The following is a 138808-nucleotide window of genomic DNA, read 5'->3' as shown; positions in this document are numbered from 1 at the left end:
ACCAGGTGCAAGGCCGTGAGCCTTCAACTTTTATAAACAATCTTCCATCGCCCACTGCAGCAGCTTGCGCCTGAGATGGGGATTAGAAGAACAGCTTCTGCAGGCCTGGGGCCTCTCAGCTGGACAGCCAGTTAAAGGGCACATAAGATAACTGGCTGCTGGGAAAGATGCTTGAGGAAACCCAGCCATTCGTCAACAGGGGGTTCGCTTGACCTGGCAGGAGAGAATCTGATATCTAAACAGTTCCTTGCGTCCCTGAAGCGCTCCGAAAGTTCTCCGGCTAAATATTTGATACCACACCAGATGATAGCCCAAGGCTCTTCTCACCAGTGGGAGAAGGCTGCCGCTAGACAGGAGAGAAGCCTAATCAGTACTGGATTCACTGAAATCAGGCAGGACTTGAGGTGGGGGCATCCCGCTATGCTGATTTTGGGGTCCTTTAACCTTGTCCAGTCCAACCAGGGGTAAAGACCATGCCTACCAAGAGCTGCTTCTCTGGGAATCCATGAAAAGACATGGAACCTAAATATCTTTTGAAGGCAGTTGTCCTCCCTTCTAGTCCTCCACCTGCCTCCTCACTTCTCTGATAGATGTTTTGTTTGCAGGAACTTAAAAAATAGCCATGACCCCTACGCTCAGATGGTCAACACCAGCTTCATCCACCTGAGATTACAAAACAAAGTGAAGTGCTTGAATCCCCTCAGGGAGGTGGGGAGACTGGCCTGGCTGAGCATGAAAGAGCTTTTGTGTTTACCAGCCGTATTTATTCAGCAGTGGGGATGAGAAGGTCTACAATTCCATGTTCTTGTATAATGCTGAGTTTCTTGTATAATGCTGAGAAGGGAAGCACATTTCAGAGAGAACTGCCTCCAAGAGAAGGATGTTCCCCCTCTGGTTGGAAGATAAGAAATAAGAGTCAAAAATAAGGCTCTCAGATCAGTCAGGCTCGAGCTCACATCTCTGCTCTGGTATTTACTCCAGCGGTCGTTGTGATCTTGGAAAGTTATGTGACCTCTCTAAGCTTCAGTTTCCTTGTCTGCACAGTGGGGATGGTAGTAACTAGCTGTAGGGTGGTTGTGAGGGGGACTAAACAGTGAGACTTGTGAAGAAAGCACTACCAGAGTGATACAACATAACACTCAGTAAATGGCAGCTACTATCAGGAATGAGGTCTCTACCTTTGGAAGAAAACATAGAGATAGAAAAATGAAAATTATCTAAGAACAGTCTTTTGGAAAGGGCAGAATTTCAACACAGAACACACATTCATTCTTTTTAAACCCCCTTGGTGTTATAAAAAAATTATAACATATACATAAATAAAAGGATATAATGGACTCCCATTTATCCAACAATACATAGCTTCACAACTATCAAGGCCAATCTTATATCATCCATACCCCTTACACAGATATAGTCTGTTTTAAATTAGCTATTTTGGCCATAAGTGTGGATTATTTTCTTATAGGAGAGGGAATATGGGATTCAGAGTCTAAAAACTTGTTCCATCCTTGATTAGCTGTTTGACTTTGGGCATGCCACTTAATTCATTTAATTCTCAGTTTCTTCATCTGTAAAATGAAATTGTTAATAATTAGACCTGCCATACATACTTCAGAGAGCTCTTGCATAGAGGAAATTAGATATCTGTGAAAGGACCTTGTAAGAGGAAGTCTATGTCAATAATACTGGTTGTTACGGCTCCACTTCTCACTGGGGTGGCACCGAGTATGTGCTCAGCAAACATGTATTAAGGTTGTGTTAAGTGCCAGGCCAGGTCAGGCCAAAGACCTGCTCTGCAGTCTCAGGTTGCATCCCTGAGCCTAGCTGGCTGCATTGCAAATTCAGTGGCTAAGGCAACAGGGACCACTCGGGTCCCAGCCCTACTCTCAGAGAAGCACATCCCTCAGTGTACACATCTTGTGGGACTGAGAGTCACTTCTTATACCATATGTCCTTGTTCAATGTCAAGGCCTGGAAAATGTCAAATTATGTCCAGTGTCCAGTGCTGTATTTCCATTAAGGATCAGAATGAGAATTACAGAGACAGCGGGTAAGATCTCAGAATTACATGTTGAAAAAAGAAGCTTTTTTTCATGTCAAGAACATAACCCAAATCACCCTTTCAAAAGCTATTTGGGGATAGGTCGTAGGTCCAGAATTTAAAGCTTCAGTGGGAAACCAGAGGGGGATCCCTGATCCAAAGGGTGACCCTAAAGCTGTTTTGGCTAGAGCTGGAGAGATGCTATTTCTCTCTCATTTTTCTGCCCTTAGAAGAGAATTTCATGTTTGCCCCAACCTCTGCATCCTGGTAGCCCATGAAAACAATATTTTCCTGCTCAGCAGGGCAAAACCTCTTATTTCCTCCTGTCCTTTTCCCATCTCCTAGCTCCACACTGAAGTCCTTGCTGTAGACAGATTTCTCCAGCAAATTATTTTCTCACCACTGAGCCCCAGCTGTTTTGCATCCCTGAAGCATGTCAGGGGAGAGCCGAAATGAAAGGACTGAGGCCGTGTCAGCTACAATGGGATCCAGGTCACTAGTGATCAGATTTTTTTAATGAACCTGAGGGCCAGGGACTTGAAAGGAAGGTCAGGGTTCACAGAAGGGTGATGGCAATATGCGTCCAGATTATTAAATACTGAATGTGAAGACATCGATGTTGTTCCAATACTCATTCCCTCCAGGAGCTCAGTGCTGCACTGAGCAGTTAGGGCTTCATGACCTGATTGCATGAGCAATCAGCAGTTTCCTGGAAACCTCTGACTTCATGCTGCCAGAGGAGCGTGAAGGACATTTGACAACTGGATTATATCCTAAGACTTTGGTTCCTACTCTGACTCCCCAGGTTGCTGACTTCTCCTTTCTCCCAGAAAGAATTCAAGGTCAAGTTTTCAAAGTGCTTCCAGGAGAAGAATGTGGTGTACAGAGGGGAATTCTTGCTTAATAGTCCCCTCTGGCCTGTCCCTAATACAATTGTTTCTCTCATTCCCATCCGATTACACCTCTGAGTTTTGGAGATCTTGATTTCTTGGTTCCAACTGCAATTGGAATTTGCAAATCCAAATGCTTTCTTAGCATTATGATCCTAAGCATCACTGAAAGGAACACATTTCTTGATGGGAATCAATCTATATTAATTTCAGTTCAGAACTGTTTTCTTTGTTTGCATCTGGGAGCAAGGTAGAACTCAGCCTTCTACAAAGGGGTGATGTCCAACTTTACTGGTGGTTGTGGTTAAGCCAGCCATGCAAATGTTCCCAGGACATATGTTCACAAGAGATACGGGGAAAGACCCAAAGGGAATATTAAAGTCATTGAGAGATCTCAGGGTCATTTGGTCCAGGCTCCTATCCAAGAACTTTCCTTTCAGATGCCCATATGCTGATGCTTTAACACCCCAAGTTATAGAAGTTGATTAGAAAGTCCAGTTCGGATTTGGACAGCTTTTATTGTCAAAAAGTTCTTCCTATTACCTTCCTAATCTCACTCATAAGAGCTACACAGGATAAATGGAAGCCCTTGAAAGAACTCCATGTGATATTCTTTCAGATCTTTGAAAATGTCTATAATATCTGCTCTAAGTCTTTTCTATTCCAAGCTAAGCATTCTCAGTTACTTCAACAATGCCCTGAACAGGAAAAGAACAATGAACTGGTAGTGAACAGACCTGGGTTCAAGTCCTGGCCCCACCAATTTTCGCCTATGTAGCCTTAAGAAAGTCAATGAACCTCTCAGAAGTTCACCTTCTTCCTCTGTAAAATGAAGATTAAATATGTATACCTTACCTACTGTTCTGAGGATCAAATAAGATAAAATGCTAAGTCGCTTCAGTCGTGTCCGATTCTGTGCGACCCCATAGACGGCAGGCCACCAGGCCCTGCCATCCCTGGGATTCTCCAGGCAAGAACACTGGAGTGGGTTGCCATTTCCTTCTCCAATGCATGAAAGTGAAAAGTGAAAGTGAAGTCGCTCAGTCGTGTCTGACTCTTAGTGACCCCATGGACTGCAGCCTACCAGGCTCCTCTGTCCATGGGATTTTCCAGGCAAGAGTACTGGAGTGGGTTGCCATTGCCTTCTCCAGAGATAAAATAATACCACAGAAATGCAAAAGATCATAAGAGACTACTGTGAACAATTATATGCCAACAAATTGGATAACCTTGAAGAAGTGGATAAATTCCTAGAAATATACAACCAACCAAGACTGAATATTGAAGAAAAAGAAAATCTAAACAGACCAGTAATGAGTCAGGAGATTGAATCAGTAATCAAGAATCCTTAATAAAGAAGAGTCGAGGACCAGTTGGCTTCACTGGTAAATCTACCAAACATTTTAAGAAGAACTAACATCAATCCTTCTCAAATGTTTCTAAAAAATTAAAGAAGAGAGAACACTTCCAAACTCATTTTACAGTGCTAGCATTACCCTGATACCAAGGCCCAACAAGAACACTATAAGAAAAAGTTATAGTCAATATCTTTCATGAACATAGATGGAAGAACCTGCAACAAATACTAGCAGATGAATTCAACAGCACATTAAAAGGGTCAAACACTATGATCAAGGAGGATTTATCCCTGCAAGCATGAGGCAACATATGCAAATTAATAAATGTGATGTACTGCATTAACATAATAAAGGGTAAAAACCATATAATCACCTTAATAGATGCAGAAAGGGCATTTAACAAAATTCAAAATCCTCTCATGATTCAAAACTCTCCACAAATTAAGTATAGAAGAAAGTACCTCAACATAAGAAGGCCATTTATGACAAATCCACTAACATCACACTCAGTGATGAAAAGTTGACAACTTTTCCTCTAAGGTCAAAAACATGACAAAGATACCCACTCTCATAACTGCTATTCAGCATTACACTGGAAGACCTAGCTGGAGCAGTTAGGCAAGAAAAATAAATAAAAGGCATCCACATCAGAAAAGAAGTTAAGTTCTCTCTAATTGTAGTTGACAGGAACTTATATATAGAAATACCTAAAGACACCACTAAACACTATTAGTACTAATGAAAGAATTCAGTATAGTTGCAGGGTATAAAATTAACCAAAAAAATCAGTTTCATTTCTATACACTAACAATGAACTATCAAAAAGGAAATTAAGAAAACAGTCCAATTTATAATAGCACCAGAAAGAATAAAATACAAGGAGGAGAAATATTTGTACACTGAAAACTATCAGACACTGATGAGACAAATTGAAAAAGAGGCCAATAAATGGAAAGATACCTCATATTCATGAATTAGAAGAATTAATATTGTTAAAATGTTCACACTACCCCAAATGATCTACCAATTCAATGCAGTCCATCAAAATTTCAATGGCATTTTCACAGAAATATAAAAAAGAAATCCTAAAATTCATATGGAACCACAAAAAACCCTGTCTAGTCAAGGCAATCTTGAGAAAGAAGAACAAACCTGGAGACATAACACTTTCTGACTTCAAACTACACTGTAAGGCTATGGTAATCAGAACAGTATGATACAGGCATAAAAACAGACACACAGACCAGTGGAACAGAATACAGAGCCTAGAAATAAATCCACACATGTATGGCCAACTAATCTTTGACAAGGGCATCAACAATATATAACTTATATAAGAAAAGGATAATCTCTTCAATAAATAGTGTTGGGGAAATTGGATATCCACATGCAACAGAATGCATTGGGCCCTATCTTACACATATGCAAAAAATAATTCAAAGTGGATTAGATTTCAATGTAAAACCTGAGGGATTTCCCTGGCAGTTCAGTGGTTAAGACTCCACACTGCCTCTGCAGGAGGTATGGATTTGATCCCGGCAGCAGCAGCAGGAAACGAAGATTGTGCATGACGTGCAGTGTAGCCAAAAGTAAAACCTGAAACCATATAATTCCTAGAAGAAAACATAGGGGGAAAACTCCTTGACATTGGTTTTGGCAATAATTTTTTGGGTATAACACCAAAAGCACAGGCAACAAAAGTGAAAATAAATAAACAGGACTATGTCAAAGGAAAAACAAGCAAAGTAACATACAGCAAAGTGAACCATCAACAAAATGAAAAGGCAACCTATGGATTGAGAGAAGATATTTGCAAACCTTCTATCTGATAAGAAGTTAATATCCAAAATACACAAAGAACTCATAGCAAAAAAATAAAAATAACTGAATTAAAAGGACCTGAGATGACATTTTGTCAAAGAAGGCATACAAATGGCCAACAGGTATGTGAAAAGGTGCTAAGATCACTAATCATCAGAGAAATGTAAATCAAAACCACAGTGAAATATCACCTCACATCGATTAAGATGGCTAACCTGGCTGCTATTAAAAAGATAAGAGATAAATAGTGTTGGTGAAGATGTGGACAAGGGAACCCTTGTACACTGCTGATGGGAATGTAAATTTGGACAACCATTATGGAAGAAAGTAATCAGGTTTCTCAAAAAAATAAAAATAGAACTACTGTATGATCCAGCAATCCCACTTCTGGGCATACATCCAAAGGAAATGGAATCAGTATGTTGAAGAGATGTCTTCAGCCTCATGTTTGTCGCAGTATTATTTACAATAGCCAAGATATGGAAACAGCCTGGGGATTCCCTAGTGGTCCAGTGGTTAGGATTCCACGCTTTCGCTGCCAAGATATGGATGCACTGACAAATGAATGGAGAAAGAAAATGTGACACACACAGGAATATTATTCAGCCGTTAAAAAACAGATTGTGCCATTTGCAACAACATGGATGAATCTGAAGGACATTATGCTAAGTGAAATAAACCAGACACAGAAAGACAAATGCTGTGTGATCTCACATATTTGTGGAATCTAAAAAAGTTGAACTCATAGAACAAACAGTAGAATGGTGGTTGCTAAACATTGAGATACAGAAGCTATGGGGAGATGTTGGTTGAAAGGTACAAACTTTTGGTCATAAGATGAATAAGTTCAGGGAAACTAGTATATATTATTGTGTTGTTGTTGTTCAGTCACTAAGTCGTATCTGACTCTTTGTGACCCCATGGACTGCGGCACACCAGGCTCCCCTGTCCTTCACTATCTCCTGAAGTTTGTTCACATTCATGTCCATTGAGTCAGTGATGCTATCTAACCACCTCATCTTCTGCTGCTCCCTTCTCCTTTTGCCTTCAATCTCTCCCAGCATCAGGGTCTTTTCCAATAAGTCAGCTCTTCACATCAGATGGCCAAAGTATTGGTGCTTCAATTTCAGCATCAGTCCTTCCAATATATATTCAGGATTGAGTTCCTATAGGATTGACTGGTTTGATCTCTTTGCAGTCCAAAGGACTCCCAAGAGTCTTCTCCAATACCACAACTTGAAAGCATCAATTCTTCTGCACTCAGCCTTCTTTATGGTCCAGCTCTCACATCCATTCATGACTACTGGAAAAACCATAGCTTTGACTGTATGGAAATGGGAATACCAGACCACCTTACCTGTCTCCTGAGAAACATGTATGGGGGTCAAGAAGCAATAGTTAGAATAGGACATAGAACAGCTGAGTGGTTCAAAATTGGGAAAGGAGTATGATAAGGCTGTATATTGTCATTTTGCTTATTTAACTTATATTCAGAGTGTGCATAAGTGAATGTGTACTTACTTGCTTCAGTCGTGTTCAAGTCTGCGATTCTTTGTAGTCTTCCAGGCTCCTCTGTTGGAGAAGGCAATGGCACCCCACTCCAGTACTCTTGCCTGGAAAATCCATGGACAGGAGAGCCTGGTAGGCTGCAGTCCACGGGGTTGCTAAGAGTCGGACACGATTGAGCAACTTTACTTTCACTTTTCACTTTCATGCATTGGAGAAGGAAATGGCAACCCACTCCAGTGTTCTTGCCTGGAGAATCCCAGGGACGGAGGAGCCTGGTGGGCTGCCATCTATGGGGTCGCACAGAGTTGGACATGCCTGAAGCAACTTAGCAGCAGCAGCAGGCTCCTGTGTCCATGGGATTCTCCAGGCAAGACTACTGGAGTGGGTTGCCATGCCCACCTTCAGGGGAACTTTCCAACTCAGGGATTGAACTCGCATCTCCTGCACCTTCTGCATTGCAGGCAGATCCTTTACGCACTGAGCCACCTGGGAAACCCCTATATGCAGAGTATATCCTGCAAAATGCCTGGCTGGATGAATCACAAACTGGAATTAAGATTGTCAGGGGAAATATCAACAACCTCAGATATGCAGATGATACCACCCTAATGGCAGAAAGTAAAGAAGAACCAAAGAGTCTCTTGATAAGGGTAAAAGAAGAGAGTGAAAAAGCTGGCTTGAAACTCAACATTAAAAAACAAACTAAGATCATGGCATCCAGTCATATCACTTCATGGCAAAGTGGAAGCAGTGACAGATTTTATTTCCTTGGGCTCCAAAATTACTGCAGATGGTGACTGCCCCCATGAAATTAAAAGACACTTACTCCTTGGAAGGAAAGCTATGACAAACCTTGACTGCATATTAAAAAGCAGAGATATAAATTTGCCAGCAAAGGTCCATAGTTTCTTATATATTTGGTATTTGCTGAATGAGTAGATCAGATCAGATCAGTCACTCAGTCGTGTCCGACTCTTTGCGACCCCATGAATCGCAGCATGCCAGGCCTCCCTGTCCATCACCAACTCCCGGAGTTCACTGAGACTCACGTCCATCGAGTCAGTGATGCCATCCAGCCATCTATTCATCAATGAGTAGATACTAAGTGCTTTCACCACAAAACAAAAGCAAACAAAATTATGTGAGGTAGTGGATGTATTAATTAACTTGATTGTGGTAATAATTTCACAATGTTTATGTATATTAAATCATTACATTGTACTTTTTTAAAAGAAATCACATTGTACAACCTAAATATATATAAGTTTTGTCAATCATACCTCAATAAAGCTGGGTAGAATGAAATAATATATGTCTACATTATTTGATGATTGTAAAATATTACACACATGCTTTTTAATCATCGTCACTTTCCTCCATTCTTGGTGACTTCCTCTGACCTCTCTAGTTCAGAGTGTTCAGCTAAATATAACACTTGCTAGTTAATAGGAGTTTATGAGCCACTGTTCTAGGCACTACGAAAATAAAGACAAACAAAGTGGCCTTTGCCTTTAAGGTAATCAGAGGGCTATAACACACTAGACTAAAAGCCATAATAGAGGCTCCTGCAGAGAATACTCTAGGAATACAGTTGCAAAATTTCCAACTCAGATGGAGTGGAAGAAGCGACAACGGGGCTGAGTATTAGAGGATGCATAAGCATTATCCAAACAGAAGAAGGTAGGAGGACATTCTAAGTAGAGATAAAACATGCAAAGACATGAAGTTTAGTCAGAACAAAAGTATTTTGAATTCAAAAAGTCACTGTTTCATCAAAGGACATAATCAATAGAGTGAAAGGCAATCCACAGAATGGAAGAAAATATTTACAGATCTTATATCTGAGAAGGGGTTAATATCCAGAATGTATAAAGAACTCTTACAATTCAACAACAAAAAAAAAATAAACAACTCTATTACAAATAGGCAGAGGACTTGAATAGACATTTCTCTAAAGAAGATATACAAATGGCCAATAAGCACATGAAAGGATGTCCAGCATCACTAATCATTAAGGAAAAGTAATTTAAACCACAGTGAGAAACCACATCGCATCCATTAGAATAGCTACCATCAAAGAAAAAGAGAAAGAAAGAAAAGAAAAGAAGCATTGGTGAGGATGTAAAGAAATTAAAACCCTTGCGCATTGTTGGTAAGAAGTGCGCAGCTGCTGGGGAAAGCAGTATAAAGGTGCTCCTCAAAATTACATGAATTATCATACAATCCAGCAATTCCACTTCTGGGTATATACTCTAAAGAATTCAAATAAAGGCTTCAAAAGATACTTATGCACTCATGTTCATAGCAGCACTATTCAAAATAGCATAAAGGTATAAGCAACTCAAGTGTCCATCAACAGGTGAACGGATATGATATAAACACACAATGGAATATAATTCAGCCTTAAAAAAGGATGGAAAATCCATATTTCCCACACAACACGGATGAATTTTGAGGACATTGTGCTAAATGAAATAAGCCAGTCATAAAAATGACAAACATTGTATGATTTCACTTACATGAAGTATCCAGAGTAGTCAAATTCATAGAGATAGACGATGCAACGGTGGTTATTCATGGGCTGGGGAAAAAGGGAATGAGGAGTGATTATTTAATGGATACAGAGTTTCAGTTTTTCAAGATGAAAAGAGTTCTAGAATTGTTTGCACCAAAGTGAATGTGCTTAACACTTGTGCTCTGTACACTTAAAAATTATTAAAATTGTAAATTTTATGTGATGTGTATTATACCACAATTTTTTGCAAAAGATATTTTGGGAAAGTTAAAGGAGTTTGTAAGGACTGGGTATTATTGCTAACTTTTTTAGGTGTGACAATTGGTTATATAGGACAATATTTTTTATTCTTAGGAAATGCATACTAAAAAATTTAAGGGAGAAGTGCAACCTATTTTGAAATTCATGGATGGAAAGATAGATGTATAAATAAAAAGTTATATAAAACCAACCTGACAAAATGATAACCACTGGATACAGGTAGATGTACAGTGTTCATTGTACTATTCTTTCAATATTTTCTCAATATTTGAAAATTTGTATAATAAACTTTTAGGGAAAAAAAACTTCTTAATTGCTTTATGAAGGTGGAAATAATGACCAAGTCATCACACATGCAGAAAATAGTTAGATGTTTCTGTAGGAGTTAACTCTGGTTATGACTGCCCCAAAAAAGTCAACAAAACAAAAAATAATCACAAGCTGTATTAATAGAAATATAGTACTCATAGTGTGACTCCGGCAAGTATTTACCCTCTACAAGTCTCAGTTTCATCATGTACAGAATAGGGAAAGAATTAAATGAGACACTGTGTGTTAAGAGCTTGAAACATAAGTGAATATTCAAACAAGTCTCCATAAGTAGCTGGAAGGATTGCAAGAATAAGGAAAATGCTACAGTCCTAATGGACTTCTGTGCTGGTGGCACTATGCAGAACTGTTTATACTCTGCGTCCGACGTGGTCAAAGCATATTCCTCTGGTTTCTTGGGTGATATTGTCATGTCATATAATGAGCTGCTGAAGGATAACAGGGTTTCACCTGGAGTGGGAAAGACTGAGATAGGGAAGGCATTATGACTGTCTTCTGATAGCTAAAGGATTAAGCCCTAGGAGCAAAGGGAGAAAGTTCATTAAAACAAATCTCATGTTAAATAAGGTTTGAAGAGAAAACTGACTGTGTCAGGAAGTTGTTAGCTCCCTGACTCTGGTGATGGGTGAGTTGCAATCAGAGGCTGGACAACCATTTGATGAAAACGTTGTCATAAAAACGAGATTGGGCCAAATAATCTTCATGGTCCGTTCCAATTCAGGGAGTCTAAGATGCTCTTAAAATATAGCACCTGGAACTGAATGATGCCTTAGAGGTGAGTTAGTGAGACAAACACCCTCCTTACTAAAGTTATTGTTACTTAAATCTTGAAGATCTCTGTTATGTGAAGAAGAGAGAAAACTCAAAATTAAATATATTTGTTACATCTGTCTGTTGTTAATATTATGTCACCTATGCCAAATGTTTGATCTACTCATCTTTAGTATTCATTCACTTATCTTTTCAGTATTTCATATTTATTTACAAGATATGTCTTCCCCCCCAGGTATTAAGGATACAAAAATGAAAAGACATAAGAACAAGAAACACTTGCAATGTAAGGGCCCAGTGGTGGAATTAAGAGACATGGGCAGAGCAGATAAGGACAGAGATTCACTCTGGCTAAGGATGGTGGAAAGTCTGTCTTGAAATATTTGAGCTGCATCTTGGAAGACGAATGATGTTTTCCAGATGCAGGATGAGTAGAAAATCATTCAGGCAAATGGAAGGGCTTACTAGAAGTCAAAATAGAAAAGCATCCCATGTTTTGGAGGGAAATGTAACCAGGTAAGACCAGGTCTCAAGGATATACGAAAGGCCAAGAACATTAGGAACATGTATACCAATTCTAAAAGGAAAGAGACTTAAACACCCAGCTTTCTCTGTCTTCTCTTCTTCTCATTTTTCGAGATCCCCTCATAAAACCCAGTATGTTTTCATTCTTCAAACTGGTGACCTCATATTTTCACAATGTAAGTTTTAAAAGTTTTCTTGCCTCCCAGCTATCCTTCTATTTTAAGAGAATTTGAAGCTGTGGGAATCTGGAATTAGTCTCTTCCTGGTAGTACATTTCAGATTATTAATCCCTCAGAATACACCCCACCTCCTCCTCACTCCTTTTGTTTGGCTTGTCATGGATGTCCCATCAGAACCCTCTCTGCAAGCTTGTCATGTGTGGAGTACTCTTGGATTCCTTTAATGTTGCCTCCAATTAATTGAAATTCCTTTTTCCTCCATTTCTTTAGTTAACAAGCAGTGCTGATGATGGGAAAGATGAAAGTGAGAGCTGAACAGAGGCTCATGAAGCCTTAACTTGACCTATAAAAGAACTCTAGCATGATCCCTGTGAAACCTGTATGCAGGTCAAGAAGCAACAGTTAGAACTGGACATGGAACAATGGACTGTTTCAAAATCAGGAAAGGACTATGTCAAGACTGTATATTGTCACCCTGCTTATTTAACTTACATGAAGAGTACATCAAGCAAAATGCCAGGCTGGATGAAGCACAAGGTGGAATCAAAATTGCCGGGCAAAATATCAATAACCTCAGATACGCAGATGACACCACCATTATGACAGAAAGCAAATAGGAACTAAAGAGCATCTTGATGAAGGTGAAAGAGGAGAGTGAAAAAGCTGGCTTAAAACTCAACATTGAGAAAACTAAGATCATGGCATCCAGTCCCATCACTTCAAGGCAAATAGATGGGGAAACAGTGGAACAGTGACAGACTTTATTTTGGGGGGCTTCAAAATCACTGCAGATGGTGACTGCAGCCATGAAATTAAAAGATGCTTCCTCCTTGGAAGAAAAGCTATGACCAATCTAGACAGCATGTTAAAAAACAGAGATATTACTTTGTTATTGATGTTTTTGAACTGTGGTGTTGGAGAAGACTCTTGAGAGTCCCTTAGACTTCAAGGAGATCCAACCAGTCCATCCTAAAGGAGATCAGTCCTGAGTGTTCATTGGAGGGACTGATGTTGAAGCTGAAACGCCAATACTTTGGCCACCTGACGCAAAGTACTGACTCATTTGAAAAGACCCTGATGCTGGGAAAGATTTAGGGCAGGAGGAGAAGGGGACAACAGAGGATGAGATGGTTGGATGGCATCACCGACTCGATGGACATGCATTTGGGTAAACTCCAGGAGTTGGTGGTGGACAGGGAAGGCCTGGCGTGCTGCAGTCCACGGGATCACAAAAAGTCGGACATGACTGAGTGACTGAGCAACAATCATGATCCTAATATGGGTTCAGTCAGTTCAGTCACTCAGTCCAACTCTTGTGACTCCATGGACTGCAACATGTCAGGCTTCCCTGTCCTTCACCATCTCCCAGAGCCTGCTCAAACTCATGCCCATCAAGTCAGTGATGCCATCCAGCCATCTCATCCTCTGTCATCCCCTTCTTCTCCCGCCTTCAATCTTTCCCAGCATCAGGGTCTTTTCAAATGAGTCAGTTCTTCACATCAGGTGGCCAAAGTATTGGCATTTCAGCTTCAACATCAGTCCCTCCAATGAACACTCAGGACTGATCTCCTTTAGGATGGACTGGTTGGATCTCCTTGAAGTCCAAGGGACTCTCAAGAGTCTTCTCCAACACCACAGTTCAAAAGCATCAATTCTTTGGCACTCAGCTTTCTTTATAATCCAACTCTCACATCCATACATGACTACTGGAAAAACCATAGCTTTGACTAGATGGACCTTTGTTGGCCAAGTAATGTCTCTGCTTTTTAATATGCTGTCTAGTTTGGTCACAACTTTTCTTCCAAGGAGGAAGCAGCTTTTAATTTCATGGCTGCAGTCACCATCTGCAGTGATTTTGGAGCCCCCCAAAATAAAGTCTGTCACTCTTTCCACTGTTTCCCCATCTATTTGCCATGAAGTGATGGGACAAGATTCCATGATCTTAGTTTTCTGAATATTGAGTTTTAAACCAACTTTTCATGTTCCTCTTTCACTGTCATCAAGAGGGTCTTTAGTTCTTCTTTGCTTCCTGCCAAAAGGGTGGTGTCATCTGCATATCTGAGGTTATTGATATCTCTCCCAGCAATCTTGATTCCAGCTTGTGCTTCATCCAGCTGAGTGTTTCTCACAATGTATTCTGCATATAAGTCAAATAAGCAGGGTTAAATAAGCAGGGTTAATAAGCATATGTTAAATATATAGCCTTGATGTACTCCTTTCCCTATTTGGAACCAGTCTTTTGTTCCATGTCCAGTTCTAACTGTTGCTTCCTGACATGCACACAGATTTCTCAAGAGGCATGTCAGGTGGTCTGGTATTCCCATCTCTTTAAGAATTTTCCACAGTTTGTGGTGATCTGCACAGTCAAAGGCTTTGGCATAGTCAATAAAGCAGAAGTAGATGTTTTTCTGGAATGCTTTTGCTTTTTTGATGATCCAGAGGATGTTGGCAATTTGATCTCTGGTTCCTCTGCCTTTTCTAATTCCAGCTTGAACATCTGGAAGTTCATGGTTCACATACTGTTGAAGCCTGGCTTGGAGAATTTTGAGTATTACTTTACTAGAGTGTGAGATGAGTGCAATTGTTTGATAGTTTGAGCATTCTTTGGCATTGCCTTTCTTTGGGATTGGAATGAAAACTGACCTTTTCCAGTCCTGTGGCCACTGCTGAGTTGTCCAAATTTGCTGGCATATCGGGTACAGCACTTTCACAGCATCATCTTTTAGGATTTGAAATAGCTCAACTGGAATTCAATCACCTACTCTAGCTTTGTTCATAGTGATGCTTCCAAAGGCCCACTTGACTTCTTATTCCAGGATGTCTGGCTCTAGGTGAGTGATCACACCATCGTGATTATCTGGGTCGTGATGATCTTTTTTGTGTAGTTCTTCTGTGTATTCTTGCCACACATTCTTAATATCTTCTGCTTCTGTTAGGTCCATACCATTTCTGTCCTTTATTGAGCCCATCTTTGCATGAAGTGTTCCCTTGGTATCTCTAATTTTCTTGAAGAGATCTCTAGTCCTTCCCATTCTATTGTTTTCCTCTATTTCTTTGCACTGATCACTGAGGAAGGCTTTCTTATCTCTCCTTGCTATTCTTTGGAACTCTGCATTCCAATGGGTTATTCAGTTTTAATCCTGTTTTCCTCTCTAGTAGTTTTAATAAAGAACTGTTGAGAGAAAGAAAGAACTGTAATTCCCCCATCACTACTATTTAATGATTTCAGCAAAAATTGATACTCCCTTTGGTCAAGGGGTTGAGTGTGACTATCTGCAAAGAAGATAAAATATGGCATGCCTGCTCGCTGTCTCAGCCCACACCGCCGCCGCCGCTGCTTAGGGCCCGGCTTCGCTCCTCCTGCTTCTCCGCCTTCTTGCCTGTGCGCTGCCGGGCTGGCCGCCATGGCGAACATGGCTGACAGCAAACTGTACATACAGGGCGTCCCGCATGGCGCCAGCGAGAATGAACTGAAGAAGGCATATAGAAAGTTAGACAAAGAATACTATCCTTATAAGTCCAAATGCTGGTGACAGATTCAAAGAAATAAGTTTTTCATATGAAGTACTATCAAATCCTGAGAAGCGGGAACTATATGACAGATATGGAGAACAAGGTCTTCGGGAGGGTAGTGGTGGAAGTGGTGGCATGGATGATATTTTCTCTCACATTTTTGGTGGAGGCTTATTTGGCTTCATGGTCAATCAGAGCAGAAGTCGAAATGGCAGAAGAAGAGGAGAAGACATGATGCATCCACTCAAAGTATTTTTAGAAGACCCGTGTAATGGCAAGACAACCAAATGGCAACTTAGCAAGAATGCCCTCTGTGGTGCACGCAGTGGCCAAGGTGAGAAGTCTGGAGCTATTCAGAAGGGTAGTGCTGGTCGGGGTCGAGGTGTACAAATCATGATCAAACAGCTGGCTCCAGGAATGGTACAGCAGATGCAGTCTGTGTGTTCTGACTGTAACGGAGAAGGAGAGGTAATTAATGAAAAGGACCGCTGTAAAAAATGTGAAGGGAAAAAGGTGATTAAAGAAGTCAAGATTCTTGAAGTCCACATAGACAAAGGCATGAAACATGGACAGAGAATTACATTTACTGGGGAAGCAGACCAGGTCCCAGGAGACGTTGTTCTTTTGCTACAAGAAAAAGAACATGAGGTGTTCCAGAGAGATGGGAATGATTTGCACATGACATATAAGACAGGACTTGTTGAAGCTCTGTGTGGATTTCAGTTCACATTTAAGCACCTTGATGGACATCAGATTGTGGTAAAATACCCCCCTGGCAAAGTAATTGAACCAGGATGTGTTCTTATAGTTCAAGGTGAAGGAATGCCACAATATCATAATCCCTTTGAAAAAGGTGATCTTTACATAAAGTTTGATGTGCAGTTTCCTGAAAACAACTGGATCGACCTAGACAAGCTTTCTGAATTAGAAGATCTTCTGCCTTCTAGACCAGAAGTTCCAAATATTATTGGAGACACCGAGGAGGTAGAGCTTCAAGAATTTGATAGCACTCAGGGCTCAGGAGGTGGTCAGAGGCATGACGCCTATAATGATAGCTCTAATGAAGAAAGCAGTAGCCATCATGGATCAGGAGTGCGATGTGCCCATCAGTAAACTCTGCAAACAAATTGCACAGGTGGATTTTCTTTCCACATTGGTCTGGTTTGTTTTCTGCAATCCAGCTGGAGCATCTGGTCAACCCAGATGAACTGATGGACATCTGTTGGTCTATGTGTAACTTTTTAAATTGGTATAATATCTACAGAGTATATAATTTAAACTAACCGCAAAGCTTTACATCTTTATCTCGACTGTTCTATAGCAGAATAAAAAACTTGAAAGGAAACAAGACTCCCTTTCACACACGGATTATAAATTTCAGTCCTGATATCTGTGCTTGATTTTTATCAGTTTTGTGTAGATTTTGTGTTTCATATTTTAAATTCAAATCCCACATTGTAAAGTTTCTATACAGTTTGTCCTGAAGCTTTGTGTTTGGCTGCACCTGCATGCTGCTGCTAAGTCGCTTCAGTCGTGTCCGACTCTGTGCAACCCCAGAGACGGCAGCCCACCAGGCTCCGCTGTCCCTGGGGTTCTCCAGGCAAGAACACTGGAGTGGGTTGCCATTTCCTTCTCCAGGCTGCTACAAATAGAATAAAGAATATCATAGCCTGTATCTGTCATTTAGACGCATGGAAAAATGGGCTTTGCACACAATGGGTTTGGAGCTTACTGGGAACAATGGAAAAAATATCATTAGCTGAGTTGTGGTTGTAAAGTTTTGGGCAGGGGTGTGTTTCTTTTTCTTTCTTTTTTGTACCATCTTGTGAAAGATTTCTGGAACTGAATAATAAAAAGCAGTTGGTGTTTATTAAAGAAAAAAGAAAAAATATATGGCATGCTTGGAGTCCCTTAGCTTGTGAAATTACCAAGACCCATTATTTCAGCATGGTTGTCTCCAGGCCAGCTTCAACGCAAGAAAAAAGGACTGGTAAGATGCCTTCCCCTGAACAGTTTAATTTGTTTGACACATCTTATTGGTAAAAGCTCAGGTGAAGGGATACTGAAGACGGACGAGGGCTGGGATCTCTAAATATGTTGAAAATGTTATCTGTTCTTTCTCAAATATGTCTCTCCCCTTCAGGTATTTGCTCTGTGATAGCCTTTTCCCTTGGCAGCCGTTGAGTCTCTGTGCCTTGTATTTCAAAACTGATAAGGAAAGGCAGAGACCCTCCTGTGTTGCGGGGCACCTGGGGAAGAGAGGCCATATGTGACTTGGGCTGCATAGCCTCACAGCCAGTGCTCACCCACCTCCCCTTGTTGTGCAGGCCTCGCTTGGCTAGACAGCAGAAGGTAACAGAGAAGGAGAAAATAAATGGGCTTTCTCTGAAGGACTCACACATGCACTCTCTCTAGTGATCTCCTTATCTGCACACTTGGCAAATTCTTTGCAACATCTGATCAAGGAAGGGCTTTTTTTGATGTTTCTGCATGTTCTAGATTTAGTGCCCTGCTGCTGGGATATGGTGAGATGCCCTTATCAGGAGCCTCTTCAGAGCCTTTTCCAGATGGCTTGCAAATTCTGTGTTTTTTTTTTTTTTAATTCTGTGTATTTTTAAATAAACATCAAACTAGTCCTGGAATGTGACTTCTCTGGGGCTAAAGCAATATTTGCATAAAGCAGGAGAGTAGATGCCAGACCCTAATCCAACTGTGTCCCTTCTCTCTCCCCTTCCTGTCTCACCCTAGACTTCCCATCATGTTAATTCTGCTGTCAGAACCACTCTGTTAGTCCCCAGGGTCAGGACTGAGCTACAGGAGGGGAAGCTCCTCATGGCCTCCAGGCTTCTGCCTTTCCGGCTGCCTTGAGCCTGACTCTGTTGGCCAGTGCTGGGAGGCTCACAGGTGGAAGGAGTTGGAGATTTTTGATCTGCTTATTACTCAAAGGCTTCAAAGCTCTGATCTATATGTCTACCATGATCAGGATCTCCAATAGAGTCGGGGAGGGGCAGGAGAGGTGTAGGGGGAGGCTGATTCACGTGAAAGCAGACACCTGGGCAAAAAAGCTGAAAACCTCCACTTCTTATCCGTCCCTGTATCACAACTCCCAGTACCTAGGAAGTCATAACATTCGCATACCCATCATAATGGGTTCTCAATGAGAACCTTTTCCCAAATTCATGTTAATAGCCCCCTTCCCCTCAGGCTTGCTGTAATATGCCAAACTTGATGTTGAACCCTTCAACATCAAGGTCAATTACGTTCAAAGTGCCTACATATTTCCAAACTTGGAGAAGACACCCCCCCTAAGTGGAAGATTCCTGAAGCAAAACCTCCCATAATGGACAAGCCCTGGACCATAGGGGTTTTCATAGAATCCAGGAGTCAACCAATATGTGACTTGGACTCTATTTGCAGGAATTCTTGATCTTTAAGGGTTACACCCACACATGTATATGCAAACACACACTCCCTAGTTAAACCTAGTCATCTTGAATATTGGGGTAGTCTGCTTGATTTCTCTTCTTCTACAGGAAAAAAGCAGTGACTTCAGACTCTATAAACAACAACTGGTGGTCTGAGAGCTAAGGCAGGATTAAGAGTAGGATGAGGTGGAAGACAGGCTGATATCCTAAATGCATTGCATCCAGATATGTGGACTTACATATAAATTCTAGAGGGTCAGAGGCAGAAAAAGGAAATGATATGTTGCTTTTCAGATATGTGATCTTGGGTACATTACTTATTTTCTCTGAGCCTTGGGCTCTTCATATGTGAGAACAATGATCATACTAACCTCCCAGAGATGTGATGAGATGTAAAGGCTAATAGCCAAGTGTTATATAAATGTCAACAACAACAACAACAATGATAACAAAAATAATAACAGCTGCCACCAAGAAGGGAAGTAGGGAAAAGCATTGCCAAAGAAGTAGCGTTACCTGGACAGCAGAACGGGAGAAGCTGCCTTAGCCCAGGTAAATATGCACTTCCTTCTCTTGAGATAAGAGGGCTGCTCCTTCTCACCTTCCACATTGTTTCTCTACTCTAATGCTCCTTTCTCTTCTCACAAATTACAAGACTCAGCTCAGCAAATGTTTGTTCCCCACAATGGCTACCAATCTGGCCACTTCCTCACCGACCTTGGGGATTTGTTTGGATCATAGTATCAGTGACTAATGCAGCCCTAGAGGTCAAGTAGATGGACACAGTTTGAAAGAGAGAAAGGATTCCTCCCATTTCTCACCAGCCTGCTCCACTGTCTTTCGCTGCTCAAGCTATCCTATCTGTACTAACAGAAATATAGTGCCCAGATCGAGGGATATAAATTTCCACTCTACTTAGACCTGGTCTAATCACACTTTATATTTTCTGCTCAATTCTAGATACTTTGTTTTGTAGAAAATATTAACTAAGGAAGAAAGAGCAGGATGAGGAAAGATCTGGAAATCAGGTCTTAGGAGAAACAAATTAAGGAACTGGAAATGTATATTACTCGAGGGGTATACATGACAGCTCCCTTCAAATATTTGGAGACATAGCCTGTGGAAAAGCAATTAAGAGCTGTGGGTTGCCTCCAGAAGCAGCAAAGGAGTAACATGCAAGTCCTAAGGAGACAAACTCCTATTCCATATAAAGGAGTATTTTCTAGTATATAAAGCAGTTCAAAATCAGGGGAATCTCTCTTATAAATTGTGATCTCCCCATTGCAAGTGGTGCCAACTCCAGAATATGGTAGTGAAGATCGAATGAGGGTATAAAGGATAAAGTCTTTACATTCCTTCCATATCCAAGCTTTTTGTTGTCCTTTTGCCCACTTTTATTTGTCCCACTTTCATTCTCTAAGTCTTTCTCAGATGGGCATCAGTGAGGTTGAAATAAGCAAGGAATTCCCAGCAGTTTTCAGCTTCAGCAGTGATATATCTTGGGAAACTTACTCACCTAAGGAGAAACAAAAGACTCTTGGATTATGTTCAGGAAGTGTGTGGGGAAAGAGAGAAGGGAACAGATTCCATCTCTCTCTATGAGCTAAGAAGCAGCTAGATGGCCATCAAAATATCCAAAGGCAATGCTGATTTGAAAGCTGGGTTAGTAGTTAATGGTATCTCATTATTGGGAAGGTGTTTCTCTCTACATCTGCCAGTTCAGTTCAGTGGCTCAATCATGTCTGACTCTGTGACCCCACGGACTGCAGCACGCCAGGCCTCCCTGTACATCACCAACTCCTGGAGCTTACTCAAACTCATGTCTATAGAGTCGGTGATGCCATCCAACCATCTTATCCTCTGTCATCCCCTTCTTCTCTTGCCTTCAATTTTTCCCAGCATCAAAGTCTTTTCAAATGAGTCAGTTCTTCACATCAGGCAGCCAAAGTATTGGAGTTTCAGCTTCAGCATCAGTCCTTCCAATGAATATTCAGGACTGATTTCCTTTAGGATGGACTGGTTGGATCTCCCTGCAGTCCCAGGGACTCTCAAGAGTCTTCTCCAACACCACAGTTCAAAGGCATCAATTCTTCTGCGCTCAGCTTTCTTTAAAGTCCAACTCTCACATCCATACATGACTACTGGGAAAACCATAGCTTTGACTAGATGGACCTTTGTTGGCAAAGTAGTGTCCCTGCTTTTTAATATGCTGTCTAGGTTGGTAAGCATCTTTTAATTTCATGGCCGCAGTCACCATCTGCAGTGATTTTGGAGCCCAAAAAATAGTCTGTCACTGTTTCCACATCTATTTGCCATGAAGTGATGGGACAAGGTGCCATGATCTTAGTTTTCTGAATGTTGAGTTTTAAGCCAACTTTTTCACTCTCCTCTTTGACTTTCCTCAAGAGGCTCTTTAGTTCTTCGCTTTCTGCCATAAGGGTGGTGTCATCTGCATATCTGAGGTTGTTGATATTTCTCCTGGCAATCTTGATTCCAGCTTGTGCTTCATCCAGCCCAGTGTGTCTCATGATGTACTCTGCATATAAGTTAAATAAGCAGAGTGACAATACACAGCCTTGACGTACTCCTTTCCCTATTTGGAACCAGTCTTTTGTTCCATGTCCAGTTCTAACTATTGCTTCCTGACATGCATACAGATTTCTCAAGAGGCACGTCAGGTGGTCTGGTATTCCCATCTCTTTAAGAATTTTCCACAGTTTGTGGTGATCCACTCCAGTATTCTTGCCTGGAGAATCCCAGGGACAGAGGAGCCTAGTGGGCTGCCATCTATGGGGTTGCACAGAGTCGGACACGACTGAAGTGACTTAGCACACAGTCAAAGGCTTTGGCATAGTCAATAAAGCAGAAGTAGATGTTTTTCTGGAATGCTCTTGCTTTTTCAATGATCCAACGGATGTTGGCAATTTGATCTCTGGTTCCTCTGCCTTTTCTAATTCCAGCTTGAACATCTGGAAGTTCATGGTTCATGTACTATTGAAGCCTGACTTGGAGATTTTTGAGCATTACTTTACTAGCATGTGAGATGAGTGCAACTGTGCAGTAGTTTGAGCATTCTTTGACATTGCCTTTCTTTGGGATTGGAATGAAAACTGACCTTTTCCAGTCCTGTGGCCACTGCTGAGTTTTCCAAATTTGCTGGCATATTGAGTGCAGCACTTTCACAGCATCATCTTTCAGCATTTGAAATAGCTCAACTGGAATTGCATCACCTCCACCAGCTTTGTTCGTAGTGATGCTTCCAAAGGCCCACTTGACTTCGTATTCCAGGATGTCTGGGTGAGTGATCATTCCATCATGATTATCTGGGTTGTGATGATCTTTTTTGTGTAGTTCTTCTGTGTATTCTTGCCACCTTTTCTTAATATTTTCTGCTTCTGTTATGTCCATACCATTTCTGTCCTTTATTGAGCCCATCTTTGCATGAAATGTTCCCTTGGTATCTCTAATTTTCTTGAAGAGATCTCTAGTCTTTCCCATTCTATTGTTTTCCTCTATTTCTTTGCACTGATCACTGAGGAAGGCTTTCTTATCTCTCCTTGCTATTCTTTGGAACTCACCATTCAAATGGGTATATCTTTCCTTTTCTCCTTTGCTTTTTACTTCTTTTCAGTTATTTGTAAGGCCTCCTCAGACAGCCATTTTGCTTTTTTTTCATTTCTTTTTCTTGGGGATGGTCTTGCTCCCTGTCTCCTGTACAATATCACAAACCTCCATCCATAGTTCTTCAGGCACTCTGTCTATCAGATCTAATCCCTTGAATCTATTTCTCACTTCCACTGTATAATCGTACGTGATTTGATTTAGATCATACCTGAATGGTCTAGTGGTTTTCCCTACTTTCTTCAATTTAAGTCTGAATTTGGCAATATCTGCCAGAGGTCTCAGAGAAGGCAATGGCACCCCACTCCAGTACTCTTGCCTGGAAAATCCCATGGACGGAGAAGCCTGGAAGGTTGCAGTCCATGGGGTCGCTGAGAGTCAGACACGACTGAGCGACTTCACTTTCATGTTTCTCTTCATGCATTGGAGAAGGAAATGGCAACCCACTCCAGTGTTCTTGCCTGGAGAATCCCAGGGACGGGGGAGCCTGGTGGGCTGCCGTCTATGGGGTCGCACAGAGTCAGACACGACTGAAGTGACTTAGCAGCAGCCAGAGGTCTGAACAAAAACACCTCTCCCTTTTGCCTTTACAATCCCTTAAACCTTAAAAACCCTTCATTAAGCTTGCAGAATTGTGTGTGTGTGTGTGTGTGTGTGTGTGTGTGTGTGTATGTGTGTGTTGGAAGGAAAGGAAAGTCTACATAGAAAGATTACTATTCACACATATTAGGGACCCATGAGCTTTTCTCTCTCCTTTCCCAATCAAGAGCTTCGGACCTCAAGAGAGAATGGACCCTATGATTCAGGAAACAGCTCTCATTTCCAGGCTGAAATGGAAAGAGGCAGTAAGGGTGCTGAGTGAGACCCACTCTGTCAGAAAAAACTATCTATGTCTGGAGCCCTGCCTCAGTTGAAAGGAGAGGATGGAAGAGGACTCCTGACCCCAGAGAAGAATCTGAGTTATGTCTCAGCAACTGAACAAACATTTACACTTGTCACCAAAAATAAAACTGAAAACTAAACTTGAGAATTCTGGGGAGAGAGAAAAGAGAGAGAATCCTGTCTTTTCTTGTTTTCCAAGGGAGAAATCTGAGATTGAGACCAGCTCAGCCCCTGGCCAATGCAGAAGATGTAAAAGCAATAAGTATTTTGTACTGATTAAATTAAATTCAAACTAGGATCCTGTTTTTCAGAGAACTACGTATAAGAGGACTGGAGGAAAAGAAAGAGTAAAGCAAAACATTTTTCCAGTTTCCACAACCCTTTGACTTAGAGACAGTATTCAAAGAGAGGAATTTAAAAAAAACAATTTTTTTTTTCTCTAGTGAAACAGAGGGAGTTTTTCATAAAGGGAGGATTCTGGAAGACACTCTGATTATTTTTGGTAGATTTATTTAACACACTTTTGAATTTTTTTTTTTTAATAGGATGTTGAAGAACCCAAAGCAAGGACTAATATTGAGCACTAACTGGATGCTTTTTTTTCTTTTGTTTTGTGTCTGTCTCTCTGTTCTTCATCATTACATTCTAGGGATAAGCACAAGCTCTTTTTCTTTTTTCTACTCAAGGTAGGAAGACTCAGGTAAAGTCTACTGAACTCTGGTCCAAACACCCAAATGAAAACCAGGGGGAAAAAAAATCAGCCCTCCAGATCTCTGGTACTCTGTGAAGGAGAAGTCCTGTTTGGGATTGTTTGCTTGTTTCACTTTCTCTTAATTTTGCTTTCCCACTGAGTGCATAGCCACATGCCACCCAACATGGAGAAATGACTCATAACTTGCCTCCTTCCTTTTCATTTCTATCCTGGGGATTCTGTAGAGATGGATTAGAGGAAAGTGAGCAAAAGGCCCTTTCTTTTCACCTCTATGCAGACAACTTTTCTTCAAAACTTCATTTTATACCACTTAACAGTCAAAACATAAATTCCAAAGAGAGAAGAGAAAGAGAACCTTCCCACACAGGTAACAATACTTGTCTCCCCAGATTGCTTTCTCTGACTGTTGCAGCCACGTGTGCAGAACTGTGTACAAGGTCTGTTTGGTTGTAGTTCGGAGGCACAAGAAGCAGTGCTTGTTTATAGATAGGTCTGTGAACGTGTGAGAGAAATTGGCATGTCTCTTTGGGAATGTGTTAAGGTGTGGATTTCAACGGGTTTTGAAATGCATGGCAAGGCAAGCATGCAAACCCTTTCAAAGGTGTCTTTGCAAGCCCCATCCAATGCACCCAAATCACTGAATTTGAATTGCTGAATACAGACCCCCTGCAGGATTAGGAACTTGCCTCACCCCACCCATCCTTCAGAGAAGGCGTGGCCTTCCTGCCTTCCTCTAACTCAGGGTAGTGTCCCTCCTACCAGGCCCCAAAGGTGGGGATTGAAAACTGAGTTCTGAAAAATGTCTGAGTGAAGTAGAGAGACAGTGGAGTAACTGGAAGTGGTGGAGGGTGGGAAGCTCGGGGCTCTAGAAGATTGTGGGACAGCTCTTTCTGCCAACTGCCAGCCTGTTTCTTCACACATGCCTCGGAGGCTTTTCTTCTGCACAGCTTGATGTCCAGCTTCTGCCTCTTCAGACTCCCCAGCCCCCAAAACATTAGCTTCCAGCAAAGGCTGTGTCTGAAATGGAGAATCAGAGAACTCTGGTTAAAATTGTCAGAACCATGCCTAGGACCCTTGAACCTTTGAGTTTTTTCAGGTCACTGATGAGGAATTCCCTCCCCCAACTCCGTTCTTCTTAGGGGGCCCTTGATCTAGAAATCTAACCCCAGAGAAGAACTCCAGGGGCTGGAGGTGATTTTTTCTTTTCCATGACACTTTTCGCTTCCTTTTTCTTGCTTTAAGTTAGGTGACCAGGATCCACATGTGTAGGGCTACAGTGGGACTGAGCAAGAAGATGTCATTAATTCCCAACAATGGTAACTAACCACACCAGAATGGATGATCTTCCCAAGAGTTCTGAGAAACTTCCAGTAGATAACCATTATCGCCCTTGACTTCCGTTAAGCATTAAAAGTAATGCTCCCCTCAATGTTCTCTTTCAGACCCAAACAAACCTAAGCACTCCCATGTGTGATTTCACTTTATTGGGCCTAGAAAGGGAGGACATCCCAAACATTTTCAGAAAAGGAAACGTTGGTCCATTGGTGCATAAAGGACACCGCACTCTGTGGAGTTGAGTTGAGTGATGCAGAAGAGAAAGGAAGACTTGTCCGCAGCGGAACCACCTGCCTAGATCTCCCTACAGAAAGACAGTTTCTTTATTTTCTATCAACATTTCTACCAATCTAAACATCCAGCTGGGCCTTCAAACCCTTGACATTTCTAAAATTGAGTCTTTTCTTGAGTTTACACTTGCTACAGTAAAGGAAGCCCAAACAAAACAAACAAACAAAAACTCTATGGGTGAGCCCTGGGAGCACACTTGTTCTGGAGCTGCAAAGGGAACTCTGTCATTAGCCTGAGATAAATACCTTTAATGAATGAACGGAAGTCGAAGAAGAAAATGCCTCCTAGGTCCCCATCCATCTGTCGCCCTACTTTCATTATTTTCGTATGAATCCATTGATCATGGTAACGCTCTTGGACTAATTAAACGTCTGAAATGACATCGTTTCGGAACACCATTTTGGGGAGTGATCGACTTCTAGACAAGAGGAATTTGCTTCAATATTCACTTGTCCAGCAAATATTTACTGAGCATCTACTATGTTCCAGGCATTGTTAAAGGCACTAGAAATACGGCAATGAGCAAAACAGAAATCTCAGCTTTCATGCATCTTACACTCTAAACAGGAAGTTAGAGGCTATTTTCATATGTGGATGCTGATAACATGCATGTCACTTCTTTATTGTCTTCGGGCTTTTAGTATCTCTGGAAAGAGAGTCCAAGCTATTACAAGTTTACCAAATTTTTCTACCATTAGATGTAGTTCAATGACACTAATAACATGGCCCTTTGCAGTCCTGGATCATGTCCCCAACCTGACAGTCCCATTTTAGCCAATCTCCATACACCCCTTCCCCAAAAAGACAATCATGTGCTGAGTCGCCTCTCCTCTGGGAGGCCCAGGCACTGGTCCAGCAAGAGTGGAGAGACCAGGGCATGACCCCACGACCGGGACCCTTCCCCCGCCCTCTGGCCTCCCCTGGACAGGCAGCTCCTCTGGGGCTGGGGGGTGGGGGGCTGCAAGCCATTCAGGGCTGAACTCTCCATGAACCAGGAAGGAAGGGGGTGGGGGCTGCAGAGCAGAGCCAGCAGGAGCTGGCTGGGGAGGCCAGGCTTCTGGGCAAACCTCTCTGGCTGAGTAAATACTGAGCTGCCTCATCTCCAAGGTGGGGGTTGAAACAGAGCTGTCAGGCCAGAGTAAACTGAAGGGAGCTTTGGGGCCTCTGAGGAACAGAAGGCACATGTTTTGTAGGGCTCCCTCCCTCCTAAGTTCACCCTCCAGGCAGAAAGGGCTATAGGGCTCAGAATTGTCTAGACCCAGGCTAGTGATCTTGAGAGCTGGAGGAAACTGACTGGAGTGGGTGGGGGAGAAACAGTCATCTTAATTAGCTCTAACTAAGCCTGTAGGCTATATACATACAACATGATGCTCTCCCCACCCCTCCCTACCATCCCCTATCCCAGACCAAGTTTAACATTCTTTCCCACTTACGTCTTCTATTATCAGAAGGAAGGATGAGTAAAGCTGAAGTGAGATAATGCAACTTATATTAAAGACTGGGAAAGCAGGCACAGAGAGGTTAAGTGACTGATTCAAGGACGCCCTTGGTAGAGGAAGCTCTGGTCTCCTGACTTCCTACAATATTTTTTCTTCTCTGTAGCACCTGATTTACTTATTTCCCAATGAAGAGAATGACAGTGGCCAAGAGGTCCTACTTTGAATGGGGTCAACAGCTGCTTGAGCCATTCTGTTCTCCCAGGAATGGATATTAAATATTTTGCATCTCCAACTCCTGTTCTATGAAACTGCAAAAGATGAAGCATCTGGAATATTGTGGTTGAGTCATATGAAGGAGGGCATGCAAGGAAGTTCATAGAGCTAGGACCGAACCATCACAAAATAAAATCTGGCACAATTGCAGGGGGTGCCAAAGTCATGGACAACAGTGAGAATGTGCTCTCAGAATTATACAATGAGACTGTCTGGCCCAAAGTATGTCTCATTCTGATGCTGCACTTGCTATGAATTAGTATTCTGTGGGGCTACCCTGAACATTTTCATTCATAACTGTTTTACTTCCCAGCAGCAAATTCCATGGTTATGGTACCACAAGAGTCTGCAGGTACGGTGCTGGAGGATGAAGGTTAGAGAATGTCTGCTTCTAGAATACCAAGGCCAAGCACACCTCAATAAAAAATGTCTTATATGAATACCTAAAACAGAAAACCTCTACTGCACACTGCCAGGCAGTGTTATCTAAGCATGTCTCTTGTATCTCACTTATTCAACTTCCCTCATTTTACATCTGAAGAAACGGAAGCACAGGGAAACTGATTAACTGGCATAAATTCACTCACCCAGCCGATAAGAGAACCACACTAAAACTAAGGGGAACCACACTGAAAACTAAGCTTCACAGAGCCCTTGCCCTCCACTACTCTAAATTAGGAACTCAACGTGTCTGCCTTCAGGGCTTCTGACCCACTCTCCCAGTAGAGAAGGGAGAGACAGTGCTGGAGGCCCAGGACAACTCTCCTCTTCTGCAGGTGAGTGGGCTGAGACCTGGAGGAAAGGGTCTCGACCAGACCCACCTGAGTGTTCTCAGCTGCTCAGAAGGGAATCCCTTCTACCTGTCCTTAGCTCCAGAACCTGTCTCTAGTCTCATCCACCATTCAGGGATCAGACAAGACATGAGTGTGAGAAGTGAAAATGTGTGTGTACCCCAAAGGGTCAAGATGTACCCTGGAATTGATTAGGGACATGTTCCCTTTAATAATTATAGGTGTTATCATGGCTCACATTTATTTATTAGGGGCTGCTCCCTAGCATTGTATACATATAAACCTATTTATTAATATCAACCCTATGAAATAGATGCCCATCTTGGAGAAAATTAAACTGGGCAACCTGCCCAAGGCCACAAGGCTGTGAGAAGCAGGGCCCACCATGTAGCCTCCACTCCACCCAACCCTCTGAAGGATTTGAACCCACATATCTTGGCCTTCCTCTCAGGTTCATCTGGATCCCTGTGCTCTTATCATCAGGAGATGCCCCTAGCCTCCCTACCTCCTCCACGCCCCATCCCACCAACTCCCCTCCAGCAGCCCAGTGGTATTGGTGCAAGAAATATTCATAACAAAGACATCCACGTTAAAAGTAAGGGCTTTTAAAATCTCTTTTTCTTGTCTCTCTCATCCAGATCAAAGGGCCTCACATTGGAAGAACAAACGCTAAAGAAAAAAAGCAAATGAAAGAGGAAAAGTTCACACTTAGGGCTGAGAAACAGATGGTGCAGAGGGTTGGGTGGAGTGGAGGCTACATGGTGGGGGAGGGGCCGGGAGCTACTCCTCAGAAACCTTGACAAACTTTCAACCTGAGAAGAACTTTCCCCACCATGAAGAATCAAGGGGGGGAGGGTGTATCTTTATTTCAAGAGTTTTCTTTTCAAAACAGGAGACTTTTTGGAGATCTGGTAAACGGAGATGTTGGAATAGAGGCCTTTAAATTTTGCAGAAAATGTGTTTTCAGATTTCCTGGTAAATAGAATTCCCTTTGTCCCCTCAATGGCTGTGAAAAAACCACCTATCTGAAAGGCATGGTGGAGACTATGAAGGAAGCAGCGTGTCATCTATTCTGGAAAGTTTAACAATGTGTTTTTGCTTGTTTGATTGTTTGTTTGTACCGACCACTCCTTTGTCATTTTAGATAGGAAAATATAGTGACCTTTTGTTTCTGCAATAAATAACTTCCGTGTAGACCAGTCTGAGGCCTCAGATAAGTAGGATTTGGGGACAGTACAAAGCAGGAAAGGAGTTAGGATCAAAGAGGATGGGGGGCGCTCGGATGTATTGTGGATTCTTTTGAGCAAGCCTGTTAACAGAGAATTTTGCCCCTCAACCCTCCATGGGGTGGGGGGATCAAATGGTTCCTTCTGCTGGCCAAAAACCCAATAGATCAACCTCCCCCAGGCCCTGTGAGCCCCAGTCTGAGGTCCAGGGTCATCATCCTTTGGGTCCTGCTCTAACAAAAGGTCCTTCCTCCTCCTTGATTTTCTGCCCAGTGGGCCAAAGTTTACAGGATCCAGAAATACCCCAATCAGAAGGCTCTATCAGCTGACATCAAATGGCTGCAAGCAAAGGGAGTTTTGTTTCCATAGACACTGCTCTGTGCCCTCTGTCAAGGTGACCCCTTTGGGGAAACCGACCTTGGTGGCAATTTCAATTACATGCAGAAAAGCAAATAGATTTTTTTTTTTTTTTTAAACACAGAGGGCAAAGCATCAGCTTCTGGGAAATCTGAGCTTCCTCTTCCAAACCACTTGTCTTCTTCTCCAGCTGGACTGCGCAATTATTGATAACTTGGCCTCTCCTATAACAGCACCAATTTCATTAGGAAGCAAACGCTCGGCGTTTCTTGCGCACACTGCTAGTCTTTTTCGCTCCTTGTCTTCCTTCGAAAGGTCGAGAAATCACTAGATAGAGTGGATAAAACGCCCCCTTGGTCCTGCTGCTCGCTCCCAGCTGTCCTGGTCCAAGGCACTGGGGCTCCCGGGATCCCCGGAATCAATAAACCGGGCGGGAAGCCGCAGACCCGCGTTCTCCGGACTGCACTTCAGGGCGGGAAAGCTGACGGTTTGCTACCGTCTCGGCGCTGCCCGACCCTGGCCCCCTTCCTTGCCCCCGTCTCCGCCGACCAAAGGGGACCTGTGGTCAGTGGGACCCGCCGGGAGACAATTGCTACCCGCGTGGGCGCCGTGTCGGCTTGTTTGGAAAGCCTGGGGGCGCTTCGAGGTAAAAAGGTCATCGCGGGACTGGGGTTTACCTCCTCCGCCCACCCCAGGCCCTCGAGGCTCCAACTTGCCGCTGTCTCCCCCGCACCGCACCGACCCCTCGGCCCTTTCTCCGCGCCTCCCGCGCCGTCCAGCGCTGGAGCCCCGGGCGGTCTCTGTGAGCCGGATGGACCGCACTTCGGAGGCAGCGGGTACGGCCGGAGTCTCCCAGCCGCGCCGGCTCCCGGGCGCCGATGTCCCGGTTGGGTGGAAAGGCGCCGGCCTGGGGGCGGGAGTGGAGGGGTTAACCTGTGTGCCAGTCTGAAGTTTGTCGGGCGACGCACCCTCTGACTTTCTCTAAGCAAGAATCGGCGGGAACGGGACAGTACACAGTCTTCCCAGCAAATATTTACTGAGGCTCACTTTATGCCAAGCCTCGCTCTGGATATAGGGGAGGGAAGAGGGGGAAGGGGTAGAGGGGCCCTTCCCTTCGCCTTTCCCCAACTTCCTCCTCTTTTCACACCCTTTTCTGTTCTCTCCAAACAGATCCACTATTCTTTCCTGCCTTTCTCCTCCCTGCAAGGTCTCCAAACTGTTGCCTCCCCACCGCCTTTCCCCTCCAGGTCTTCCCACGTTCCTCCAATGACCGGAGGGCTGACGGCTGTCAGATTAGGAAACCTGGGACCCGGTTCTGCTTAGGCCCCACCCAGTAAGTCCTTCTTTTTACCCAACTGAGATCATAAAGCTCAGATGCTTCCAACTCAGCCAACTTGCATCTACTCTTTCCTCATCTCTCCACCCCAGCGCTCTTGGAGAGAGCCTCCTTTACCCCTAGACAGAGGAGCAGAAGAGGCGGGAGGAGGGGAAAACAGAATTTATTGAAATGAGGTAGCTGGAGGTACAGAGAGAACCCGGTTGCTTGGGGCTCAGGTTTCCAGAAAGAGTGGTGTCTCCACTGTCCCAAGGTTCAGAGAAATGCTTGATGCTGGTCGGAGCTCTCCCTGCACCTGGGCTTCCCTGGGCTGCACCAGGGGTGGGGGTGGAGATGAGGAAGAAGGTCCTGGCTTTTCCAGGAGGCAATAAATAGGGGAGGAACTAGTTGGGGCGAGCCTGCGCCTTCCTGGTAGAGGCTTGCTGGGGTCCAGCCTCAAACAACATTCCAGAAGTCTCTGAAGTACCAAGTTCCAAAACATTTTGGTAGCTTCGAGATGAAGTAGCGGGTGGGGGGGGGGGACAGGTCTCAGAAAACAACCTCTGGAGGCCGCTAGTGCAATACAAATGTGCCAGGAGGGGGTTAATAGGGTTCGATGGGGGTGGTGGGGGGAGCTTTTTGGTCTGTCACAAGGCAGCTGGTGCTACTGTAAGGTCTGTGGCAACTAGAGAGATTAAGCGTTGGTTACACGCCAGCACCCAAATACCTCCCACACAGGAAACCTTCTCTCTGTCCCGGGCCTAGAAGGGGGAGTTAGGATAAGAGAGCAGGAGAGGAGAGTCCTCGAAGCTCAAAGGCACTGGACTGAACAAATGGAAGTTGGAAGGGAAAAGAGAACCCGGGAGGTTGGGACTTGCTCCCACCCTACCCGAGGGCTGATACCCAGATTAGAGGCAGAGGGAAGCCCTTCCCTCGCATTAGACAGGTTGGGTCTCCCGTGCCTCTGGTCCGGTAAGGTCCCCAGCCATCAGCACCCTGCCCAGACTGGAGGAAAGCAGTCCCCCATTCCTCCCAAAGGCAGCTCTGAACTGGCGCCCCAGGCTAAATAGTTGAGCTGAGGCTGAGATTAGGGAGAACAGAGGAGAGGGCTGGACAGGACTCCTTGGTGCTCTGGTGCCGAGGAGTCCCGGGTGGGAGGTTTAGTTCAGGAGGTGACAGAGCTGGGCGAAGCCTCCGGGGAGGTGCACGTGGACTGGTCGGAGGTGTCTCCAGTCGCCTCCTTGGGACAGCCTGGAGGGGCTGGGGCACCCGGCCTCCCTCCCGCTCCCGCTTCTTCTGCTTCATGCGCCGGTTCTGGAACCATATCTTGACCTGCGTCTCATTGAGCTCCAGGGTGGCAGCGATCTCCACCCTCCGGGCCCGGCTCAGGTACTTGTTGAAATGAAACTCCTTCTCCAGTTCGGTCAGCTGCCGAGTGGTGAAGTTGGTGCGGAGGCCACCTGGCGTGCCCAGGCCCAGCTCGGACACCTTCGCTAGGGGCGGGGCAAGAGAAGGGCCACGTCAGTTCTCTCCTCTTTCTCCTTCCCCTCCCCACCGCCCCCCTGCCCCGCCAGCTCTGCACCCCCAGTCACCATTCTATCCAGCTTCAGCTCTCAAAGTTTCCATGGATCACCAGGCACCCCTCCAGGCAACCTGGAGCAGCCCCCACACTTCCACCCCCCAGCTCCCCCTCCTCGGAACACCAGGTCCTAGGCCTGCGCTGAGCACACAGATCGAAGTAGGGGTGTGTCTGGAGACTTACTCTTAAGGATAACTGGGCACTCACTGGGTGGGGAGACCCCACCTGACCTGAGACTGAGCACAGTGCTCTTACCTGCCTCTACCCGGTGGTGCAGACAGGAACCCAGCCCAGGACACCTCAATGCAAAAGCAGCAGAGCCGCTCTGAGCCCCTAGAGAGGGGGTGGCCACATCTGAGCCCTACCTGTCTTGGGTGGGTTCCTCTTAACCTTCATCCAGTCGAAGGTCTGGGCTGTAGGGGTGCTCGTTTCTGACGTGCAGGCCGATTCCTTGTCCTCGGAGAGGAGATCAGCACAGGCCGGTGCAAAGCTCCCTGTCTGCTCGTTCCCATAATGGGGCTGTGGTGGAGGGTAGGGCCCTGGGCCCACTCCAGCGGTTCCATAGCCATCGGAGGACAAGGCCCCTAGCTGGGCCCCGTAACTTGAAGGATGAAAATAGCCTCCATCTCCTTCCAGCTGGCCCAGAGGGTAGTACTGAGAAGACCCGTAGCTGGCACTGCAGGCAGCCGGGGAGTACCCCGAGGTCGCAGAGCTGGGGAAGGGCACCCCTAATGCCGAGGGTGGCTGTTGGGCCAGATAGCCTGAGTTCTGCTGCAGTGCAGAGCTGGGCAGCCCCCCACCATAGCGGGTCTCGCCTGCATAGCTGTCAACAGCAGAAGCCGAGCTCGAGGGGAAGGAGGTAGGGGCGCTGTGGGCGCTGTAGGCGCTGGGTCCCCGGTTACAGAGTGGGTACTCTAAGAAGGAGTTCATCCTATTATAGTCCATGCGTGGAGGCCGCAGGAGGGTCGGCCCGTTTGGGGGAGACACCCTCTTGCCCTACAACCTTTCGGCAGTATGTCACAGCGCCGAAGCTTGCATCCATGGCCTAACCCAGCTCGCCTGGGCCAGCGCTCCCCCAGGAAGGGGGTAGGGAGTGGGGGTGGAAGGGTGCATGTGATCTCTCCCAGGCCAATGGGCGCAGCGGGCCACAGTTTGGCAGCCCCAGCGCCCATCCATCACCCCCCAAGCATTAGCATGACAAAGACACTTCAATCACCCGCAGCCCATCCATCTGAGGGCGACATGGAAGCGTCAAAAACATCTTTCTTCAAAGACTTTCGGAAAGAAGGGACCAGAGGGAGAGGGGCAAAAGTTAGAGGAATATTCAAGACTTTCCTCCCCTCTCAGTCCCCAAGGCCTTCAATAGGCTCCTAGGTTATTAGATTTGGACAAATTCAACCCAGCTGCCCTTCATTCTTCCCACCACCGCCCCCCTCACCTCACAAAGGAGCAACCCCCTCCCCAAGTCTGTAGACCAGGAGATGGGGAATCCAGCCTCCTTTGCCCAGAACTCCCACTCTGAGTTTCTTTCTCCTAATTTGGGGTGATGGGCTAGAACAGCCAAGTGAGGTATGTTGTCTTGGGCCAAATGGATGACTGTGAAGGAAGAGGGTGCAAAAACACCTAAGGGTGTGAGGCAGGGCCTAGAATCTAGAGAAAGAATTCATTAAGTGAGGGGTGGAAAACTGGCATTTCAAGGAGCAAGACAAGATGACAGAACTGCGGAGAAGAGGATGAGAAATGCCCCATTCCCCTCTCCACCTCTCTACATAACCACTCTCTCCTCATTCACACATCCATTTCTCTCCCTCAGCTTCTTTTTATATTCTCTCTGTCTCAATCCATCTCTCTGTTCCTCCATCTCTCTCCATATTTATATTCCTTCCCTACCTATCCATCAACTCATCTCTCCGGATGTATTTATCCTCTCTCTAGCCATCCATAGCTGTAGTTGGCTCACTCACTCAGACTCAAATAACTCCCTGTGTCTCTCCAGAGAGCCACAATGAGCACAGAGCTAGGTGATGTTTACTTACAGGTGAAGACGAGGGAATTTTTATTCTTTTCCTGAAATGCTTTAAACTAGTGTAGTGCATTCTTCTGGTTCCTTCCTGCCCCACACCCCTCTCCCCCAAAATCCCAAGCCTCAAATCCGTAAATTCAACAGCAGTTATATCTTAAAGATTACTCAAGTTTCCAAGGAATTTTGTAGAATAGATCAAAGGACTTTGCTTAGAGAATGGGAGCTTCTGAGTGGCGAGTGGCGGGTCTTGAGGCTCAGGAGGGGAGTCTCACCCCTTTCTGCTGGGTGTGTCTGTTGGGTTATGGTTGGGGGAGGGGAGGGGAACAGGAAGTGCCTCCTTCAGTCCGTTCAGACTGAGATGGAACTAGAGGGAAGCTCTTAGGTAGAGCCCATTGATTCCCCTCCTCCAGACTCTGGGGACAAGAGCTTGGCGCAATCTAACACCCACGCTCATTTGTAATCTGTCAGGGTGTCTGCCTGGCTGAGCCCTGGGGCCGGGGCTAGGGCAAGTCCAGGAGGGCAAGAGTTCAGAGGAGGATCTCTGTAAACAACTGAGCTAAGGGGAGGAAGGGAAAGCAGGTGGGACAGGCCCAGAGAGGACCCTCAAAACTTCTCGGGTTTCCCCACCCCAGAAAGGGCAGGGCGAGTCCTCATCTCTCTGCAGGAGGCCCAAAGTTGTCTCTCTCAGTCTCTGTGTCACTGCTCCCTCTTTCTGTTTCCCAGTTCCCTTGCTTTGCCTGCTCTCTTCTACTTTCCGTCTCTATCACCAGACTTGCACTGCCTTTCTCTTTTCTTAATAACTGTGAGCCTTACTTAGCCCCCAACTATGAAAAAGCTTAAAGCATTTCACAGGACCCCTGCTTCCCTCCCTCTGCTTCAGAGGAGCAGGACAAGTTGTGGGGAGGGACCAGCTGGCAACTCTTTTAAGAGAGATGCAGTGGGGGAGGGTGAGAGACTGTTCAGTGCCAAGGGATGAGGATGGACAAAGGAAAGGAGGGTTGAGGTGGGAGGTGGAAGTTGGAGGGGGCAGGCAGTGGCTGCAGAAGGATTGACGAGAAAAGGAGTATTGAGGTGAGAGCAAGCATATTTCTGTTGCCCTTTTTGGATTGGTAGATGCTCCCAACTGTTTCCTCTCACTTTAAGATGTCCTCCACAGAGGCCTTTGGAAAAGAGGGAAGAAGGGAACCAGGGTTTCCCTTCAAACCTCACATCTGAGCTAGGCCTTTATCTGACCTGGCTGCCCTTCTTCTGGGAGACTTGAGACTCCACTTTCTACATTTCCCTCCCAGGGAGAACCTCCTCACCTCATCCCTTGCTCTTCTAATCAAGGAAACAATTTGAGGTCTAAAAGAGGAAGTAAATTCCAAATCAGATTGATAAAAGAGTAGAAATCATTCTGGGAGTTGGGGAAATGCAGTCTCCCTAGTTAATAGCTGAAGTCACCAATAGTCTATTATAAATACAGAAGGAAAGGGATGGAGCAAAAGTGTCTCAAATTGTACTATCAAGTGCAGTAATTGTTTAGGCCTCAGCTTCCCAATTCATCCCTGAACCTTGCTACCTTCTCCTATGTAGCAGAAAGATGAAAACTTTCCAGATTTCCTGCTGGCTTCCCTGGTGGCTCAGCAGTATAGAATCCTCTTGCAGTGCGGAAGACATGGGTTCAATCCCTGAGTCTGGAAGATCCCGTGGAGGAGGAAATGGCAGCATTCTTGTCTGGGAAATCCTATGGACTGAGGCTGGTGGGCTACAATCTACGGGGTTGCAAAGTCAGACATGACTGAGCAACTAAATAACTCCCAACCCCAGCAGAAAGGACTGAGAGAAAAGGCAACGTGGGTTCTTAGGTTCCCAGTCTCTTCCTCCTTAAAAGAAACCTCACTGGCCTCTGGCTTGAGGAGAAAATCTATGGAGCCTGGATTCCTTGTTAAACCCACAGCTGAGGGCAACCAAAACAAAGTAATCCCCATCTGAAGTAGCCTGTGGCCTATAGGAGTATCTGGTTGGCCAGATTAAATTCACCAGGGATGGTCTGTGTAGACTCAACACCAAAGTTAAAAATGGTTGATTTCCTCTTTTTATAACCTATTTAGACATATAGGTGAGCAAGGAGAACACAGGAATATTTAGAACTGATACGATCTTTGAGAGATGCTGGTCCCTATGCCACAAAGACAAGACCATTCAAATCAGAATAGGGATGTGTTAGTAGTTTATACCTGATTCTGGACCTTTCAATGGAGGAAGCTGCTTTAGGTGAAGGTTGGCAGAAGCAATCGGAACAGATCTTTCGTTAAGTCCTTAAGTGCCTCTCCGCCTGCTCTCCCAGCCCAGATCTTAAAGGCCAAAGCCCAAGATCAAAGATTGGAACTTAAGAATTAAAAGGATATTTGGGGTTATAATTTTTTTCTCTATAAGAAATGATTTCTTGTTGCTGTTTTTGGGGAGGATGCAATCTGAATTTAGGGGTGTGTTTTATTGCAAGCTCATTAAAATGTCACATGTCTGGTTGAGAACCATAGACTGTGGATGGTGCATATTGTAATGGGAAAACTATTAGTTTTGGGCCTAGAAAACTTGGGTTCAAATCGTTGCTTAACCATTTCTTAGCATTATAATCCTGGACAAGTTCCCTGGTTTCTCTGAATCTCAGCCTCAGAGAAGAAGCATGGGTTTAATACTACTTACCTCCCTACATTGTTAGTAGGATTAAAGCAAACAAGAAAACATAAACCATAGAGAACTCTGTAAGTGTATGATATTAACATATACATGCACATTCTGAAATACTATGAGCAGTCTTCTGTTTTTAATATAACTGACATATTAAAATATGGAAATATGTGATGGGAAAATAGCAGATGTGCTATATTTTTATATACCATATCACATATATTATGTAATATGTACTTTATCATATGCACATTTCATTGAAAATTCAGAAGGCTGCCTGTGTTTAGGCAAAGAGTTTTCTTCTAAACTGAAGAGGTGGTTTTTTTTAAGTAAAGCCTAGTATTATATAATCTATAACAAACCCTAACCTCACCTAATATAACTCTAATATTATATAATATATTAAAACTGCAGCAGAAAGATTTGAGATTGGGCATTAACAAGAACTCCCTGACTTTCCCAATTTGGGAGAAAACTGTCCTTGTCAGGGTTGAGGGTTGAACCTGACTTCTGTGATGTCAGAACAGGATGTAAACCTCTATCTGGATGGAAAAGTAAGTCAGAGAGTTGGGATCTTGCTAAAAGGAAAGATTAGAGTGACATGAAGAGTTGCACTTATTATTAACTTATTATTAAGTTGCTACTTAATTGGGCTTATCCAGGTATAGTGGTTGTGGCCAAAATATCCACATTGGAAACTTTATTGAACACTAACTGAGCTGAATTTGTATCCAAATGACTGTCCAGACTGTGATTTTTCTGTGGTGGTTGGGAATTAGAGACGGTTTTGTGTGTTAGCCACACAGTCATGTCCAGCTCTTTGTAACCCCATGGACTGCAGCCCACTCGGCTCCTCTGTTCATGGGATTTCCCAGGCAAGAATACTGGAGTGGGTTGCCATTTCCTTCTCCAGGGGATCTTCCCAAACCAGTAATCAAACCCAGGTCTCCTGCATCGTAGGTGGATTATTTACCATCTGAGCCACCAGGGAAGTCCAGAGAAGGTTTTAGGAAGGCACTTTTACTGCTAACTCTCTCCTCAGAGGAGGAAGCAGTTTGTTATATCTCCTTCAGGCACCAAATATCTGCTTCTGAGTAGGAAGAAGGATGGGGGTGGGGAGCAGGAGGGCAGAGCTGGGCTGGAAAGGTCAGTGGAGGATTTGGGCCACATTAGCTGCAACAGGTGGAGAGACTGATGTAGGGCCTAAGAGTCTACTTTCTGCAAACTGAGGACATGTATTCAATAGAGCATATTTCAGAAGGATGTACAGTGGGACCATTGAGTGTTTGTCAGAGACTTGAAGGAAAGGTGGAGAGAAGGTTCAGCAGAGCTATTTAGGGAGACCCATAACTTGTACCTATGTTCTAATGCCCTAGCAACCAGATAAACACTGACCAAAGGGGATTTTTAAAGTCTAGTACACTGGGAACTCCTGGCAGCCCAGTGGTTAGGACTCAGTGCTTCTACTGCAGGGGCCACAGGTTCCATCCCTGGTCCAGGAACTAAGATCCCACATGCTCAGTGTGACCAAAATGTATGTGTGCCCAGTCATAGCCAACTCTCTGCGACCCCATGGACTGTAGCCTGCCAGGCTACTCTGTCCGTGAAATTTTCCAGGCAAGAATACTGGAGTGGGTTGCCATTTCCTACTCCAGGGGATCTTCCCGACCCAGGGATTGAATCCGTGTCTTCTGCGTCTCCTGCACTGGCAGGCAGATTCTTTACCACTGCACCACCTAGGAAGCCCTTAAATAAATAAATAAACATTAAAAAAAAAAATGAAGTCTAGTACATCATGGCAAAGAAGTTTGGTGCCTCTTTTTTTATAAAATGTCCCACTTCTTAATACTCATATTCATTGAATACCTGGCGCCTGGCACACAGCACTACAGCTAATTACATTCTTGTTGAAAAGGTTTCTCTCCCTGCTCACTTAAATAATGCTTGGGGCATGATTGTTGGTGTAAATAGGCAAATTAAAATTCATTAAAATGGCTCTACCAGATACTTGGGAAGTGGGTTATCATCAGACATCAAAAGTCACCACCTCCATTTAAAAGCACCTGACACCAGGTGCTATAATAAATATTTGATACGTTGTTTGTGAAGACTAATGAATATACTTTTGGCATATACTGATGCAGAGAACATTAGAGTCATTTAGTTCTTCCATTTATTTTACAGTTGGAGAAACTGAGGTCCAGAAAGGGGAAGAGACTTACCCAGGCATAAGTTTTTTAAAAGTGTAATGACTCAGGATTAGAGTGATTGCAAATAATTTCTCAATCTAATGGTCTTTTGCTTTCACCATAATATTAATGGGCCATTCTTCTTAAAAAATGACTCACCAAGAGTAGGACGGACTGACCAGCAGCTTTCAGGACAGCACTGAAGCCTTCCCACTCCAACCACAGCCAGTTTATAACCAGTCTGTCCTACAGACCACTTAAGAGGAGCCATACCACATCAGGATGGGATAACTGAGTGCAGCCACCTGGCACTGCCCTCTAACCTGCCATTGACGGGGGGGCAGTCTGCTGCCCTGTCTAAGAACTCCCTTCTCTTTGCCTTCCTTCTCCATAGCCAGCCTGGAAGACTCAGGTTAAAAAGGATGACCCTAGAGATGAAACAAACAGAAGGAGCTAACTTAGAAAACAACTTAGGCACCCTGAGTCCAGTTCCTTACGAATTCTAAATTGCCATGCATTCCTTTGAATTTGAAGTCAGATGGAACAGAAAAGAGAAGTCATTTCTTTTTAGAAATGCCTTGCCTCTTTGTTCTTCTCTGGTGGCATCAAAGATGGTGAGTTTCATGAACAGGAGACAGGAGAAAGAAACAGAGGCTGTGTGTTGCCTGTAAAAACAGCTCTAACTCCTCTCTAATAAGCAAGGGAAATACTGGACCTTCTGATTTCCTGGATTGGTTGTTTCTCACCCCCAGGATGCAAAAAGTACCTAGATCTAAGCAGGTAGATTGAGCCTTTGGTTGGGCCCTCCCAACTCCCACTCTGTTGGGCAGGGAAGATTCAGGAATTCAGGGAAGACTCAGGCAGAAGCTAAAATTCAGGGCCCTTTGGGCCTCTGGTTTGGGTTGGGGAGGATTGGAAGGAGGTGACCAGATAAAGTGGGTGAAAAATTGTTAAACATGGAGGAAGGCAGGAAGCAAGGTGGCACTGTGATCCAGCAGTACTTCTCAGACTTTAGTTTGCCTGTAAGTTACTTGGGGATCTGCTAAATTGAGATTTTGATTCAGTAGATTTGGAGTGGGGCCTAAGAGTCTGCATTTCTAACTAGCCCACAGGTAGTGCTGATGCTGCTGGTCCATGGAGCAGCAAGTCTCTTAGAAAACTGGAGTCTCAGAGGCCCCTGAGTATTACAAACCAAGCCATGATTCCAGGAGGTGAATTCTCTCCAACGGAGCAGAGCCTGTATTTTTGGCATTGATGAAGTGTGCTCTCCTTTTGACCAAAGAAAGCTGAAAGGTGGGCAATTAGCAAGATCCTTCTGGTATTCTCCATCTTTGTAAACAATCTGCTATAGCTGAAAGAGCATTTTTAATTAGATCAAATTATCTAGTTTGGCTGTCCATAGAAATCAAAACCCCAGCTGAAATGTCTGTTTTATTTTGTTGGTGTAGAGATGGTTATGTGCTGTGATTTTAAAGAGGTTAAACACTGCCTATAGGCATATTTTATGGAGAAATAAACACACAGCCCAATGAGATGTATAGTGTGGTTTTACTATATTATATATTCACTTATTTATGGGGAAAATAAACACATAAGCCAACAAGCTGTATTATTACTTTAATATATTGAAATTATTTCATATGTATATATTTTATGAGGGAAAATAAACTAATAAGATACATGGTATTATTATAATAACACATCTAATTGTTCTATATTAATTTATTTATGAAAGAAATAAGTGCAATTTAACATGGCATAAGATTATTTAATGCAGGAGATGAATTCTATATTAAGACAGTTTAAGGGATTAAATTCCAGCTGAATAAGATGTGTGTACCGCCCACACTGAAAGACCAGATTTAAAAAAAAATATGCAGGGGTCTGTTTAGTCCTGTATGTCACGACCTATGTTCGCTCCTGGCTTTTCCTGACAGTTGTTGCCTTTGAGTGCCTGGTACTCCAAGTCCCCATCCTGCTGGTTCAGGGGAAAGTCTGGGAGGTCCGGGAATAAACTGCTTTTCAAGAACAGCAGCATCTGCTGGGGAGGTAGCCCTGCGGTGTCTGTTTCTGAGCCCGAGAAATATTAAATAAACCTAAGGAGGATGGATGGCTTTCCAGGGCCCTTTAAATCTCCACGTTCCCCGGAACAAACCAGGAGGCAGGTGGAAAGATCGATCCTTGCCTCCCGCTTACTGGGTTTGCAAGAAACCTGCTAAGGTGAGGTGAGGGATACGAAATAGTGCTGAGACGGCAAATGAAGTTGTTGGCAAAGACAGGTAGGTCTGCATTTGGAGAACGCTCTGGCCGGGCATCAAATCCCAGAGCGAAGGATCAAAAGTCAGATTTGGCGAGGCAGACCCAGCCAGAAAGATCCGCCATTCACCCTCTCCCATTCCCACCCCCTCGCGGACTATCTGTCCGGCTCGCATCCTCAGCATCCGTTGGGCTGATTTTTCAAACAATACAATACAAAAACAAAAAAGGAACCCGTGAGACAGGGCTCCCTGTCTTCACAGGCATCGGGATGGTCCAAAAAGGTGAAGGTGGGTGCGGGGACGGTCCCGGGGCTGGCCGCGCGCATCCTGAGGCGGCTGTCATGGCGGCCACAGTCTCTTCCCTCCCCTCCCTGCCTCCCGACCCCAGCGCCATTTTGAGCATCTTCCTGGCTTCCCTGTCTCTCTCCCGCTCTTCTCGCTCCTCCTTCGCTTTATACAAGCCAAGCGCCTCCCAACGCTGCCCGGGCCTCCCGGAGCTTGTCGCCCCGCAGCTCCTCGGACGCTCCTCCCAACCCCAGGAGCCTTAGGGTGACCGAGGGACCCGAAGAGCATTAGTGCCCGCTCCCGCTACATTTTCCACACGGCCTCCTTTCTTGTCCACTTGGGAGGCCAGTGACCATCCCTGGGTACGGGACCCTGCTTCTCAAGAAAACTCCCGACCCTACTCCACTCCTTGGCCCTGCGCATGACCCCAGACCTCGAGTTCCCCAGGCGTCCTGCGTCCTGGAAAAAACCCCTCCATTCCACTTGGGGCACTGAGGCGAGAAGCCTAGGAAGCCCTAGGGACCCTCCCAATCTAGCTGAACCTCTACGCCTCCCATCACAACTCTGAAGCCGGTGCCTGAGATCTCTTTTTGCTCTCACTTCAGTTGGCAGCACACCCTCTTCCTCCAAGGGGCCCCTTTTGTACCACCCGGACTTACCCGGCCCAGGGCAGAGCCAGAAACAGAGAGAGAGAGGGCGGCCTGGCCTAGTGGGTGCGGGGAGGAAAGGGACTGGGTCCCAACACAAACATTATCTCGTTTCCGTATTATAAAGACATTTATTTAATCTATGAAAATAATGTACAATAAATACTTTCCCCTTTTCCTATTAGTAAAGAATTTTAATAAATAATCTACGGCCTAAAACTTAAAAAAAAAAAAGAGAGAGAGAGGAAAATAGGTTCCTCTAGTTCTTAAGAAAGCACACCCCCGCTCCCCAGAGTTTAATTATTCCTGAGATTTCGTTGGAAGGACTCTACCAAACGGATTTTTTTATGTGTAATTTGTAAAAGACGCCCGTGTGTCCAATATTTTAGAGAAGAAAGGAGGTGGATTAAACGCTAATTCAATAATACCTGAATTTTAGCAAAACACATAAAGAAGTCCATACAACTTGGGGAGGGGGGTCCTTGGGTTTCCCCGCAGGCTGCTGAGGGGGGCCGGGGGTCGAGAGAAGGAAGCGGGTTATTAAGGGAACTGCAGGTCGATGGCACACAGCGTGCTGGTGAAGAAGTCCAGCTCTTCCTCGGAAAAGGGAACCGGGCTGTCCAGAGAGCCCTGGAGACTAGGGGAGAGGCCTCCGGACAGCTGGAGACAGGAATCGGCCGCGAAGAAGCTGAGGTCCGGCAAGAAAGGCGAATCCTGCCGCTCTGAGAAGGCGTCTTCTGGCAACGGCTCCGGCTCCCGTCCGCCGGCCCCGCGCAGCGCGCCGCCCGGGCTCCGCGCGTCTGCGCCCTCCACGCGAGCGGCCAAAGCCCGGGGGCCTGAGACGCCCGGAGGCCCTTGCGCGACCTCGGGCGTGAGACAACAGGCTGCTCGCGAGGCCTGCAATACGGAGGGGCGGCCCGGGCTAGCCACAGGCTCTTCGGCTGGCTCGCCGGTGTTCCGCAGCGCGCCCGGGCAGGCTGGCTCCCCGTCGGGCGGCTCTCGGTGCTGCGTCTGCCGCTTGTGCTTCATGCGCCGGTTCTGGAACCACACTTTAACCTGCCTCTCGGTGAGGTCCAACAAGGCCGCGATCTCCACGCGGCGCGGCCGGCACAGGTACTTGTTAAAGTGGAATTCCTTCTCCAGCTCCAGCAGCTGCGTATTGGTGTAAGCGGTGCGCAGCCTGCGCGCCCCGCCGCCGGCGGCCTCCGGCAGTCCCGGCCCATCTGCGGGGAAAGCGGGCTGGGCGTCAACGCGGGCCGTGTCCTCAGCCCAACCTCAACTCGGCTGAAATAAAAGACTATCCCATCCTCCCAAAACAATGTCAGCGGCACCCCCAACCTGCCCGCCTACCAAAGCGGCTCGCTCCCACGGCTCTTGCCTTCTTTCTCGTCCCTCTCTCTCTCCGCCAGACCCGGCCAGAGTCAGCGCGCAGCATTCAGAGAGCCGCCCACGGACCATGCAGGGGTTACGGAGCGGCTCCCCTTCGCCCCCAGAACCTCAGAGCCCCTCCCAGGTCCTCCGAGTGGATCCCTCATTTCAGCACTTTCCAACTCAGCCTGGGGAGAGGATTCATAAAGAAAGATTGTTCCTCACCTCTTCTCCCTAGCCCCCAGCTCTCAAATTCCCCCTCTTCTCCTAGAGCTAGATTAGATGGGATAGAATCTTTTCCTGCCTCCAGATTCGACCCCATCCAACAATACTCCTCCACACAGCTAAATGTGAAACCTCAATCGAATCCTTTTCTCCTAGCAGAAAAAGATGCTCTTCCCCAATCGGCTTCCAAAATCTGCTGTAGGGAAAGGGAAAAAACCAAAATGCTGGCAGCGGCCAGGCCTGAACCAAAACGATCTTTTCTGCTTTCTCGTCCCTGGAATCGACGGGGGCAAGAAACCCCAACAGGCTCGACACCTTTTTCTACCTCCCCCATCGCTCTTTCTCCCCCTTTTTTTCTAGCTGCCCCTCACCCAACCCCTATCACGCTTACCGACCTGCCGGCGATCCGACCCCGGAGGCCAGGACGGAGGAGGCGGCCGGGGGAGACGCGGCGGATTGGCTGGGTTTCTTGGCGGATTTCTTCTCTTTCATCCAGGGGAACTCGGGGGCCAGGGGGCGGCGGGGAGCGGCGGCAGCGGCGGCAGAGCGGGCCCATCTTCGGCTCGCTTTTGGCTCCCGGGTCTCTGAAGGGTGGAGGCGCCGGGCTGGAGGCTGGGGAAGGTTTGCTCGAGAGGAGGAGGAGGAGGAATTAATGTCGACTCCTTGATTGATGAAGTTTGAAATGTCTCCAAGACAGCGGGGAAGGAAGTCAGACACTCGGCGAGCGATGGCTGGCTGTTTATAAACCCAATCTCCCTCTCAAATTCAAAATTCATGGCTTTCAATGGTGGGGGAGGGGGCCTGCTGGGGGGGCGTCAGGAGGGAGGATCGGAAGGGACCCCCCCTCCTGCCCCCCCCAGGTTTGTGTGATGCAGCGATTTTGGGAGGGGAAGATTTTGTTCTCTCTCTCTCTTTTTTGTTTTTTTAAATTTTGGGCCTTTATAATTGTATATTGCTGATAAATACAAGCGTATGGGGACTCTCTCTATTAAACCCAGGACTCCGGCGAAATTGCAGGGAATTCATGGTCACGGGACCCGCCTTGGCCAATCACTCGTCTGGGCCTGGTAGAAAACAGAGCATTATTTGCTTTAATTGATTCAAAAACTCTAGAGGACCATGACCTGGACACCATGAGCCCCCCAGTCCTACATACCTGCTCCCCATGCCCCGCTTTCTCCAGAACAGCTAAAGGAACCTTTTCTTCATCCCCTTCAGAGGAGGGGAGGTTCTGGAACCCAGGAAACAAGAGAACCTAAGGGAGAAGTCTTTCTCTTTTTCAAATATTTTTAATACAGTAAAGCTTTCTTTACAAGGCCAGCAGCATTCCCTGCCCCCACCCCGGAAAAAAAAGAAAGCTGAGCGAGGATCTCAGTATGGGAGGAAGAGGTAGTAGAAAGAAGTCTTCCCCTTTGGGAAAGGCCTGTGTTACAGTGCAATAAGGAAGAGAAGAGATTTACAATCATCAGCATCACTATCCCCAACCCACCCCCTAAAAGCAACAGATAAATCTTAGAAAATCGACAAGCACTCCTAGGCTGACACAGAGGAGTGAGATAGACAGTGAGGAGCCCTTTTGGGCCCCTGGCCTGTGGAGCTGTGAAGTCTTCTCTGCCCAGCATTTGCAGCACTGCCCCTGCCCCTATGTCTACCTGCCTCCTCACCTGGAGGCATCTGCTCCTCAATGACACCCCAGCAGACAGGGTCTAAGATGCACATGCACCCTCTCAAGCCTCAAGCCTGTATCTGCATCTATATCCAGGAACAGGACCAAGGTAGCCCCCAGTTTGACTTAAAGAACTCTCAAACCTCAGGTCAATGTATTGGAAGGGGGTACTCCCCCCCACAGGAATGCCCTTGCCATTTTCGTCATTGTATGTATGTATAAATATCCCCAACAAGATAGAATTCTCTGAACATGGAGGGGGTGCAAAAATAATGATCAGAGATGATATCTCATTTCTAGCCCCTGGGGAAATTGTTGTTTTTATTTCTTTTCAGAAGTTCAAGATAGTATGAACTTTAGGGAGTGCTGTAATTTACTGGAGGGACTGACTGGGTACAAGACTCAGGGCCCCAAGCAATCGTTGGAAAACTAGATCTCAAAGCAGAAAATGAAAAGTCGATCTGGGGTAAGATTTTTAAATAAGTGGGTCAGAGGGACCGAGAGGAGATGAGGCGATCAATCTTAGCCCCCTGACAGCTCCCTCCGATGGCATCAAAGAATTTGTTTCTTTGGGAAAGCAGAGGGAACAGCCGAAATTCCCCATCCCTTTAAAAGGCCTGGAGGTAGGGGGTGTTAGCGAAAGAGAAAGGTGATTCTGGGAGAGCAGGGAAACAGATGGGAAATGGGGACAGAGGAAAGGCGCCGGGTTGGGTGGAAAGTTTTTCTGGAGAACTCCCACGGCTCCGGCCTCCCCTCCCCCTCCTCGCTCGCTGCCGCGGAGCAAGGAGGAGAAGGCTGGTTAGCAGAGAAATGGCAACTACTCGGCCGGGAGCTGGAACTAGAAACTTTCTGTCAGTGTCTAACAGCCGCGTGGGTGGTGGTAAGTATTCATCCGTGTGGGGGCGGGGGGGAGGTGAGTGTTTAAAAAGGACGGAGAAATCTGAGGAGAAGGGTGGGGGTGGAGGAGAGCCAGGAGGAAAAAGGGGGAGCTGGACGTGGGGGCTGCAGGGACAAGGGGCGGCAGGCTCTGGAGGGCTCAGATCCAAGGGAGCTGCTCTGAAAAACGGGGCAAACTAGCCAGAGACGGTTGTGTCCAGCTCGGCTCCAAAGAAAGTAATTTTTGCCACTTGGAGGTGAGGACGGGGGTGGAAGTGGGGGAGGAGGCACAGAAGAGTAGTCGTCTGCAGGTTGTGCAGGGAGGCCTAAGAGGGGTCTCCCTCCGGCCACCCCCTTAAGAAGCCCTGGAAGTTTTTTCACAGCCTCTCCAGCTGGCTGCAGGGTTGAGCGATTCTCTCCGCAACAACTCCGGCTGTCCCTGCAGGAAATACGGCTCTCTCTAACCCTGCTGACAGATTTTACGGCCAGATTAGAGAACAGCAGAAAACTTGGGTGTTAAAAGGGGCCAAGAGAACCTTCCTTCCCAGAGTCGCCGCTTCCCCGCCCCCTTGTTGTGCTGTGAATCCTACTGTACAGATATTTTCCACTCGACTTTGGCTGCTTAGCTAGGGGCTGAAATCTCTAAGAGAGAAGGGAGGGGGACACCAAGCCAAGGTGGCCCTGATTTTTCTTGTTTGCAATTCCAGTTTCAAGCCAAAGCTCTGTTTTTCAAACTCAAGTTAAACTTTCTGACTTGGCCTGCCTCTCTCCTGCTAGATAAATAATCAGTCCACTCTACATCTAGAGCCAAACATGGCGCTTCATCTAGTTACATCATTCAGAAAATGTTATTCAGGGAAGAGGAAGAGAGAAAGAAAGAAAGAAAAACCCTTGAGCGTTATTTGATCCCAATCAAACTTTGCATGCTCTTATGCCTTTAAATTATAGCCTGACCCAATGCTAAATTGCTTGCTGCTTGGATGAGCCTAGTCCAGTTAAAATCCTACTTGGTGGTGGTGTGGGGGGTGGGGTGAAGAATTCAGGTTGCTTTTTTATTGTTATTTATTGTTGCATAAAGACTATAATTACTAACCTTGGACTGCCAGGATACAACATAAAAATGAAAATCAGCCCTGGCTTTAAGGCTGAGGGCCTGGAATGATTCTCACCGACACGCCCCCCACCCCCCCACCATCTCTACCTCCAAATATATGCTCCTAATTAAGCAATGCGAGAGCATCGCTTACAATTAGAATTATGCAACTCTTCAGCAAGCAGCCATCGCTTCTCTTTCAACGAATTAGCTCCATATTTCAGCTTCCCTGTCTCCTAGCTCTTATCGGCTTCAGCGACGCGGTGGTGACATTTCATCTTTGACAGACCCTCTCTATCCTCGCTCCAATGTGATAAAACTTTTATGGAACCACGACTAAGAAATGAAGTTTTCCCAAGGATCGTGGAAACAGAGCGGCACATTAGCCTGGGGACCGTTTTATGTATGCTTGGATCCATAGCTTCTCCCACCCTCCTCCTCTCCCTTACCCTGGCAGGGGAAATCAAACAGGCCTCCTCTCCCTCTGCCCTGAGTTTTATTTAGTGATTTAATTTCACTTTAGTTTTAAGGTTTGACCTGAGAAGTCTAGGCCTCAGAATTTTTTTTTTTAAGATTAATCATTTTCCTTTGTTTTCATTTTAGACCCAATGGTGGTTGGGCTTCGGGTCACGTGACGACTTCTTTGTAGCTCCGGAAGAGAACTGTGAAGTTTAGGTTGGAGAAGCAGTAATGGGCCAGATTTCTGTTGTTGTTGATGGGTTGGGGGGGGGGGGGCGGGGCAGCGAGGAGGCTGTGGCCAAAGAAGCAAAAAGACAAAAGGTCAGTCAATGAGGAAAAACTGAGAGGGGAAAAAGACAAACAGAAAAGACCTAGACAGAGTCCCCTAGTCTCCCTTTGCCCCAAACTTGTTACTTAAATCTTAAGAAGTTGGCAGAATGTTCCAAGCTTGTGTGAGAAAAACCAAATAAACCTGAGACACAGATGGGGGAGGTAGGGCCCTGAGCAGGGGAGCATAAAAAGGCCAGGACAGGGTCTTCACCATTCTTCTTCCCTTGGGGAAATCTGGCAGTCAGCAGCCTGCTGCTCTGCTATCTACATTGGACCACCAAGACAAGATAAAATTGATAACAGAAAGTTTATTCAAGAATTATATGACAGACAACCCTTTTAAGTAAGGAAAAAAAGTAACTACAGAAGAACAAAGAAAGTTCCAAGAGGGAATTAACTCTAATTCTACAAATTCAGGACTATACAGTGACAATTAGGAGCTGAGTTCATGCCTTTTAGAACTAATTACAATTGTTCATAAGTACAAGTTTAACATAAATCTATAGCTTTTTTCTAGAGTACAATAACTAAAATAGCTGGTTTTACATGACAGGGAACACAACGTCCTTTATAACAAGTAAATAACAAAAAAAAAAAGTACAATTTTTTCCTTTTTCCCTCATATAAATACATAAAGTAGGGGGATAAATAATACAAAAAAAAAGAAAACATTTTAACAAGCTATAACCAATAAATATATATGAAAATGTTCACTAGAACACACGTTTTTTGAGCAATGCTGGACTCCTGCAGGCCCAGGCATCTCTCACAGTTGTTTTTATATCCATTAAAATGTAAACTCTAAGTGCAACAAAAGTGTCCTGTCCAGGGTTGAGCAAGGCACACAGGCCCAGCTGCAGCCCCCGCCTGGGACAGTTTGTCAAAATATACCCTGTTTTCACGTTAAGTCAAGAGAGCAACAGAAGAAAAGAAAAGTGTAGAACCTCGCTGTCACCAACTGCTTTCTGTGAAGAGAGGGGGATGGACCTGGAGCTGAGATGGGAGACAGCGGAATGGGCAGACCTTTAGTCCTGACAACTTGCCTGCCCTCACCTCCCAGCTTTGCCATAAAAGAAAAAAAATATATATATATTTATAATATAGACAGCTCTTTCAGGATCTCTCACCATCCCTGAGCCCTCTGAAGAGTGTAATTGATAGGGGTGGGGTATAGATATTAATGTCCTAGAGCAGAAAAATATGGGACTAGAAATGGAGTGCCCAATCAACCTTCTCCTATCATGGGAAGAAATCTGAGGATTCAGGAAAGTGGGAGGGGGACATGCTTTGTGCCCTTGGTTTTGAAATGTATTTGAATTTTTTTTTTTAAAGGAGAATTGCCAGGAAAGAAAAATCAAGATTTGGGGGAATTAACCACATGAAAGGTAAGTTGGTTGGTTGGCTGGTGATGGCCTAGCCATCTTGTCTGTTTTTTAAAATGTGCTTCTTTGCCTGTTTCCCTATCTCCTCTTCCTCTACCCGACTCCCTAAGGTGGAATTCCAACTGGATATTGCTGGAGGCCTAGGGTTGATGGGGTCATCTCCAATCTGCTGTAGATTCCTTTCCAATGGGTTGGCAGGCAGACTAAACAAGAGCTGCAGGACTTAAAAAGCAACCTCTCAGGCCAGGGGGAGGGGAAGGACCTCCAGGCCCTTTCTTCCCAGGAAGCCTGGCTGCCATCTCCCTGCCTCCTCTTTCAGACCTCCCGACTGCACCCAACTCCACAGCCCCCGTCCCTCCTGGGTCTTCTCCACCCCAAGACCTGCTCCTCAGCCCTCCCTCTCCCATCACAGGTGTGTTAACTTGGGCGCTTCTTGGATTCTACCCTGAGGAGGAGGCGCATGGTGAGAGGAGAGGTCTGTGTAGGTGGGGTGGGGGTCGCAGGGTCCGTGGTGCTGGCTGGGGGCCATAGGGGGCGCCCCGTTGTAGTCCAGGTTCCCCGAGGGGTGGTGGGAAAGGTGGTTGAGGCCGTAGAGGGAGGGGCCGGCAGGGGGCGGCAACGGATCCGCGTAGCCGCCCCCGCCCACGTACACGGGGCTGCCCTGCATGGTGGGCGTCCCGTAGGCGCCCCCGTTGGTTTGAAGGACGTGAGGCTCGTAATCGGGCGCCGGGGTCTGGGGATACTTCTGCGGGGCGCCGCAGCCTTTGAGGGGGGGCTGGTAGTTGGAGGGCAGCGCATAGGCATTCTGGTGGGCTTTGCCGAAGGCGGGCGGGGACGGGCTCTCATAGCTGGGGGTCATGGAATGCAAGGCGTTCATGAAGCCAGCCGTGGACTGCATGGGCTGCGAGGGGCTGCCGGCGGGAGAGGGGCCCCCCGAAGACGAGGCCAGGCCCTTGGCCTTCTGGTCCTTCTTGTATTTCATGCGCCGGTTCTGGAACCAGATCTTGATCTGCCGCTCGCTGAGGTTCAGCAGGTTGGCCATCTCCACGCGGCGCGGCCGGCATAGGTAGCGGTTGAAGTGGAACTCCTTCTCCAGCTCCACCAGCTGCGCGCTCGTGTACGCCGTCCGCGCCCGCTTGGAGGCCGCAGACCCCGGGGGGCTCTTGTCCCCTCCCCCGCCGCCGCCCCCACTGCTGCCACTGCCGCCGCCTCCTCCGCCGCCGCTGCCGCAGCCCTCCGCTGGACCCGAGGGGGAGGGGTGGGAAGGGGAGAAAATGAAATAAAAGATAATTACTGAACACGCCGAAATTGAATGCATCGTTTCTTAATAAATCCAGGCCTGGACTCGGAGGCCCCGCCGCCCTCCCCTTCGCGTCCCCGCCTCCTCCTCTCCACCGCCCCCCGCCCCCACCCGCCGCATTAGCGGACACTCTATAATAGTGGCATTTATTAAGAGACCTGTTCTCCTCTCACTGCCCCAGCTTATGAAAATTTGATCATGTCACGCAGACAGAGCCGCATGGCCATTTATTTAGGGCTGGATTTTCTCGCACACGCTTTCTCCCCCTTTTTATCCCTAGTTCCAGGTGTAGAAGACACTCCTCCGCCCTCCACTGCGCCCCGTCCTGTGGCCCAGACAGGTGCTTGAGGAGAGCTCCTGGGCGAGTCTGGACATTCTGGGCAGGGCACGGAAATGGAGCGGGGGCGGGGGGGTGGCAAAGAGGTTGCCATGCCTGGAGGCCAAGACCGCGGGCCGCCCGAGCGATTGTGATTAATACCCACAGTAGTAATACTTAATAACAATCAATCGTTGACGACTCTGCATCTACTGGCAGCGTCTCGTGACTCTGCGGCCTTGCAAAGGGCTGAGGCCGAGCACCTGGCCTTCTGGACCTCTCAGAAGTTCAGGTGGAGGAGGGCAGGAGGGAGAGGGTGCTGGCGGGGTCAGGGGTCGCCAGGTGAGGGGGGAGGGTATGGGAAATGCGCCGTAGCTGCCGCCGCCGCCTGGGCGCCTAGGGGCTGGGTGCTAGAATAACAGTGACATTCCTGGCCGGGACAAAAGCTGACGACGACGAAGCCAGAGAGCCGGTACCTGTGCCAGGGGAGCTGTTTTTCAGCTTGGACGTTTGCCTCGACTCTTTCATCCAGGGGAATATCTGTTTGGTGAGGGTGGAGTTGGAGCCGGCACCGCACTTGGGGGGGCCGCTTTTGCTGGGACCGCCCCCGTTACTGCTGTTGCTAGTGGTACTGGTAGGTGCGGCGCTGGGCGGGGGCGAGCCGGGCGGGGCCGGCAGGGGCTCCGAGGCCAGGCCCGGCCTCATGCAGCTGCCGTTGAGTTCCTTGCCCTTGGCGTTTGGGGCGACGTTGCCCAGGGACTGCAGCGAGCACGCTGAGCGCTGGTAGTCACTTTCCAGGTGCGTGGCGGCCTGGAAGGGGGGGCTGAGGGGGACCGTCGTAGCCGAAGCCATTGCTGCCAGGGTATGAGGGGTAGCCTCCGAAGAGTGCTGCGGCGGTGTTGTCGTAGTAGGTGGCTTTCTGCATCGCTGGGTGAGGCCCTGGTGGTGGGTGGCAACTTGCAAGGGCCAGATACCCTCACGACCGGACATTGGCACCCCTTGGGGTCACGTGGCACGCCGGACCCCCCCCCTTTCTGCCCCCCTCCTCCCGGGATCTGTTCGTAGCGGTTGACCTGCGGGGTGAGAGAAGAGACACGGGGAGAAGAGGACTGGGGCTCGAATCCATCTTAGGAACTGAAAAGGGAACTGACATCAATAGGGTTTTTCTTCTCCCCCACCCAACATCTTCACAGCAGATGCTGAGGCCGCTTGTTTGGCCTGAAATGGATTTTTCTTATATCAGTGCTTTAATTTTAAAAGAAAAAGCCCACCAGTTTTCATCTTCACTTAAAAAAAATAAGGACTCCACTCCTTTGGGAACTCTCTGGATATAGAATCTTACTATGGCAAGGGCCATGGCTTCTCTCCTGCCTGCCTACTAGCCCCTGACCTTTCTTCTCTCTCCCTACACCCGCCCCCCAACTCTGGGATAGGGTGGCTCAAGGGGGGGGGGGACTCCAAAATAAAAGCATCATCAACACCCTCCTCTGAGCTGAGAGGCCTCCTGCTTTTGCCCCCATCTAGGTCCCTTTCATCCAAGCAGAGTCTAACCTGGAGAAAAAAACTGAGGCTGAGGATCGCTGGTAGAGGCAGCAGGAAGAAGCAAGTTGAGCAGGGAACCTTCTGGTGTGAGGGAGCCTCTCCTTACCCTCCCATCTCAAGAAGCAGCACCCTGACCCAAAATTTCCTGAAGATTTTTAACCTCCAGAGCCAGTGGAACTGAGCCGCCTCCATGGCCTTTGCTGCAGGTACCACCACCTCCAGTCTGAGTGTTTGCTAACCAAGTCTGGGATCCCACAGCCAGCGGCCCCCATGGGGCCCCCAAATGGAACAGGATTGTTTCTTTGGTGGGACTGGTTGGTGCTGTGACCATTTGGCTAGGTCTTCCCCCACTCTGTTTTTTTTCATCAGGCATAATTTTTTTTACCCACCCTTTCCTTGACAGTCTGCTTCCTTTGATTTTTCCAAAAGAAGAAAAGAAGAAAGAAACTGGGTAACTGCTGGACTTTTCTACAAAGAGATGGGAAAGTCTTTCTAAAACAGAATTTTTTTCCCCTAAGAAAAAAGAAAGTAAACAAAGCAATCTAAGCAATATTATCTGGGCTGGAAACTGGGTGCCCCTGTTTACTGAAGTTCTTTGAGGCAAAAAAAAAAAAAAACTTTAATGCAGGCTTTTAAAAGTGTGCTGGAAAAATAAAGGTTCAAGCTGTCACAGGATTTTGTGTATTTCTTCCGAAACTTCTGACTACATCCCCCCAAGCTCACCAAATCTGTCTTCTCAACTCCTCACCATCACTTTTCATAGAATCTTTAGATTGACCCTCTCTTCTGACATATGAGTTTGGACTAGTTAAATCTCATTCAGCCCAGCTAGTCAACTCCAAAGAAAACTAAAAATAGGAAAATAAAAAGGGAGTCCAGGTGAAGGAAATCCCTCCCACACATAAATCCCTTCTTAATGGCACAGATTTATACTCAAAAGGGAGCTGGGTAACTCTGAGTTCCGATTGGTTTCTGGGAAGAATTTGTTTCTGGGAAACACACAGGGGTCTGCAAAGCAGGAGGTCCTTCCAGGGAGGAGAACTGGAGTTCAATTGACCAGGCTGACCCAATCCCTTTATTATTATTACCATTAGCCTCTGATGATTTAACCAAAATTAGCTTCGGAGCAGCCCTGGTTGAAGGGGGAATTAATTAACAGGCATCAGTTGAGTTTGTTATTAATAGATAAGAGAATGAAATAAAAACGTTGGAGGGGGTTGGCTGGCTGGGCCCTGGCTTTATTTAGTCTAAATGATTGTTACAGCAGTAATGATGATGATGATGATGATAGTTATAATAAAACAATAATTTGACTAGACGCCTGGGGCCGAAATTCCTGTCGCTCCCCCTGCAATGAACTCGCAAACCATTGCAGAAACGAGGCCAGGCGAGTGTGGGAAGCAAGAAGCTAGAGACGTGATAGGAAAGAATGGAGGCTCCACCGGCAGCCAGAAAGGGCCGGGAAGGTTTGTGGATGGAGTTAGTCCCTGGCTGCTGCTGTCGCCGCCGGGCTGTCTCGGCTGCTGCTGCCATGGTGCCTGGCGACAAGCTATGTTGGCCAAGGAGAAGAGAAGCGTTCAGGACGCAGAAACGATTTAGCAGCGGCAGGTTCCAAGCACACCCGGCCGAGGACCAGCCCTAGGGCGGCAGCAAGTTTGGGCGCTGAAGGTAACTAAATTAAAAGGCGCCTTAGCAACTCCACACGGGGACTTTGTCAGGCCCGGCCGGCCGGAGGGCGCACACAGAGGCCCGGCTGATGGGACAGTGAGAAGAAGGAGAGGTGCCGAGGGGATCCGAAACCTGGGGATCCAGGAAAAGGGGGGTGGGGTGCAGTTCTACCAAGCCAAACACATCTATTTCCCTTGCCTCCATGTTGAAAAAATCCAGGCTCCATCTGGCTCCTCGGGAGAGAGAGAGGGAGAGAGAGAGGGAGGGAAGGAGACGGTGGCTCCCGGCTTCCCCCCAGGGTCTCACTGGAGAGGGGCGGTGAGCCACCCCAAGAAACCCACTTTTCCAAGCAACCCCCGCCCCCAAAAGCTTGGGAGAGTAACAATAGCTGGGAAGACCAGGGAGAGGGGCTAGGCCACCTTCCAGGACTTAAAAAAAAAAAAAAACACATAGAAAGAAGAGAAATAGAACAAAAAAGGAAGAGAGAAAAAAGGTTAGGCTCTTCTTAGCAGCCGGGCGAAAATTCAGTCCAGATCTGGCTGCTGAAAGAAAAGAGAAGAGAAAAGGAAAGAAGCAGGAAGAGAGAGGGAGAGGGAGAGAGGGAGGGAGGGAGAGAGAGAGAGAGGGAGAGAGAGAGAGTCGCTGCGTGGAAGGAAGCTTAAAGCTTGTGAACTCTTCTTGAACCGAGATTGGAGTCATATGGGCCATAAATCATTGAGACATACTCTCCGCCATTCACAAACTGATAGCCTATTTCAGTCCAGCTTACCTTAGCCACCGACGAGGGGAGAACAGGCAGACATAATATATATTCACATCGAGCCCCAGCGCGAGCGGCAGGCGAGAAATCTCCCCTCCTTGAAGGCAAAGGAAAAAAAGACCACTGTTTAAAGCGGCGTCGCCCCCCTCCCCAATAGCCACCCCGGCTGGGGAGCCCGAGGGGCAGACCGGCCGGAGGAGCCGCTCGGCGTCCGCTTCAATTCACTCGGCTTAGGAGCGGGGGTGCGCAGGAGGGAGGGGGTAGGGGAGCGGGAAAAAAATAGAAGATCGAAAGGTGCTCGGGCGGCTCAGCTCGCCGAGAATCCAGCTCCAGGCTCCGGCACGGCCAAGCCGCCACAGTGCGGTTGCCCTATAAGACTGGTACGCCCTACTCTCCGTAACAATGGCCTCTGCTTTTGCACAGGGAAAAAACCACACACACACACACACACACACACACACACACACACACTCACACATACATACACAAGCTCACACACACCCCCACCTCTCCCCCTTTAGCAAGCTTAGATGCCTGATAAGGAAGGAAGGTGATGGTGGTAATGGGGGAGGGGGGCATTTTGAACGCCCCCCCCCCCGTTAAAAAAAAAAGACTGAGAAAGGAAAGAAGGTAGAGCTTTTAAGTTTTGTTTTTGTTTTTTAAGGACAGGTAAATTTTTAAATTCAGATTTTGGTGAGGGAGGAAGAGGAGCGCAAAGACAAGGCAAAGCTGGTGGAGTTCACAGCTCCCCACCACCACCACTAGTAAACCCTTCTGTCTAAGCGGAGAAGTAGCTTGGCCTTGCGGGGGTTGGGGGGGATGGTTCCTGGGTGCCCCTCTGCATTCATTTGCAGTGGGAACACTAGGACTTTTTTTTTTTTTTAAGTAGTTTCACTCTTGTGGGACTGGTGGCTGAGTCTCAGCAGTCTGTTTGTTCTCTCCCCCACACCCTCTATTCCTCTTCTCTCCCAGCAAATCTCCTGGCCCAGTTTCCAACCTGGGGTGGGGGGAACTAGACCTTTCTTTTCAAAAACCCCCTCCCATTTTTGAGAACAGACAACAAGCGGTGAGTGAGTATTTCAAAAATCCAGACCATCTTGTAGGGGAGGGTGACAAAAGGAAGACCTTGTGTTTAGCTTGAGTTCCAGACACTGCTGGCAATAAAGAGGCTGTAAGAACTTCACGAAGAAGTTTCTGTCAAGATTCTCACCTCCGGATAGGCAGAAGGGGCTAAGAGGTGATAAGGACATTTGTACTTCTAAGAAGATTCAAAGAACCAGCAAAATGCCTTAATTTTAAATGCACTGGCAAAAGAGATGGAGGATAGTTATTTTTATTATTATTGTTCAGAACAAATCTGTTTACTTCTCTTAGCTCTGCAAGATTTAGGACTCTTGAAACAAGTGAGGAAAACTACAAAAGCTCAAGTTGTCTTAGAGTGCGTTTTAGAAGGGCAGGGAAAGGCTAGGAGGCCTGTAGGAGGAAGATAGGAGGCAAGAATGTAGGTGTCTGCAGATTTGGGGCGGGGGTGGGGAAGAGCCATTCCTGGTGGAAGAAAAAGACAAAAAAGCACCAGGACTTTTCCAAAAGCAGGAGTGTTTGCAACTTGGCAGAACTGCTGACTCCGGGCTTAGAGGATAAAATAGAAGTCCGGCAGTTTCTCTTTTCTACGAAGGCAGCTTGGAAAACTTGTTCTCTTAACTCTGCGTAGACAGAGCCAGCTACTACCCTGTGATGTCCTGGTTAGAATCCTTGGCTTTTGCTTTTTCCCATCTGGATGGACCAGGAGAGAAGGGACTGGGAGAACAAAGGTGAGAATGGTTTCCAGCTATTGTCTCCCTTCCAGGAGAGGGTGGCGGTATCTGGCAAAGCTTCCCTCACACCCCATAGCTCCCCACTCACTGGCTTTGCTTTGGGCTGAGAAAGGGTCCTACTGTCTACTCTCATCAGGTGTGGCCCCTGGCCTCCTCCAGTCCCCACTTCTTTCAGGCCCACTAAGTCAGGCTTACTTCGTGGGCTGGAATAGCCAGTTTTCCTGGGGCCCTGATGAACTGGAGTGGAGAGGGGGACTCTGGCCTTCTTAACCTCCAGCAAGGAACCCGTTGAAGAGTCTCCTACTGTGAGGTCCCTAGGATCCTAATGCCTGCCTAGAGAGTTGGTGGCTGAGGGTTGTGGGGAGGTGAAGATGGAAGGTGGAAGCCATTTTTCTATGTTTATCAGTATCAAGAAAAGAAAATACCCAAGCTGGACCCACTGCTGGGGCTCAAGCCAGGACCGTCAGAGAAAGCAGTTAAGGCTACAAAGAGTCTGTCCTGAGATCTCCAGACCCCGGTTAGAGACCTGTTGGACTGGACTTTATGTAGCTCTAGGCCTGGTGGGTCAGCGACTCACTCACCCAGGATTCTAGAGGTTTAAGAGACCAGCACTTTTGGATCTTTTCCTCTCCCACATTAAAAAGTCAAGAATGTACCTCAGACCCTCCAACTCTTCTAGCTGTTACTGCCACTAGAGAGAGAGAGAGAGAGTCATTGTGAAGTTAAGAGGAGGATCTGGTCACTTGCGGGACCTGCACGGCTTCACCCCAATGAGTAAGACAGAACCCAGGGACATCCAGTCAGTTGCGGGCCTGCAAGAGGATCAGCCTGGAGCTAAGCCAAGGGCAGAGGAGTTTTCCAAACACAGCAGTGGACCCCTCCCCGCTCTGAGCCTGGATTCTTGTGGTCCCTTCTGGCTACACAAGGAGGTGGAGTACAGTGGAGTGGGAGCGGAAAAAGAGGGCTGGGAGAAAGAAAGTTAACTTGGAGCAAATTTTGAGAGGACATGCACCCCCAAATGCAGGAGGAAATAGAGTAAGGACTTCTTAAGTAATTCTGAGAGCAAAGCCCCTTCCAAATACTTGAGACACAATTAGATCCCAGTTTGGTTTCCTTCTGGACTTTATTATTCCTTTCTGGAGATTTCTGGTTGGCAGATAGCCCCTTTTGGGGGCTGGGAGGATGGGGGATGAATGGTAGAACGGCAGCTCCAGGGCACCCTTTTCCGAGGTACGTCTGCAGGCTAGAGACCTTCCAAATTTCAAGCGACAGAGTGGGGCAGTGAGGAGCCTGGGCAGGAAACTTGGGGTAGGAAACACCAGCGGGGCTGGAGGGAAGACTTTGAGGTCTGGAAAAGGAGGAGAGAGGGATTTATCATCCCTGATAGTGAAGTCATAATTTAGGGGGAGACTAGAGAGAGGAGGGAACAATCTCTCCCTGGATTCGAGCCGGGAAACTTGGGCAACTTACCGTGTTTGTGTCTGTGTATGTGTGTGTGAGAGAGAAAGAGAGAAATTTTTTTTTAATTTAAGAGAAAGATTAAGACACAGAAACCTTAGAAATTAATAATAAAGGCAAAAATCAGAGAAAATGCCCCCCCCCTTCATAGACATTCTTTCCTGTTTCCCCAGAGCTAGACCACTCACTCCTCCACTCCTAATCCATACCCAGTATCAGGACACCGGGCCCCTAAAATCCCCTTGAGCAATCACGGGGAGGGGGGCATCCTTGGAGGCCATTGGAGATGTCTGTTTCCCTCTGTGCCCAAAAAAACATCAAAGAACAAACGAAAATTCTCCTCTCAATAAGGGCAAACTGGCTGGTTCCTTTAAAATCGATTTCTGGTATCAGCCGTGGGATGACCAAGGGATTTTCCCCACCCCCTGCCCCAGCCTAGCGCCCAGCTCAGCCAGCCCCAAATCTGACTTGCCCGCCAGGCTCCCTGAGAAGCCAGGACCTGGGAGTGGGGCTGGGGGTGGTGAGGCGTTTAGCAATCTCTTTCTGGCCCTGTCTGGGTTCCGGGTCCCACACTCTTCCAGATTCACTGTCCAACTATGTGGCCTCGGAGAGTCGTGAAAAGTACACACGCACACGCACACACACCCCTGAATCTCCATCTCTTTTAAATATTAATGAAATTTCAAAGATGGGGGCTATAAAATGGGAAATGCTTCTGCAAATCGCTCTTGGTATTTGGATCCCGAACTCCCACTTTTCTAAGATGCCTGAGCCAGTGGGAACAAAGGGGCAGAGGAAGGAAGATTTCCCGCCTGGGTGGAGGCTGGTGTAGACCCGGCTCAGTAGAAGCCGAGATCCAAAGAAGAAAAAGGCCGCTGAGACTGAAGTAAATTGAAGTAAATTCCGAGTTGAACTCTCCCCTAACCCCAGGCGTGGGGGCAAGAAAAAGAGGAAGACAAAACAAGGCTCCCACAAGGGTTTGCAAAGTCTGCTCAGTGAGCAAGGAGGCCACGCCAGTGCCCCTATGCCGTGGACCAAGGCGGTGAGCAGCGCCCAGTTGGGTTTGAGCTTCACTGTATCAGGGGTCCCGCCTCACCCAGAAGCTCTGTCCCGGCCTGACAAACCCCACCCCTGTGGATGTCGAGACAAAAGGTGGGCAAGGCAAGAAGGAAAAGGGCAAATCTTGGACAGCTGGGGGCCTGGGGTCAGGGGTGGGTTGGGGGGTTTGGAGGGGGATTGCTGGGGAAGGAAGACAGAAGCTGACGAGGGAGGTACAGGGCCCAGGGAGTTGCTGCAAGGGACTGACTGCGCAGGTCTCTCCTGACAGATCAGATGCCTCTCTCCCACTGACCTCTGTTTAGCAGACAATAACTCATGGGATTAATGACCAATCAGTGGAAGGCCTCCTGAGCTGCCTCCAAATATAAAACTCCAAAGTCAGAATGGGATAGGCCCAGAATCTGGGCCTGCTGGCCCTTTCGTTTTTTTCTTTCTCTCAAATAGGGTTTGGGGTGAGACTTTAAGAAGTCTCAGGCAAAAACAGACTGTTTCCTCTCAGGATTATCTGATTTCCAGGAGCTCTGATTTCCAGAATCCCCCCAAAATGAATTTGTTTCTCCTCTCTTCCCACTTCTTCCACCAGAATTCATATCCCTGACAACACTTCCTAAGGCAGTCTGGAAGCCGCCCCTCCTCTGCTAGCCTCCCCGTAGCCCTGATCCTACAAGAAATCTCCCTTCTCACATCCAGGCCACTTCTGAGAAGCCCCCACCTCTTTTGAATTTTATCTTTTTTTTTTCTCAGTTAGGAGAAGAAATGGAAAATAAGAGCAAGAAGACAGGGATCATCCACCTTGCAGGACTTCTGTCCTGGCTTCCCTGGGAGGAGACCTGGTGTAATGCCATGGCCCCCTGCGTCCAAAGGCTCAGGGGGGCAAAGTGAGGCTGGCAGTGGTGATGGTGGTCTCCTGTCTCAGATCTAAATTCTGAAACCATAATTTGGTCCCTGGGCTGGTGTTGGAGGGACTTCAAAAGCTGTTCCCAACAACTCCAGCCTCAGCTCCGAATCCTGGCAGAGAAAGTGCTCTGCTCTTTGAGGCTGAGCCCCTCCTTCCCTAGCTCCCCTCCAAATGCCAATCATGGCCCAACCCAGCTAGCTAGCCCCACCCACTGCGTTCTATCTCCAGTGCTCTAGGCTTGGGCTTCTCCTCTGCTGAGAATAAGGACACCTTCAGGAGGAGGAATAGTCCAGATTCCAGTGGATTTCCTCGAGTCAGTCTGAATAACCATGCACTTCTCTGGACATATACAAACTTCATGTATACTGCAAATATGCATGCACATAGCGACTTCTATACTCAGATGCCCACAGAACCCCAGAAGCAACAAAAAGGAGTTGCTCCCAAGCACTAAAGAGTTACTCAAGGTCAGAATTGGGAAGAACTCAGGGAGTGTCCTGTCCAATGCTGCCACTGCCAAAGATAGAGAAACTGAGGTCCAGAGCCAGGAAGTGGCTTGCCTAAAGTCGTACATAAAGGATAGGTTTGGGAGTCAGGAGGCTTGGATTCTAGGTCCAGATTGGCTGTGTAATCTGAAGCAGAGACTTCACTGGGCCTCAGTTTTCCCCATCCCTAAAGCCAGATCACATGTGTGGAGGGGAGGGCTTGGGCTAAACGATCTTCCCTTTTGAGCTGACAGTTTGTGGTTCTCTGTGTACTGATGTAAAAGTGAGTGACAACAAGCAATCATAAACTGATTTCAGATAATAATGGGTACCATCTCATCCAAAATCAGACTATTTCCTCTTGGAATTTAAATGCTTACACCCCCACAACTGAGTGCCAACCCAACTCCTGAACCCTCAGAGGCTAGTGCACTGGTTTTTACTGCCTTTCTGTGTCGAGGGTGGGTTATTCTCCACCTTCATCACCAAATCAAAAGTACTATTTTCGGACATAGCAACCTGAGCAGTAAATAATTAATTTGTGTAATTAGAGGAGGAAGGCTTCAACCTGGCAATTTTTAACCAGGAGTCAATGCACCCATTGTACCAGCCTGGCCTTCTCACCCGACCCCCAACTCTACCCACACACCTACCAGCTTCCCCAACTGCCTCCCCCTACTGGGAGACCAGCATTCCCAGGACTGCCAGCCAGGGTTCATGGAGTCAGACTGTTCCCTCCCCAACAATGTTCCATTCTCTGCCTTCTCCCCTACAGAAACTGGTCTGCCTGCAGCTGCCCCTCGAAGCTAGCTTTCCCGACCCCCTAAAGCTGTGCTGGGCTCCAGGTACAGGCTCTCTGCTCTTGGGACACATGTAATCCACCTCCCAGCTCAAAATGCCCCAACAATGCAGCGAGTTTGCATTTCAAGAAACTCCCATTAATATCAATTTACTTCACTGAAACCTCGGGTTCTTCATCAAGTTGATGATTTATGATAAAATCAATTAAATTACAGCCACTTAGGGCCCAGCCGCTTCCTCTCAGATTTCATTGGTGCGGGGCCCAAGTGTCTGGTGGAAAAATGCAAGTTTAGCTGGAGGCGAGGAAAGATAATTCTGCGGCTGAGAAAATTTAATGCAAAACAATTTCCAGGCAAAGCCCGGTGTCTGGACAGAAATGCAAGAGCCACCGGTTGGCTAGCCTGCGGAAATAACTATCTGGGGTCAAAATATTTTTCTCCCACCCCCATCATCCTGCATGGCTCCTTTCCCCTGGTCCCCTTTGTGCTCACCGGCCCCCTCCCAAACAGAGATTTTGGGGGAATTTGAGCAGTACTAGTGGAACCCCCACCAGCCTCAAACCACCAACAGCCCCTACCACTTCAGGCCTTTTTCTCCCACCCCCTTCCCAATCCAGCTGTGCTCACTAATTCCTTAGTCTTGCATGGCAAAGTTAAAGGTTCAAAGTGAAGATTAGGCAGCGTGGGCAGATGACACAGAGGGGCCAGGGACCAGGCCAAGTGGGCACTGCTGCTTGTGGCTGTGGGAGGACAGAAAGCACAGACTGCAGCAGCATTCCCCCATGGCGAGGGTACGAGGCAACAGAGAATGTCCAGAGCAACCAGGTCCTGCGTACCCAGACCTGAGAACACCAGGTCCCCATGCAGCTGCCGATGTGCTCACTTGTAAAGCGATGCTGTACCCGACAAACCCCGACCGAATGAATACACATGTGCACTCACACAAAACACACCTACGTGTGTGTGCTTGCACACTCCTTACACCTCACATCCTGCCCCTGCAAAGAGACAGCTCCCACCATTTCCCCACATCTGGAAAAATAAATCCCAGTGAATCAACCTGGCATCGCCTTCCACTCCAAAGAGAGAGGCTTCTCCCGCCTCTGTTCTGTTTGGTTTTTGGTTTCCAGAGGAGGCAGGGAGTAAACACAGCTTCTCTGAAGCCATAAATCACCCCGTCTCCTACCTTCTCAGTTTAACACCCGTCCTTAGCGCAGCCCCTTGTAGTTTCAGCTTCAAATAACCCGCGAGGTGCTAGTAGGCTCTGACCATGGTGGCAGCTGGACTTTGGGAGCAGGACCCAGCCGCCCCCCACACCTCAGCAGCTGCCCCTCACATTTGCCGCACAACCCGGAGCTCCCAATTCCCCTGGAAAACTCCCCGCAGCTTCCACCGCCCTTCCTGAGCCCCAGCGCTCCCCAGGCCCTAGCCGGGTCCCGTCCACACCCCGCATTCCTGCACACCGACCCGCACCCTACGCCCACCCTCACTGCCTCTTCAACTCGCCCCCATGTCTGTCTCGCACCGATCCGACTGTCCTCCTAGACCGGGGCGCGGGGATCTCGGGCACCCCGCTCTCACCCCGAGCCCGGCCCGGAGCCCGCACCTACCTGTGCGGTTCTGCTAGGGCGCGGGCAGAGGCAGGCGGCTGGCCGGGCCTGGGACCCGGGGCGCCAGCGGGGGCTGAGCGGCCGGCAGCATCCCGGCCCCACCGGCCGACGCGGGGAGAGGCCCGGAAGCACTCCCCCAGCCCGCCTGCCGCGGCCGCCGCTTTGTTCGGCCCTCGAGGCGGCGCGCGGCCGGCCGCGTGGGGCTGCGGGAGGCTGGCGGGCCCGGCGTGGAGCGGGGTCGAGGCTTCGAGGCGTGAGCGGGCCGAGCGGCCAAGCGAGAGGAGCGGCGACTGCCGGGGCGCGGGGAATCGGGGGCGCCATGGCGGAAGGCGGGCGCGCAGCGGCTCTTCAATGTCACCGGCGAAATGGGTTCCATATGTCCGGCCCGGCGGAGGAGGGAGGGGAAGGGAGAGCATTCTGAGCAGGACGGGACGGGAGCATGGGGGGCGCGACGGGGGAGCCCAGCGGCGGCCAGGGGAGGGACTGGAGAGGCGAGCAAGGTTTTCCATTTTCCCTGGAGTTGTCTAAAGCTGCTTAGGCTGGTGGCAACTTTCCACTTTTCCTTTTCTTTCCAGAACGATGGAGAAAGAAGATTAGCGAGGGCAGCATCCATGTATTCTGGCCAGGGCTTAAAGGGAGAAGATGTGGATTGGAGGTGAAAGGGAAAGTTCTCAGGCTGCTGGAAGATCAACTTCTCCCTGCCCCTGAAGAGGGAAAGAAGAGACCAAACGCAGGAGGGGGAAAGAGGCCAAGGAAGGAGTCCCAGGGTCCTGGTGTGAGAGACTGACAACAACCAGCAGCCCACCCCAGGGTGGGATTCTCTTTGGGAAGATTCCAATCTTTAAGTTACTGAAGATGGTGGTGGAAGAGGAGTTTGAAGTGCCCAAGACATCTTGGCCATTCTCAACACCAGTTCCTACCCCAGCTGCTTCACACCTGATTTAGCACCCCCGGGGCCTACTCTAGAGACGCTGCTTCTGGGATGGCCTCGGCTTTGGGCAGCTGCCTGTGAGAAGGCACAGAGCCTGGAGGAGCTTCCAGACCCTACAGTCCTTTCCTCAATGCTGCCCACCCCAAGGGGATGGGCTCTTTCTCTACATGTCTATCTCTATTTGTTTTTCTCCTCTCTCCCCCCTCCCTCCCTCCCTTTCTCCCTCTCTCTGCCTTTTCTAACCATCTCTGTGGTCTCTGTCCCTTTCTCACAGTCTTTTTGTCTTCTCACACTCTGCTTCTCTCTTTGTCTTTAGTGAATTTGAATGGGGCTTTGCTAAGGACTTCAACTTCGGAGTATCTCCAGAAATCACTTCTGGACTCGATTAGGCTGCTCCTCTGGGTAATGTGAAGCCCTTGGTCTAAGGGCCCTGTCCTCTTGGGGGTAGGGGGGTACTCATCCTTCTGCCATGGAGACATCTCCTACAGAGAAGGGGGCCAAAGTGAGTGGTTTCCTTTCCACTTCCCTTCTCACTTAACTCTTGTGTATGTACCTATCCAAATTGGGGGGTGCCTTCTGCCAGGACAGCCTCCCTGCCCCTCTGAGTGGCCTTTGTCTCTATTCTCCCTGTCATCCTCTCCTTGGGCTCTGCCTTGACCTCCCTCCTCAGAAAGGGAAACTGCTGCTGCTTCTCTCTCTGGGACCCTCTCTTTTTTCCTTCTAACTTTTTTTCCTTATCTTTCTAACTCCTCTGCTCATTAAAGCAATGGCAGCCCAGCTTCTTAAAGGCACAGGAATAAACACTATAATTATATACACAAAAGTGGACTCCAGCAGAGTCTGGGGAGAAGATAAGAGTCAGCAGCTTTCTTAAAGCCCCTTCTATCAAATACATTCTGCCCCATCTCCTGAACAGCACAAAAGCCAATGGTGTGTGTGTGTCTGAGTGCAGAACTGTAAGAAGCAGGGCACTTCATGGCTACATGAACCAAATGTTTAAAAAACAACAAACCTGCTGATCTGGAGGGTAGGCCTATATGCCTGGATGGAGGGCATCAGGCTTCACACAAGGAGATTTAGCAAGGGGCCAGAGACTGACTAAAAGATAATGGTAGAGAGGGATGTTCTCCCTGCTTTTGTCTCCAGGGGAAGAGAAGAGGAGGGGGGTATCCCCAGGACCAGAAGAGACAAAGACATGAAGGGGGCAGAAAGAATGGAGAGGAAAATCAGGGGGGGCGGTGGTGGCGGATATCAGGCCTCCACTGTGACAGGGGGCGACACAGAAAGGGGAGTTGGAAGAACAGAGGCAAGGGCCTGTGAGGTTGGCTCCCAGCTCTCCTCTGGCCTGTCCCAGGGAGCAAACCCTTCAGCCTTCTTCTGCTATTCCCCACCCTCCAAAACAGGCTGAGCTCAGAAGCTACCAACACCCAACTGTTCCCTTCCCCCTGGCTCAGGGATTTTAAGACTTCAGCCTCAATCCTGAAGCACTGGATTGAGGGTGAACTCGCCCCCATCACTTCCCAGGTGAGGGAGAAGGAAATAGTTGCTTCCCACACTGAGGGGTGGGGGGCTTCTCCAACACCAAGGAAGGGGTCCTGAAGCCCCCTATCCCTCAGGCCTCTCTGCTGCTCCTCCAGTCCTTCACACCTCCCCATGCTCTCCAGCCCTGTCAAAGCTGCCCTTGAATCCAGTCTCTCCCCAGCTCCTTTTAGCGACCCATCCCAGCCAAGGTCTTGGCCTTCTCCTTCTCTTTCTCACTGAACCCTTTTCAACCCAGACTCCCAAATTGGGAGGCCTCACCTACCACCCACCCCAAATGCTGTCTGTTCACAAGGACAGGGCTCAGTGCCCACTTGGAGCAGAGCGTGGGAGTGAGTTCCTAGGTGGACTGGGGCCTAAGCAGCCGCTCCAAAGCACAGCTGATGCCATGAATAATTAACACCTGGGCGCGGCATCACTCTAATTTTCCTGCTCAAAGGTTTACACTAGCAGGCAGAGTTAAGTATCACAGATAATAGTGGCTATAAAGTCAGTTGGCCGGGCTCCAGCCAGGGAAGGAGATGCTAGCAGCCCCAACGGAACTTGGCCAAGGTTCTGTCCCTCTGCCTCTCTTCCATAACAACTTTGAGGGGGGCAGTGCATAACATCCCTAAAAGCCACCTCTGGCTTTGCTCTCAACCGGCAGCCTCCTCCCCAGTGGGGAGGTACTGTGACCTCTCCCCCTCCCAATCTGTACCCCATTTGCTCCCTCTTTGGATGGGGACTATGGAGAGGAACATACCCTGTGTCCTGAAATGCTCTCCAACTTTCTGAGACCACCTGGAAACATTTCTCTTCTAGAAAAACTTAAGAGAACTTTTCCCTCCTTTAGCCCTCAACACACAGTCCCTCACCGCTGAGGAAACTTTCTTTGTTTCAGGAGGTCGAAGGAAGGCTACTAGGGTGTGAATTCACTTCCTTGTTTTGTTAGACAGAAGGGTGGGGAGCCAAAGCTTTCAGCTTCCCTCCCTGCCCTTCAGCCTCTGCCTCCATTGTCTTCCCCAGCTTGGGTAGCTCCTATCCCACCCTCAACTCTCTGTCACACAGGTCAGTCCTATAGGTTAAGCTTGAACACTATAACCAAATCCCTCCAGCCCCCTCCAGTTGCAGAGGACTTCTTTTTGGTCCCCATGGATTGCAAACATCTTTGCCTTCAACTTCAGTAATTTCTTCTCCTGCCTCCACCTCTCTTTCCCCCAGGCTCCTTCTGCCTTCAGAGTTGGGTTCTTTACCCCTGGCAGCATCGGAGCAGCCAAACTCCTGGAGGGGAACCGCTGAAAAATGAAGCTCTGTCTGCTGCTGCAGGAATGTTGGCTGTTATCAGGCTCACAAATATAATTTTTATATTAGGTCGTGGTCTTTGACTGGGTTTATATGCCAATGAGGCATTTCTAGTTTACCAAATTTATACAAATCTCGCCTTAATTGATAATCACAGATGCTGTAATTTAAGACCTCCAGCTATAGAGCTTTCATATTAACTGCTGATATATTACTGTAAATCGTCTGAAATAACCAACTCCTGGGAGCAGAGCAGAGAGAGAGGAAGTGCCTCCAAGAGTGACTCTTTCCCGGCCGCAGAAATAGCCCAGCTTCCACATCATTTTCTGTGAGAAATGATTTATCAAAGACATGGCCATAAACAACACAACTCGCTCACAAACACACGCAGACGCGCACGCACGCACACACACACACACACACACACAATGGCTGGCATGCCGGCCGAGAAGCTGACACCCATATTGCTATAAATCAAGAAAAAGGTTGGAGGAGAGGGAGAGGGAGAGAGAGAGAGAGATAGAGAAGAGGAATATTCCTAAAATCTCTATGCAATGCCTCAATGGGTACAAACACACAGAGCACCATGTGAAGAGAAATGGCAGGAAATGAAGATGGCTATTTGTCACATTTTACGACAATAACATTAATAACAAACAATAAATTTACATGGACATATAAGACGCGGTAGGTAGTGAGAAATCCCTTCTACTTACAATACCCCAGCCCGCGGTGTGGCTCCGGCTGCGGGGCTGTTTTATTGCTGCCTCCCTCTCTTTTTCTCTCTCTCTCCCTCTCTCTCCCCCTCTCTTTTTTTTTCTCGGGGTACAGGCTTGTTTTTCAAAGGACAGTTGAATTGCACGTCAGAAACAGGGAGACCGAGCCTGTGATTTTCCTGACGAATACATATCTATTCTGCAACCTCGGCATTAATTATTTAATGAATCACGTGACCAGGAGGGGGAAGGGGGTCTTTCGATTTCAGGCTCAAAGGACCACTATGACCTTCCCCTTCAGGAGGAGAAATTTTCCTGCGAAATAGGTTCCCCCCAACCCACCAATGGAATAGTAGCCAGTTCTCTTTCCCACATTCATATCTGTATCTGCTGTTTCTAACAGCATGTTTCTAACACTTCCTAACCAGCATCCCCCCCAGACACACACTTACCCACAGCCCACCTCTCCTCTCTCCCTTCTTCTCCTGCTTCTGCTTAGTTTGTGAAGGTGCAGAAATAGTCTGCAGGGGCGTCTCGGGGGGTGGGGTGGGATGGGCACAGAGTCCTTCTCCAAGCCCCTGGATTTCTCAGCATCCAGTTCCTCTCTCTACATCCTTTAACATTAACATTCTCCCCAACTCTATTTTACCCTTACTCCTAGGATATTTTAGTGGGGCATACTCCCCCTCTTCCTTAAATGACCAACAAAATTTCTAAAGGGACCAGCTTCAAAAGAAACATTTCATAGATCCAGATTATATGTGTATAAAGAAGGGGGTTTCTGGCTTTGATTCTCTTTTTAAAAAAATCTTTTGTGGTACCTTTTGAAAGGGCAGAAAGGGGACAGGGTGAAGAGATGACTTAGGAGCTTCCAGAGTTGAGAGTAACCACAAGGGGGACTTTTTTTCCTTGTGTTGTTACTGTTAGAGGGAACCAAATTCTATTGAGAATACGCTCTAGAGACAAAGACCTGGAGTAAGAAGATTCCTACACAAAAGAAGTGGGCGCTTAATCTCTGGATACTTATGTCACACCCTGCCTCAGTCACTCCCCACCCACAACACACCAGTGAAGACAGCTAGAGGTTTGAACTGGAGGGGAGCAGAGGGAAGAAAGAGGCTTTGAAGTTGGCCTGACAGCCCAGTTCCTATTTTCCAGGTGTTAGTACCCGGCCCCCCAGCTTCCAATCAGCACACAATGGAGACAGATCAATAGGAAAAAGATGAGGGGTTTCATACTGAGGGGTTAAACACCAGCGCTGATAGAAGAAATCCATCCCCTCTGCCTAGAGAGAGACACACACAGACTTCTTCATCTCAGATATAAACAAAACAGAACATCCCTCCAAACCTTCACATACAGCTTGGCGCCAGAAGGAGCAGACCAGATATGACCAGAGTCCCAGAATCGAATCGGAGTCTTTGGCCACGGGGTGGGATGGGGTTGCAAAGGGAAGCAGAGAAGACATTCCTGAAGGAGCCCCTCGTCCAGCCCACACTTCCAGCCTTATCTTCAGCAGCTCTGGGGCAGCCGCAGGGGCCGGCGGACAGGGACGAACAGATGTGGTTTGGGGCGGGGGCAGGGGGCCGAGGAGCCGCCAGCGGTTTATCTGGAGGGGTCTCAACCAAAAGCGACTCGAGGGGGAGAAGGTTGAAGACCCAGGTGCCCTCACCACCCCTGAAGAAACCACCAACCCAGGTGGTGTCTGGGTCCAGCGGGAGCGGCGGCGCGGGCCCCCGGCAGAGCACTGGGCCGGCCTGGTCCCCTAAGAATACCGCTCTTAACGCTCGGGTGGGGCGCCGGCGGGCCCGGGCTCTGTAGGGGGGTGATCGGCTTTGATTGTGCAGATACAAAACCCAGACTGGTATTGAATTCAGCCGCGCGCCCGGCTCCAGCGAGGGCAACTCCCTGCAAGGTCCTGGCCAGAGAAATCCATTAAAACTGCCCTCCCCCCAAGAAAAGCAGGCCACTAAAGTCTAAAAGGAAAATAGAGGGCGGGGGCGGGGTAGCAGAGAAGAGAGGAGAGAATATGCGGGAGCATGGGAAGACACCAATCTCAAAACTGGTAAATTCATTTTAAGAACGAGCTAAAGAAAAGCCGGTAACACGGAGGCACGCCGGGCAGGTTCTGTTCAAATGCCCACACTCTTTTCGGATCCTGGGAATGTCCATGTTCAAATAAACAAGCGCCGGGGCGCAAGCAGAGAGCTTTCTTGCTGCCGATAAAGCGAACGTTTATACTGTGAGAAAGGCGAGATTGATTTACGAATCTGAACGCGCCGGTTTTATGGCCGATCACAAATCCGTCAGCGCTCAACTCACGCTGGGAAACTTCCCAACTCCGCTTTCCAACCAGACCCCCCTCCCGGGGCCGCCGCTTCCATGGGAGACCCACCACGGGCGCTGGGGCGGCCCCAGCGGCGGCCGGCACAGGCTAGTCGGGCAACCCCACTTTGCCCAGGCGGGTGCAAAGAGGAGGGAGCGTGGGGAGGGCCGACGAACTGGATGAAGAGAGGTCCAAAGGTTCGGAGGATAGAGGTGGCCGCTAGAATTGTAGAAGGTGAGCCCAAGGGGCTGGGGAGCCTGCCGGCAGCGCTCAGCTCTACAGAGGTTGGGGGTCTGGCAGCGAGGGTGGTGGGAAAGTCCCTCAGGTCCTGTTTGAAGGAACCCCAGCCTTCTCTTTTCCTTTGATGGGCCTGTAATCCTCACATGGCAGAAAGTAGGTTGTAAAGACCCAGGTGACTAGATCTTTGTCACCTGAGCCTATAGAGGGCTCACAACTGGTTATCTGCTCTGAGGAGTTATAGGTGCACATCTCCCCTGAGTCCCAAATATTTTCATTTCAGGAGTCCAGCTTGCCTTTCTGCTGGCTCCCTTTTCTTACCAAGGCCACCAGCCCCTGCACTTGTTAAGCCACCCAGGGACAAAGGAGAGGCTGCCAACCAACGCCAGGCCAGTTATTGCTTGTCTGAGACAGTCCCCAAGACACAGGAGACCATTTACAAAATGCAAACCAACATCCCACATATATCCCAGCAAGGTTCTGTTTCTCCTAGTCTTAACTCAAGGGAACATTTCCTCTTCCCAGCTGGAATCTGTCTGTCTCTCTGTTTCTATCCCCTCCTAAGAGGATGGCTGCTGGTATAGATTTTTTTAAGATACAGCAAGTAGAATTCAGATTTGGAAAGGCTCTCTGTTGAGTTCACATCTTAGCAAATGCTCCATGCATCTCTTAAAAGTTGTTGGAAACTTTGGTTAACATGGCACAGCTGTCCCTGAAAATGATCAGACAGCCTACACTGACCCTTCTCCCATCTCTCTTGCTCCTTTGGTGGGGAGGTACTCTGTGGGCACTGTGAGTAGCTGGGGTGGGATTGGAGAATGGGGAAGGGAGTGACAGTGATTATAGAAATAGCTTCCTAAACAAAGGGACTTCAGAAAATGGGTCAAGAATCTGTGGATTTGGAGAACAGACCTCAAGAGACAGTAACCACAACGGGGGCCCTCTCTCTCCTTAGGACCCAGGGGCTTGTTCCCCTAGCCCTCTGAAGCCCCTGGACCTCTCATATCTGTCTCCCTTTGTCTTTCTTCCCTCAGCCCCTCCAAAGGGACAGGAAAGGAGGAGGGGTGAACTGGACATGGATGGGGGGGGTGTGAATCTGCCTGAGGAAAGGAGCTCTGCACAGAAAGAGAAACCAGCACCCTACTTCCCTCCCCCATCTGAGCTTTTTTTTTGTGTGTGTGTGCATTTTCTCTTCAATGGACTGTAATAGAAAAATAATCCAGAAACTTCAAGATAGAAAAAAAAAAAAAATGTTGGAGTCTAATGGGGGGTGAAGATGGGACATGCAACGGCCCAAGGACCCCTCGCTGCAGAGGTGTGACTTTCCCTTCTGGGCAGGAGGCAAGAGCCAACACAATGTCCAGTCTCAGAGAGGTCAAGGGGCTTCCGAGGTCATTTTGTGGTTCTAATACTGAGCTAATCGCCTAGAAAACGTGGCCTCTCCATGAACTCTCTCTCCTGCCGGCCTCCTACTTCCAAACCCTCAGTGAGTCCCAAGGAAAAAAGGCCAGCACATTCTGGTCTGAGGCAGAGCCTACTGGCTCCTTCACCCTTAGAAGCAGGGCCCCTGAGCGAGGAACAGAGCCCCCAAACCAAGAGAGCAAAAGGAAAGCAAACTAAACTCTGAGCCTTCAGGAAAAAGGGAGGGGGCAGAGTCGAAGAGGAAGATTCTGGCGTCAACGAACCTTGCCTGCAAGCAGAACAGTTTCCTGCTCCAGAGAGTGGCAAATATTTGTCTAGAACCCCAAGCTAGACACAAAAAGAAAAACTGAAGACATCCACCTATACCCACTCCGAGGTTGGGGCATTTCATCCAAAAGCTGCCTTCCATTTTTCCAGGAGGTAGCAGTGACAGCAACTCACCGGTAAACAGACCTGTGGGATACCAGCCCCAGAGTAGACAAGCAGAGTTATGGAACCCACAGGCCACATGTGCACCTCAGCTCAGTACACACACACACACACACACACACACACGTTCTGGGGCTCCCCAGGCCCTGCTACATTTTCTAAAACCAGAAAGCACTTCTGAACTGCCTCCCTATCTTTTCTGGGGGCTTTCTGGGGCCCTAACACCTCAGTCCCAGTCAGATCAAACACTCTCCAGGTGTCAGTCCCTGACCCAAGCATCTGTCATCATAAAAGGCATCAAAACCGGACCAAGCATCCACCATAAAAACCCTGTGAAGATAGTTGAAAAAGAAAAAGAAGGAGGCGAGAGAGTATTTCTTCTTTCCCTTGTAAAAAGAGCTCATAAAACGATTAAAAAAAAAAAGCCAACCCAGGCGGGGGCTTTGTTACCTTTGCGCCTCTCGCCTCCTCTCGCCTGAACTCCACGGATCCCATTCATGACGAACAGCTTCTTCCAAACTGAGAGAAAAAAGTTTTCAACTTTATGGTTCCAAATTTTTTCCCCCTTGCAGATCCGGGAGTGGCGGCTAACACTTTTTTCCCCCAACAGCCGGTCTGCGGAGATTTGCTGTTGAATAATAACAAAGGAGAGAGGATACGTATTTAAAGAAAAGAAGTGATTAATGGTTTTCTGTATAATTCTCACATTTTTCTTAGCTCTTGTCTACACAGAATGGCTGTGAACTTTAAGCTCCATAGAAATCTTTTTTTTATTCTATTCATACCTTCCTAAGGGCAGCTTTGATTTGGTTCTATAGAGACATTCCTGGGGGGGGAGGTGGAATATGCTTTTTAGGAACTATTTTCCCCCTCTAGAAGGGAAGGCCGGCTGCATCCCTGGGCAGCTAAACATCACACCAGCGATTCTACTGAAAACAAAGCTCCGCTCTCAACCTCCAGGTCCAGGCGATTTGCTATGAGTCTCCCCACAGCATTGAAATAGGTGGTTCAAACACCCCTTCCCGTGCGGTGGACCCCAGGCCAGTCTGTCCCGGGGCCCTACCCAGCCTCAAACACCCGGGAGCTGCACACCGGAGAAATGCAAAAGAAATAACAGTAAAACGCGCTGGTGGAATTGGCTATTTTTATTTTCTGAAGGCAGATGGGACTGTAAAATGACTTTGAATTGCATTTGCTCTCCAGAGCCCTGAAATTTTGGGGGGCAAGATGGCTGTACCTGGGGCCACCACAGGACCAGAGTCCAAGACCAGAGCCTTAGAACTTCTCTTGGGCTTGATCCCAAAGTGGCCCAAGCCTCCCCAGAGCTTCTGAGGGTCACTTGCGCCCTCTTCCCCTTCCCCCATTCCATTCTAGGGGTGACTGGGACCTCAGAGACAGAAAGCTATTTGGTCCCCAGTCATACTTTCGATACTTTCTATGAGAAAGAAAATGAAAATTAATACAGGAGCAGGGCTTCACAAAAGAGGCCATTTGTCTTCTTGATTATCTATTTGCTTGTCAGAGTTTGAGCTATGGCACTGGCTAGCTCCTTTGTAATATAAAAATACTCTGAAAACCTGCAAACACCCAGAAACATCTGTGCAAAAAATTAGACTCATTAAAACCTTAAACACCTCAGAGGAAAAGGATACCTTCTTACAGGGAGGAAAGAGGCCAGCCGCGCAGAATCCTCCCTAGCAACTTTAATAAGCAAAGAGCCGTCTGTCTAGAAAGAGACAGCTTTAACCGCATTTTATTTGCTTATGACAAATAAATCACGATATGAAAGCTTTTGCCATACTTAAGCCTCTTGTGTCCTACAATGAAACATTTTCTCCCCATTAGGGATTGGAGTCAGCCCTCCCAGTCCTTTCAATCCATTTTTGGACTACAGGGAAAAAATTTAAAACCCCAAACAAAACACACCCACCCCAAAAGGAAAACACACCAGCTACCACAATTTGCAATCCTCTGAGAGAAATTCCCATTGGATCCTTTGAAAAAATTCCTCAACCACGTAAATGTGAGGCCGAATGGACTGGGGTACTTAAAATATACACTGGGTGGCATTGGTCTGCATCTTTACATCAAGATTTTAACAAAAACACGCCGTGCTGATCACAAGAAACCAAACATTTATTTCTATTGTCACTCTGTACATGACACACATTTTCACACCAACGAAGGGTTCTAGACTCAAGCAGCCCCAGGACTAGGAAGGGGCCTGGTTTGGAATGTCAGAAAGAGAATAGGAGAGAGGACAGACGCACATGACATAAAATAATAATAATAATAATTAATAATCATCATCATCAATGCAACAATGATAAACTATGGGAGAGGTCTCTGTAACCTTATCTCCCAGATGGGAAGGGCATTTTATTGCCTAGTTTCACATTCACTTTCAATCTAGGAGAAAAGGCCTCCACTGCACAACTCTAGATTGGGGAGAGGGTTGTGTCCAGCTCCCAGAAGGCAACTGGCCTCTCACCCCGCCAGGCATGGCTTGACCTTCCAAAGGAGGGCCCTCCCGGTCTCTGGGTCATCTTTTTCTCTCGGACTCAATTACCCTGCCCTGCTCCTGCGCAGCCAAGGCACCCTACGTCCACCTGTCCCCAGCCTGTCGTCCCTACCCCGGCCCCAGGTGGAAGGGGGGTGAACGGGCATGGAGGGGGAAGGAGGTTGTGTGCGCGTGTTTGTTACCGTGGCCAAAACACTGTGCTATCTGGCAGTCAGAGGATGCTTTCGCTGGGTTTCAGGAATGAGGGACAAAGAAAGAAAATCCAGACTGTCTTCCAAGAGCGGCAGCAGCAGAGGCGGCGGCGGCCGAGCCGGGCCTCATTTGTTAGCCGGGTGTCGAGGTAATGGTCGCCACCGAGGCCCGTCCTCTCCTCGGCAGAGTAAACAAGACAGATGGGCCTGGGCCTGGCGTGATTAAAGATGAAACGTGGATCCATCTTCGCCAAAGCTGAAAATGAGGAGTGCAGCCTCCTCCTATTTCTCTTTCTGTCTTTTTCTTTCTTCTTCTTCTTCTTCTTTTTTTTTTTTTTTTAAGGAAGAAAGCAAGAGACTTGAACCTTGCTTCTGGGGGGCCTCACCCGGCTCCCTATTGTCATTTCTATAAATAAAGCTTCCCCTCCCCCCTCCTCCGCATTTATTCGTGTAAATAGACAAAGTGGGGGGAGGGCAGGTAGGCTTTTTCGGGCCCATGCCCCAGGGTCCCCTCCCTCGTCTCCCCCAACCACCCGCGAGCTCGCAACCCACCCCCGCCCCGAGGTTCGCGGCTCCCGCAAGGGGGGCACTAGAGCGCAGGGGGACCTCCGTTGGGCCGGCCAGGGGGCCCTCCGGCTGAGCCTGCGGTGCCGCCCGAGCGGATCTTGGTGTTGGGCAACTTGTGGTCTTTTTTCCACTTCATGCGCCGGTTCTGGAACCAAATCTTGATCTGGCGCTCGGAGAGGCAGAGCGCGTGGGCGATCTCCACCCTCCGGCGCCGTGTCAGGTAGCGGTTGTAGTGAAATTCCTTCTCCAGCTCCAAGACCTGCTGGCGAGTGTAGGCGGTCCGAGAGCGCTTGGGCTCCCCGCCGGCGTAATTGGGGTTGACTGGACACACACAGAGAGAGGGAGAAAGAGAAAGTTTTATTGCCCCGAAAGGGAGGAGGGGAGCCCTTTCCTCCAGCTAACGCAATGTCTCCCTCCCTCTCCCGCCACCTCTTCTTCCTCCAGAGGGGGTGGGGACGAAGGAGAAAGCGGGACCCCAGGAGGAGAAAGAGACCTCTAAGTTTTGGACGACTGTGCGGTCACGACGTTGTTGTTTGGGGAGGGGGCGGGGAGGAATGAGGAATCTTCACAAGGTTTTAATCGCTCGTCTCTCCCCTTACTTGGCCTGGGGCCCGAGATGGGAGAATGAAGGGTGAAAGAGGGAGGGGGCTTCCCTAAACCTTTCTGTTAGTTCCAACCCTCAATGTTCCGATTCCAAGTAGTGCTGCCCCCAGTAAAAACTTTTGCCCACTAGCCAAGAAGCCAGACTAGAGGAAAGAAAAGAAAAAATAAATACTGGGAGTTGACTCAACTCTCCGCTTAAATACAGATTACCTCCTCCCCCTTCTCCTCCCCCACCTCTCACACCCCTCCCCAATTTCCAACTTCACTGAGACTGCATCTCCCTGGCGAAAAAGTCGCTGGTGAGAATGGCAGAGGATGGGGAACCTACTTCAAAGGCGCGGGGCCCACCAGGCCATAAAAATTTATGGGGGATGTAATTATGTGGCTCTGAAAACAGGCGACCGTAAATCTCCGGCAATGGCGAGTTTATAGCGGGGACAATTGGCTTCCCCTAGCTCCCCCCACCCCCATGCCTTGAGGTCCCTTTGGTGTAAAGCGCCGGGGGTGGGAGGGGGAAGGGGTGCCCACGCACTCACCCGTGCTCACGTGAACTTTGCGCATCCAGGGGTAGACGACGGGCTCTTTGCACGCGGAGTGGGACGGGCTGGGGTGCAGGGGGTTCTGGGCGCAGGGAGGCGGCGGGGGCTGCTGCTGACCGCCTCACAGCGCTGGCCCGGCTCCGGGAGGAGGGCCCCGGACGGCGGCTGTGCGGGAGCCCGAGGGGACAGCCCGGGCGGTGGCGGGGGCGGCGGGGGCGGCGGCTGAGGCGGCGGGGGCCCAGGGTCTCGGCAGGCCGCGTAACGCTGCACGGTGCACGCCGAGCGCCGCCCGAAGCCCGCCTCCGGCTGGAAGCTGCTCTCTCGCCTCTGGCCGCCGGCGTAGTACCCCGGCGAGTGGTCGCTGGGTAGGTAATCGCTCTGTGAATATTCCTCGCACGGAGGGAACTTGGGGTCGACATAGTTTGAGTTGATCAAAAAGAACTCATAGCCATTAATTTCTGGGAATTGTCCACAAAATATACTAAAATTTATTCCGACCCCTGACTCGTTTTCCTGTTTCCGAAAGCCCTCCTACTTACTGTCAAGTGAACAAAGTTAGGGGCCCACGTGATCCTCGGAGCCAATGGCCGCCCCGCCTGCGATTCCCGGATAAGGAAATCTGCTCACCCGGACCCTACTCCAGCCAAAGAGGTTTATTTCCCCTTCTTCTCCACCCCCCCTCCCTACCCACCCAACACCAGGATTTACATAGGGCTCCTGCGGGGCCACCGCGTCCTCGCCTCGCCTCGCCTCTCCGGGATCGCGGAAAGGGAGGGAGAGAGAGAGAGTGAGCAGGTTGCCACCCAAGGGCCTGTTGGGGCGCTGGGCGGAGCACAATCCCTGGATCCCCTCAGAAGTTGGGGCTCTGAATGTGGCCCCTCCCGTCCTGCCTCCCTCCCCCAGGCCTCCCTTAGGGTCTTGGCCCCTCTTATCGATGGGGGTATGGAGCATCTGCACCCAGCGTCTAAGCAGGGAAGTTAAGTGAGGGGCGGACTAGGGGCTCCGCCTGGAGAGGAGAACCCACACACAGGGGAACGAGGCATCAAGCGTGGGCCTTTTCTCTGCAGCCGCACGGGGAGGGGTAGTGAGTGAAAGAAGAGGCGTCGGAGCAACCAGGCGGGTGTACGGAGGGACTTGTCAGAGATGAATGGAACCACGGGCGGATCGATAGGAAATTCATGCACTAATTCGGGGAGACCTCGCCTTCCAAATCGCATTTAGCTGCGCTATTAGTTTGGCTGTGTCAGTCAGTCCGTCTGTTCCCCTCTCCTCTCCACTCCTCCCATTATCCCACGCGGCCCAAGCCGGGAGAAACGAGTTGGTTTCCCACACGGAACATGAACACTGGAGTAAAAAACCTCCAACTTCTGAGAGCACGTTGAATAGCAATTTGCTAATTCCAGAAACACCGGAGCAAGCCTAACCGCAGCGGCGAGATGTTCTAATTGCCGTTAATGCCGCGCCTCAGCAGCGAGGAGAAATCTCACATCCTTGTGATGCTAAGGATAGGAGTCTGGGTGATCCCCACACAATAACACCCTTTGGTAATCGCGTGTTTCCAGGGCATCTTGTTCTGCACCCAAACGGAAAGGCGACCTCTGCATCCGTTTGAAAAGTGAATTTCCTTTCCCTTCGCACTGAAGACAATAGTCATTTTTACAAGATTTTCAGTGAAGCCTCCCTGCACCCAAAATAGGGAATAGCTGGACCAAAGGGAAAGGACAAAATAAAAACATCAGCAACAACATTAACCTTTTAAGATAAGTGAAAAAGGACTAAGGCTCCCAAGGGCAGGCATGGGTAGATTTCAGGTAGATGATTCCTCCATCTCTAACCAGTTGAGGGAGAAAAAGAAAAAGGAAGAAAGAAAAAGGAGTCTTCGTATCACCGGATGGTCCTCATTTAGGAAAAAAAATTTTGTCTTCAGAAAAAAAATGAGCGGAGTGTTTATGTCAACTACATATTCCCCTAGATACGAATTTGTGATCACAAAATTCCTTACACAAATTCGGATCTACAGGGTATATACAGAAGACAGACAGATCTTCTTGGCCCAGAAATTTTCCAGTCCTCCTATTTTCCACGCATCCTTCGTTTGGGGTATGGTTTCAGTGCTTTGCTTTTCTTTTTCCCCCTAGTTTTGAGCTCTGGGAGCAGGAAAAGGCACTGTGTGTCCATTATTGGGATTACAAGATTTTCAACCCTCTTCCTCTTCTATTAGAGAGAAACAGAAACAGCAGGTCCCACAAAGGGACGCGAACCTTGGGGTTGCTGTGCATCTCCGCAGCAGTGCATGAATTATGAGATGTAAACATTAGCTAAGCACAAAAGGAGGAAGGGTCATCCTGAGGCTGCGGCATAGTCAGAATCAGGCCCTTCTGGGTGCCCTCCAGCCCCTCCCCTCCCCCAGGACTTTTTTTTTTTTTTTTAAGAAAAACAAAACCCCAATCGGCAACTCCGTGTTCTTCTGCAGCCTTTAGTTTGTGATCAAACGAAAATCTAGATATTTTCCAAGGGGCCTCTCAGCAAAGGGAAGAGGGATAGGCGGCTGGGTGTGAAGGGGGTGTCATAAAAGTCCTTTGGAAAAATTCAATGGTAAAAAGAGAAACAGCTGTAAAGAAAAATGCTGGGAGACCAAGCAGATGGGGCCCCAGATATTTAATGACGGGCAATTCCGTTTACAACCTGAGAAAAAGATCAAAGGCGTTTCATTTCCGAATAGAGGGTGAGGAGGAACCGTAAAAGATGCAGCCAGATGATATTCGGCCCCTCCCAACCTCCCATACCTCCTGGGGCCAGGAAAGGGGGATGATAGCTGAAGTGTGAGGAGGAGTCCCATTTCCTCCACCTCCCTAGCTCCTGGCAGGCTCTCTCCATCTAAACTTGCTTATTCAGCCACCTGCTAGGGTTGCTGGCAATGGGACCTAAATGGGGATCTGGGAAACCTGGGGGATCTGGAGTTTCGAAGGGACTTCCTGAGGCTGCCAGTAACCTCCGAATTTACTAAGCTGGGAGACTGGGGATGGAGGGAATGGCATCCTAGACTGTGAAAGCTAAGGGCCTTCAGAGGGTGATGGGAAGGGTGCACAGAACCTTTTCTCCACCCAGACTCCTCACTCATCGCTCCAGGTCTGAGGAATATTTGCATCCCTAGTGATATAATAAAATTTTCTTTAATAAATACATCAACAAAACAAAAAACAACCCTCTAACCACCACACTCTAAAGGTCTGTGCCCATACCCAGCCCTGGGACCCTTGCATGTGGGTAGGAGGAGTTTTCACCTACTAGCCACTGAGTCCAGAGACTCTGATTTTTTATCCCAAATCTAGCTTGCCAGGTTTGGCTTCTAAGCTTGATTTCTAACACTGACACCTATATTTGAAAAATCACACACACACAATAATATTGCAGTTATTTTTGCCGAGAGGGTCCAGTAAGTAATTTCATACCTCCATTTGGGCACTCAGGAAGACTGGCACCTGGCCCTGGACCCACAGACAAAATGTGCGGATAGATGCACCACTAGCCCCCCAGCGTCAAGCAAGGACCTTTCCTAGTCTTGTCAAAGGCCACTTTAGTCAGGGGCACCATTCCAACTGGCCAGACCACTTCCCCTACCCCATACCTCCTGTCCTTCTCAACTCGCCACCCTAAAACCCGTCCAACTCATACACTTTTCAGAATTGGGAGAGGGCCTCTGTGCTGCTCTACACTTTCTTAAGAGATGGAGTCCAGGTGCCCCCAAGCACCCCAAGAGGGAGGGTGGGAAGCAGAGCCTGTGGGGTTGATCCTGGGGACACAGCGCAGAGATTTTTCTCCTCTGTGCGCTGGGAGCCGCCACCTGCCCATCCCACCGAGGGGTCGCACTGCCCACCCCAACCAGTCCCGCCGCGAGGGGTGGAGGACTGGGTTTATCAGCGACTTTCGAGACGAGGTTGGCCAGAGCAGGAGGCTGCCTCTCCCCTCCACTCGCGAAGACCACTAACATCAATACGCATACTAAAAATAAGAAAGAAAAAGCCAAGGCTCCGCGCGCTTTCAGAGCCACCTCCCCCGCGCTCCCGGTGGCTCGCTGGCCCGCCGGCCGCCTTCTCCCGGCAGCCACAGGTTGCCGCAGTGACCTCTCGCTGCTCAGGCCCTCCGCCGTCCCGGGCGTGTCCAGCGCGCGCCACCACCGCTACCTTTTGTCGGCGGGGAGGGAGGGACAGAGCGAAGGAGGGAGTTCGCAGGCCGGGGAGGCGAGCCCCCGGGCGGCCCGCGTGGCAGCGGCCCGGAGGAGCGCCAGGCCCGGAGGGGCGCGGGCGGGAGTACTCACCGAGCCGCTCCCCGCGCCCTCCCGGCCGCCGGCCCGCTCGCGGGCCCGCGCGGCCCCCGACAAGCTCGCTCTCGTCCACTATTGTGTGTTCGGAAAACCGAACCGCCGCGGCGGGCAGAGGAGCTCCGGGGCCCCCTTGGTGGCCGGAACAAGACTTTTTTTTTTTTGGTGTGTTGTTTTTGAAGTGCAAGTTTTCGTATTAATCTCATACTTTGGCAGTCTTTGTTAAACAGCTAGGCGCGTCACCAGGCTCTCGAACATTTTAATAATTTTTAGACGCCGTGACCTGCGGTTCACCCCCTCTCGGGCCTCCCCCAAGAGCAGGCAGTTACTATAATACGCTCGCGCAGTTCGCTGGGTCATATTGAATTTTGCGCAGGTCATTACTTGGGAGAAAAATGACAGAGCAAGGAATTTGATTCAGCTCATCCTCTCTAGCTCTACTTTTTGCCAGAACCTTCCCGTCCCTCCCCCCAACTCCTACCCGCCAAAGTCCCACTAGAATAGGGACTCAGCCGGTCCACCCCCACTTTGATATTCCATCATTTCAATATTTTTTGTCAGCTTTCCTTCTGGGGGCAAAGAGAGAGTGGGTAGAACTCTACAGGGGTTCACTTTGCAGCCCGTGATGGAGACCAGCACCTGGAGAAGTGGAAATGTGGGGATCTGGGTCCCAGAGAGCAGACTTGAGCCAGAACCCCTATAAATGGCCGCATTGACAGGGCCTGTATTCCCACTCAACTGCACACCCTGCTTTGTTCCGCCCCTCAGTGCCAGGGAGATCCCCATTTCTGCCTGAACTGGAAGCTCTCCTGGTGCTGAGATCTAGTCCACAGGCCAGCATGTTTGGGGAAGATAGAATCCTGAGAGAAGGGCTGGACTGCACTGGTCCAACCTGGGGACTTGGCTTTCAGATGCTTTAATTCTCCTTTAAAAATCAAACAGTATCCTCCCCACCTCCATTTTTATTTAAAATTACTTCTCATCTATGCTATAACTCTTTGCCTGAACCACCACCAGGAGGTTCAGGAACGAATCAAAGAGGTGCTTAAAATACTCAGATTTTCTTTGGTTTATCCCTCCAGGACAGGACTAGAAATTGGTGGCATGCCAGCAACACATTTCAACCAGCAGAAGTAGATCAGGTGATTACCCCTCCACCCAGCTCGAGTCTCAGGCCAGTGTCTCCAAAGGGGTATCCCCCTAGTTTGGGGAGGTTGGGACTAAGCATCCCAAGGCACCCAGCTTGGCTTGGGATGGCAGAAGTCTCCCATTCCCAATTGTGAGGCCCCACCAAGCCCAGGACCCATTCTACTCCACAAAACTATCAACTTGCTAACACTCTGTCCTGCAGTGGAGGGGAAGAGACTAAGAACAGATAGAAATAGATTCCTGAGTTCAGGCTTTGACCTCTCCTTCCTCTGGAACCCAGGAATTCCCTCCTGGCCTGACTCCCCAGAAAAATCTGCCTGAAGGCCAAGCAGAAAGGAGGACCCATACCCAATTGGTTTAATTAAAAAAAAAAAAAAAAAAAAAAACTGGGGTCAAATTGATTTGTTATCTTTTCTGGCCATGTTTCAAAAGGCGTTGATATGAAAACTCTCAAATTACCTTTTTTTCTGGCAGGACAAACACCCAGAGAGCACCTCCAATATGAAATGCTTAGAAGAGAACGATGACATCTCATAATGCAACAAACAGTCATTTAAAGATCCAAAATAAGCATATGTCCTGGTGTTAAAATTACAGTGTCTCTAAGCGTTATACTTATGAGCTAAGCCTAATGCATAGATTCAAAGTTCATTTCAGGTCGCCAGTTAGAAAGATCTCTGTGAGGCCATTCAGTATTTTTCCTTCTCATTTTCCCTCCCTCCTTGAAACAGGAAGAGAGGCATTCTGAAAGAACACACAAGTGTAGGTTTGGGAGAGAGTGAGAGAATTAAGGTAACCTTCTTTCAATATCCAACTGCTTAAACTCAAGCACTTTGCAAGGAGGGATAGGAGTTTTTAAACTCCCTCTAGTCCTGGCCCATGGTTACTGGACTCCAACTGCCTGGACCCCACCTGAGGGTTAGGAATCCCTGAAAAACTAGCCTGCCTGGAGGGAGAAGGAGCTGGGGGATCCAGCTATTTTGCCCCTTTAGAGGAAGCCTGATGGGGCTGGTGTGGGTGGGAATCAGGAAGCCTTGGAAGGCTTCCTTGGCCCCACCAAACGTCCTACAAGGACGTGTGGGTAATTGGATTTTTAAAATGTGTGCGGCTGGGTAGGTTTTAATTAAATTTTATATGGCGACTCAAAGGTTATCTTTAGGAAAGAATATTGCGTAGAGGATTGGCCATGCCCAGAGCGCTTTATTTTGTGCATCTCCCTAGCCCACCAGAGCCAGTCTGGGGAGGAGGACTTCTTCCTTCCGTTCTCCTTCCCCAGATATCTGCCTCTCCGCTCTCAGCGCCGCTACCCCACTCCCCGAGCCCACGAGTCTTCCTTACCTCGAGCATCCCCAGCTTGCTCTCTTCTCTCTTCACACACACACAGCCTCCTCCCCTCTCCCACCCCGCCCCCGCCGCGGCCGGCTCACGCACGCTGTAAACTTTTGACCCTCCAACTTTGCGACCCCTCCGGCAATAACACTGGCCTCTCCGCCCAGGGTCTCATTCTGCCGCTCCGGGTGCAGAAACCCAAGCGCAAACCATTTTCCCTGCCCTTCCCCCGTCGCCCCCTACCCCCGGACTCCCCTTCCGCATCCCCCCCCCCCCGCCTACTACCCCCACTAAGGGCCTTAGACCTGGGGAAAAGGAGTCAATCTTTTTCCATTATTAAATAACTCCTCGGGAAAAGATGCCAACTGCACTTCCGACTTTTTTTCACCACTTTCCGCATTTTCACCATCTCTCATGTTAGATGCCTGGAAGAGCTTCTGACGACCCACCCCTCTCCATTCTTGTGTCCCCCAGAGTGGGGGCGCCATGGCTTTTGCCAGGCGAAAGGACATACGGCAGCCATAGAGTGGGCTGACCGAGAAGGGTGTTTCTGGGCCGAGGAGTGGATAGAGCTTGGAGGAAGGGTTCCTTGGGACCGGAGGGGGCCCAGGCCCCAGAAGGCTGGAGAGAGAGCTCAGGGTCCAGGCTCTGCAAGACCCAGCGGGCCCCGGGCCACCTTGCCGGACCGCTCGCTGGCGCCTGGAAGACTCCAGCCTGGCTGTGAACTTGGTCTAAGGCGGACTCTGCTGGCAGCTCGGGGACGTTACAGCCTCTGCCTCAGCTAATGCAGCGGCCGCGTAGCGACCTGCCCTCTTTCGCTTTCCTTTGCTCCCAAATATCACCTCCCAAGCCCCCAACTCCCACAGAGAAGGATTTTGTTCCTCCTTCCCTAGGGACCCTTGGGGATCTGTAAACAGAAAAGAGAGAGTTAAGACACATATACGGAGAAAAAGAGACTAGGACAACCAGAAGCTCCAATATATCGGGTTTATGCTCCATCGTGTCCCCAAGGCCCCAAAAGGAGATGTTTCCACATGCAAGGACTTTCCCCCTTCTGCTCCCCTAAACGCTCCTTTTTCAGGCTGAATCCACACTCCCCTCCACCGGGCCTTCCTGGGTCATCTCTTGACTAGGCAAGCGGTGTTGGGGCCTTCGAAGTACCTTCCTCTCTAGACACATTCGTCTCTATCCTACTCGGCTCCGGCTCCGGGGGTCAGGCATGGTCAGCCGCTGCGTTCAGAGGCCGCAGCGGGGCCGCAGCTAGGGAGGCTCAGACCAGAGCGTGGCTGTGCAGCGGGGGCCAGGGGGTGGGGGTGGGGGGAAGCTAGAGGAGGCCAAGAGGAGATTTAGGGAGAGAACTGATAGGACAGAGGACGCCTGAAGCATCGAAGGAGAAAGAAGCGGGAGAGAAAGAGATTAAAACTTGGGAACGTGCTGATCTATTCGGGGTCCGACAGGTCCAGAATGGCCCGAAGTCCAATCCTCTCCAGTCTCCTGAATCCCCCACTTCCTCTTGAAGCCCGAAATCTAGGTCTCAGTAAATTCGCCAAAAGGAGGAAAAAATCGGCCTAAACCTGTAGGAGCGCTGAAGGTGACGGCGGTGCGGCCGGCGGCGCTAATGTATGCGGCAGCGGCTCGGAGCCCCAAGTAGGCCGGCGCTCGGCCCGTCTGCTGACCTCTGCGTGATCCCGGACTCTATGAATTATTGATGAGATATGAGCGTTGATTTCCCCTTTCAGGATGCAAACTCCATTATATTGTTAAAATGGCGATTTAATCGTTGAGAATAGCTTTGGTGTGGGTTTTCCCCCAACTCATTTGCGCCTCCTTCCTTTTCATTTAATTCTCTTAATTAAATCCTTTAACAGATTCTAATCACTTTTTGGACGGAGGGATAGGAGGAAGGAGAAGGCCATCACTACCACCACCAACAAACACTAAACACAACCCGGAAAGCCATAAAAAGCTTCTACCTTGGGGAAGTTGAAAGGAAGGTGGAGAGGGGATGTTAACCCCTCTAAAAATGTCCTGATGGAAACAACCACCATCGGAGTGCTGGGGCAAGGTAACTCTGAAGTGTTTGGGCCTGGGAAGTGTTTAATTCCACCCTGAAGAAGTGTGTAGTCCGACTGTGAAGAGTAAGTCAGGCTTACCCTTCTTGCTGAGAAGTCAAGGGACACGCAGCTTGGGGAAGACACGTGTTTCTTGTGGAGAAGTGATTCTCCAATCTGAGCCCCAGGGCATGAATTACTGATAAATGTCCATTTTCCTTAAAGGCCCCCAATTTCTCCCCTCCCCCATCCCAAACAGCTTGGTTTCCAGGCGGTGTCTGGGTTAATTAATATGGATGTGTAACAGCGCTGCAGCAATCGATAAATCCCGCTGTGGGCAGATCCCAGCCTCGAAATCTGATTATTCCGAGAAACTCCAAAAAATGGAGACAGTGACCAGTGGGCTCTGCTCTAAAAGAGGGGAAGTGTTCTTGCTAGCCCTGTTCTCCTTGCTTGGATGGGCTGATCCCAAGCTGTGAAACCCATACAGGCAATTGCCTTCTCTGCTCTGTCCCAAAAGGGACTGAGTTTGGGGGACTGTGCTGAGCGGTCTGCTTCTCCCTCATTTGGAATCCTTGGCATCCACCTCAGCATTCAAACCCCAGGATAAAGGAGCCATCCTAAGAGAGGAGCTTACTCTTGGATCCTGCCCCCCCCCTCCCCGTCCCCCCCACCAGACCCCAGTGAATACTTGTCACAGCCAGGGAAGAGTTAAGTGTCCCTGCAGCAGTTACAGAGAGGAAGCTGCCAATGAAATATGGGCGCTTGGAACTCCAGGCCCGGCTGGCTTTCCTGTTTACACTTCTTTATACTTCCTCCCACACCACAGCCTCAGAGAAACAAAACAAAAATAATAATAAAAAATAACCAAGTAAAACAAAAAACTAAATTGTCTATTGAGTGGTGGTCAAGCTGGCCTCAGAGGGAAAAGGGAATCTATAGCCTTACCCTCCGACTGCCAGTCTCCTCTATCCTGCCCCAGGTGGAAAGTACCACAGATGGGCATGAGGATTTGGCTAGTAAGTTCCAGCCTGCAGCTCAAAAGGTTGGGGCCTGAATGCAGCCGGGGAGAGGAGAGAGAGGAACAGCTTTCTTGGAGAGTGTCTTGGGGAAGGCTGGAGAGCAAGACAGGGCCTGGGGCAGAGAGAGCTCCTTTGCATGAGAAATCCCTGGGAAGCTCTCATCTTCTCCCCCAACAGATCCTTGCTGGGGTTCAGGGAAGACAGTTACCCAGAGAACCTGAAGTGGGGAAGAGGAAAGCCCAGCTAGGATGGGATCTTCCCCAGATAGGATCTGCTCTGAGCAAGAGGAGATCCTCCAAGAGTTTTGGCTATTGTGGCAGAAGTGGGCACCCTCTCCAGAGCTGCCCTTTGCCATTCCGGAAAATCTCTCTCGATATGCGGAACAGATGTCCCTGGGCTGCTGGCCCCATACATTCTTTATCAGAATTTGCAGAACTGATGTGGAAGGGGGCCAAAAAATCTTTAGCAGCAGGCCTGGTGGTCTGGGGTTTCTGAGAGGGTGGCTGGTGGCATCAGAGTGAGACCAAGGGTACCATAGGAATGGGGTCCCCTCATCAGATTCTGTGCCCACTACACTCTTCCTTTGCATCTTTATTTAACTCATTTGCCTTGTCCAGAGTGGAAACCTGTGGAAGTCATGCCTCCGGATTTTACTAGTATTTTAAATGGTGCTTGATGTCCTCTGGGAACTGAGCAGAATCTCCTTTCCATGGGACACAGATGCCCCAACATTCTGGGAGAGATGTGTCTTCACACCAAGGGGAGGACACCTTTGCACTCAAAGCCTCTGTCCTCTGTCCTCTTTGCACTCAAAGCCCATGAAGGGTGACCAGTAAATTAGGCCTGATCTGAGAGCTCAGGGAATAGGGAGCAGCTGCTGGAGAGAGTGTAGATGTTCTTTAATGTGAAAAGGGGAGGATCTTGTGAACCTCTCCTGGTCCCAAAGATCAGAAACCCCTTAAGTTGTCACAGATCCAATTCCAGGGACAACAGGAGTTGGCGAGCTATATCTAGAGATGGCAAAAGCAGGCATGAGGGGATGGTTGATCCGCATGTGTCTTAAAAAATGGAGAGGTCGATTTGGTGAGGAAGAGGCCTCTAGCTTTCAGAAAGAGGGTGACTTATCCTTAGAAAATAACGGGCCCCCTGGGGGTCAAATAAGGCAATCCTTCTGGTTTGTGGTGCCACAAAACAAAGGGCCTCTAGGCTCTGGTAGGGAGAGAAGAAGAAAGGAGAGGAAAGAGAACACCTTTCCAATGTTCTCTCGCAGCTCCTGAGACCCTTTTACTCTCCCGACAGTTGGGAATCTGCGTTCTTCAGCAACTTTTATTTTTGGAGGGATCGCTAGGGATCTGCTTAAACACACAGATCCTCTAGACATAAAAAGAAGCTCTCCCCTTCTCCCCACTCCTGGCCAGGAATTAGGTTTTGGATTTGAGGGAAATGCCCTCCTCTGCTCCCCATTGGGACCTCAGGACCCTACATAGAGTCAAGTCAGCAGGTTGGCTTGGAACCAAAAGTCTGAAGTTGGGTGCAAAGGCAGGCAGGCGCGGCGCACCCCATTCCAGATAGCCTTGATGAAGGCATGGAGAACTCAGGTACCCCCTTTCATGGGTTCAAAGATCTAAAAGCCAGAGAGTGCGCCAGTGCAAGGCAGCCCACAGCAGCTGCTTAGCCTTCCCCAAGCTTTTTCTCAGCTCAGATGTATCCAGATAAAAGTGCCTAACGGCGCGCCCCCACACACCCCTGACAAATGAATGTCATAAAGTTTCTTTCCTAGGGGTGGGGAGGCGTCTGTTTGAAGATGGCCAGTAGTGGAGTGCCCCCCGCAACATGGGGCCCTCCTATCAGCAGTACACACCCCTCATTTTTGCCCCCTAAATTTCCAAGAGGACTGAAGGAACCCACACAAGCCTTTTGCCCACAAAAAGTCAGGCACTCCTGCAAATAAAACCAGGCACCCAACGACTGCGGAGGCCTTATCACATTGAACTAGATGCCCCACTTCAGACACCCAGCTGGTCAGAACTTGGTGCAAAACCAGGCTAAATTTCTCCCACTTATTACCCTATAGCCCTGCTGGAGGCACGGTTTCCTTCCCCTAGTTTCAAGCCCCACAATTTCAAGGGGAAAAGCGAAAGCTGGAAGCAACTTACTGCGGGAGAGCTGGGCCTGGGCTGCCGCCACACCACCGCCTTCTGGGCCCGGAGAGCGCTCACCTACCTCTGCCCCCTTCCCCACCACAGCGAGCAGTTAAAGTGTCACTTAACATTCTGGAGAATGTGAAATATACCGCGCGGTGTCAACTCCCCAAAACCATAAAACTAACTTTATGGACCTCACGTGACTTTCTCGAGCCAGTGAGGGGTATCTGTCTGACTTCTCCGCGATTTTTACGATCTAACTTCAAGATAAAACCCCTATCCATTTGACATCTAAATGTCATAGCGACTTTTGGGATAGTTTGCTATGGACAAAGGGGGACAAAGTCAAGGGGGAAGGGGGAAAGAGGGCCCAATAGAGCCTCCAAGACCCTCGGCTGCCTCCTCACCAGCTCCCCCTCCCCTCCCCCAGCCCTGTAAGAAGTTGGGCCAAGCTGGAAGGGACGAACTGGGTAAGTGTCCAGACTTGACTCTTGTACTCAGGGTGGAGGCTGACTTGGATGGAAGAGGACTGGGACCGGGCCCTGGGCCAGTTCGGCTGAAGGGGAAACCAAGGGCCTTCTAGGAGGGAACCCAGCTCCTAATCAAGAGGGCAGGTCAGTTGGGCCCCTGGAGAGAGGAAGCCCTTGATAAATGTAGAGAAGACTGAGGGTAAGAGGAAACCTTTGAAATTGAGCTGATTTTTTTTGGAGGGGGTGGGGGTTGCCTACTGGGTAACAGGGTTGAATTGGGATTTAGACTAGGGGGCCAGGGGGCTGGGCAGGCCTGTATCTCTTCCAAGACCAGGAGCCTCCTGCTTAGGGCTTAGGCCCAAATTACTTTTCCTGAAGAGGTTTCCAGAGACTTTTCTGGCCAGCTGGTGGAAGACCAGGGTGGAGTCCAGCTCAGCCTTTCCCTTGTCCCTTGCTTCAGCTTCAGGTGGGATTTCTGGGCCTCTCAGTCCCCCAGGCATGAAAGCCTGTCCCCTGGCCCAAGTACCGCTGGACTAAGCAGAGACTTAGGAGGCTGAGAGGGGCTGCTGGGGAGCATCCTACTCTCCCTTCCCCACACCCCAGATCTATCAAGAATGGTCTAGGGTGTGCCTGGTGATGGGAGAAGCAGGTCCCCAGAGAAAAGACAAGTGGAAGGGCAGTGGAGGAGGGGAGACATTTATTTGACTTCAAGGAAAGCTACAAACAAATACCAAAAGCGAATCACTGAGACAGGCCCGGCAAAGACAGATTTCACACGTAGCACAGCATCCACTCGCTCACTACAAATGGTCTTGGAATCGAAATGGGTAGGGAAGAGGGGATAGGTCTGACCCAGACTATCCCCATATTTACAAGCTTTGGGCCCTCTATACCAGACCCATGGATTCACAGAGAAATACACAAGACATTTTACACTGAGGATTATTTTTGTTTTCTGAGGCTCCCAGACCAGGCCTTGTGGGGCCTACCCAGGCGGCAGGAACTTAAATCTCACTATGTACCTTCCCTCTTTTCAACATCACCCCTTTGGTCCCCCTTAGCTCCCTCCCACCTCAGGACCAAGCCTTAGGAAACTTGGGCCTGGGAGTGGGGAGAGAGGAGGAAGAGGAAGGAGGAAAGAGACACAGTCATGGACTCCCGGTCTCCGAGGCCAGCTCAGCTGGGCCCCGCGCTGCGGCACTATCCCACCTCAACTGCTGCCCCTTTTAGAGAAGTTTCCAGCTGAAACTCAAAATACAGCGATCATCCTTTTATAAATAAGTTATAACACAGATGGGGAGGGGAAAGTTCACATTAAACATGCGAGTTTCTTTTTTTCCTGGGGGAAGGAGTGCAACCACAGACACGAACATTCAGAAACACTGGCGGATTGGGGGTGAACGCAGGGGAGTGGGGAGCATGGAGGGAAAATAATAATTATCATTATTATTACAATAATAACAAGATTAACCAGTCCAGGAGAGAGGGAGCCACAGGAAGACCTAAGACCAAACGAAAAATCGTAACACAAGGCCCGGGCTGAGGCAGGCTCGTGGGAACCGGTTCCCAGCGGGCGGCGGCAGCGCAAGGAGGCTTGGAGGGGCCAGGGCTGGGGGCGGCATGAACTCTTGGGCCGCCCGGGCTCCTCCCGGCGGGCTCAGGGCTGGAAGGCGCTGCCGGCTGTAGCCAGGCTCATACTTTTCAGTTTGTTGTCTTTCTTCCACTTCATGCGCCGGTTCTGGAACCAGATCTTGATCTGGCGCTCGGACAGGCAGAGCGCGTGGGCGATCTCGATGCGCCGCCGCCGCGTCAGGTAGCGGTTGAAGTGGAACTCCTTTTCCAGCTCCAGGGTCTGGTAGCGGGTGTACGCGGTTCGGGCCCTTTTCCCGTCCGGCCCGGTCATGTCTGGAGCAGACAGAGCAGAGCGGCGAGGCCGCGTTATTCTGGTTAAGGGAGAGGGCACTGGGTGGGAGGGGGGCGTGGAGCAGGACCCAGGCGTCCCCGGCACCCAGCTCACCGCAGCTCCGATCCTCCCCACTCCAGATACCCGCATCCGAGCCTGTTTCCTGATGCCCCCTTCTCCTACAGCCCCCACTTCTGCCCGCAGCGAATGCGCCCGGCTTTGTCTCTTGCTCCCTCCCTGTGCCTCACCCTTCGCTGGGCTCAGGCGGCCGCTCACCCCGGGAGGGAGGAGAACGGTTGCACTTTTGCCCTGGAAACCTCGTTTTACTGCTCGCCCCTCCTCTGCTAAAAGCAGTCTCAAAATTTCGGGGGCAAGCAGGACCCTTCCCCATGTTACATAAACCCCATCCTTCATCCTAAAGCTAGTACAGCTGGGCAAATAAAACCTAAGGCGAATCTGTGAACAAATTATTAAAAATACTCCTCTTCAACCCCCCAGCTAAGCCCTCTTTTGGCTCTGTCCCTCCGAGCTTTTTCTCCCCCTCCGAAAAAGAGAAATCTATATTTGAGGAAAAGCCAAGCTCTCCTCGCCGACTCCCCCCACCCCCAAACGTGGAGAAGGAACAGCCGAGAAGACAAAAAGGGGAGCGAGAGCGAGAATTACCATGGCTGATGTGAAGCTTCCTCATCCAGGGGAATATCTGCGGAGTCTGCCCCTCGGGCGCGGCTGTGGAGGTGGCCATGGGCTCTGGCTGCGCCCGAGCTAGGCTTGGGCTGCTTAGCTGGCTCGCCGCTTCCTCAGGCTCCGAGGACGCGCTGGCCTCGTCTATTTCGGTGAAATTGGCGCTGGAGCTGGCCGGGGTCGCCTGGTCGGAGGGGGACGAAGCAGAGGGCTTGGCGCCGTGGCTGTCGCCGTTGGTGCAGGGCAAGGACTCGGGCGAGGACAGGGAGCAGCTCGACGCCGCTTGCCTGAAGCGGGGCTCCTGGGCGGGCGCAGGGAAGGCGCGCGAGCTCTCGCCCACCGCCCCAAAGTGGCTGGAGGAGGCCGAGGAGCGGTTGACGCTGAGGTCCATCCCATTGTAATTGTAGCCGTAAGAGCCGGTGTGCATGGCAGCGGGATCCCTGTAAGAGCCGCTCAGAGAGCTGCCACTGCCATAATTTAGCAACTGATAGTCCGGGCCATTTGGATAACGCCCCGAGAAGGAGTTTACAAAGTACGAGCTCATTTGGGTGATTTTGGAGGGCTTGATTTGTGGATCGTGGTCGTTATAACCCTGTGCTTCACGATTTATGATGTATTAATGAATTATAGCGATGCACTGTACTTCGTTTTGCTATGTATGCGGCCAAATATGGGGGGGGGGTTGGAAGGGGGATGGGGGGGCGTTAGGGAATCACGTGCTTTTGTTGACCAGTCGTAAATTCTCGCTGATGACCTCAAGAGGTAATTCATGCTCTATGGTTACAAATAATGACGATCCGAGAATCGTTAGGGCCGATTCAATGCGAGCCTCCGAGAGAGGGGGAAAAAGGAGAAGGGGGAGAAACAGGGAGAAGGTTGGTGGCGGCCTCTGAGCAGAGCGCGCCACCTCCCGGCGAACGGCGGGAGCGCGGGCCGCTGACTGGCATGGCGGCGACGACTGCCTCCCTGCTGGCTCCGTGCAACCGCCGGGCTAGAAAGAAACCCGGCCTAGGCTCACCCAAAGGGTTGAGTCTTTTAGAAGAGAAACCCGATTAAGCCTTTACCCACTTTCTCGTAAGTGGAGTTTGTCTATCGTTCGGTACTTCTCCCTGTCGTCGTCGTTATTATTATTATTTTAACTGAAGGTGACCAAAGCTTGATTTGCTCTTCCTTTACTCGGGCCTTGCAAGTCTCCGAGTTGGGGGCAGAAATGGGGGAGAGGTTGGAAGATGTGTGTGAAAAACAATTATTGCAAAGGGTTTCCCTTGTGAGCCCGGCCTGGTCTGCTTCCTGACCCGGCTGCAGTGGTCCATCCACAGCATCCAGGCCAAGCCCGTGGGGCAAAGCCAAGGGTTCGAAGGAGAAACTTTCGCTTCTCCGGGTCCCCTGAGAACTTTGAAATACTCTTCCTCATCCTTAGCCCAGGACGGAAGGATGGCAGAACAGGATAGGGACCCCAAAAGAAGAGCCCAGCTGGGGCCAAGTGGCTTAGATGGGAGAAAAACGGTAGAGGCCACCGCATCAGGGACTCGGGTTTGCCTATAAATGTGGTCCTGAGATTCTGGGATCAAGGAAGAATCCTTCCGCTTTCTCACCAACTGCCTGCTATTGCCTTGGGAATCCCTACTTGAGACCCCTTGCTGGCATCTGGGTAGTTTCAGAATTTGCCGGGCGGCTCACGCCTTCCCGGGAAAGGAGTTCGGAGGACCAGCAGCGCCTTGCTGAGCGCGCTTGGCGGCCAGAGACCGCCACAGCTGGGCCCCCTCTGCCGGACGGCTATTTTCTTTAAAAATAAAAAAAGGGAAAGAGAGGGAGGAGGAAGAAAGGAAAACAGTCTCCTCATCTTGTCGCCTGGGTGAGGGTGGGGGTGGGGGGTGGGGGGTGGGATGGGGTGGGGACAGAATGGGTCCGTTATAGTTGATGGGATGTGACCAAACTGCCCCATCACCTGGCTTCCTGCCCTCAGGTCTCCAAAGAGCAGGGGAAAGTCTTGCCCTTCGCCCAGGCGCCTGCCGGCGGCTTCACATCCCCCTACTTGTCGCTAAGCCGCTACTTGAGGCAGGAAGGGACGCCTGGAGACTGCAGCTGTGGGCAGGGAGACAGACACCCGGTGGCCCCAATTTAGGCCAGGAGCCGAGGGCCAAGGCCGGCGGAAATCAGGCCATGTGGGCAGGCCAAAGATCATCGGCCTCAGGGATCCTGCGGACATAACCCAGCGCTGAGGCACAGAGACCCGCCTAGCTCAGTCTCTGCAGGAGCTCCCGGCTAGGGGGCCTCGGTGGCGTTCCCTCCTGCCACGGACAAACGAAGAAACGCTAGAGAATAAAAGGGGAACGACTCTTCTCCGTCCCCCAGTTCTGCACGAGAAGAGGCTGTTGTGAGCCTCAGCACCGGCGAGGCGCGGCGTTGGAGCCTGGGCCGGACCGCTGCAGCCTTTATCTCAACTGTAACTTCCGAGTCGCCTCTGGCCCTCTGGGGCCAACCAGAGCTCCGGCCTTCGCTGCAGAGTTTCCGGCACCGGGACGCAGGGGTGGCGGTGGGGGTGGGGAAGTGGCAGGGGAGGAGCAGAGGTGACTGAGCAGCGAGGTTTTACGTCTTTATTATTATTATCATTATTAATAATATTAATATTATTACCGAAGTATTTCACGTCCAGAGCTAAGACACGACTACAAACACAACACATAGAAAATTAATAAAATAGAACTTTGTTTTCTTCTGAGGCTCCTCTTCTTACTTCTAGGTAGTATGTGCTCCTTCCAGTGGCTTTGGGGAGGGGCTGGGAGAGAGGTCTGGGGTCAGGGAGTCTTCGAGGCCCCCGCTGAGGGGACTGCGAATCTACCATTGAACCGTGCACGGGCGACATGGACGAAATGAGACGCGACACGGACAAGAGCATTTTGCTCTGCTTCCAGGAAACATCAAGTGAGTCCGGTCCTCAGTTCTCACGCGGGAGCCTGTTCGGGCGGAGGCGGTTGTGCGGGCGTGGAGGCGGCGCTGGGGTGCCGGCTGGGCTCAGGCAGCACGGCCTCCCAGCGCCCAGGGAGCGCTCTGCGGGCGGGGGCGTCCAGGAGAGCGCGGGGCCCCGCCTGTCGCGCTCTGGAGAGCAGGTCCCCAGGCTCCCCCGCCCTCAGAGCCTTTCCCGGAGCTCTTCGCTGCCCTCCGTTCCCCGCAGGCCTCTCCCTTCGCGTCCCCCCGCCCCCTGCCAGCGCCTTCATTCGGCCGGTTTTTCTTCTTCCTCCTCGGCACTGAGCTGAGACGCGCTGAGCAGTTTGCTCTCCTTTTTCCACTTCATGCGCCGGTTCTGGAACCAGATCTTGATCTGCCGTTCCGTCAGGCACAGGGCGTGCGCGATCTCAATGCGCCGCCGCCGCGTCAAGTAGCGATTGTAGTGAAACTCCTTCTCCAGCTCCAGCGTCTGGTAGCGCGTGTAGGTCTGGCGGCCGCGGCGGCCGCTGGGCCCAAAGGATGAACCTGTTACGCAGAGAGGAGACGTTGAGGCCTGGGATTACCAAGGCCAGAACCCCCCCTCCCCCATTCGACCCTCAAATGGGGACTCTAGCCTGTCCCGGGATGCCCTCCACTCTCCCTGGTTCCTTGCCCACCCCCACCTTTCCTCACTCCTCCAGCGCCCCCTCCAGATTCCCTCCGGGTCTCCTAGGTTTTTGCCTTCTGTCTAGATTCTTGGTGGGGGGATGGGAGGAGCAGTTTTAAATCCCACCTGAGCCTAGGGGGAGGGGCTGGAGAAGCACTGGCCAGGTGTGTCTCTTCCTAGACGCATCTTTTTTTTCCATCTGGCTCCCCCACCACCCCGTGATAGATTCCGGCCCTTAATCTGTAATGACGTGGATCGATCCGTAGTCAGCATTAAGGGCTCCTCACTTTCGTGTCCCGTTAATGGACATCAATTTGGGATTTAAGACCGACAAATAATCCAACCTGAGACCCCGGCGCCTGCTTCTCCCTCTCTCCGACTCCGCCCGCTCCCTCTCTTTCTTCCCCTTATTCTCCCCCCCTCCTCTGACTACCACCCCTTTCCGGGTGCCTCCTCTTTCCCCAGCCCCCGACCCCCAGGGAAAACCAGTCCGGGACAGACTCAACTCTCCCTCGCCAGCGTCACGCCGCCCCCCTTCCCATGACGTACTCCGTTTTTAATGAACAGTCTTGGGGTGGGGGACCGGGCCAGAGCTGGGGGCGCCAGGGAGAGCCCAACCAGTGGCTGCGCGGACTCTGCCTGCCTCCCTGACCCGGATCTCGGTTGCGGCCTGGCCCTCGCAGAGAACCCACTCGCTCCCCCTGGCTCGGAGTGCATCTGGGACTTTGCAAACTTTGCAACTCTTGAGGGCGTGAGGGCAGCGCGGGAGATCGAGGCAGGCGCCCAATCTTCCCTAAGCTCCAACCCGAGATGCTTTCTCCGTGGAAAAATTGGGGCTCTCTAGTTCTGACTCTGGTGGGGGGAGGGAGCCCGCGGGGGTCGCGGCGGTCGCAGCAAGTCTCACTCACTGTTGCATGAATTCATCCGCTGCATCCAGGGGTAGACCGGGGTGGAGCACTTCTGCTCCTCGGCCTCGCCGAACACGCTCTTGTCCTGCGCACAGTCGGACTTCCGCGGCTCCGGGTGGAACGGGGGCGGCTCGTCGGCGCCCGAGAGCGCGCAGGCCGACTCCTTCTCGCGGTAGAAGGCCGGCGCCGGCCCGTAGTCGCAGGGCGCCGCCCGGCCGTAGCCGCCGCCGGCCGGCGGGTAATAGGAGGAAGCGGCAAAGCCCTTGTCTTGGCCGGGCCCAGGCCCGTAGGGCGCGGGGTAGTGCCTCAGAGGGTCCGCATACCCCGACGAGTAGAGAGGGAGCTGGCCCAGGAAGGACTCCTGCCCGCTGGCCAGAGTGACGGGGAAGGTGGAGTTCACGAAATAGGAACTCATTGGGAGGGGAGGCGCGCGCGGCCGCTGCTGCTCCGCCGGGTTTATGATTTGTTGTGTTTTATAGTCCGAGCGCCGCGCCTATTAGTAGTATATCTGAGATTGGGTTTTAGCTGAGGGGGGATGGCGAGGTGCCAGTGAGGGCCAGAAGGAAATACAACCATCTGATCCAACACTGACCAATGGCAGAGGCAGGAATTGTCAAATAGCACCCAGGAGGAGCGCAGCCCGCGCGAGGGACCCGCGCACAAACCTATCAACCTTTTTTCCTCCTTCTCCTTCTGCTTTCTCTCTCTCTCTCCCCAACAGCACAACGCGTCCCGTTCCACCTACGTAGGATCTGCGAAAGAGGCGTCTGTGCCTTTGAGGGAGGAGGGAGCACTTGGATTGAGACCACCCCATCCTCCAGTGATTAAATAAATATATCCCTCCCCTCCCCACGCAGAATAGGAAAAAGTTAATTGTGTTTTCAGAAAAGTTAACCCCTGACTTGCTTGAGCCCCATTCCCTCAAGGGAAGGTGGATAAATATCTCGGAATCTGGAATCTCAGTCTCCCTAGAAGAGAACTAAAGGAGAAGGCTGGTTTCTCGGGTTTTGTGTTGGTAGGAGGAGAGAAGAGCTCTCCGCTGATTAGCATCGCTTTCAGAAATCGAGAAGCAAAAGAAGAAGAAACCATCTCCTTCCCAGGTTTTGAAAACCGTTTTTCCTGTTTCTCAGACCTACTCCATCTCCTCCAAGCCTGGGCTTATTATTCCTGCCTCTTTACAGCTCTTGTAGTCTGAGAGGCAGGCCAGAGGACCCAGAAGACTGGGAATTGGGAGGAGGGTCTGAGCCTAAAAGCTTCTCCCTTTTGCTGTGCGGTTAGGCTAGGAGCTTCTTGGAAGGCTACCGCTGCCGCTGCCCAAGATATCTTGCCTGGTTCTAGTATGTACTGCTTGCTCTTGGCACAGGAAGGGGCACTGGGAAGAAGGGGATAGGGAGAGGAGGGGTGAGAGGATTGTCTGATCCCTATCCTGCCTGAAACCCTCCCTCCACCCCACTTCCTACCCCAAAAGACATTAGAATATCCTGGGCTACAAATTCTTAGGTATCAAAGGTGCCTCAGTAAGTACAGGAAAGAAAATTTTTCCTCCACCAGTTCCAGGTCTTCAAACCCTCCTGATTTTGGAGACAATGAGAAACCACTGGGAAGAGAGGAGCCATCGCTCCTTTTCCAGGTCTCTCCAGAAGCTGACAGTTCTTTTTTAATTAATTCTTTCTCAAGACAGTTTTTGTTTCATTTTATAAAGGGGAGGGTTGGGTCCTCCTGGGGCCGCAGCAGGCAGCTTACCACTATCATTCCGTATCCCCTTTCCAGATGCTCACTACCCTTCTGTCTCTCAGCATCTCTACAATCCCTCCCACCTCTCATATATGTATCACCAGCCTGCTGCCTACAAGCTTTGGTGTGAGAGAGTGTGTACATCTCTGACTCTTATTTTAGGAAAATGAGCATTGGAACCAGCCTGGAAGACTGAACCACAGTGTATTTTCAACATTCTAATGCGCATAAAGGATGACAAGCTTTGGACCTGGGGCCAGGAATGGGCCAGAATGTGGGACAAAACCTGATGATGAAGGGACCAGGCTGACCCTTCTCTGACTTGTTCTCTGGACTCCTTTTTGTAGGCCAAATCTGCCCACTGAAGATGGCACAAGACACTAGGAAAAGTGGTAAAGGATTGAGGTTAGTGACCAGGGATGGAACTTGGTTGTTGCAAAGCGGCCCACAAGGCTCCCTAAACTTAGGACAACTTCTCTGCTGTGCCTTCATGGTTAAGTGGCTATTCCTGGTTGTCCCATCAACCACTTCCTAGCCCCTCTTTGGAGGTGGGGGTTGTCAGATTTTAAAAGATAAACTCTAGCCTCCTAATGATGCAGTCATAAGTGCTCAAATCCAGCTGTGATTAGGCCCACTCCTGGAAAGGAATGGAGAACATTTGGGCTGGAGGAGCAAGGTGGAGAGAGTACCTTGTGTACCTCCCTCCTCCTTGCTACTGAGGCTGGGCCTTGGGCCTCAGCCCTCCCTTCCTCCTTTCTGGTCACAGTGTCCTCAAACTAGGACTGTTTGGTATGGCCTTTCCCATGAAGCCTGGATAACATAAGATTCAGTAAGAGATGAAGACTTCCCCTATGATAGAAGCACGAAAACAATCGCCTTATCCTTAGAGTCATAGCCCCAAATTAACCTCACCTCTGCAGGTTGCCTGTCGTGAGATGGAGCCGCAAAGGCAGGGCCTGGGCGCCTGGAGTCGGGCATGAAAGGAAATAGCGCCTCATCGCTCTTATCTAAGCCCAGAGGTATTTATGAGCGTTTATTCGTCTGATCCGTTTGTTTGGGAGAAAGAGCAGGCAGGCAGGGCTGGGCCAGAGGCTGCCTGACTTCTGGAGTCAGATCTCTATGAATCTGTCTGTGGTTGCATCCACCGTCGTCGGTCTGTCTCCAAGAGGGAACATATAAATACACAGTGGGCACAGCCATCTGCTGGTCTGGGATGTCTCTCCCTGCTCAAGGAGGAGGTGTGTGTACGGAGAGGTGGATGTAAATGTGTTTTAAGTCTTGCGTACACAACAGAAGGATTGTATAGAAATCCCATTGGCAGGACTTATAATTGTAATTTCCTGAGCTGTGAATCTGTGGTCCTGTGGACATACACACATTCCAGCTCCCCGGTAAATGTCGAAGTTGTGTTCAGCTCCAGAGTAGAATTCTCCTGCACTGGTAATCTCAGGGAGGGTATGTGCCAGTAGGTGTTTGGAGGGGATGGGTATTAAGACATTGTCCAGGCTTCCCACTTCCTCTTAGCTGCAAAGCTCTCTCCCACTCCCAGCTCTTAAGAGTTGTGGGCAACTTCCCCCACCCCAATCTCAACTCTGATTGGGGTGGGGTGAATTCAAACATCTCAACCCAATTCTTCCTCTAGATTCCACGATTCTCTGGGCTTGGGGAACATATATGTTCCCAGAGGAGCAGTGTGGCCTCTCCCAATCTTTGAGAGCAGTTTACAGGGAACACTGCCTTAAAATTGGCTCCTCCAAAGCAAGGTACAAAGACATTTCCATTATGCAAATGAATGGCATCTTCTCTGTTGGAGAGGGGAGCAGTGGCCCTCAGCTCCCTCTCCCCAGGCCCATGGGCACCCTAAGAGCCCTTAAAGGTTTCAACCCTCTGTACAGCTGCCTTCCCCTCTCCATCTGTCCTTCCGATTGTCCGAAAGAAAAACCTCCGAGGGGCCCAAGACTTTCAGGGAGCACTCCCTTGGGGGCTCCTGCACTGGGCCGGGCCTTCCAGCCGCCAGAAAGTCACTCTCTGCTGAAAAGCTGAAAGGGCTGCTCCTGCGAGGCAGACTCACAAGGCGCCAGAGCCTCGGGCCGCAGAGACCCCGCGTTTGCCCCTAGTACCGCTGGGCCCCTCGACTTCGGCAGCTCCTCCAGCTCCAGACCCCGTAACACCTAGGCCTGACTGGCACCAGAGGCAATTTCCTGGAGCCCCCCGCCCAGGAACTGGGGCCACAGCACCTTGAAAGGAGCGGCCAGAGCTTCCTCCTGCGGCTTGAAAGCCCGAGCTAATCAGTAACCCGTGAGACGGGCCAATATTCAAACTCGGCGGCAGCGGCGCGTACCCTCGCCCTCGCCACCCCCTCCTGGGAAAGCAGTCGGCTTCAGCGGGTGTGAGGAGTCGGGCAGGAACGGAAATTACAATGGTTTGCTTCCTTAATGATTGATCCCCTCTCCCCGCTTTTTCCCAAAGCATGTTTGTGTCGATTTCGCTTGAAATGATTGGGAATGGGGAAGGGGACACACACTCGCTCACTTGCAGACACCAACAATTTCCAGAAAGCTCGGTTCAGTTCTTTCACCATACACTCAACCGGCCAAGGAACTGGCAAGACCCACCAGTCAACCCGGAGAACACAGACTCGGTTTGTCTTTTGACAACCGAGTGGAACTGCCCGGGCCGGCGCCTCCCTTGCAGGACCCCTCCCTTGGCCGAAAAGAAAACCAAATAAACCTTGAACAGCCTTGGCCTCGGATGGATCTCCCTAGCGGCCCTGGTGATCCCCTCTTGAGTTTGTCGGGGACGTCGGGGAGAGGGCTCTCGACTCTGATCCCCCAACCCTTTGATTCAGGGCCCCATTCCCGCCAGATGCAGTATTAGTCCTTTTAAAATATGCCCTAGAAAAAAGCCGCTTCCCCCAGCCAGCCGCCAGGTTTGGAGCTGGGATGGGCCTGACAGAGAGAGGGATCCTCGTTTTCCAATCCACATGTGGGCGAGCTGGAACCAAGATCCAGCGGAAGGTGATAATCTGGCCCGAAAGTCCCCGGAATCCCGCCGAACCTGAGCGGCTGGGGGCTCCGGGCGTGGGGCCGGGTTCAGGCAGCGTCGCCGAGCTTGCGGCGCCGAAGCCGCATGTCTCCAAACCGACGGTAGATGGCAGCAAACCGCATAATTTGGGTCAGAGCGAAGTGTCTAAGGGATGATTTATACTCCGGCAAGACTACAGGAGAAAAAGACCTTTAGTCTGGGTAGGTTTGGGGAATTTTTCCTTTGAGAATAGGCTCCGAGTGCCGCGGGTGCTGGCCGAGAACTTCTCTGACTTCGCAGCCGAGGGGTCCCTTCAGGCACCCATACTGGGCCTGCTTCCAGGGCATCTACCTGTGCCACCAGGGGCCCCCTCCCGCGCCACAAGTGGCTCTCTCTCTTCTCAGCTCAGTATTGAGAAGGCCAATATTCCCCTATGCGCATCCAGACCCTGCAATCCCTGGGCCACCAGAGACCTGAGATTGAAATCTCTGCATCTGGTCCTTAAAAAGAGGAAAGCAATCACCCATTTCTGCAAACCAAACTAACTCACAGTCTCTCCTGCTCTACGAGCCCTAAAGCCCTAAGTCCCTTATCTCTCAGCTGGCAGCTTCCCCAGAACCCCTCTCTATTTTTAAGTCTTCACCTAGCGACTGGCGCCTTCTTCAACCCCACCAGCTACTTTAGGAATCTAGGCTTCCCGCCCCACGGTTTTTCTCCCGGCTCCCCCCACCCCCTACCCCCTACCCCCTACCCCCTACCCCAGGCCTGGCTCAGGAATGGAATCAGGCGCCGGAGGGACAAGACTAGCTGTCTGAGCTCAGTGCCAGGCAGCTTTCTAGTCCAGACACTATCAAATCCCCTAATGGGAATTTCTTTTAATTTTCTTCTCTTTATTTTTCTTTTTTGTTTCCATACCTAAAACAACAACGTTTTAAACAGCTTCTTCACAATCACCACATTTGGATCCAGGAAAGTTTGAAACGTTTCCACATCAGACACACATGGCAATTTTCTCCTCCACAGAAATCCACACATCCCATACCAATAAAACACAAGGTACAGAACCAGTATTACACAGAAACCAACGCGCTGTAACCTACCGCGTTAAAAAACACAAAATTGTCTCCTTGCAGAGCGAGCCTCCCTCCTACGGGAGTGGCCAAAGAACTGAGCATTTTCAGGCAGGCTTCTTGGGAGGAGGGGGTTTCCCTCAATTTGGGTGCCTCCACCCACAGCCCTTTAATTTCAGAAATGTTTCCGAAGGGAGATAATGAGTATTTCTCCGTGAATTGTTCTTTCTGTATCTCTCTAGCCGCCTGCTCACCCTCGCTGGCCTCAACGGAGATTCCAGGCCCTCCAGAGACCAGGACGTCTCTCAGCGCCACCGCCCCTCGTGCCAACGGTGCCGGAAAGCCACGGAGACCCGTACCCGCACCGGGCAAGAGAACTGCGCCGGGGCAATTGGGGGAGGCCGGAACAAGGGAGAGATGGTGGGAGGGGGAGGGGGCGCAAACCCACAGAGGCCGTAGCAACCGGCTTTATGCCGGCACCCCAAGTCCAGACACCCCCTATCTTTTCTTTCGCAGCCCTCTAGCTTAAACGTCTTCTCCCAGCTTAAAAAGGCCACTTAGAGCTCGCCTCCCGTGGCCCCTTTCGGTTCCTCCGACCGTCTTCCCTGCCTTGCTTCTCCTCCAGGAAGCAACCACCCCTCTCTCAGCCACCGAATTTCCTAGGAAGCCTCTCCCTGCAGCGCCCAGAGGTGGGGTTCAGCCCTGTCTTGGAAGAGGGGGGAGAGAGACAAACCCAAGCCCCACCCCCTACAAAACCGATGCAAAAGAATAAGAAGAAAATTGTAGAATCTCCCTTACCTTTGCAGACCTTGGGGTTTCTTTCCTCCGATTGAAAGGGGTGGGAAAAAGGGGGGCGGGGAAGAGCGTTCGGTTTCTTCTTCATCTTCCAGATAATATTGTCCCAACCTGAGAGCCGTTGCTTCCCCTTCTCTGACTTGGGAGAGAGGGTGTTTCGCTTTTCTGATATTTGCATAGAAAATGGAGTAAGTTCTGGCTTTGAAAAATGGTATCAGGCTGCAGTCCTGGGCAGATTGTCCATTTACTCTCCATGATGACTAAAATCCCAGATCAGCAAGCAAATTAACTTAGAAATTAAAATTATTTTTGGTTCTCTCTTTTGTGTAATTCCCACCCCTCCTTCTCTCTCTCTCTCTCCCCCGCTCTCTCTTCTTTTCTCTCCCCCTCGGTTTTCCTCTCTCTCTTTTGCTTTATCGAGCTGATACTGAAGTATAAAAATATCAAGAGGCTGGAGCCCTGAAGGACGACAGTGCTCCGACCTAGGTGTGGTGTCCAAAAGAATGCTGCATTATAACCACCAGGGAAATGATAAAAAGTTCATGTTCACGATCGCCTGGCCACATGACCGGCGCTGGCCAATCGCTGGATTCAACCACTCATAAACTTCTATCACAAAGTTGTAAATTTTCATAAAACAACAAGGAATTTATTGCATTTCTTCATGGCTGCTCCACCAGCAACCCTTTTCTCAGTCGCCATCTTCTTTTCTTCTCCTTCTCGATTTTTGGGGAAACCCCAATCTGAGAAGGTGTGAGTTTTGGGGTGTGGGGAATCAGACAGAGGAGGCACAAGCATCCATCTGGGAAGGGGGTTCTTTTTGGAACCTCCCTATTCTCACTGGAGCTCTGTCCTTCTTTTCTAGTAAAAATTCACCCCAAAACCTCCACACAGGGTCTTTTCTAAGGCAATTTGGGGGTGAGTTGGGAGCAACAGTCAATGCCCAGAGCTGCCACTAGCCTCGGGGCAAAATGAAAGCATCAAAGCCCCCTTTCCCCCTCTGAATGCCCCCCTCACTCCCAGCCCTATAGATGGCAGGACCCCACCTGTGAGGGCTTGTAGCACTGCGGGTGTGGGGGCCGTAGATTCCCCTAGGGCCTAGCTTTTGTCCCAAGTAAGGTGGCCCTAATGGAGGCCAAGGCAGACACTCTAGCCACCGAATGATTGCCTCTGCATCCCAGGAATTGGAGGAGAGCAAAGCCGGACCCAGACACTTGGCTCTCTCGTCCAAATGTGCACTTGCCCAGGTTCCCAAGGACAACTCCCCATGCTCTCTGCGGGGGGAGGGGGTGGTCTGCGGTCCTTAATGTGGGTACCGCAGGCTTAGGAGCCTTTTACTTACAAATTTAGAGTAAACAGATTCTCCTAAACCTTGCTTCCTTCCAATCCTCTTACCCTTTCAGTGCCCGACGCCTGTTTTTTAAATTTAAATAAGCCAGGATTTATAATCGAATAAATACTAAAAATCAGCTCCGAAGGTCTAGACGGCATCCTCCGGTATTTCTCAATCAAGGGGATGTTTTGGAGCCAAACAACCCAAATTCACCCCGGGTTTTCCCAGGTCCTCTGATATACGCCGGTATTTTGAATTGAGCTACCAGCGCCCAAATTCAGGAAAGGAAATAACCTCCCTCGCAAATTGTTCTTCTTTTTCTCTTTCTCTGTACCCCGGAGATTTCCAGGTTGCCGGCAGCGCGGACAGCGGGCAGAAAAGCGCGGAGGCAGCCGGCGGAGCCCGGGAGGCCCGGCGGCCGGGCGGCCGGGCTCAGAGCGACCGGGATGCGGCCACAGCAGCCGGCTAACTCGCACTGCTCGGCCTCTCGCTCCCGGCGCTCATTTTTTTCTCCCCCAGTTTTAAGTTTTATTTGGGTCCGTGGATCAATTTAAAATGAGGTAAATTAAATGAAAGTAAAATAAATTGAAATAAAATAACCGAATAGCTCTTGCAGAAAATATTTGCGGGCTGAGCGGAAAGCCGGGAGCATCTCGAGGTTGGAGGCCTGTCTGGGCGGTCGGGAGGTTTCTGCTCGCCCGCCCGGCCTGTGCCCAACGCCGCCTGCCCACCCACTCGCCGGCCGGAGAAGGAGTGGATTTGGGTGGTCACCTTCCCTTTCCTTCTGCTCTTCCTTAGCTTGGGGCCTAGAACTTTGGATTTCAGCTCTGTATGTTTGTGCCCCGTGGCGGTGCCGAGTCACAGCCTGGTGTGAAGGCTTGGATGAGGAAAGGTCTGTGGAACTCTGGGGTTTGGTTTGGCTTGGTTTTGTGAATGTGTGTGACTGAGCCTGTGGACTCAAGGACGTGTTTACTAGGGGGCAAATGTGAGTCTGTGTGTTTATAAGCCAATGTGTGAGTGTTATCCTGGTATGTATAAATGTGTCCGTGAGTGAGTGTGAATGTAGGTTTACTTGTGTGAGTGAATGTGAATACATGTGTTCTGGAAAGGGTTTAGGATGTGTGAATGCTTGTATATTTATTTGTGAACATAATGAATATGGGTGTTTGTGACTCTGTATGACAAGGTATATATTTATGTGCAATGTCCGCCTGTAACTAAGTGTGATTGTGTGCATTTGTGTGTCAATATGTGTAAAAAAAAGGGGGGGCTACATATGTGTGGTATCTGGCCAGAGCAAGGAACCCAAGGAAAAAGAGAGCAGATACCAGCACATTAAGAAATGAGCCGCAGCAGAAGCTGGGCGCAGGTATGCATGCCTATCTCTCACCTACTCCCAGCCTTAGAGACACAGAAAATAGGACATATGTTTATTTTTAATTTTTTATTTCTCCATCTTTCAGATATACATAGAATGGAAAGAGGATCACAGGGCTGGCAGGAGCAAGGAGCAGTGGGCAGACCAGTTGCACAGAGGGTACACTTGAGCTGGTTGGTGGGTCCTTGGGGCTCCCTAAGGCCCCTTCAGTGCCACTACTGGGAAGGCAGGGTGCTCAGGAAGACAGGGAACCACACACAGTCCAGACCCACAGACCACAAAGACAGCATCAAAGAGGGGGCTTACAAAACAACAAGATTTTACCAAAGACCTTACAATTAGCGACATAAAAAAGGGGGAGGCAAATTCCAGAAAGCTACAGAACAGGTAGATGATGTCCTTTCCATATAGTACAAAACAAACCTGACGGACTTTCCTATAGGTAGTATTTTTTTCAGTGTTAAGAAACCAAAATTTCACCTTCTCTTCTTAAAAAAAAATTAACTGCTTTCCATTTAAATAGTTTTGTTTTTTGCTTTTTTTCCCTCTCTATTTGACTTGAGTTTCCTGGTTCAGTTCCCAAAGCTGAGCTTCTCTCTCTCTCTTCCTCTCCCTTTCTCTTCTCTCTTCCTCTCCCCTTTCTCTGTCCCTCACTCTTCCTCATCCTCCTCCATCTCGGCCTTGTCCTGGCTGGCGGCCCCGGGGCCTGAGGTCTTGTTCTCTTTTTTCCACTTCATGCGGCGGTTCTGGAACCAGATCTTGATCTGTCTTTCTGTGAGGCAGAGCGCGTGCGCGATCTCGATGCGCCGCCGCCTCGTCAGGTAGCGATTGTAGTGAAACTCCTTCTCCAGCTCCAGGGTCTGATAGCGGGTGTAGGTCTGGCGTCCTCGCTTGCGGTCGGTCCCTGCGCAGAGTATTTACGGGAGAAAAGTCAGTGCGTGCAGAATAAGCCATAACAAGGAAAACCATGCAAGTGACCCTGGAGTGCGACTCTAGGCCTGCCCTGAGGGCTTTTCGCAAAAAGAAAAGGAGACAAACCGCCTTACAGGTCCAGTCTACCCCCTCCCCCATCCTGTTATGGAATGAGGAGGAGGTGAGAATTTGCAGATTTCCTTGGCGCAGTGGAGTTGGTCTGAGAGCAGTTGCCCTCTGCTACTTCCCAATGAGTGGCTGAGGTTCAGGCTGTCCTGCCTGCCCACCTGCCCAGACAACTCAGCCCTCCAAAGCAATCTTTGGGCCTCTGGGAAGGCACAGGAGGAGAGGAGAGACAGCAGCCTGGTTTGGGGTGGAACACTCAGTACCTGGCTGGTGGGGGCAGATGGGCAGGGGAGAGCTTCCCAGGTTAGGCCCCAAACCCTGAGGAAGCTGGAGGGAGGTTGTGCTGGGGGAGGTGCTGGTGCCAGCCCTCCTAGGAAGGAGACAGTGGGAGGAGGGGTTGGGGGCCTAATTTCAAGTCAGATAAAAGCCAAGCTGAAATGTTTATGAGCAGAAAAATTTGGGCTTTAATAAATCAGCTGGAAAGGCAGTTGAATTATGGAGCAGGTAATGTGAACTGTGACCACTAATACTGATGGAATAAGAGCTGGGCTTCTCTTGGCCCTCAACCCTGGCTGGACTGGGAGCCTCTGACCACATATCTTGGGTTTCCTGGATCTTGAGAGAGGCCTTGGAGTCCAGGGCAACACAAAGAAGGCTGTCTGGGACAGGCTTGTCAGGAGACCCCCACAGTGCCTCTGGTCTCTTGGGGTTTCTGCAGTAGCTGCCTCAGCGGCCTGCACTCTCTAACTCTTGATTTGACTTCTTGGAGTCCTTGTTTCTCCCCCAAGAGAACATCCATCCTTCTGGAAGGACACTGGAAAACTTGTTGGCCAGTTCTCCAGGGGTGCTAGGAAGGGCACCTGAGGAAGTCAGCTGGGCTCCCCATGAGGCCTCTGCTCCATTCTCTAGTTCTCCTGCCTCCCCCTTCCCAAGTTCACTGGGGAGTCAGAAGCCTCTCTCTTTTGGCCTCCGCCCCCTTCTCTCCACCTGCCTCTGTGTCCCTGACTGAATCCTCAGCTCTTCTCACACCCCCTCCTCCCGCCAGGCCTCTAGAGCCCACCTCTAATTGTCCAGAAGGGAATAATGGGGGAGCGGGTTGGCTGGGAGGAAAGAGGGAGGGGAGAACCGCTCAGAGCTACAGCCCCCTCCCCCAGACCTCATCCAAGCTGGGGCTGAGGGGACACACCCAGAGATGAGATCCCCGCCGGGGGAAGGGTGAAGGGAGGGGGGGAGACCCTAATGGCTATTCTCTGCAAACCCCAGCCTTCCTCCGCAAGACAAACGGCCTCGTCTCCAGCCCGTGCCGGCGCGGCTGATAAATATTTAAAGCTAAAAGGCCAGGAGGAAGAGTGGGGGGTGGGCTGGGGGCTCAGAGCGCCGCGGCGTCGGCGAAGAGGGATCCGCCAGGGAAGCAGAGCGAGCCTGAGAGCACCAAGCAAAAATGGGAGGGGGGCGGCGCGCCGTGTCGCGGCTCAGGGGGGGCCGCGTCCCCAGGGCCGATCTCCTACCAGGAGCACTCTGGACGCGAAGAAGGGCGGTTGGCCGGGAAGGGGGCGCCTTCCGGGATATGTGCCCGGGCCACTGCGGCTCGGGACGGCTCGGTGCGCGGCGTTACCTGAGCTTCGCATCCAGGGGTAGATCCGGAAGTTACTCTCGGCCGCCAAGTCCGAGTCCCTCTGCTCCTTGGCGCCCGCCGCCTTGGCAGAGTCGCCGGGACACACCCCGGAGAGGTTCTGCTCAAAGGGCGCGCAGTGCATGTTGAAGGAACTCGGCTCGAGCCCGTAGCCGGCCGCGTAGACGCCGGCTGCGCTCTGGCCCGCCATGCCCCCCCCGCCGGGGTACAAGCCCTGCATCGAGGCGGCGAAGGAAGCGCCCGAACCGGCTCCATAGCCCGGGCGCTGGGGGTTGGAAGCAAACGCACAAGAAGTTTGTTCGGGGAAGGCTCCGGTAGCGAAAACCGAACTTGCGGCAGGATATTTAGAAAATAAAGCATTCGCATAATACAATGAACTCATAATTTGGCCGGATGATTTGTAGGCAGGGACGTTTTAGTGTCGGTTTTACGAGATTCCTTGATATATTACAGAATTAGAGTCCAGATTTACACCAAAAAGGACCCCCTTTTTCCTCTCTGGACCATGTGACCCCGCCCACGTGACGTCCCCTCAGCCAATGGCCGAGCAGCCTCCCCACGGCTCCCGGTAATGTGGAAAAAATTGTGTGGCGTTGGATTTATAAAATATGATCAATAATGAATGGGAAAGCCAGGCCCTATGGATTGGGGCTGGGGGACTCCAGGGCCGCTGTCGACCCCCGTGGGCTGGAGGCAGCTTGCAGGCGAGATTTGGAGGAGGAAGGGATTGAGTGGAAGGGAAAACAAATAACCTGAGAGGGATCCGAGTTGTCACCCACCCCCGCCCCATCCTCCCCAGCCCGTTACCCAGCCAGAAACAAACGCAGAGATTGCACACAACCGGTGGGTGGGGGCGGGCAGGCCAGGTCTTTATTAATCTGGAGCGATTCAGCCTGCCTGGCCCTTTGGGGAAACTTGGTCCGGACTTGGTCCGTTTCTCCTGAGGTGAGGCGCGAGGTGAGCCTGGCCTCACGCTTTCTCTGTGTGCGGCCCAGACAGAACGGGCAGGGATGCAGCGAGGTTTCGTGGGTGCTCCCAGCGGTGCGGGATCCAGCCCCTGGGGCGTTGGATGCTGTAGTTTCTGATGGCTTAAAAAAAAAAAAAAAAAAAAAGGTTTGAAAATAAAAAAAGGAAGACGGTGGGGTGGGTGGGAAGAGAAAGGAAGGGAGGAGGGTGCCCCGGTATGCTGCTCTGATTCTGGGAGGCGGATGCCTCAGTCGAGCGTGGCTGCTGGAGAAGCAGAGCGAGAAAAGGAAGGCAGGCAGTGAACCACCACCTCGGCGCTGGGCGAAGGTAGCCAAGTCCCAGAAAGGGAGAGGCAGGGAAGAGCATCTCCCTTCTCCTCCCCCCACCAGAGTACGAGAAAAATAAAAATATAAGTCAGTTTAGCAGCTCGGTACTGAACCTCTACCCCTGCGCGCGCGCGCGCACACACACACACACACACACACACACACACACACAAGAGAGAACACGCAAAAACAAAGGGGGAGGTGCGGGGGGTGGGGTGGGACAAAGTCAACAGCCCACGCGCATCTCTCCAGCGTGGCCTGGGCGCGAGGGTCTCCGGGGCCCGCAGCCTCGGAACGCGAAGGGAGGGGGTTTCTCTCGGCTCCCCTCCCTCGTTTCTCTCTCCTCCAATCGCGCGCAGCCGCCTCCCTCACCCCCTGCGCCCCTGGGCCAAGGGACTGCACCACCTGCCTCCAGCCTCCGCCCCCTCCTCTGCGCGGCCGGGCCTGGCGGGCGCTAGAGCCGGTAGACCGGCTCCCCCAGCAAATCTGCAAGGCGCTGGGAGCAAATGAGGAGAGCGGGTCGGGCCAGTCTCGGGTTCTCGCTTGTAAACTTTATTGTAACTCTTCCGCCCTTTTCAGGCGCAGACAACAGAACAAAGTATAGAGGAACAACAAAATATATAATTAGCCCTCCCTCCCCCCAATAAAGCAATTCACGGATACAGGATACATTCTCTTCACAGTAAACCTAAGAACACTTTTAACAATTGCCCACAGCGCGCATGCTAACTAAAGTAACCTCTTTTGAGAAACACTTAAGACGAAATTGTCAAACCAAAGCGGCGGGCGCGGGGGGGTGGGGGGGTGGAGGAAAAGAGAGAAGCCAGAGAGAAAGCCAGCGAGCTAGGAAGGACAGCGGGGAGGGGGGATGGGAGGGGAAATGAGGACAAGAGAGAGAGAGAGAGAGAAAGAGAGAGAAAAGAGAGGGAGGGAGACAGAAAGAATTACGGCGTGAATAGGCAGTTTCATGTTGTTGGGAGAACTTAGCAGAAATCGGTACCTCGGTCATTACAAAGAAGCACGTTCAAAGGAAAAAAAGACCATTGCACAAGGAGGCTTTTTACACGGGGCGGGGGCGTGGGGGGGTGCTCAGCCAGGCCGCAGCCGCTTACCCTCGCAGGGCGAGGGAGTCCATGCTTAAAATTCTTTTCTTTCCCCCTGGCCCCCAAGAGAAGGGAAGGAGATCCACGGTAGCTCACACACAGAAGCTATTACGAGATACTACCACTAGCGGGGACTGGCGCGGCGGGGACGCTGCGGTGGGAGGCCAGGCTCCGGGCCCCGCTCGCGGGGCCAGAGCTCTCTCGGGCGGGGGCGGGCGACGGTGGCGCGGTCGGGGGACCGGCGGCCGCAGGGCGGCCGCGGCCCTGGCAGTCCCAGCTGGAGCCTACTTCTTGTCGCCCTTCTGCGCGTCTCCCTCGTCCGCCGCCTCCGGGGCCCGCTCCAGCTTCTGTTTCTCCAGCTCCTCCTGCTCGCATTTGCTGCTGGGGAACTTGTCTTTGTTGTTCTCTTTTTTCCACTTCATCCTCCGGTTCTGGAACCAAATTTTGACCTGTCTCTCTGTCAGTCCCAGTGCATGCGATACCTCGATCCGCCGCTTGCGAGTCAGATAGGGATTAAATAGGAACTCCTTCTCCAGCTCCAGGGTCTGGTAGCGGCTGTAGGTCTGTCGGCCTCGCCTGCGTCCGGCGGCTGCTGGGAATAGGGGAAAGGGCGAGACAGAGGGGAGGGGAGGGTGGGGGAGGGGGCAGAGACGGAGAAGGTTGGAAGATTCGTGAACCAGCCTAGGAGACCAGTATATTAAGGGCAGGGGACCTTCTACCCCGCGCAGGGGCGGGGGCGCTGGGAGGCCGCGGTCAGTGGAGGGGGGGTGATGAGGGGGATCAGACACCACTGAATCTAAGGGAGCCAGAAAGGGGTCCCCCCTCCCCTGGTAAGCAGCTCCAGAGAGTTGGGCGGGGGTGGTTGAATCTATTAAAAGTGCCATAAACTTTAGAAGGAAGGATGTGAAGGAGGGGGAAAAATAAGAATAAAAAAAGCCGGGATGGGGACGAATGGACCCACCTTGAAAAGCCCCCAGAGCCTCTGCCCCAGAAGAAAAGTTTCTTCAGGGTAATTAAACTATAAAGCAATTGAGAAGTGCAAAAGTTGAGCGCCCCCACTCCCGCCACCCTTTCTCCACTACCCCCCATAAAACAGTAAAAGGGGAAAAAGGAGGGGAAGAAGAAAAGTCAGGCAGGGTGAGGGGTTTATGGATTCAGGAAATGTCGCTTAGCGACCTCCTTCGAGGGAAACAAAAAGAAGAAAAGGAAGGAAAGGGAGGAAGGAAGGAAAGAAGGGGGAGGCTATCTGAAACGGAGCGAGCACGTCTTCCAGGAGCTGGGGACACCGCTGCCCGGCCTGCCCGGCCCCCTGCCCGTCCTGGGCCCCGGGTCTCCCTTCCTCCCCCGCCCCCCGCCGGCCCCCGACGCGAGCTCACCTTGCGGGCGCATCCAGGGGAAGAGCTGTGTGGGCGACGGGCTCTGCTCGGACCCCTCGGCCTCCTCTCCCAGGCCGCTGGCGGCGGCGAGCTTGCAGTCGGCGTACTGCACCAGGTCTGGATCCTGCGCACCGAACAGGCTCTGCCGCTGCAGCGGGTCGTAGCCGTAGAAGTTGCCCGGGTCCCCGTGGCACGCCACAGCGCACGGGTTCTGCTGGTAGGGAGCCGTGGACAGCGAAGACGGCCCGTGGTAGAACTCCTGGATTTGCGACGGGTGCTGGAAGCTACCGCCGCTGCTGGGACCGTACACCACGGTGGGTCGGCCGCCCAGGTCCTGGGCGAAGCCGCAGTCATAATAATTGGGGCGCAGGGACTCCCCGGTTTTGTATTTGGAGAACAGTGAGTTGACGAAATAAGAGCTCATTTTATTGAATTTTGAGGCGGCGGCGGCGGCGGCGGCTGTAGTTGGGGGCTGTTGGGGAGGGGGTGGGGAGGGGGAAAGGGAGGGAGAGAGAGAGAAAAAAACGCGGATTCGCCGGCTCCTAGTCACCCTCGCCAGGAAAGGAGACGGGAAGGGAGGAGGTGGGGGAAAGAAAAGAAAGAAAAGGCGAAGAAGATCTCGAAGCCACCACACTTTTTGTGATTTCCAGGAATAGAAAAGGACAGCGAAGCCTCCAAAAGTCTAAGCTTGCATGGCAGCCGCGGCTCGCTCGCCCTCCCCCCACCCCCCACCCCCCACACAAAAATATACCGCCACTTAAAGAGGTCCTCGCTTTACATTTCGAAGAAGGGATGCCAGTTCATAAACAGTTTTCGGTGATTTACTTCCCTGCAAATGAGTTGTTTCATATTTTGCACTGTCTTTTCATGATCATTTGCATCCATTAGAGACCCCGCATCCTATTGGCTTCTCCGTACTCCTCCCGGACAGAACGCAGAGCGAGGGTGAGAGCGAGGGAGAGCGAGCGAGAGAGAGAGCGAGAGCAGAGAGCGCCAGAGAGTGAGGAGACAGCGGAAAAAAAAAGGAGGGGAAGAAAAAAAAAAAACACCCAGGGAGAGAGAGGGGGAGAGGGGGAGAGAGGGGGGAAGGAGAGGGGGGGGAGAGAGAGAATGAATACGGATTAAATCTGTTTAACTACCTACATTAATGAGATATCTCTTGCCTCACAACAAATCAAATACCTTCGCAGACCACCCCCAAAGACTGATGTGGGGGAGTCACGGAAAAAAACACGCACACACATACACAACGCGCCAGGCGTAGGCACGCTGTTAATTTCGCGATTTTAACGAGGCAGTTGGAGTCTTTTTAAATGTCAGGGTCGCTTCGGAAAAATGTAAAAGAACACGGTTTAATTGCGCCGAGTTTTAAAAGGTCCTATAAATGTAATTGGTATTTTAATACAAGTTATCAAATCATACAGCTTCCTCTCCTAAACATATTTTCAAACAAACGAGGTAGTCATATTTAAAGCTTTAATGATCAATTTCCTTATTATTGATAAAGGTTTAACTATCGTGTGGAGGGAATTGGCTGGGTAACCGGCCCCCAAAAAAACGGCTGTAAACTCTTTAACAAACTATAAAACGCAATAAAGCCGAGTCTGTTGTTGTTTATGCCGCAGCGCATAAAAGCTGTTAGCATTTTACGAGTTCTTTCCTCTACAGCTATAAAACTGCAGCTTCGATCGCCCCCGCCGCCCGACTGCAGCACGGTGGGGGTGACAAAGCCGAAATGAGAATGATTATGAGGTTTTTTTTTCGGCGCAAACGGTGACTTTTCTGAGATTTTCCGCCTCCTTCAGCTGTGGGAGCACCTGCCCCCACTCCCTCTCTGGAGCCCCCAAAGTAGCCCTCTCTGCCCCACCCGGGCCACTCACCAACTTTCCTTCGTTAAACAAACAAGGTTTTTCTTTGGAGAAGGGATTCAGGAGGGCTTGAGGAGGCATCCGGAGGAAGAGCTGAAACTTTCTGGTTAATGGGCAGTGGAGAAATCCTGAACAAAGCTCACCCTGCAACTCATTCTGTAGTTTAACACAGCCTTGGGTGGCTTGGGAAGGGGGTGCTAGAATGAGGAGGGGGTCTCTAGAAGGCACTGGGGCCCAGTAAGCAAGCCTTTAGGAGACCAACTCTGTATGATGGGAGAGGGGCCTGATGCCACCCACAGGATAACACCAGCTGGGCTGCCCTAGTCCTGCACCCAGGCCTTGGGACCCAGTAACCAAGCCCAACTGGCTCCCAACCTTCTCAGGCCAGTTCACTACGCCTTCCACATCACCACTAGGTGAGAGGGCACCACCGGGCCAGCAGCACATCAGAGGGAGGGGAGAGCAACTGAGGCTGCCCTCCCGGTGTCTGGCCTTGGTGCCCGCAGTCTTGTGCTTTCCTTCCTCTGCCCTGGGCAGTGACTGCAGAGGGTGTGTGGGGAGGGGCACCTTTTAGCCTTCACTGTCCTTTCAGCCACTGTCACTGCCTCACCTGACCTTGGGGTGGAGGGATTTGGATACAGCAAGGCCAGAGTCCCCCATGTTCTCTCCTTTCCCCTTGGGCGCCTCTAGTTAAACCTGGCTCTCCCTCCAGACCTAAGGACCTAGGGCCTGAAACACAGAGTGCAGAACCCAGCTGACTGGGTGCCACCCTGTCTTGCCAGTTGCCTTTGCTGGCCTACTGGGCCTAGTGACAGTGGTGGCCAAGCTTTAGAAGGCCCCAAACTGAGAATCTGAACCAATGGCTTCCTGAAGAGGCTCCTTGACCAAGGAAAGGAAAGAAGGAAGGAAGGGAGACAGAAAGACATTTTCTAGCAACAAAGGTGGAGGCTTTATAAATACATTCAGTCTATTGTTTATTCATGAGAGAGTGGCTTGCTTTTGGAGGGGTGTTTTGGGGGGTTCCACTCATCTTCCCCTTTGTAAAAATGAAACCTATTACCTCTTCTAAGGGGAAGGTACCACTGGGGCCACTTGATCCTTCAAAAGTGAATCTGAAGACTGGAGAGGGGCTGATAGGGAAAGGGAGAAAGGAGAAAAGGAGAGGAGCAAACCAGGGTCTTGAATGTTTACCGCCTGGCTGATAGGTGGTGAGGCAGCGGGAGGCAGAGTTAAGTTGTTGCCGAAGCAAACATTTTTATCAAGTGCAGGGGATTTTATGGTCATGATTTGAGGACTCACCGGTGAGGTAGAAATTCAATGGCTTGTTCTAAATCATCCCTACACCGTGCCAGAAATTCCTGATGGAAGGAAAATGTTTCTATTATAAGAAAAAACAAGAAAGAGCGAGGAGATAATTTATAAACACCCAACGGAGCGCAGATTTATTAGAGAAACTCAAGTTGAGAAACTCCGCTTTCCGCTTCGCACCGGGTCCAGGGGGAGGAGAGGCGAGGCTGCAGAGTGGCTAATTTTAAGGAGAAGGGGGGCATCTATTTCTCGCGCAGGTTTGTCCGAAATGGGGAGCAAGGATCGGGCCGGGCCGGGTGGGGAGGAAATGGGAGATTTGGAATCTAAGGGGCTATGGGCAGGGGCTGACAGCGCGCGGGTCACCGAACGAAAAACGCCTGGAATCCAGGCCTCCAGCTGCTAACTTGAGAAAGGACTGGTGCTCTCCAGGTCTGCCTGAGGCCGGGGCCAGGGCGCACGGAGCCGGAGCTCTCACCTGGAAACCACGGGACGCGGGAGAACCGAGCCCGTGCTTCCTGCACTGCGCCTGTCCCCACAGCCACGCAGAAAACGCACTCTTTTCTGGCGGCCCAACTTGGCCCAGAACTACTCAGGAAATACCCGAGCCTTTCGCACCTCGCCGTCCTGGGGAGCCCCTGCCCCAGCCTGGATTGCCCGGCGCCGCCCCGCCCAGCCCCGGCCACATACAAAGGCTCTGGAGCCTCGGTCCTTGCCGAGCCGCAACGCCGGCTCTGGGCACCTCCGAATCCCCGCCAAAGCCACGGATCCGTTCCCCCTATAGTGCCCCTATCCCCCACCCGGCCTGGCTCACCAGGTTCCCTCTCCCGCCGATCTTGCAGCAGCCTGGGGCGGCTTTCTCTCCATCCGACCCGCTTCTGCCCGCTCGCCCTCTCACCTGACCTGCTCACCCGTATCCGCAGGCATTCTTCTCCCCCCTATCCCGGAAAATCTCATTTTTCTGAACCAATCCTCCTCTTTTATTTGGATTCACTGGTTCTATAGTTACCATTATTCCCCATTTTCATGCATTTGTTGTCCCACGGAACATAGAAACTGGGTGAGAAGCCCTGAGCCCTCCTTCTGGGGGAAATAAAATGATCATTTGAGGAGAGGAGGTCAATCAACATCACTATATCTTAAATCTATAAAATGGGGGAAACGGCCATAATGAACCCTATTTTTATTCTGGGCAAATACTTCATGACTTTTGGTAGCGCTCAATTCATAGATTTCAGGGCCGACCGAGGTGCGAGGTGCAGCCGCAGCGCCCGAAGCCGCCGCACCGGGGATTTTTCACGTGGAGCAAGGATGCCATCTAGCGGCCGTGTTGAGGAAAGGCGCCGCCGCCACCGCTCCCTCCTGCCTCTCAGAGAACCTGCCACCGTGCCAACAACCCCGAGAAACTTTCAATATTAGCCTAAAAGGAGAGGAAAATGAGAGCGTGCGAAGGGGAAGGCGTCGGAAATCAGGAAATGGTTCATGAAATTGTGCAGTTAAGTTAGAGATTTAAAAAAGAGAGAGAGGAACAAAAAGAGAGGGTGGGAAGGGAAAAATAAGTCAGCTTTTCTCTCACCCCCCACCTCAAGCCCTTAATTTCGGGCGGTGACGGCCGAGCAGTGCGCCTTGTATGGCCCCTAAAAGGGGGAGCCGAACACTTTTCAAACCCAACACGATTGTTTCAAATTCTGAGGGAAAACAATTGGGCTTTCTGTGGGGGGAGAGGAGGCCCGAGAGGGTGGGACAGAACTAAAAGGATCAAGAGGCTGCTCGCGCCCAGACGTCTGGCCCCGCCGGACCTTCGTGTGTGTGTGTGTGTGTGTGCCCGCGCGCGTGTGCAGGGGGCTTCTCTTTATGACGCCCGATTGGGGGGGGGGGCGCTTACGAGGAACAAAGACTAGAGTCTCAATTGCGTTCTGTGAAGCGTTTGTGACAACAAAGTGTTCTTCCCTCGCCCCTCCCTCCTCGCCCCTCTTTGCCCCCTGGGGCCCCCCGGAAACCCCGCGCCCCGCGCTCCGGGCGGGTGTAGGTGGGGGCGGCCGAGCCAAGCCCACCCATTCGCCCGCCAGGCCGGGAGCCCAGGCCCAGCTGTGGCTCTCTCAGCTCCGGAAAGTTTCCCCTCACTGTTTGCTTTGCTGCTGTTTAGTTTCTTAACCTTCAGAAATTTATACGCTATAAACTTTTATAGCGGTCATATTCTTTTATTGCTGCGCACACGGCATTGAATTCCTCTCCCGGCTTCTCTCTGGCTCGCACTCTCCCGGTCCCCCTCTCTGAATCTCTCTCTTTTATTACAGCAGATTTCCCCATCTCCGGCTTCCGAGCCTCTGCATCTTCGTCTTTGTTTGTCTTTAAAGAAGCCACCCGGGGCTGGGGACCCAGACGCCGCCGCCTGAGGCTTCCCGGGGCGCCCTCGCTCCCCTACCCGGCAGCACTCCGTTCAGTTCCTGCCTCTCTTTTTGCGTTTTCCTTTTGGCGGAATCTGGCCTTCTCAGCTCCTTCTCAGCTCAGGCTGGCTCCTGGGAGCCCAGGATGGGGAGGGAGCCTAGTCTACGCAAGCTCTAAAGGCAGATTCACTTGATATACCGACTGGAACCCTCGGAGGAGGACGCGGGTTGGGGCCCCGGCGTACCAGGAGCTTCGCGTTCTCCTGCCTCCGGCTGTCTCTCCGATTTTGCGTTCGCTGGAGAGGGGTAGGCCTGGCCTTTTCGCTTCCAGGCCGATTTCACAAGGGCCAGGCTTTGTCCCCACCTCTATCCCAACCTCAGGCTCTCCGCGGACTGCAGCGCCGTTGGGTGGGCCCGGTGGGAGGCTCCAGCAGGAGACCGGTGCCCAAGAGCCAGCCCGGCAGAAGCGGAATCCCAGCGCCTGGATGAGAACCGCCTGGCGGCCGACAACAGCGCTCCTCATCTGAGGCTTTGGTGGTGGACCCGCAGTCTGAGAGGGACAAAAAGGTGCCTTTTGAAACCGAATTTAGTTTTGGGGTCCTATTGGGGAAGGGATTCCCACCCCCCGCCCCGCCTCAACTATTTCTGTTCGACACACAACCTTCTCTCCCAGCCTGAAAGAGCTGCCTCCCCAGGCCCCACTCCCACCAAACTCCACCCGCGTTACACCAAGGCTGCGACCCCGAGGCTCAGACTGGAGCCTCAGACTCCAGGTGGGGATTGAAAACCTAGGGTTCACTCTTTTTGAGGGGTGGAAGAAAGGACAGCCTGGCCTTGTAGAGACCTCTATTTGCATCCTGTCCCTCTGCTGCAGGGAATAGCAGAAAGAAGTTACTGCTCTCTTCACTTGTGTGACATTTTAAAGTGGCCAAACCAAGGTGCCTTTCTCAGCCAGCTGAGAGAGGACCTGCTTCCAAGCATGGCAGGGCAACCTTGCCTTTCCTCTGGCTCTGGAGGTGGTGGGGAAGTCTCCAGCATAACAAGAGGAAGGTCTCATTGCTGCCTGCAGACCCAGACCCCATCTCTAATCTTTCTTTCCTTTTCTTCCCCTCCAGTCTCCCAGCCCTCCTGTTGGAAGGTTCTTCTCAGTTTAAGCAGAGGTCCTGGGTCCAGACCAGCTCTCAGCTCCTGCAGGAAGCCCACCCTACAAAGTCTAAGGAGAAATCTCTTGGGCACAGGACTTTTCTCTTTTTTTCCAAGCCACCCTCTTGGAACTAGCACCTCTACTCTGGTCAGGTGAGGAGAGCCAACACAGAATGACACACGAGAGGCTTATTGTCTAGAGTGATATATATTTTTTGTTCTTTTTCTTGTTTCTTTTTCTTCCAAAACAATCAGAGCTCTAAGCCCTTCACCCTCCCCTCTCCCACCCACAACCCTCCCTTGTAAGCGACAACTGAAAACAGGCGAGACGATCACCCCCAAAGAAATCACAAAACACAGCACAATTTCACGACTGCCACCGACGAAGCAAAAAAAGTTCTACTGGAATGTCCCCTTGCAGGGTCGGGATTAGCAGGAGCCAGAGTCTATGAATTGAGGGGGGTTGGAAAGGGGGGGAAGCAGGGGAAGGAAAGGAAGCAGAGAGTAAGCCCTAGTCTAACGCTTAGGTGCGATTTCGGCCTCTTTCCTTAGCAAGCGGGACTGCTCCCCAGAAGCCTGCGCGCGCAGGTCGCCATCCAGGCGGGTCTCAGCGCTTCTGCGCTGAAGCGGCAGCTGCCAAGCCGGAGGCTCCTCCGCAGGGGTCGGACTGGGCAGGACTGGAGGAATAAGTCAAGCTCCGCAAGCCCAGAGTTTTTGCTCCTCCCTGTCCTCCACGACTTGCTCTGGAGAGGAGCCCAGGAATCGATGTACAATAAATTCTCCATCGGGTTCTCCTGACCTGCTTTCCGGCCTAAGGAGTAGAGCTAGCAGAGGATGGAGGGTGGAGAGGGGGGTTCTACAGGGGTGACTTGACTCGCTGGTGCAAGGTGGACTGGCCGAACAGAGTTGATTTCAGAGCTGGGGAGGATGCAGAAGAATGCAGCAGGGCCGGTGTCAAGCAAGAGAAGCCACAGTCTCTGTCAAGCAGGGCACAGATGAACGGGAGGATGACACTGTCAAGGCTTATGACCCACGATCTGACCTCCTTTTGTTGGAAGGATAGGAAAACAACATGCAGAATTAAACATTTCCTGCAGCAAAACGTGTGTATGTGGACTACTTTCATAAAACCTAAGAGACTCTCATAAGACCACCACTGCCTTTCCTTGCCCTTTCTAGCCCACCAGCTGGGGAACTGAGTTTATCCCATTTGGCCTTGAGTCCATGCCTGGGGACAGTTAAGGAGTCCATGGGGGTGGTGGTGTGATGCTGGGCCCCTTGAACTGCAGCGCCTCATTCAGGAATGTGTCTTGAGACATCTTCTTCGTGTGTATTGCATTGGGGGTAGACCCTGGACTTTTCTGATGGTCTAGGGGCTATTCTGCCAGACGTGGGGTGTAATGGCACTTGGGGTGTCACTTGAGTGTTGACTGTGGGCTTTTCCCATTGTTACTGTGGGCTCCAGGCTTTATCCAGGCGGGCATCTGTTGGGCTGTGTGCAGTTGGAGTGTCCCCGGGTGACTTTGGGATAGGTGTGTGGGAAGGAACAGGCAGGTTGGAAGTGAGGAACTGGGGTTGCCCAGAAAAATTAGGAGGGTTACTAGGGACTCTACTAGGGGTTGTCTTTCCTTGTGGCCCATCACCTTCTTAGGAATCAACTACATCTACCTTCTAAATCAATAAAAACTCCTCCTGAGACCCAGGGAGAAGAGAAGGACAGGTGAGGGCAAAGGAAAGGAGAGAGCCTCTAGATACAGAAAAGGACTTTGAAGAGAAAGATCCCCTTCCCCATTCACTTGAATACATCCCAGACAGCACTGGCTCTGCAGCCATCACTTATAAATAAGTGTGAGATGGAGAAGGGGTGGGGTGGGCTAGAGGAATCTTTACTCTTTGCCCTGTTCCTTATTCATTTTCTTCATTTTCATCCGCCGGTTCTGAAACCAGATTTTGACTTGTCTCTCACTCAGATTGAGGAGTCTGGCCACTTCGTGCCTACGGTCCCTGGTGAGGTACATATTGAACAGAAACTCCTTCTCTAGCTCCAGCGTCTGGTATTTGGTGTAGGGACAGCGCTTTTTCCGGGAAGAGCGAGCGTGCAGCCAGTTGGCGGAGGGGTTGGCTGAAAGAGAAGCAGCGATAGAATCAAAGAAAGGAAAGGGGGTGAAGGGCCCCTGTGTTCTCCTTCCAAGAGGGTGCCCCTTTGGTCTCTACTCCCCATTTTGCATTAGAGAAAGGGCCACCTGGGCCTTCAGCTCCCAGAAAGGGTCTCAGAGATGGGCCAGGAGTTGCTATAGACATTTCCAGGTGAGAGATTTTGGGACAGGATAGAGCCAAACCTGTGCCAGGCATCCCACAACTTCCCAGGCTTTCCCTGTCCCAGGCCCTCTCTCAGTCTCTTTCTCGGCTTGGGTCAGAACTGGTTAGGATTCAGGTCAGAGCCCAGCCTGGCTGAAGCCCCCTCCCCCACCAGCTCTACAAGACTAACTAGGCTGACTGAAGAGTACTAGCTCTAAGTCTGAGAGGTAAGAGAAAGACTGAGCTGGGGGAGAGGAGAGTGGCTTCTGCCCAGCCAAACTGAGGGGCCTCCTGGCCCTCCAGTCCAGTGCACCCTCCTGTCTTAATCACAAGCGTGGGTCTCTTGGCCACATGGCAGCAGGCATATGTGTCTATGTGATATCTCGCTGCCCACCCCCCCCAACACCACACACCACAAATATGGTTTGCATTTAGAGACGCAAACATTCAGCACACTCCAATTCACATGCAACCCAATTACAACCATTTATCACCTCCAGCCTGTGGACAAGAGAGCGCTGGGGGCTCACAGATAACTTATGGTCGCAATAGTCTCCGTTTCCGCTCCTGCTCATCTCGCAGTTTGGTTAAAGCAAGTTCAGGGAAATTGGGACGCAAGATTGCTCCAGTCCCAAGGTGGGGAGCCATGGATCATGTGGGGGTAACAGAAGTCCATCACAGCACACCTAAATCCAACTGGCTCCACCCGGTGAGAGGGAACAGAGAAAAGGGTGACTGAGGGGAAGTGGGGGATAAAAAGGAAACAAAAATATATGCAAGTTTCTCTTCTCCTTACCCCTGAACTCAGAAAAGTTGCCAAATAAAGCAGAGTTAATTAAAAATAGCAGCCACCCTCTGCTAGATTTCTTCATCTCAAATGAAAAACACTGAATTTTTTTTAAAAAGTAATAATAATCTGGTTCACCCTACACTAAGTACCCTGTCTTACCAATTTGCAGTGCTATTTCCTTAATGTGATTGCCTGGGATGAGACCCGCAGTCACATTAAATATGAAAGAGGAAAAAAAAAAAACTGTTAATAATTGATCCTAGCCAAACTGCTGCCTTGCAATAATGGACTTTCCAGGCAGAGTTTGGGGGCCTGGGGTGGGGGGCCTGCTTGGGTGTGAGCAGGGAGGCTTTGGGAAGAGCCGTGTTACCCAAATGTCAGCTCTTGTGATCCCACCTGGCAGGTTGGAAGGGGTGACCTGAGGGAGTAGGGCAGCTCTCTTCCCTCCAGCAGGCAATAAACCCCAAAGGACCCGTGGGTCACTCTGTTGGTGGGAAATTCGGCAGGGCAAGCAGAGACTTAAAAAATCTGACCCTCACTCTTGAAAAAGAGTAAGGGGTGAGGACTTGTCCCCACCAGCCTGCAGGTTATTGTTTGGGGCCTAAGAGCTCCGACCAACTTGCCCTTCTCAGCCTTAAAAAACGAAAAATCCGAGACTCTTTCTGATCCCCTTAGGGAGCAGCACCTCCTGGAAATTAGTCAGACTGGGGTTCCTGGAGGGGGTGCATTTGGAGGGGTGGGAGACGGTGAGAAACTACCTTCCGAGGATAAAGTTCTCCGCCTCTCCGCAAGCCTCTCTTCCCCCCACCCTTCCTCTCCCCAGGGTCCTTTCGGGATCTCTCTCCACGCCGCGGGTCGGCCCTGAAGTTCGGAAGCGATTCCTCGACTCCCCGCGAGGCGGACAGCTCCGGCTGGGGCTAGGGAGCCCTGCGGAGAGCAGCGGGAACCGCAGGAAAGGAAGCCGCAACCCGGGCGAGAATGCCAAAGGAGGGGAGGGGGCGACCGGAGGGAAGGCTCCTGGGGAGGGGCCGGCGCATCCCGGGAGGGGGCTCAGTCTCTGGGTCCTGGGCTTCCCCCGCCCCTCCCGGCGCCGGCTGCGGACCCTGAGCGGCTACTGAGCGAGATCTGCTAGGAACAATCCTCCGCCAAGCTGTTGCATCGCAAATAAAATCCTAATGAGCCCCCTCCCACTTCCCCTTGGCCGGCTTTTACGGTGTGCGCGTGGCGCGGGGAGCCCTGCCAGCCGTGCAGGGCCCGGCTTCCCGGCGCGCTCCCGCCCTGGCCCGCGCGGGCTCTCGGCTTCTCTGGCTGCCTCCCCGGCCCCGCCAGCTCCTCTCCCAGCCGGCGGTTGTCGGCCTCTTCCCGGGCTTTCGGCGGGCCTCCGGGGGCGTGGGGGAAGAGAGGCCGAGAGAGAGGCGAGCTGATCCCTGAGCCCCGGGTTCCCGCTGGACTTGACGGAGTGGGGCGGCGCGCCTCCGGCGGCCTCAGTCTCCCTTTCTGGGGCACCCAGCTGCCTCCCTTCCTTCCTCCGTCTTCCCTCCGCCCTCGCCTGCTCTCTGGCCAACGCCGCGGTTTCCCTTCACATTGTCCGCAGTTTATTGCCTCTCCCCTCCCCTCCCCCTCGCCTGGCCTTCGGCCTGGGTATTTCCTCACTTTTTATAACTTACTTTGATCCGGCCTCTCTTTGTCCTCGCTTCCTTCGCAAATTTTATTGTCCCCGTAGCCGGGTCTTTGATTAGACAGGACGGCCTCCCTGCCCGCCGAAGTTTCCAAACTGTACTCGGGCGTGCCCTGCTTGAGCAGCTCCCCAGGCGCGCCCAGCAGCGGCTCCGCCTTCACAGCCGCCTGGCCCTGCCCCGGAGCAGCTTCGCCGCGCGGCGCCGGCTCCAGCCAGGTGCGGAGGTACCTGCTCTCGGCCGGCGGGACGCCCTGGGGCTGGATGTAGGGGTGGTAGACGGACGGCAGGCTTCCGGACGCGTGCGGGCTCAGCGGCGCCCAGGATGCGCCGAACACCGGCGCTTTGGGCTGGAAGCTGCACGAGGGGAACTCCAGGTGCTCCGCGTGGCCCGGCTGCCGGGGGCTCGCGTACTGGCCGGAAGGAAACTTGGCTGGAGGCGCGTCCTCACTCTCGTGACTTATGATCGAGTCGACATAATAGCTGCTAAGCGTCCCAGAAATGGACATTCTCAGACATTATCCGGGCGCTCGCAGGGGGAAGGGAAACGCTCGCGCGCGGCGCTCAAGCAGGGAGAGGTGGCACCCGGACCGGTGTGAGGGCTTTCGGACGCGACCCCCAGCCCCCCACCCTCCCACCCCCACCCCCTGCTCAACTTCTCAGCCAACAAAGTACAGTGGAGCAGCCCGGCTCAGCGCTCCTTGCAAAATGATTGGTCAAAGTTTTTCCGACTGCCTGATAAAGCGTCAGCTCCGACATAAATCAATCGGGCGAGGGGGCTGCGCTCTCGCTGTCATACGTCCGCACCGCATTCCATATCGAGGATGGATTGTTTTATGCTGATGCAATGTGCTATCACGTCAGGGCTCCGGCGGCCACGTAACCTCAGCCCAAGCTGCCGGCCGCCCGCCCCCACCCCCCCCACCCCCGCTTTTGCAAGAAGGGGGGCAGTTCTCGACGTGGGGCGGCGGGGGCTGAGGAGAGGCGGAGGGAAAGCAGCGGGCTGCCTCGGGAGGGACGCTGGCTGTGGAGCCCTCTCCCCAGGCGGGTCCGAGAGGGAGCGCAGGACACAGGGAGGGAGAGAGCTGCAGCCAGGGGAGCGGCCCGAGAGGCCCGGGGCATAATTAAAGAAAGAGGAGGTGGTCCCGGCCAAACACACCTCCACTCCACCCCGCCGGCCCTCGCTTCCTCTTCCCAATCCCTTGACGCAATATGTTTATTAAACAATAGCGCGGCAGCAAGCCACTGGAGATGAAGGAAAGGGGATGGGGGAGAGTTGGGGTTTTATAGGAGGGGACTCTGTAACTAGTTTGGGATGTTTATAGGCCTGGGACTTTCTCCTGACCCCTCAGTAGCTGAGGGAGGAGAGAAGGGAATAAAAGTGCCTGAGTGTCCAAAGATACTGTCCTAAAATCTAGCTGTCTTGAAATTAGAGCCCATATGAGGATAAAGGGATTCATCAGGCAGGCCCTGGAAAGTTGATCCTCTGAAAGAGTCTAGTACAACTAGTCAAAGCTCCTTTAAATTTCTTGGGCCTCTCTGGCCTTGATCAGAGGAAAGGGAGGTGCACAGCCATCTCTCCTTTCCTCCACTGAACACCAGACCCTTAACACTGCCCATGGGGGAGCCGAACGGGAGAAAGGGTTAAGGGAAGTTCCCTAAGGCGTCAGCAGAGCAGAGCTGTGAGAAGGGGTCCAGAGTTATCTCCCCTTCCACCCAGTGGGGAAGGAGGTGAGTCCGGGAGTTTTCGCCTCTCTTGACCGCTCTTCCCCAGCATTGCCCGCTCCGAAGGATTTCCAAACACGCTGTATTGGGCACCAGCATAGACTGGGAACCTGCGGGGTCAGTCTCCCGCTCACCCGCCGCTTTTCCTCCTGCAGACTCCTGCAAGGAGCTACCAAATAGCCCACTTGATTGGTATCTACTCAGCGGCCCTGCGCCGGGACTCCCCCGGGGCCACCGGCTGGCTTCCTGGCCCATCTCCAACCGTCGCTCCTCCGGCTTCTGCCCTCGCTGCTGTTGCTTCTGGTGGTGTGGACGCTCAGGGAGGGGCGGCCCCTGGACAGACCCGCTTCTCTCCGGTCAGGCTTCAGGCAGGCTGGGGCCGATTTTCTTAGCATTCTCCGACCCTGGGCCCTGGTAAGACAGGCTGTCCCAGTCCTGTCGTTTTAATAAAAGCGGGACCATTCTAATTTGCGGTTGTATCTGTTTGGCCATGCACCCTTCTGCCATGCAGAAGGCTGAGGATCACCTCCACACACGCACAGACACACTCCCGCCCGCTTTTCTTTCCAAATGAAGCCATCTCGTGTCATTACGTGTGAAATACGAGGGCAAAGCGCCATATTTCTTCACATTATGGCGATTTCAAAATGATTTTTTAAAGATCAATGCCGGCGCCCACTCGGCCCCCTCCTTTTCCACCCCAGCTCTCTGAGGGCGACAGCCCAGCAGATCCGGAACCAAACAGCGTGAAGATCTGCTCTTTCCATGGGACCCAAGTGGGAAAACAGAAATTCGATGCAAATTCTTCTAAGTAGCGTTTGGACACTGGGGAAAGTCGAGGGAGCTCCCCAGACTCGCTAGCGAAAAAGCTGGGCACCGGGCGAATGAATCACAGTTATGGAAAAGCACCTGTTCTCCATTTGCCAGACCTATGCCTATGCCGTCTGCTGTTGGCTTTACCTGTAATACAGATATTCTTAAGAAAAAAAGAAAGAAAAGAAAAGAAAGAAAAAACTCCTCTCCTACTATAAATAATGGTGTTATGAAGCATGGCGGGCTGAGTATATGACTTTCCATAATATATAAATTAGGGCCCCAAAGGACATGAGGTCTGTGGCCAGGGACTTTTTTATTTATGGCAAAGCCACAGTGCACTGGGCTCTTCTTAAGACCCAGGCTGTGCAGACGCTGGGCTCCCGCCCTTCTGGTTGCCATTCTGTCTCTGGCTTTGCCGCTGCCTCTCTTTGTGACAAGAGAGAAGTTGAGAGAGTCACTTAGTTTAGGGAAGAAGTTTGAGGAAGAAGAACATTTAGGCTCATGACCTGTGCCCTACAAGGGTGGGGTGTCCCCACAGACAGGTTTGTGGACTGCAGTCTGTCTGGTGAGTTGCCCCTAACCCCTGGTGGCTCCAGGGTGCTGGGTGAAGAGGGGACTCAGACCTCTTTTCTGAGACCAAAACTTAGCTTTTGCTCACAAACAAGCTGGAGGGTGGGAATAATTCCAAAGTGACAGGTTTTGGAGGTCTTGTCATCTTCTCAGGAGAGGTGACTCTGGAGGAAAGAGAATGAACCAGCACTCAAGCCCTGGAGTCTGCACCCCAGCTCGTCTCCTCCAAGTGGGGATCCAGATACACCAAGCAGTAAGTCCCACTTCAGCCAGGCTTTCTAGAAAGCACTGCTGCTCCAAATTGGAGCTCAATTTCAGCTTAGGCTTCCTCTCAGTCAGCTGAGAGAAAGCTCCTTGTCTGGGTGATCTGAGGGCTTGTGAACCGCCCCCCAAACCTTGTTTTCTCTCCCAGACAATGATACCCACCATGAAGAAGAGAAGCAAATAGGATTGTGGCCCCTGGAGCCCAGCGTCTAGTGCTGCTGAATAGAGGGTTGCTTGAGTGGGGGTCACTTCACCCTGAGAGACCAAACTGCTCCCCACCTCCCCCCAACCCTAAAGAGAAAGAAGGAAAACCCTCTTGAAGCCTCTTGCCATTCCCTGCACCGGAGCTGTGCCTGAACACAGCTGGGGCCAGTAGCTGATAGTTCCGGGAAGGGCAGGCAGGGAAGAGCTGCAGCTTCTGCCCACAGTGGGGCCCAGAGCAGCCAAGAACCACGAAGGAGGCCGAGGTGAGAAGATGAGAGGCCAGCCCTGGCCAGGACCAGCCGGTGAGTGCCTGTGGTTTAAGGGCTGTTTTAGAGGCGCCCTTCACTCTGAGATAGAGAGAAAATCTAGACAGAGGGAAGGAAATAAAAGCAAGGAGAAAAACAAAAAAGAAAAACAGTAAGTGGAAAAGGGGGAAAGTTTTTTAATCAATAAGCTAAGCTGAAATCTATGCATGCGTATTTGAATAGATCTGTTTCCTGTACCTATATTTCAAATCAATATTTCCATATGGGGAACCCAGCGTGCAAATGCGCTGTGCTCTATGCTGTGTACAGAATATACAATAAATAAATCTGCCCAACTATAATACTATATGTGCTTGGGCATTTGTATATAAGATCTAATGGTGCATATGTAGATGTGTGTATGATATGGGTTTGCAATTCTGCTCACATAAAAAGATTTATAACCCCAAAGCTTGTGTGTACATTTTTATAACCATCACACACTTATAGACAGGGCAAAAGCTTGAGTATTTGTGTACCCGAATTGTGGCGATAAGACATTAGCTGATTCAGAAGCTTCACTATATTCAAGCAAAATATCCACAAACGCGTGTGACCTAAGTCTGGTTTCTTTTACAACTCCATTCTGAAATATTTCTCTGAGAGGTGAAGGAAATGCCTCAACTTGGCCCAGAGCGGGTTGTGAAATTTTGTGACTTTTCTGTCTGACCATGACATCCTTTACTGCGTCTCTTACCCAAAAACCACAGGGAGAGTGTACATCCTGTGATGCTTATTTCATGGTTGTGATGGACACGGGGATGAAGGCACAGTTCCTTGTGCACAAGTGTGTCTCACACAAGTGTGAATCTGACCAGTGGTCAGAGATGAGTTGAAATGTGAAAGCTCTCAAGTAACTGTAGAGGTCACACAAAAGCACTGCTGTGTACAATGAAATCAGGAAAGTCCCCATGGCACCTGGAGTTTATTTCTTCTGACCCACGATCAGAGTCCAGCCCCACTGTTGGAAAGAATGAGGTGTGGGAACACTTGTTCCAGGGGGTGAAGTCAAGATTCCCCAGAACCTTCACCCTTTACACACAGCAGCCTCCAAAAGGAGCTGCATCCGATCTGCAAACATGGGTTCAACCCTTAGTGCTTCCACACCCTCCAAGTGGGGATTTTAATTGTAAAGTAACGAAATCTTCTCCCAAACCTCCCTCCAGGTTGTCAGAGGTGAAAAGAAGAACAGACAAAGAGGTCAGTTGCCCAATTACATCCCGGGAATTTCTAACCAGCTACCAGCCACCAGGAATATGGGAGGCCATGGGGTGGCTGACTCTTTGGGAGCGCGTATCCAGGAGGCCAAACGGGGTGGGCGGCAGGCGGGGCGGAAAGGAGTTGAGCAGGTAGAAGGTTATTACGGAATTGCTTCCATAAAACCTGTGGCTGTTGTAAAACTCTCTGCTTTCCAAAGACTTTATTTCCTCCTTTCTCTCTAACATCCCCCTTTTTTCTTTTTACAGCACTGTTCCTGGGAGGGGGTGGCCAAGGGACACTAAGGGATGGAGGACAGTCAGGCTCTGAGTGGCTGGGCAGGTTCCTGAGAGGCTGAGGAAAAGGAAGGTAAGGCAACAAGACGCTCCAGACCTTCTTCACCCAAACCCGAGGACGAGGAGGAAATGTCAGGACAGTGGGCTGCATTTCCTCCCAAGCTGAGGGTGGGTCTCCCAAGGACCTCTTCCACCCTAGCAGGGGCCCCTTATTCAGAGACACCCTTCACCCGCCCTCCAAGTCAGACCCGGCGCCAGAGCCCCATCCGGTCAGGCCTCTTCCCCAGACCCCCTTCCGCCATTCCTCTGCCTCAAGCAGGAGGAAAAAAGTTTGGGAACAAAAGTTAGCTTATGCTTTGGACCGTCCCCCTCCTTCCACCAGCACTTGTAGTCACTCCTTTCCTGGGCAGAGAGCCAGCAGCCTGGAGAAGGCTGGGGTCAAAGAGGGTATCACAGCTTTGCCCCTGCCCCCTCCCCATCTCTTGTCACTCCATCAGTCTGGGCTGAACTGTCCAATAGTCTGGGGTCCCCACTAGCCTGCAAGACAGGCCCCTCTGGGTGGGGGTGGCCCTCCAGACTTGGGATACCCACAGCCCAGCCCAAGGGTCTACAGGGGAACCCTGGCCACTCAGTGCAAAGAGGCCAGCTGAGGGCCAGGGAAAGGAGGACTGTTTTGGACCCACCTCTGTCTCACTAGGGGGAGGGTAGAAAGGACCCTGGGAGCCTAGAGGCTGAGACTGCAAGAGATCCTGATGTTTCCTTTTCAGAATAGGATAGGCTGAGCCCCACTCAAGGACACCTGAAGCCTCTTGTGGAAGTGGAGCCCTGTCCACCCGGCAAAAGGTTACAGAGACCTCAAGGTCATCCTGTGAATCTGTTGAAATCAAGTGCTTGCCAAGTTGGGGAGACTTTCTTTGGGAAGTCTGAATGTAGCCCAAGCAGTTAGCTTGAAGCCCTGACTCAAATCCTTCTGGCTCTGTAGAACAGCCCAGAAAGGTGCCTTTGGAGAGTGGAACACTCTTCAGTGCCCCTTCCCCTCCCAACACACATGTAAACGAATGCATAAGTGGGAAGACACCCTAGGGCAGCCCAGATCTCCTCTCTGGGGAACATTCTTGCTGCTCCTGGATTAGGAACATCATACCTCTTCACGTGTTGCAAGGGTGAGACTAGTTCTGAGTCTGCTTCCCCACCCACCCTCCACTCCTCCAGCTAAGCGAGGAGCAGTAACTGCCGTGAGTCGGGTGGTTTAATGTCGTTGTGTTCAGAAATCCAGGCCCAACAACATGAAACTACCTAATTCACTCAGCAGTTCCAGTTCACGCTCCAGGTCAAGGGCTCACTGGGGACAGGCCCCTGCAGCCATTTTTGTGGGCCCAAAGGGCTGGCCAGCTAACTTCCTTTTTCTCCACCTCTTCCCAAACAGAACACAGCTGCTAGTAAACAACAAGTCCAGAGAACTGGAGGCAGGACTCCAGGCAAAGCCTCTGGAGCTGGTTCTGGCAGCTCAGATTCCAGGAACTTTTGTTCTCTCTCAGGAGCTCTAGTCAGAGGGGAACCTGGGCCCCGCCTGGGCAGGGCCGTGTGGATATACCTGCTTGGTCACTGCCTCTCAGACTCTGTCTCTGAAGCTGGAGGTTTCAGCAGCCAAAAAAATTTCTCTCAACTTCAAACTGTTATCATGGTATGTGTGTGGTCACCATCTGTCTAGCGCCTATCCTCCAGGGTCACCCAGGGTAGTAGCTCTAAGAAGCCGAATCCTCAAGCCCTACATCAGACCCCAACTTTGAAACGGGCACAGACAAGAGAGTGGAGAAAAACTGACAATCGGAGCGGGAGCGGAAGAGCAGAGCATGAGAAAGTCTCAGGAAGACTAGGGCGCAAACAGTAGCCCAGAACTGGAAAGGCAAGGGGGTTGACCTGAGCAGCCTCCAGGAAGTTACCCTGCCCGTCTCCGCAGAGGCAGAGCTGTCCCAGGTAAAACAACCCATTCTGAATTCACAGATGAAACCGGGATACTCGCTCCTTCCTTCTGGACCTTCTCTCCCCGGTCCCCACCGATGTTCCCTGCTGCCACTTCCGTCCCTCCGGACCCCGCGCCCTCACAGGTGCCCGGGCGCACACGCCGCAGCCGGCGGCGGCCGAGCGGGCCGAGCGGCGGACTTACCTGGGCGGCGGCGGCGGCGGCGGGAGCGGCCGTCGGAAGGGGCGGCAGGCGCGGAGCCAGCGGTCCTGTCCCGCCCGGCCGGGCTCCCTCCCGGCCTCGTCCGGGAGGCCAGGGTCCCAGCGGCCACGTGTCAGACGGGGAAGTCCGAGGGGGCGCAGGAGTCTGCGGGGCCGCCCGCTCCCCCTCCCGGGTATAAATCTTGGGGACCGGAAATACAATAAAACTTCACCGTGTTGATGAACTTCAAATGGTTTACATCCCCTCCTATCCTGAAAAGAAAGACGGCCGGGGGCGGGTTAAAGGAAGGGGAAACAAATTTACGAGCCGCGGAAGCACCCGCTCGGCCCCTTTCTTTCGCCGGGCGGCCGATGTCCGCGTGGAGAGAAGCGGTCTGGCCTCGGACTTGGCCCGCGGTCCCCGCCGCCCCGCTCGGCGTTCACGGGGTCTGGAGGCCACCTCCCCCCGGAAAACACACCGAGGCCTCTGCTCGCCTCCCCGCTCCTCGCGAGCAGAGCTAGGCGCCGGGCCTCCTGGTTACGGCTCTGACTGCCAGCCACGGCCTGACCTCGGTTCTTTGCATCTTTCCGCCGAAAGCGGGTTTTTTCCCTTTTTTCTCTCTAGCCGCCAGATCTTTGCCCTGCCCATCCCTGTTTATTGCCTGGAACTTGCTGGAAAGGAGGAGAAGAGAGTCAGAAGGTCTGAGGGGCTGAGTCGGGCAAGGGCACCCAGAGGAGAAACCGAGGGGCCGGTCTTCGCCGGAGTGGCAGTGACGGCCAGCGGCTAATAGTGTCCCAAATCGTCTTCTCTCTGCTTTCCTAAAATACTCAAAATCAAACAAAAATGACCACTACCCAGCCCGCCACTAATCCTCTCCACAGTTCTTTTCTGCCCTGGGCCATTTTTCTGTTTTGTTTTGTTTTTACAAACTTTGTGGAATCCAGATTTGGAAGGGCAGTTCGGCCGTGTTAACCAAAACTGAGAAAAATCCCTTTCACCTTGGGCTCCAGATAACTGGGAGTGAAGTTACTGATTTCTTGCTCACTTTGATGAAGGGGTCTGGTTAGGTGCACTTCAGGGTGGGAGAGCAAAGGAATTCCAGCGTGACTCACTAGTTATTCACAAAACAAAACAAGAGAAAACAACCAAGGATTCGGGTCTGACAGGCTCTGGGGAGGTTTGTGTACAGGACTGAGGGCCGGCTGCAGACGGAGGTGGGGGTCTGGTGCACTGATGCTCACCTTCTCGCACAGACACACAGGTATGACCCTGCATGACTCATGAACTCCACCACCTACCCCTCCAGGAAAAGGCCCCAAAGCATTACTGGGGATTTTTAAAAAATGGATTAAAAGTGGTATGGACAGGAAAAATATGAGGCTGTGGCTTACAGTTTCCAAATTTTCTGAAAGGCCAACTCTGCTTCAGGCAGTCCCACTCTGCTTTAGCTGGCAAGGGGTGGGGAATGCCCTCTGGCCCCTTCCCGTTCACCAAGGAGGAAGAAGCTGGGAGCTCATTAACAGCTGGAAGACAGGAAGTAACTTGTTTCTATCCCAACATCCATATTCCAGGATATGCATGGGGCGCCCCTCCAGCATGCGCCCCATTTCCCTCTTTTCACTCCTCATCTTGCTGTACTTTTTTTTTTTCACTAAACAGTCATTCCTTCTATCAGGATTTGCCTCTGAGAGTTATTAGTGACAGAAGAAGAGCAGACCAGAGGGGCGGCAGTTTCCACAGCATTCTAGAGTGCCGTTGCCCACCCCTGCCCTCCTAGGCTGTGGGGTGAGGGCGGGCAGAGACGGGTCAGTGTGCTGGCTTCCTGCCCATTGCTGACCTCAGTCTCTGGAATCTGGAAAAACGGAAGAGACTACAGCCTTAGAATGACATACCTGAGCACACACTAATTTTGCACACACTTTTCGGGGGGCTTTCTGGTTTCCCTTTACCCCATCCCAGGAACCCAGGCCGTGGATTTCAGTTTAAAAATTAAACTCTGCATGGGGCCTCCAGCACCTGAAACCATAGATGCTGGGTAGCCTTTTTCATCCCGAGGTCACCTGGCCCCAGAGTCAACTTTCAAATGCTCACCACAGATACCCAGCAACAGGGGAGCTGGTGCCAACAAGCAACCTCCTGAAAGTCTCTCATACACTAGTTGATGGTATGAGTGAGTAAAGGCCACTTAGGCAATGTTTCCTTTCACCCTCAACAGTTTTTCCAAAAGCACGTCCAGTTCCAAGTTATTCTGAAAATTGAAAATGTAGATGATCAAGCTGTTAGATTTGGGGGAGGCTTTTCCCTACTGCAGTCCCTCCTGGAAGACAAAGCAGAGTTCTAGCATAATTGGTGCAGAATGGACAATTTGGATGGCGAGATAAGACAGTGAAGACGAGATGCCCAACACCGGATCCTCAAAGGAACAGAAATTGCGACACCACCGCCCCCTCCCATTTAGTGAGCATTACAAGAATAAATATTTTTGGGCCTTCCAGGTCCGCGTCCCTTCCTAGGGTTCATTAAGCGGGGGCTGTCTCAGACAAGTCAAAGGTGCCAGAGGCCGTGCTCCTGAAACCCGAGCTGAATTCGCTCCCTGCCCACCCCAATTTGTGGGTCGGCTGCGGAAGCAGCTCTGAGGTCGCTGGCGGATGGGGCTGTGGCCGCCGCCGACCTCTAGGCGGCGGCCTGGTGCTGAGTCCGCGCTGAAGAAGATCCTCCTCCCGCAGCTTTGTGTCCTTCGCCGGGTGAAGGGGCCTGCAGACGGACTGGGCTTGGCCTGGAGCTGGCCGCCGGCGTGTCGCCTTTGGCGCCCTCTGCCAAGCAAAAGAAACACGATTAAACGAGTGAGGGCTGGGAAAGGAATCCACAGCTAATCATGGCTCCATCTGCTCCCAACCCCCTACCCCATCCCCGACTCTAGGGAGCCTTCCACAGCCCAAATCTCCTTTGATCTCTCCGGAAGCCGGTTCAGGGGCAGCGCCAGAAGCTTTAACCCGCTCCCATAACTTGCAAAAGAAGTCACTGAGTCCCGAAGAAATTAAGTGGTTAACCCCAAATCAGAGCAGCTATTTAGAATGGCGAAGGAGGGTTGGAGGACATGTCCTCTACTCCAAATGTAACGTTTTTATTCCAAACTATGATGGCCCCAGCAAAAATGTCTTTCTTGTAAGCAAAGTTCATCTCCAGAATAACAGACTTTGGAAGTTGTCTATATTGGAAGTTTGGTATTTCCTGGATTTAAGATTTGGGGGGACACATAGGGAATTGGAGACAGACATAGGAATGACTCAGCTAGCATCAGGAGCCAAGACAGGTCCTGCCCCTTCTCTTCCAGGACTGGTCAGCTCAAAGCTGCTGTCACCTCCCTAGCTGTGTCTGATCATGGGCAAGTGCTTTAGGCTTTCGAAGGCCTGGATGAAAATGACCTACTAGACAGGGATATTGTTTCACGTTGTAAAAGAGACCCCATGATTAAGAGAAGATGCTTGATATAAGACTGTCCCATAAACCCCAAAGAGAGGGGCTTTTAGAGTAGGCAGTTGGGCCACTCTCCTTGGCTTGAATGGGACCAGTTATAGGGGGTAAGGGAAAAGAGGGGCTTCCCTCATAGCTCAGTTGGTAAAGAGTCTGCCTGCAATGCAGGAAACCCTGGTTCGATTCCTGGGCCAGGAAGATTTGCTGGAGAAGGGATAGGCTACCCACTTCAGTATTCTTGGGCTTCTCTTGTGGCTCAGCTGGTAAAGAATCTGCCTGCAATGCAGGAGACCTGGGTTTGATCCCTGGGTTGGGAAGATCCTTTGGAGAAGGGAAAGGCTATCCATTCCAGTACTCTGGCCTGGAGAATTCCATAGAGTGTATAGTCCATGGGGTCACAAAGAGTCTGACCGACTGAGCGACTTTCACTTACGCTTAGGGGAAAAGAGGCCTGTTCAGGACCCAGTCCCTCTGAGCCTGAGTTCAGAGACATCCAGAAACCCGAGAAGAGGAGGTTGGGAGGAACTGGGGTTGCTCTCTCCCAAAGCAGAGATATCATTTGATACTGCAGAACCCTCTAAGAGAAGATTCTCCAAAGTTAGTCTTCGGACAGAATTCCCAGAGACTCCCCTGTGGGAAAGGGAGGGAAGAAGAGAGGCGAGGTGGCCATTGGGGCCACAGCAGCAAAGGGCACGTGCTACCGTGGAGGAAACTGCAGGATGCAGTGCCTGCCCAGGTCTGGGCCTCAGGGGACACTGTTCTCCCAGACAGGCAGGGGTTCTTGCGGACGCCTAATTACTGAGCACACATCTGGAGCAGCTGCGCCCCACTCAGCCTCGGGCACATTATTCTGCTCCAAATTCTATTTTCATTCCTGAGGCTGAGTCATAAAAGACTCTAGAGGCAGGATAAAGTCGGGTCTGTGTGTGTCAGCATTCCTGTGTGTGTGTGTGTGTGAGTCTGTGCGGGTAGCGTCTGCGAATCTCACTGTGATTGCCCAATCGATTTGCAAAAGTTGGGGGGGAATGGAGCAACATCAGGCGAATTCAACTGCGAACATACTGTGGGCCTCATTATCCGCCCATTTCAAGGGGAAGCATTTGGGGCTCGGAATTAGCCAGTTAATTGCAGCACTTCTTTGTTCATTTTAGGGCAGGAGGAACTGCATTCTATGAAAATATTCCAAGTTTCAAAAACTTTTAAGATCTTTTCATTGTCATTGTTCTTTATTTCCATCCTCATTATGCCACTTGAGCATTCAGATCTGCCAGTATCACATCAACATTATTTTACACACACACACACACACACACACACACACATGCTTCATGCCTGGAAAAGTAACTCAGTTTCTTTGCATCAGCAAAATCTGCAAGTCTTAACTCTTTGGATTGTTGTAAGGTTTAATTAATGGATAACATGTCTAGGATTTAGCACAATGCCTAATGAACAAAGAGTAAAGAGGAACTGTTAATAACAGAAGGAGCAGAAAAGAGGTGGAGGAGAGAGGAACCGGAGAAAGAGGAGAAAGTCTGCTTTGTTCTCAGAGAACCAGTCTAGATTGGAGGGTGTGCGTCTCAGCCTGTATATGTATAATGTATTCTTTTGACTTACAGCTATGTCCATAAAAGTGAGGCCCCTTGAACCACTTGGCCTGTAACTACCTCTTCAATAAGGAACAGAGAATTGGGGCAATTATCTGGCTCATTTCAGGTTCAAACTCTCTTTAGCCTGAAGTATCTGGATCTGGTGGGGGAAAGGTCTGGGGAGTGGTGGCATATTCTTTTTTTTTTTTTTTTGGCATATTCTAATCTGACTTCTCAATGAGCCTTTTCCCATTGCTGCAGTGAGCAAGAGCCTGCCCTAGAGAACGGGTAGAAAAGAAACAGAGGCCCCAGAAAGCTGAAATTAAAACAGAACATCTGAGAAATGCTTGAGAAAAACCAGGTCTTGCTTGTTTCCTGGGCAGCTATGAGGCCTTGGAGCTCCCTGATGAACCAGCCTCAGAGGCTCCCCAGACAAGCCACAGACATTTGCCTGGTGGGAACTTTCAGTCCATGTTCAACAAACATTTCCTGAGTGCCCACTGTGTGCCCAGCGCTGGCTGAGCTCTGGGGCTCCAGTGGGAGTTGCCCCCCACCAGTTAGCCTTGCTGATTGGCAGCCATCCAGAAGTCTCTGCTCCCAGAAACTAGTCCAGAGGCCTGGGAAGGGGGATAACCCTGCTGGGCAAGAACTTCTGGCCAATGACAGCATTGCCTTTTCAGAGCCAAAGTCCCCATGCAGGGGAGGAGCCAGATGGTCTGGGCATCCCCCTCCCATTGTCTGTCAGAAAGAGGCCAACTCCACGGTGGGGATGGCCTTGTGGGGGGAGGGGTGGGGCAGAGGGGCATGAAGAGGGGAGGAGAGATGACTACAGGCTCCTGACCCTCAGTCGGAAGTTTTTAAGAACACCAATTAGCTTTTTTAATTAGTAAAGGAGAGAACAAACAGGCATATATTTCTTCTGCTCTGATTAAAAGCATTTAGGTCAGGTGTTCACAGCCAGAATTATTCAGTTTAAGTTGTCCCAAGCAGAAAATGGTTTATTTTTTCTTTTATTTTCAGGCAGGGGTCTGAATACTATTAGCCAACCAGTGGCTTCTTGTTCCAGCCCAGAACTGCTTTGGCTGGTAGGTGGTGGTTGTGCCCCTCAGAGAGGGGCAACCAGGAGTGGGTTGGGAATCTGTCCTGCCCCCAGTCACATTTGCTTGAAATGTGTAGGCAGTTGAGGGGTGGAATGTGTGTGTAGCGGGAGGGTGCAATAAAGTCAATAATTTCCAGTTGCCTTAATTTGTCTGAACATCATCCAAGAAGAAGGAAGTTTCTTCACCTCCCAGACCCCAAAGAAACCTGATTTTTCTTCTGGGAGGTATGGTTTGGTCAAATGAAAGGAGTGAAGAGAAGGCCAGGAAGCTTTTACTATTAGTAGACTGGAGAGAAAGAATAAAGTCTAAAGAAGTCTCAAACATCGAGTGAGTTTAGATGAAACTAGGAGGTCTCTGAGGCTTGTCAGGGACCACCTGCTGCTTGGCTCCTACTAAGGGTTACAAAAGTATTTGGGAGCAAATGTCTTCCCCTTTTAGCTCAGTGTCTAGTATCCACCACCGCCTCCTCTCCACTCCCCACTAGCCCCGGCCTTCTCGGTCTTCTAACCTTGGCTGTCTCTAGCCCCACAAAGAGTTGGGATATCCAACAAAACTGAATAGGTAGATCAGTAAGGGACACAAAAGAACATTTGCTGGGCTCACAGACAGCATTATCTAGGGGGTTGTCGTCAAACAGCCTTCCCTTCCCAGGAGTTCCAGCATGTTTCTTATTTCCTGGGAGGCTGCTCAAGCCTGGTATCTCTCAAGCAGTTGGTCCCACTCTTGGGGGGGTCCAAGATCTGCTTTGCCCCAGCACCCCACCAAAGTTTCTCCACACTTTCTCAAGCATACAGATCCAGCGAGGGAAGAAAGACCAGCTATACTGGGAACCCAGACCCCGCCA

General features: G+C 50.5%; 9 protein-coding genes and 1 long non-coding RNA gene across 17 annotated transcripts; 1 reads left to right on the top strand and 9 right to left on the bottom strand.

Moving 5' to 3' along the window:
- Window positions 1-32548: 32548 nt before the first annotated feature.
- On the bottom strand, window positions 32549-33907 carry HOXB1 (homeobox B1). The gene is given in 3 exon segments (XM_005890365.2): window positions 32549-32649; window positions 32652-32876; window positions 33328-33907. Coding segments are annotated over 3 exon segments (906 nt in total).
- A 9241-nt stretch (window positions 33908-43148) lies between these two features.
- HOXB2 (homeobox B2) lies at window positions 43149-45582 on the bottom strand. Its single transcript, XM_005890364.2, is given in 3 exon segments — window positions 43149-44260; window positions 45026-45142; window positions 45145-45582. Coding segments are annotated over 3 exon segments (1062 nt in total). The 5' UTR covers window positions 45407-45582; the 3' UTR covers window positions 43149-43577.
- A 122-nt stretch (window positions 45583-45704) lies between these two features.
- On the top strand, window positions 45705-51578 carry LOC138992107 (uncharacterized). The gene is made up of 5 exons (XR_011467984.1): window positions 45705-47176; window positions 48869-48940; window positions 50387-50439; window positions 50849-50899; window positions 51438-51578. It is a non-coding gene; the product is annotated as an uncharacterized lncRNA (long non-coding RNA).
- HOXB3 (homeobox B3) lies at window positions 50527-75885 on the bottom strand. The gene is given in 6 exon segments (XM_070389734.1): window positions 50527-51675; window positions 52529-52874; window positions 52876-53125; window positions 56032-56119; window positions 73478-73655; window positions 75731-75885. Coding segments are annotated over 3 exon segments (1281 nt in total). The 5' UTR covers window positions 52978-53125; window positions 56032-56119; window positions 73478-73655; window positions 75731-75885; the 3' UTR covers window positions 50527-50842.
- A 175-nt stretch (window positions 75886-76060) lies between these two features.
- Window positions 76061-78399, bottom strand: HOXB4 (homeobox B4). Its single transcript, XM_014476524.2, is given in 4 exon segments — window positions 76061-76627; window positions 77446-77556; window positions 77559-77961; window positions 78136-78399. Coding segments are annotated over 4 exon segments (1077 nt in total). The 3' UTR covers window positions 76061-76328.
- Window positions 78400-90609: 12210 nt separating this feature from the next.
- Window positions 90610-93168, bottom strand: HOXB5 (homeobox B5). Its single transcript, XM_005890363.2, has 2 exons — window positions 92501-93168; window positions 90610-91839 (listed from the first exon to the last, which is right to left on the bottom strand). Exons 1-2 carry the CDS (start codon window positions 93060-93062, stop codon window positions 91592-91594), a joined length of 810 nt encoding a protein of 269 aa, XP_005890425.1. The 5' UTR covers window positions 93063-93168; the 3' UTR covers window positions 90610-91591.
- A 1893-nt stretch (window positions 93169-95061) lies between these two features.
- HOXB6 (homeobox B6) lies at window positions 95062-104147 on the bottom strand. 3 transcript variants are annotated; one of them, XM_070389733.1, is made up of 3 exons: window positions 103648-104147; window positions 97022-101989; window positions 95062-95992 (listed from the first exon to the last, which is right to left on the bottom strand). In XM_070389733.1, exons 2-3 carry the CDS (start codon window positions 97434-97436, stop codon window positions 95733-95735), a joined length of 675 nt encoding a protein of 224 aa, XP_070245834.1. In that variant the 5' UTR covers window positions 97437-101989; window positions 103648-104147; the 3' UTR covers window positions 95062-95732. The 3 variants fall into 3 exon arrangements, with proteins under 3 accessions (XP_070245834.1, XP_070245833.1, XP_005890424.1); XM_070389732.1 differs by having other exon boundaries at window positions 97022-101972; XM_005890362.3 differs by lacking the exon at window positions 103648-104147 and having other exon boundaries at window positions 97022-102487.
- Window positions 104148-106402: 2255 nt separating this feature from the next.
- Window positions 106403-109519, bottom strand: HOXB7 (homeobox B7). Of its 2 annotated transcripts, none has more exons than XM_005890361.2 (2): window positions 109009-109519; window positions 106403-107259 (listed from the first exon to the last, which is right to left on the bottom strand). In XM_005890361.2, exons 1-2 carry the CDS (start codon window positions 109406-109408, stop codon window positions 107006-107008), a joined length of 654 nt encoding a protein of 217 aa, XP_005890423.1. In that variant the 5' UTR covers window positions 109409-109519; the 3' UTR covers window positions 106403-107005. The 2 variants fall into 2 exon arrangements, with proteins under 2 accessions (XP_005890423.1, XP_070244903.1); XM_070388802.1 differs by having other exon boundaries at window positions 107123-107259; window positions 108902-109519.
- Window positions 109520-109960: 441 nt separating this feature from the next.
- On the bottom strand, window positions 109961-124386 carry HOXB8 (homeobox B8). 5 transcript variants are annotated; one of them, XR_011467982.1, is made up of 6 exons: window positions 124256-124381; window positions 115965-116023; window positions 113549-113717; window positions 112798-113269; window positions 111544-112013; window positions 109961-110114 (listed from the first exon to the last, which is right to left on the bottom strand). XR_011467982.1 is itself a non-coding variant. In XM_070389727.1 (5 exons), the coding sequence occupies exons 4-5, from the start codon at window positions 113219-113221 to the stop codon at window positions 111706-111708; spliced, it is 732 nt and encodes a 243-aa protein (XP_070245828.1). In that variant the 5' UTR covers window positions 113222-113269; window positions 113549-113717; window positions 115965-116023; window positions 124256-124381; the 3' UTR covers window positions 110850-111705. The 5 variants fall into 5 exon arrangements, 4 of the variants coding, with proteins under 4 accessions (XP_070245828.1, XP_070245831.1, XP_070245830.1 ...); XM_070389727.1 differs by lacking the exon at window positions 109961-110114 and having other exon boundaries at window positions 110850-112013; XM_070389730.1 differs by lacking the exon at window positions 109961-110114 and having other exon boundaries at window positions 110850-112010.
- On the bottom strand, window positions 119494-124784 carry HOXB9 (homeobox B9). Its single transcript, XM_005890360.2, has 2 exons — window positions 124256-124784; window positions 119494-121622 (listed from the first exon to the last, which is right to left on the bottom strand). Exons 1-2 carry the CDS (start codon window positions 124770-124772, stop codon window positions 121387-121389), a joined length of 753 nt encoding a protein of 250 aa, XP_005890422.1. The 5' UTR covers window positions 124773-124784; the 3' UTR covers window positions 119494-121386.
- Between the last annotated feature and the right edge of the window lie 14024 nt (window positions 124785-138808).

The sequence above is a fragment of the Bos mutus genome, chromosome 19 (genome assembly GCF_027580195.1).
Source record: "Bos mutus isolate GX-2022 chromosome 19, NWIPB_WYAK_1.1, whole genome shotgun sequence".
Taxonomy (NCBI): domain Eukaryota; kingdom Metazoa; phylum Chordata; class Mammalia; order Artiodactyla; family Bovidae; genus Bos; species Bos mutus.
Note: the sequence above shows the minus strand (reverse complement) of the source record. Positions and strands in the feature narration are given on the sequence as shown.

Bases quoted from the DNA above. Each gene is read 5' to 3' on its own strand.
- HOXB5 (XM_005890363.2), bottom strand. From the start codon at position 93,062: ATGAGCTCGTACTTTGTAAACTCCTTCTCGGGGCGTTATCCAAATGGC. The intron at 91,840-92,500 runs GTAATTCTCGCT...TGTCTGCTCCAG, and splicing joins GAAGCTTCACATCAGCCATG to ACATGACCGGGCCGGACGGG.
- HOXB6 (XM_070389733.1), bottom strand. From the start codon at position 97,436: ATGAGTTCCTATTTCGTGAACTCCACCTTCCCCGTCACTCTGGCCAGC. The intron at 95,993-97,021 runs GTGAGTGAGACT...TCTGCGTAACAG, and splicing joins GCGGATGAATTCATGCAACA to GTTCATCCTTTGGGCCCAGC.
- HOXB7 (XM_005890361.2), bottom strand. From the start codon at position 109,408: ATGAGTTCATTGTATTATGCGAATGCTTTATTTTCTAAATATCCTGCC. The intron at 107,260-109,008 runs GTAACGCCGCGC...TACTCTGCGCAG, and splicing joins CCCCTGGATGCGAAGCTCAG to GGACCGACCGCAAGCGAGGA.
- HOXB8 (XM_070389729.1), bottom strand. From the start codon at position 113,221: ATGAGCTCTTATTTCGTCAACTCACTGTTCTCCAAATACAAAACCGGG. The intron at 112,014-112,797 runs GTGAGCTCGCGT...CCCTATTCCCAG, and splicing joins CCCCTGGATGCGCCCGCAAG to CAGCCGCCGGACGCAGGCGA.
- HOXB9 (XM_005890360.2), bottom strand. From the start codon at position 124,772: ATGTCCATTTCTGGGACGCTTAGCAGCTATTATGTCGACTCGATCATA. The intron at 121,623-124,255 runs GTAAGTTATAAA...CTTCTCTTTCAG, and splicing joins CAAAGAGAGGCCGGATCAAA to CCAACCCCTCCGCCAACTGG.